Source organism: Parasteatoda tepidariorum, chromosome 3, assembly GCF_982258835.1.
Source record: "Parasteatoda tepidariorum strain Cologne lab strain chromosome 3, Ptep-v5.0, whole genome shotgun sequence".
Taxonomy (NCBI): domain Eukaryota; kingdom Metazoa; phylum Arthropoda; class Arachnida; order Araneae; family Theridiidae; genus Parasteatoda; species Parasteatoda tepidariorum.
This window is the reverse complement of record NC_141757.1, coordinates 71,330,603-71,463,069: the sequence shown is the minus strand read 5'-3', so window position 1 is coordinate 71,463,069 and position 132,467 is coordinate 71,330,603. Positions and strand designations below refer to the sequence as shown.

The following is a 132,467-nucleotide window of genomic DNA, read 5'->3' as shown; positions in this document are numbered from 1 at the left end:
GTATAGTTTAGTATTTTTTAATTTTTGATTTATGTATGTATTGTGCATTAAAACTTTAAAAAACTTTAAAATGTAAAAGAGTGAGAACTTAGTAGAATTTGTTAAAAATTTTGTTTTGCTTTCAAATTATCTTTTTTTTAAAATAATTATTATTGCTCTAATGTGCTTGTAAATTATGCATTACAAGAATAGACTGTGAATTATTTATAATATTGATTTTTAATAATTTACTTATTAATATAACAGCATGGATTTAATGAGTTATTTGTAATTAATTGTCAGTTTATGTTTAATTTATTGTCCAATTTTGTCTTTTGAGGCATGTTTTGCGTGACCTGTCATTACAATGAAAAAAATCTCACATTCAATGAAAATGATGTAACTGTCTAATATTTGAAGCAAATAAGCAAATACAAATTAGTGAAGTTATTTTCATATATCTCAAAAAGAAAATCTACATTATCAGACATCTTCTTTCACATAATTAATTTTTTTTATCCAGTTTAATTATAGTTCAAAGGATGAAATATAATGTAAAAATTATCTGTGCATGTATTTATTTACTATACGATTTCTCATTTCATAAATAAAACTGGTCTTTAATAAAGAATATCCAGGTTTTTCGCTTTCACTGTTTTACAGATGAACACTTTTTTTAAATTTGGTTGATGTAGATCGTAAAGAAATAGGCATATCTTCTCCACTCTATCTCTCACATATTTAAACGCCTGTCTGCATGCATACGTTCCTGACAACATTCGAAATTCGGTAACGTATAGAATATTTTGGCTTCTTATGGAATGTCAAAAACTGACTTGCAAGGTAAATACGATTGAATATAACACAAATTGCCTTAATTTCATAAAATGCCAAACTGTCAAAGTATGAACTATACCTAGCATTTAATAAAATGCATAGGTATTTTAATGAATACCTATACTTTATGCATTGTCATTAATATAAATAATATGCTTCCTTAACGGCAGCTTTTCGGTATTTTTTTCAAATCAATATTTTAAATTTATTTTTTAAATATTTTTTCAATTGAAGATCTAATATAATAGACCTGTCGTGACCTTTTTTTCATACTTTACCAATTGCCAAGCATTATATAGAATGCCAAGAAGATATCATGTGGTAAATTACATAATAATTCTCGAATTTCATAATTTAACTAAAAGAGCCAGGCATTTTGTAAATTTTCTTCGGAAATCGCTACTGTACGTTTAGATTGATCTGCAATATTTTTCTTTCCGAAGCATCAACTTGTTAGCACAATATTTGAATAACGTGTTTTTATTGCTTCAGCGTGTTCTAATTTCCAATCAGCCTTATTAAAAACATATTTAGCTCTATTATTATTAAAAAAAACTGGAAATATAGAAAAAAACAAAGTAAATAAATTTATTACTTTATATCCGGATCAAATTGTGGTATAAAATACCGACACTTTGGTTCTCTCCTCTTTTAAATCCATTTTATCGTAAAACATTATACCAAAAATAATATACCGTACCGCAAATCCATTACTTTTACAGTAGTATTTATTCAGTTAGAGTGGTTCAGATACTTTACTGTAACTATTACTGTAAAAATGAAGGTATATCAGATTTTTGGTTTCGAGACATGTTCTGGTAAAAATGAATTTTACGGCAAAATGTACCGGAACCCTTGAGTGCCGATACTTTTCACCGTAATTTGATTCGGATATTTTTAATGTCCGTACTGACTCATATCTATTAGAAAATATGAATTTAGAATCTGTTGTTTCCTAGATGAAACATAAAGAATATGAAAAATTTGACTCACAATGTTGTAAGAAGCTATTAAAGCTTAAAAAATGAAAAATAAATGCTTTTTAAGTTATTTTTTATAATTGAATAATTTTATTTAAAGACATTAATTCAGAATGTCATTAAAAAATGTCCATTAATTTTAACAATTACGAATAAAATACATTCCATTTCTTAATAACATCTTATGATTCTTTGTTGGGTAAGAATTTATACATCTACATGGCATACTTTTTCGAAAAAAGCCCATTATTTCAGTGGTAAAAAATGTAACTTTTCTGAGCTGGAACGCTTCACTCGGAGTTATTTTAAAGCTGATGTATTTGTTTGCTTATGAGTCATACCCGAAAGAGGGGTATGTTTCCAAAAATCAAGTCTCTTACATCTTCCTATGCCGGCATATGATGACACCTTTTGCGACACGGAACACAGACTTTCCCAACTGTACCGTTCGGTTAGCAATGGCAAAAAAAAATAGCAGCTAACTGATTACTCACCTTAACTAAAATATACGTCATGATTATCATCTTTAAATAGAACTAATGTTACCTGCAATTACATATAAAATACTACCAAATGGTTGTGTTTCTATCGTAATCAGCGTGTCAATGTTGCGTTTCAGATGCCTATGCTTTTTTTCCGTATCTATAGAATCCGTATCTAAGTAACTATAAAACCAAAATCATTGTTTACGTGTAATGAATTAGTAATTGCACTTATTAATTATTTAATTACTGCACTGAGAAAAATAAGTAGCATTAAGTACCAGAATATGGTAAAATTTACCTCGTTTCTGGCTTTTTGGAAAGTCCAAAAAGCTCGTTAATTTATACTGAATCGCTCTGGTAATGATTTTGGTAAAAATAACAATATTATTTTATAAGCTGTGATAAAATTTATAAAAATGACAAAATTTGGTAATTTATCATGATAACTTAGAGCCTGGTTTAAAAATTATTTATTCTGTTAAATTTACTTTTCAGTTATGTATTTTTTACTAGATATGTGGTTACAAGAACTATAACTTTGAAAACCAAAATGTACGGTAAACCGGTATCATATAGACAGAAAAATTAACAAATGAATAGTTTAAATATCGTATAATTTGATTTTATTAACCAAAATTATGTTGTTGTTGTTTTATAATAATTAGTATTGTTTTTGATTTTTTACAAAATCTTCTAAATACAATCTAGCCAGTCAAATGCAGTGTGATACTATTTGGTTTCAAGAAAATATTAAAGTTCAACTGTACTAAAAAAAACGTGACATATCCAAAAAAATGAATTTTAAGCTATTTTTTCAGTATAATCGATATGAGTATTAGTTGTATCTTTTATTTAGAAATATGAGATAATAAGGGAAAAGAGTTTAAAGCATAAAATTTTTAAAAAAAATTAAATTAAATACATTGAATCCCAATTGTTATGTGCATATGAAAGAAAAAAAAACGCATATATTATTCTAAGGAAAATAAAAGTTATCAGCCCGAATAATAATGCTTCAGGAGACAACGTGATTGTGCAAAAAAAGTTTGACATGTCTTTTTTTTTTTTCCCCTCTCTCTCTCTTATCTCTTAGAACTCATCCTCTCTTTCCTCCATCTCCATTTTTGTTTGGCAGTTATCTGTACTGGACGAAATAGTATATATTTCTTGGGGTCAAATAAAATCCAAAATAAATATAATTTATTAAAATATCAAATAATAACAGTATACAATTTCAGTATTAAATGATAACAAAAACAAGATGGCAATTACAGGCATTAACTCCCTTAAATAGTTGTGCTACAATATTAACCTTTGTTAACTCAACCAACTGAAGTATTTTACGAATTCTGCATCATGCTGTTAACAGTACATTTTATTTTAAATATTGGGATTAATTTCGTAGTCGTGGATAAAGAGTCATATTAGCAATAAAACAATAACTAAACATTAAAAAAGAAATTATGCATCGAACTACCCACTGCAATGATACCTATTAATGGGTATTTTAAAAATACTTTTCAAATTATGTTAAAAAAATATAAGCATTAGGGTCAAAATTAATATTTGTACAGAAAAAAAAAGTTATTATCATACGTATCAGTACTGAGGAAGGCGGGACTAAAAGCACACAAAACAATTTAATTATCGGAAAAAAAACAGAGAAAAGTTGAAAGACGATTTTTAAAAAGCCCTCCGTGTATCATCAGGCAATCAAACAGGTTTGAATGTTTTTCATATCAACTTCATTTGCTCGAAATTCAACAATTCATGCTTTTGCTTCATTATTGTTTCATTTTGCTTAAATATTAATATGTAATTCCATGCGTGTGTATTTTTTTTAATTTAATTTTTTAAAAATACGCATAATAAGGGCGGTCATTATGGAATACCATATATATATATATATATATATATATATATATATATATATATATATATATATATATATATATATATATATATATATATATATATATATATATATATATATATATATATATATATATATATATATATATATATATATATATATATATATATATATATATATATATATTCTTAATAATTAAGTCACTCAAAAAACGTGAAATATGCATCATAAAACATTTCTGCCTTGGACGTGTAAATTCTTTAGTCTCATGATTATAGTTGTATAAATTTTTATAATTATTGTTCTTTATTGCTGTAATTATATAACTCTTTTCCTTATTATATAAGCTTAACTGTTCGTTATATTGAAAATGCTTTTTTTCAGTGAAATATATGGGCTCATTACAAAAATATCTTATTTTGGAAGAACGATAAGATCAATGACCATATTCTGATTTTCAAATGGATTTTTCTGCTTATTGAGTGAATCAAACGTTCCATTATTCGAAACTCGTTCTTTGATCAAATGTTTTTCTTTATTAGCGAACTAGACTGGAAATTCTAGACGAATTTTTCAATTATCTTAACTATGATCTTCACTATCGTAAAAATCGAACAGCGCAGTTTGGTACGTACATCGAAGTTTCTTTTAGTTATGTGTACTGCTGTCATGATGTAAGAGCTAACATTGAATTCGCTTTATCAGTTGAAATGTTTAACGTGAAAGGCTCCTACGATATTCTTTATAATGATTATAATTGTAGTTTTTAGCGGGTATTGCTGCAGGTAATATACCACTTTTGTATTCTCTGTCTTGATTGTAGTATTTTAAAGTAGAGTCAGTAGGAATAGTGTGTTCATATTTATTATAGTATCTATTAGTCGTACTTGAAGGTATAATGCTTCCATCTGACTTTTTGTACCGATCGTGACTTTCACCAACGGAATGTGAAGGCATTCTACCAAACACACCATCAGGGCGAATATTGAAATCGTTAAATTTCTTTTTAATGTGATTGGTACTTTCACCAACGAAGGGAACATTTTGATCTAAATTGTGATGATCGTAATTTTTGCTGACATAGTTGAGTGGCTTAGAGCGATGATCACGATCATTATTATACACATTTAGATAATCGTGATGGCGTGGCTTAGGATGGCTGTCTTTATTATAATTATGAAAATGATTGTATCTATTACTACGTTCTTGATTTTCAAAATCGAGTTCTTCATTGCTGTCACCGCCTTCCTGGCTTCCATCAAATGGTTTGTTGTGCGCATTAGGATCATGGTGTTCTGCACTAAAATCATCATCATCTTTTTCATGTTCTTTACTAAGATCTTTCTCGTCCTCATCATGCTCATTACTATTAAAATCAAACTGTTCTTCATTCTGATCTTGTTCATCACTTGTTTCTTTTTTTAGGTCGCTCTCATGACTGGAAAAGTCAAATGGCTCGTCCTCATTGGAATTGAAATCAAAAGGTTTTTCTTGATCATCCTGATCATTGACAACTTTCTTTTTCAGAGACTTGGATGAATGTATAGGTGGCATTTTCACGTGGTACCCAAAAGGTGCAAATGACTCGTTTCCATTTTTCTTCGAAGGTCCCCTGAACACTTTTATGTTTACTCCACCAAATTCTTCTTCCTCTTTATCATCTTCATCACTGTTGTCACTCTTAGCGATTCGGAATAAAAGCAATAAAAATCCCAATGTTAAATGAACCTGAAAAGGAATATGTAATCAGTCTTAAAGAATGTTATAGGAATATTCTGTTAATTTTTCATAAATTTCAAATATTTAAAAAGTCTATCGAAGAGTACATGGAATGTTAAAATTAGTCTTATTTACAATCGCATTTTCCTTATTAGGTATGAATGACATTTTTATTATGTCGCATGATTTGAATTAGTTTAAATGTAATTATGTTACGACGATTCTTTTTCAATCATGTGTTCTTTTACCCTGAAAGATGGGATAACATCTTATTAACTTATTAATAAGATAACAATCTTATTAATAAGTTAAACATCAATGAATAAGAAGAAATTTATTTGTTACAGCTCATTAACAAACGGTGGCACAGCACATAATTAAAAAAAAATTGTAAATACAAAACTAAAACGTTTTTACAGAAAGCAATCAGAAAAAAAGATGGAAAAAAAATTGCCATTTTATAAAACCTCTTACTAATACTTTAAAATATCTAATGATAACAAAAAAAAACAAGAAAAAAAAACGATGCTGGTAAAAATACCTGAGCTTAAGAAAAGTATTGTCATAAATTGCAGTTCAAATTTTATTGCTTTAAAAAAGACAGTTTTTTCCAGAGATGCACCTGGTCTTAAGATTTTGCTGAGTACGGGTAATAAAAGTGCCTGTTTTTTAATTCAAGAAAATTATATCAAACAAGGTGTATGTAAAATGGATTCATTTTCAATCTTTGGTATAATCGCAACTATACATGTTTGATGAGTGTTATCTAGTTTAAAATAAACTATCTCTAAACACATTGCAAATATTCTGGTGCTGCCACCTTGTGTATAGATTGAGAAATAAACATGATTGTGCTACTTCTGAACACTCCAGCCCGGAAATATCATGGGCACTATAAATAGCTGGTGAAAAATCACCTCGTCATTTTGTCGGAAGTGAAAAAGAAGAGGGAACATTTTTAAACTCCCGATTTCGGATGTCCGGTAAAAAAAAATTCGTACCGGCCCGGTTCTGGGTACTCAGTCGGGAATTATAATATTTACGCAAAACAATATAAAAATCGCATAATTTTCTATTCAACAAATATTTTACAAGATATAGTTCTAAAGAATATGATTATTCACTTACATAAATAAAAGCACGTGTTCTTTAAGCTTTTTTTAAAACTTAATTTTGAAAAAAATTTCTAAGCGAAATTGTAGGTAACAGCTCTGATATTGAATGATCAAGGTAAAATTCTGTTATGAAGTAGAAACATCTGCTAAAAGAGGAGATTAAGATTAATTAATTTTTCATTTACTTTTCAATCGCCTTTATTAGTGAATAACGTGTTCTTTCATATTAACATAAGCTTAATTATAGCTGAAAACGAATTTAGACAACTCCACAAGTATGCTATAATGCTGCGCAAAAAATAACAAACAGTGATATTTTACACAGATATATCTTAATAAGGGATAAAACTCAAAACAGGGCGAACCTTATGCTTTATTTATGTTGTGATATAAATTTTCTTAAATTTATTTAAGGCTCACGATCTTTTGGAATTTAAAATTTAAAGAAATCTTTAATAATTAGTGAAATAGCGCGTTATTTTAAACACAAATCACAATGATAAAATTTCTTTGAATATCAAACATGTTCACTCATCGCCTCGTAAATGTAACATAAAGCGGAGGGAAATACTGGAGATTTTCTATATTTCTTCCTGCTTAAGGAAGCCTGTTATTGTTTAGATTTAGTCACTCATCCATATTAAATGAAAAATATTTTATTTATCGTGTTTTTTTTTTTTTTAAATTATCCGATAACTATTATACGTAATTTACGCACAATGAGATCTATCATAGTACAATCTTTATAACTTTTCAACACTCGGTGAGAAATTTTATCTGATAACCAATTTTGACAGAAGATTCGTATTCGGTTTTTCTGTCCTTCATGTTAGGATTCCATCACTGTACCCTAGTAATTTTTGAATCCCAAATAATCAAGCAACAAATAAAGGGCAACTTTGCATTAGTGAAGAACATAATCTGTGAAACCTATTCACATGATCTGTGAATCAGTGAAACCTAATATCTGTGAAATGTACTTGGGAAACACAAGAAAATAAGTAAATAAATAAATAAAGGGCATGAAAACCTCCCGTCATAAGCAGGATGATAAAGGAACTTCAACTGGAGAGGTCGAAAATTGAATTTATTGAGCTAACGAATAAGGAACACTTTTTATAGCAAAGGTTTAGCTCTATTGTTTCGAATCACCTTAAGATGATTCGTTTTGATTTGACCAACTCTCGTAGTCTGCGCTAAAGATTTTTTTTTTTTAAATCAGTTTAGCGAAAAAAGTGTGTTGCCTTTGTTTATCAGTACAGGAAATAGCAATAAAATAAAAATATAGGAAAAAAAATTTAATAGGGAAGTAAAACACCATGAAAAGAACGCTTGAAATGAATAAATTATGGTAAGAGTATCATAAATAAAAGTAAAGCTTTATAAACTTACCTTTAAAACACACTTAGTATTAAAATCATTGTTCCAAAACTCGAATTTTATCCAGCAAGAATGGCTAAAGTTACCTCGGTGACCAAAACATGATTACGGTATCGAAATAAGTTATAAGACATTTTCTGGGCAACAAAATTAATGTATAGCAATAATTTAAGATGCGTAAAACTTAAAATATCACTTTGGAATTTCAAAATATTGAACACAAATTTTTAAACTGATTTCTGCATTTACATTTCCTTATAGGAAATATATAAAAACTCTTATATACAGGTAATGCAAATGATGTGGAAGACTATTGATATTCTCTAACAAAACAAGACACATTAAGATAGTTTTGAGTTAGAAATCAGTGCACTGCAATATTTAGAGTTGTGCAAAATGTGAAAAAATAAGTAATTAGGATATAACTAATTTCAGAATAGAGTTTTAAAAACTAACATAAAATATAAAATCTAAGTCTTCTAAAATAAAATACTAGGAGACAACAGACCTTATCCCTTTATTTACCGATGTTATTTTAAAGTACTTACTACGTTCATAATTGGATACTTACAACTCGAGAAGAATTGAAGTAATTATGCTTAGTTATAAGATTTAAATCAGATTTAACGGGAATCCTGTAAGCAACTTCATGCGTGAACCTCATTGGCTTCTGAATCGACAAATCGCACGATTTACCTACGATGACGTCACTTGCAGGTATCTAATTCCAAAAGTTAAAAAGTGGCAGTGAAATTGTTTCATTTTTGATATTTCTTTAAATATAGCCAAGATTTTTATGAAATAAAAATTTTAATATTCGGGTCTATTTAAAAATTTGTTTCTTTAACTTTTTGAAACTCAATTTAGCAGAAAAAAAACGAAAGAAAAACAGCCTGTTCGAAAATAAATTAAACGTTTCTCTCATGAACGCCTTGCTCATATCAATACAAGAAATTAATTCACTAATTAACGGGTCGTAAATTTTAAGATTAAATGGAAATAGTTATAAGTGCACATAAGTGTAGTTATAAAGTGCACTGAAGTTTCTTAGTTGTAAATTGCACATAAATTTAGGATATATAATATTGATGTTGTGGCATTTTGGAAGCAAAAACTCATTAATTCATGAACAATAAAATTAATTTTCGTTATTTTCAAGTTATCATTGCGTAATTTATTATTACGATCGTAAAAAAATGCTATTTTGAACTAAGTTTCAAATACATAACTTAAATTTCGAGTTTTAACTCAAAAAATTAATCAGATTTCTTTTCATAAAGTTGAGGTAATTTAAAATTAAATGTATGAATTTTGAAATAAATGACTTTCTAGTTGAAATTTAACTTAAAAAATAAAGTTTAATCCACGGAACTTTTTGGTGAAATTTAATTATTATTGCAATTTTAAAGCAAAAATTAGATAATTAATAAGCATTAAAAATAATTTTATTGTTATTTTTTAGTTGCAGTTCTGCTTATAACAAAGTAATTTTTTCCTATAAGGCTATTCTGGATAAATTTTCAAGTAGTAAGTAATGTTATTTTGAACTAAGTTTCAAATACATAACTTAATTTTCGAGTTTTCACTCAATTAATTAGATTTTTTTTTTATAAAGTTGCAGCAATTTAAAAGTAAAATTCAACATTTACTTTAATTTTATTGTTTATGGTCACGATATCATTCAGCAATTAATTATTGCGATGCTGCTTAATGTAAATAAAAAATAATAACGTTTTGTTTGTGTAAATTTTGAAATACATGACTTTCTAGTTGAAATTTAAATTAAAAAATGAAATTTAATCCACGGAATTTTTTCGTGAAATTTTATTATTACGGCAATTTAAAAGCAAAAATTGGATGAGTAATAAACAATAAAAATAATTTTATTGTTATTTTTTTTAATTGCAGTTCTGCTTATAAAAAAGTAATGTTTTCTTATAAGGCTATTCCGGATAAATTTTTAAATAGTACACAATTTATTCGAAATTTAACTTAAAATCAAAATTTCACGCGAAGAATCTTTTTTCTCGAAATTAAATTGTTGAGGCAGTATGGAAGCAAAAACTCAACAATTAATAAAAAATGAAAATTATTTTATTGTCAATTATCATGATACAAATCAGTACTTTATTTATTAATGTGTTTATTTGAATATCCCACAAAAAATTTAAAATAATTAACTTTCGAAATTTAGCTTTAAAAATAAATAATGTGTGGAATATTTTCGTAAGATTAAAAAGAACAATATACAGTAGCAATTATTTTAAAACCAATGCTTTTAAGAGAATAAAACTATTTATCAATTTTAATATAACATACCTTAACAAAACATTTCATGACTTGAATAAGGATAAAGTAGTTTAGCTCAGTTAAAAACAACAGTCACGGTAGATGGGATTTTCATGTATGTTTGAGTACAACGACTTTTCGTTGATTAAAACAGAAAAGAACTTTTTTTTTTTCCTGAAATGTTCAGACGAAATAGCCACTAATAAAAAAGGATGTTCCGAAGAGATGTCGCAAGGTTTCGTTTATCCTTGTTTATTTAGCCTAATAAAGCAGGATAATTAAAATGGAATATGATCAGGGAAATTTTTTAAAATAAATCTATTCTCGAACTCAAATTAGTATTAATTTTAATTGTAAGAATTCGGGAAGCTCTAAAATATTAAGACTTTTCCTTCTAATTTTAGTATAAAATAATAAAAAATAAATAATACATTTTTGATAAATGTACCTAAAATTATATTAAAGTATTTCTTAAACTATATCTGCAGTTAATCTTCTGTTTTACTGACGAAATTAAGATTTTCAGAATTCTCACTCGTAAAAACGTTTTTTTTTTTTTTTCCATGTTAATCTTTGATGAACAAAAAATAAATACTAAAATTTTGAAAAATGTACCTAAATTTAAAGTATTATTTTATTATAATTTTTAAACTATATTTAAAGTTAATCCTCTGTTTTATAGACGAACTTCAGAATTCTCATTCTCAAAATCGTACACGTTGAGAATTGCTGTGATATTTTAACTACACTTTTCCTATGTTATTCTTTGAAGAATTATAGAAAAATCAATATCCCATTTATTGAAATATATCTTGTTTCGCTTTATTTATTAAAATGTTATGGAGCTTAGTTACCAAATTTTAATTTTTAAGTATTTTTTAAACTTTGCCGCTTTAATAATAGAGCTTTTGAAAGCATTTTTAAAAAAATACTTAAAATAATATAAATTAAAATTTCTCTACTACGTATCATAAAACACATTTGAACAAATAAAATGAAACAAAAAATATTCTGAAACATTACTTAGTGGCTCATAGGGGAGAATTATGCTTATAATTCACCATAGGTTAAAATGGGAGACATGAGTTTAATATTATTCCAAACGCTTTTAATTAAACAATCATAACTACTAAAACAAATTGACAAAACACATTCATCTGTAAATACTTTTAGAATGATATTTTAAAATCGAAATGTTCCTTAAACATGACATCTATATCAAGTACAGTTTTTAAAATTAGAAAAATTATAGTGCTTAAAAGCATTTTAAGGTGTTTGTTTGGGGGTTAATGGAGTTAACTGATTTATTGGAATGTGTTTTTGTATGTTTTCAATAGCATAATAATAATAATAACAACAACAACAACAACAAAAATACTTACTAAGCTTTGGATAAGCTTTTTTTTTAGGTATAATTTTTAAAAAAAAGAATATATTATAAAATATCATCTATATGGAACACGGAAGGCTTAAACTATATTCACAACTCAAATTCAGAGTTTACTAAAAAAGAAGCAGAAATTTATGTTAATTTTAATAAAACTGATGATTTTATCTCAAGATTTAAGTATATATATATATATATATATATATAGTCACTGTCGTCACACGATAGAACGGATTACGTAGCGATAAAGCAGCTAAAAATCAAGATATCTGAGTGGATTACTATTCTTTATTTGGGTGCAATTAATTGGCTATCCTCTTAACGATTTAGCTGATAACGTTTGCTTAAGTAACCTGAATTTTATATTTCTACTGTCTTTAAAATATATCATAAAACGACAAAAATATTTAAGGCAACGTTTTGTAAAATATGCTAAAAGGTGCTGAATTTTGTTTCAGTCAAATTCGCAAGCTTCCATTGATAATTTTAAAGTGTTCTTAAATTATCAAAAATACGTAAGTTACTTGGTTCGTATGGCTTTTTTTACAGTTTAGAAAGATAGGATTTTATTACGAAGTGTAGAAATATGCTAAGAGCTATATTTTCCACAACATTTATATAAAGCAATATTTTAAAACATATTGAGTAAGATTCCATATTTAATGAGAATTCATGATCATTTAGAGCAAAAATATTTATAGGCTTAATGTAACACGAATCTCATATATTTTCATAAATTTAACTTCATTCAAATCATACCGCTATTTTTATATCTTTCTTAAGATGGTCTACTGTGAAAATAGATTACTAAAAAAATGGTTTGAATGAACTTCTATATTTTAGCAGGCGAAAATCTTTTCAATGTTCTAGAAATTTTCATCGTGCACCTTGCAGTCTCACAACTCAATATATTACTATTGAGTAAAAAAATTTAAACGTTTGCACATTTTTAGAGAAAAGTTAAAGAACGTTTTGTTTTCAAAACGATATTAATAGGAACTTTAGTTTTTTAGTGATTTTAAATCTTGGTAAAATTTTTTTGCGCGCGCCGTTTTAATCAACTTTTAAATCAAAAATTATTATTTTTTGAAACGGTACAAGAATGTACAGTGCACCAAAAAAAAAAGAAGGGAAGAAAAAAAAACAACCAAAAAAAAAAACGAACCACCCTGAATAATTTTTGATCTAATGATGAGATCGTCACGTTCTAGGACTCAATCTTATTGGTTCAAGAGGGTAACTTCAAATATGCTAATTAATCACTACAGACGATATTTTAAGTTACGAAATAAGACACTAAAACGCACTTTCTCTGAATAAACATACCTTTTTTTCAACGGATTCAGATTTCTGACCCCCAAAATATAGGGGGTAGCCGCAATCTAGGAATTAAGATCCCCATAGTTTGACGAGGAGAGCGGTCCAAAGTTTGAACCCTTTAATGTTAATTTTATTTTTTGTGTATTTTGCCATTTCGTTGCTTTTTTAGCGACTACAAAAAATTTTGAAAACAACTATAAAATTCGTTCATCCAAAGATAATTCCATGCAAGAAATAAATTTTAGTCAATATTTATTATTTTATTTAGTAATAGTCGGAAAAATTCGGAATTGTAAGGTATTCAATTTTTTACATCGTTTTAAAGTGTGTAGTTTTACATGGCAAAATACAAAATTTGAGCAAAATCGATTGAATAGTTCCTGAGAAATCGAATTTAAAAGAAGTCGCATATTTAAAATTCAATTTCTCTCTTCACTTTCTATGCCATGTAAAATTACACACTTTAAAACGATGTAAAAAATTCAATACCTTACAATTCAAAAAATTTTCGACTAATATTAAATAAAATATAATAAATATTTACTAAAATTTATTTTTTACATGGGATTTTCTTTCGATAAGCAAGTTTTATAATTATATGCGAAAACTATTCAATTTAAGTTGTCGAGAAATGGCGAAATGCGCAAAAAATAAAATTAACATTATAAGGTTCAAACTTAGGATCGCTCGCTTGACCAAACTGTGGGACCATATTTCTCAGATTGCGACTACCCCTTAAAATTTGAGGGTCAGAAATCTGATTCCGTCGAAAATAAGCTGTTTATTCAGATAAAGTGCATTTTTGTGTCTGATTTCGAAACGTAAAATATCGTCTGCGCTAATCAATTAGCATATTTGAGATCATACCCTCGAACTATTGATTCATAGAACGTGAAGATTCGATCTTTAGATCAAGTTATTCAAAGCAATCCGTTTTTTTGGGGAGGGGGGCACTATACATCAAGAGGGGGGGGGGGGCTTTGAATAATTTTTGTTCCAATGTAGGGATTTTCACGACTGATAAGCCCATTCTTAATGATTCAAAAGTTTAAACTCAAATATGCTAATTAATTAGTGCTAACTATTAATTAGATTACGGAATCAGAATTGTCTGAATTAAACAATTAGTTTTAGAAGCATGACCAAAAACACAAAATGTGAAATTAATATTATGGGACCTAAACTTTTGACAACTCTACTGCCTACAATATTGGTTACTTTATATCTGAATTTAAAACTATCTTTCCCTAAAATATCAGTTGTTTGAAAAGGACAGAAATAAGAAGAAAATTCTGAATTTAAGAACTCTCAATTTTTAATTGTTTTTCCTAATTTATTTTTTAGATAAAAAAAAAAAGCATCTAGTGAGCTCATGAAATTTGAAAAAATAAACGCTGTTGCCATGAAATACATGGACATTACCTTTAAAGCATCTGCCGTAAGATAACCTTTTTTTAAAATTACAATTTTAAATAATAAGTATACGTATTAAAAAATAAATTGATTGTGCCTCACTGCTAAAATTCCATTTTTCTGCAAAGGTTTTTTTAACAAACCATTTTTTTTTTTAAATTTTATATATAACTACAATTATTATTCCAAAACAAAAAAAAAATTTAATTACAGCGGGGAACAAACTTTTTGTTGCATAGATACAAATACATAATTGATCTTGCCTAATTCGGGTGTGGGGATTTTAAATCTGAAATTAGTTTTGTTCTTAAAGCTGCTGTTTTTTTTTTTGACAATTTTACCTTGGCCCTAGTTAGGCTCAACATAGGCCTTAAAAGAACATGCACCGAGGGGAAAATATTGGAATGAAAAATCCTATATACGACCGATATTGGTTAAAAAGTGGCTGTAAAATATCGGGTGAAATGGACAATTCTATAAAGGACCAATATCGGCATTTTTACCCTTATTGATTTAAGATTAATAAATAATGGTCCAATGAAGGGACTTGGTTGGCTGCATGGGTTTAATAAACGTCATATATAACAGGGTGTCGCGTAAATGTTGCCACTAACTTGTAGGGAAGTTAGCAAGGTTCGTACGTAAAAATTTAACACTGGTATCAATTTTGTTGTAAAGAAGCTGAAAATATCTTAATATTAACTTCCACTTTCGAATTAAAATTTCATATCCACCATCTTCGGATGGACAAATATTTACTCAGAGAAAATAAAATATTCTGGTTGCTACAAACATAATAGCATTAAATATATATATTAAAATTACTATCACTTTTTAATTTCTACATGTGCGTATGAATCCTGATTAGGGCACATCATGATTACAATTTCCTAAAAACCCATGTCCAGAAATTTCATTATACGCGGTTAGGAGCGTTTCCTCTATTATGACCTGTTCAGAACCACACTAAGAAATAATTCATATTAAGGAAGCGCCCCTAGCGGCTTATGATGACATTTCAGGGCAGGGCTTCCTTTTATTTCAAATTTTAATCTTGATGATGCGCCCTAACTTCCTTAGAAATTTGTCGCAACATTGGTGTGACCCCCTGTTATATATAACTTTTTTTAAATTGTACATTTCGACAAAAAATGACTAAAAATATCATTATAAAAATTTAAAAAAACTAACTTGGAATTTTGAAATCAGTGACGTGAAAACATTCAAGTTCCGTTAAAAAAATTTCATACAACAGAAAAAAAAAATTCTCCCAAGTGTTATTGTTCAACAGACTTAAAAGAACTGAAGCTGAAAACTTAATAATTCAACTTAAGTTGCTATATAATTTAGCTAAATTAACTTTACATGAATTGATATGCATTCAACTCGTTTTAACAGCATGCTTTATGTGCGTTTAATTAGTACATACATGTGAATTCTTTGTTCTTATAAACAACATATTGCGGCTTATGAAAAGTGACAAATAGATTTTTATTTATACACATGTGTTATGTTTTAATTAATGGAAATTTTATTACAAGAGCAAAAATTATGACGTCAAATCATTTAGACAGTTTTAGTACGTCTAATCAAATTATGATTGAAATTACTTCATTTATAAGAAAAATACCAGCTTAATGAAATTAAATTATTTTATAAATGGAACTATTTATAGAACACATCGATATATTTTATTGATATAATTGGTATTCGGCCATTCTTGCCATATATTAGGCAAAGCTGAATTACTTTCTTTTTTTATTAATAAAATGTTCATTTATAAGGTATTTCAAGAATTGATATTAAAAGTTAAACTAGAATTTTATATAAGAGTTTTCTTAACTATACCATGCTCAATGAAGTCCTATCTCAGGTTAATATAGATCCAATCAATCTTGATACACTATAAATCTTTTTACTTTTTTTCAGTCGCTTTCATTTTCTCGTCAAGCTTAGTTTAATGTAAATTAAATTTATGTTGATCATTATTATTCCATAAAAATGAACTATGCTTTAGAAAATTTATAATTTTTGGACAAGGCTGTTTTACTTATTGATAATTTATTTGTTGGGAAAAATTAATTCATACATTTTTGAAGTCTGTAGTTAAGACTAAGGCAGTTAAGGTTGTGTCTTGTAATCTGGCTGTAGTTAATAAAAAAGATTGAGTTGCATTGTAACAAACTAATTGTTAAATAGTTATCAAACATTGGACTTTTATGTGAAATGTAGGTCTCGGTAATTTATTAAAATAATAAAATATCAAAAAAAAATAATAATTTTATTAAAAAATAAGCAATTAATAAATTTCAAATATCAAGCTATAACATGGACTTAAGAATGAAAATATAAAATATATCTGAAAAATTTTCCAGGTTTTTGATAAAAACCTGTCAGACTTTCTTTAAAAAAAAATCTGGTACGATGAATCCAACTACGATTCAAAATTAAATGAAACTCTGTGGAACCTGGGGGGGGGGGGGAAATAGCATGTTTGATTTTATATTTATTAAATCAAAAAAATAAAAGGGATGCAAAAATCAGGAAATATAAAATAAGTTCAAAAAGAAAATGAGTTGTAATGCTCTATTGTTGCTGACTTTAATAATCTTAATTAGTAAATAATGCCCACACTAAGGAATCATGCTAATGATTTCTGAATAACGACCTTGACTTTTCAACAACTTGAATAAAACGGAGAAGTTGAAGTTAGTATAACATCACAATTTTAAGGTAATTGTAATACTTTCTTAAACTGATTTTCAAATCATTAAAAAAAAGACCAAAACTCTAGAGCAGTGATTCTCAACCTTTTTTTTGTTGCGGCACACTTTTAACGATTTCGAAATTTGACGGCACACAATGAAAAAAAATTAGATTAAAAGTTGTTTAACTACCTATTTTTACTGTGTTAAATAGTTTGTGATAATAATTTTGAATGTGAAATAAAATAATATGTACTACAAAAGCAAATTTATTAAGGGAATAATTATTTCTTTCAACCAATTTTTTATTAGTTAGTGACAGTTATTTATTTCTTGCTAGTTATTAACTGTTAGCTTGCTTTCTATAGTAATTAACTGTTAGTTTTTTTTGCATTAACTGTTATTTTTTTGTGATTTCTTGTTAACTAGTTCTTTTGCTAATTATTAACTGTTAGCTTAATTTTTGTAAGTTATCCTTTGTTAATTTGCTTATTAATGACATAGCTTACTTTAGTGATTAGCTCTTATAACATTTTTTAAAATTGTGTGTCATATATAATTTAAACACTTCCATCTTATTTTATTATTGTCAGAGACAAGAGAATCGCCGACAAAGATGTTCACGTGGTTAAAGCGTGGAAAAATTACAAAAAGTATATGTGTATATATATATCAATTTTTCTTTAATTTAAACTTTACTCATAATAAGAAAAAGCATTATAATTTTTATTGAATCATTTCTAATATTCGGCGGCACACAAAAGTGCCGCGGCACAGTGGTTGAGAATCACTGCTCTAGAGCGCCGATTATCCGAACCATGTCCGAATTCGTTTTTTTTTAAAATTTTTTTAAAGTTTACAATACTTTTTTACTTATCGACAATTTTTCAAAATTTAGAAGAATAAAGAATATCTACTGCATCTGAAGACCATATTTAATTTACAACCTTTTTTAGCAGTTTTCTTATAGTAGCCAATACATACATGTATTGTTATACAGTTAAACCTACAAACCCCTTTAGCCCTCTTCAACTGAAAATTATCTTCCAAGAATGCGAGCTTCAATTTGACAGTCCACAATGGTTGAAATTAGGAAGGAGTTTATGAATAGATATGTGCTGAAGTTCTACTATTGGGGGATGGGTACTTGTCACTTATGGTTAGTGATTACAGTGCTTGGAATCTGAAATCTTGGAATAAAAGTCTTAACAAAAAAATAAACGAAACTGAAGTTTTAGAACTAGTAGATCTTCCGGATGAAAAGATGCCAGGTTATACAGCAGAAGAAATAGAACACTGGTGTCGATACACTGAAAATGACCCAGGATTTCAAATTTTAAATGATGATGAAATTGTTGCTGAAATTTCGAATGAAAATCTGAACTCTACAAACGAAGAGGAAGAAATAGGTGATCAAATTCAAGATAGTGGACCCTCTCATTTCGAAGCATGCAATTCATTAGATATTACAATGAATATGTTAAAACGTCAAAATGATGTTGATTCAGTTCAGTTGATTTATTTAAAAAGAATAAGGGAATGGCTGCTCAAAAAAGAGCATCTTCTTTGAAACAAAAGTCTTTGCTGGATTTCTTTTGCAATGAAACATTAAGAAAAATGTGGTAAAATCAGTAATTTATAAAAAAAATTATAGAAAGCTGAAATGTGATGAATATAATTCAAAATGAAAAAAAATGTTTAAAAAATAAATGAAAAAATATTTAAAAATTGAAAACAATTTTTTAAACATGCCAGAGCTATTTTAGATAGTACTACCAGTCCTAAGCCTAGAAAAAGTGACAAGGGAAGTTAGTGCATAAATAATAATCATTTAAACTAGATTTTAAACAACTTTCCAATTATCCGAACCACGTTCGGTCCCGAGCAGTTCGGATAATTGGCGCTCTACTGTATTATAAAAATAATTTTATTATTATTTTGTATTGAGAAACTAATTGAAAAAAACAAAAAAAATGAAAGCAATTTTCTAAGTTTTTGTATTTTTTAAAAGACCGCTCAAATTGATCAGGAGGTTTCCACAAATTTTACTATGTAGTATTGCAAATAATGCTACCTTTCAATAACTGGACAGCCAGAACAAAGTTAAATATGAGAAAAAATACTTATACTTTTAAGTTTTCTTTTAATATATGTGTGTGTGTATTAACATTAAATGATGATATAGTCCTTATCCTCTATTCTAAAGCTAATTCAGATTTATAAACTTATTGGTTGGTACAAATCAATGGAAAATATTTAAGTATGGTTTGCTGTTATTTTTTAGTAATTTTTACAGCCATGAAGGAAAGCAGTGATTTGACACAAATAATACTACTTTGTAAAGAATGTCACCTTTTATTTTATTTTTTTAACCTCCATTTACAGATGAACACTATACGTAACAATCTACATTTTTGAACAAATTAATATAATAAAAAAACCACAAAAGGAAATTGTTTTGTTTTATTGCTACATAAATGTTCATGAATACTAATACTTTTAAATAAAACGGCATATTTTTTCTTTTTTAATTTATTCAAAACAAATAGGTTTGGTAATCGATTGGTAAAAATAGCACTGTAATATACTTTTGTGACTAATGAAGAGATATGGTTTAGAGATTACTTTACTAAATTTCTGAACTATTAGATGACTGCTAAAAAAATGATCCCTCAACAGTGAAACTAACAGAGGACATAATTTTAACAATGGAATTCATTTTAATCAGCAATGTTTGTTAAATGACAAAGCAGAAGAGTGAATAAAATTAACACTTAAATAAACACTGAATATCAATGAGAGATCTTGGATGCTTGACCAACCAATCCATCGATAGCGCTTTTGTCCTTTACCCGCTGCTTGATGATGATTTAAGTCTCGGATGTCACTTGACTCAGCTGCTCTTAGAAATTTGGCAAAGGCAAGGTTGATAACTGTTATCTTCTGTATGTCTTAAATAAACAATCGAAAAAAGAAAAAAAACTTTGCCTGAGCAAAGAAAATGCTCTTTAGAAATAAAAGGAAGAAAGCTATTTATAAAGTATCTTTAAGATTGGGCTGCTGTGGAATTCGGTTGTATTGTGATGCTTGGAGAAGAGATGGGCGATGTAGGCATACCAGTAATGGTGCTGGAGCTTAAAGATGCATTGGCTGAAATTAATAAAAAAATTACACTTGAAATAACTAGAATTCACGTAAGAATATTATTATTATTTCAAAAATAATAATTATATATGTTCAATCCTAGCATAGGCCATGCAGTTTCAAGTCTTGTTGCAGTATTAAAACAAGAATAATAATGACTCCTATTTTAATTAAATTTGTATTTAATACCAAAGAGAAACTATGATTATACATTAATACACATTTAAATACAGTAGCACATTGATTATAAGGATCTACACTGATACAATAAATCTAGATAAGTTAACATCCTAAAAAATTGGCTATTGCAAATTTTGTTTTATAGCTTTTCCAGGCATAGGATAGGTAATAAAAACAATGCAATATTTTAGCATATTACAAATTACTCATTAAATTTTTTATTTGATCTATTTTTAATATTCTGCAATGAATTTATCCATATTTTCACTTGATGCCAACTATCACTTTTCCTGTATAAAAAGCAAATAGGTACCACTCAACTCTATTATTATCTTTAAATTTCATCCTTACTGCAGTTCTTTCCACGCTATATTTTTTGTCTAAAAACAAAGCTTAAAATAAAATAACTGTTTTTATTTATTTATTTAAAAAAAAAATCAAATGTTGTAGTTTTAATGTCAAATTCAAGATATATGTGCAGTAGGATGAATGATACAGGATTGATGGGATTAATTTGACAATTTAAATAATCAATCCCCAGATACGCAATTTGTTTGGACCCACCAGCTGCTTATCGCTATTTCATAACAGTCAATTAAATAGTATACACATCTGCATCAAGGAGGCACAACTTTTTTTTTTCATAGTTGACCACAGAGACTAAATTGCACGAAAGAATTGAACTCGGTGCCATAATTTTAAAGCAATCAAACTCAGGCTTGCACTAAGACAATAAGTAAATAAAAGAGCAGAATAACCGAAAGTCTGAATCCGAGAAATAAGAAAAAGTCTCATTTCTCGGATTTTTTCTATTAATACTAAAAAAGGGGGCCAAGTCAATCTGTGCCGTCAGTTCTGACCCATTGTTCATTTGTTCTGAATCCTTGCCTACACAGATGAAAGCAAGTTTATGTCAGTCAGCTATCAAATTATTATAGTGATTAAATTAATAAACATCAGTGCGACAATTTAATATCATGCAGGCAACAAATACTAGAAAAAAACATGGTCTAATGTTTTAATTTGTATATTTTAAATTCGCACGCAAGAAAATATTAGGAAAAAAAAAGAGGTCACAAGCGTATATACATTATATTTTTTATTAGCCTGACAAAAAGTCACTTCTTTTTTTTTTTTTGTCTTTTCATTAATTAGAAATTTATTACATGCATGAAAAAAAAGCTCCATGTAATAAAAAATAAAAAGATAATTTAGGAGGAAAAAAAATTTTTTTTCAAACATATTTTATTTGAAGGTCAAGATATGTTCTATAATTTGAACTTCTTCTCAATTTTTTTTTTTTTTTTTGGTTTTGTTCTAATAAGAATAAGACGAAATAGATGTAATGTTACTCCTAAAAAAATGACTTATTGCAGAATAATTTTAAAAAGAAGTAGGGTATTTAGCACTAACATTTTCTGAATCCTGCTAATTTTGAAAAATCTTATTTCTTTATGATCCCAATACAAAATAATTGGAAATTTTTTTTTATTTTATATATATTTTAATCATTTCAATGCAATGCAAAATCAGTTATCTTCAAATTTACTAAACTAGAATCAATGATTAAAACATAAATTATGCTACTGCTAGACAAAATTTCATCAGATAAGAAACAAGTTAGCATATCTGAGCACTTTTTGAAAAGTTTAAGAATTTTGTTTACAAGTAGGATATTGTCTTAAAATGCAGATCCTCTGATGAAATCATTTTTAATAGTTTAAGCTGTATAGTTAAATAAAAAAATACACCTTTTTTTATGAGTTGTAAGTTATTGGTCAATTTTTGAAGTGAAGGAAAATCAAGAATTTATAAAAAAATAATTATTGATTTATAACCATCAGATATCTATTTTATCAGGGTACATTAATTAAAATGCATAATGAGAAAAACATATATAGTATATCGGGTACAGTATATTATTTCTCATTTCATTTTTGGATTATTATCTATGTTTACAAGAGAAGAAATGATAAAAAAAAGTGAAAAATGTGTTCCTCACTGTAGGTGTAGAGCATCATAAAACCGTATTGGATATTATTTAATGAGGCACTGAAATAATTCTGACATAATTTTAATCAAGTTGAAATAGATTTTCCTAATGAAGATGATTAAAAAGGTAATATTATTCATAATGTTTAGATCAAAAAACACACATGAGTCAACACACCAAAGAAAGAGAATTTTGAATCAGATAATTTCTAAATTTGCCCTAAAAGATCACCACTTTAAAATAATTGAAGGCTTAAGAGCAAGAAGGGGACAATTTAATCGTTGTAAATTATTACTGCTTAAAAAAGGGCCTTTTGCAGCACTAGTCAACCAACAAAGCTGAATTTTTTATTGGTATATCCAAAAAGGTTTGAAGATGATAGATAAAAATAATAATAAAAAGGAATATTGAACATTGTCTACTTGCACTTATACCTTCAATTAATTTAATTACCAAATTTTCTATCAACATTCACTTTTTTAAAAAAGTAATTAAGAGTACTCATAAGGAAAACTCACAAAACAATTTGGTCTTACCCATGCAAACATGTTTTTTACAAAAACTGGAATTAATTTCAATAAATATTATATTAAGCAATTGGTTTTCTTTTAAAAAATAGTTAGATAAAAAAAACTTATAAGGTTAAATGGCATAAATAATTAATAAAATTGATACTGTAAATGATAAAAACAATAACTTTAATTCAGTATTTTAATAAATAAAATATAATTTTTTATTTATTTTACCCTCATTTCTGTAATTTTCTTTCTTTCTCCTTTTGCCCTTTTGACTGATATCTAATTTTTCCCTGAAAACTTAATGACGATAAGAATTATTTATAGGAAATAATAATTTTTATTTATTTATTTATTTTTAAACACAGATTTTTTAACTTCATAAATTTACCTAACGCAATTACCAATAAAAGACTGCAAGTACTTTTTTAAGATAGCTATTATTAAAACGCTTTGAAAAATGCAATAACTTTATTGGAAATAAAGATTGACAAACATCAGTATTAAAGCTTGAGGAGAATAGCAAATAAAAGATTCACAATTTTCAAATAATGAATTTTATTTCCGATCGCGCGATTCGTACAAATTATAAATATCTGCCAAATCAAATAAGTAACTGTTTTTTTATTATTTAAGTTATTAAGAAAGCTATTTACTTTATAATTAAAATTCACAAAAAAAATCTAAATAGAAACAAAATGATATTAAAATACATCATCTAATAATCCTAAAATCGATAATGATGGCAGAAATAAAGATAAAAATAAATAAAAAAAAAAACTACACTTGAAAACAATTAAAATTAACAGTAGTTAAAATACAAAATTTCTTTTTAAATTCATTTTAATTTTAAAGTATTAACATATCAATCTTTTGTAAAATAAATGCTAGAAATAAATAATTTTCAACAAAAAATAATAATTTTAATAATAAATAATCCTACTTGTACGATTTTTGGAATGTTTTCCATCTAAATATTGGAATTCTTTCAATGCAATGTGGTGATCTAAATGGGCTTTTGACACTTATGTATGCAATATTTATTTAAGTGTTGCAAATTGAAATATACAACTCAAATATTAAAATAAGTAAATTAGAACACAATTGTAAACTTTGTTTCAGTAACTCCTTTAACTACAAACATAACTAAATATGATTTAATAACTGAATGAAAAAAGAAGTACATAAATACATAGCATTTTCTATAAAGATTTTTTCTGCCAAACAGCAGTCATTAAATATACACATTTTTTTAAGGAAAAATTCAGACTGACATGAAAATTTCTTGAAGGAGAACATTATTAAAAAATTGCAGAAGCTTAACTTAAGGTCATAATAAGTAATATTTGTTGGGAATAATTTTGTGATAGTACATCAAGATATAATTTTAACACACCTAGAAGTGACTTATTTAATTCTAACTTAAAAAACGTAGCTTCTTTCAAACACACTACAACCATATTCTTACACTGTGGTCTGTCTTATTCTGGGACTCAAAAATAATTTCACACATAAGGCAACTTTACATTCATATTCTCAGTATATATATATATATTATTTTGATTAAATAGGACACATATTAGTTGTAATAAAATATAAAAATTCTTTCTAAATTACACAGGAAAGGGTTTAGTAAGAAAACACATTTTAAATAATTGAAAATTATCACGAATTTCAGAATGAAAGAAGTGCAAGTATGATGAATATTTTCAACCTTTCGATAAAAAATATTGCGCTCGATGTTTCTTTTAAAAATCATGCAAATATGAATCCCAATATTTGATTTTAAAATCAAGTGAATAAGAATCGAGATGTTTAATCTTAAATTCCATTTACATAGGTAGATAAAAAGGTAAATGATTTTTTTTTTGTTGATAAAGGGAAGCTTTCTTTGAAAAGACAAAATATTTTTTCTTTTTATTAAATCAAAAAGCAAAAAGAAAAAAGGGGGGGGGGACTTATTCTTGATTACACTTAAAAAACTCAAATACAATGGTAACAGAATACTTATAACAGGATATTTTAACTTAATCTCAAACAACAAGTGTTATAAAACAAAAATTGATTTTTCCCTAAATTAAAATAAATCCAAAAGGATTGGATAGAATGTAGGGTTTAGTGGCACAAAGTCCAAAAGAGGACATGCAGCTGAAATCCAAAAGGAAACAAGCATACGAATGTTTTTAAAAAATTCTTAATCATGTACCAATTTAATAATATGCATTCATTAAGAACTCATTAAAACAATGGTAAAAATGAAAATTAAGCTGATTCAGAAGCTTATAGGTCCAGCAGTTATTAAAACTACTAAGTTGTGGTCTGCTTGCTATAACAATATCAAACAAAATGCTTTCCAAAAATTTCATTTAATACAATCTAGCATTATCACTGTAGCAACAGCCTGTTCAAGTTTGAAGAAGTTATTGTATTTATCAAACAATATATAATTATTAATAATCAATTCTATAAAAATTTCCAACTATGCTTACCAACAGTAGAGGCTGGTGGGGGTGAATTGTGACCAGACATGCGTTGAGTTTCTGCAAATCTAGCTTGTTGATCTTTAACTATGGCATCTGGAAGTAAGATTTGGTAAATATATTAATACAGAAATAATTTAGACTCCAGCCAGTTATAAATACAATATCAAGTATGACTCTTATAAGCTATACAAAACTTTTGAGTACATAATGTATAAAGCATTAGGGACAGTCTTTGTCAGAAATGTTACAACTATTTTGAAGCAGGAAATTATTTTAAAGGCTTATTTAAAAAATTGATTTCAACATAAATATTATAAATACTTATATATTTTCAAAAACATTTTGGTGTAAAGTTTTCATTTAGAGAAATTCTTTTAGAAATACTGAATTATTTATGTTTACTTAAAAATTTCTAATTTTAAAATCTTTTAGAAAATTTCCAGGATTATCTTACTAACATTCCAACATTATCAGTGCACAACTTGGAAATTTGCTAGGGTATAGTTCAAACCAAACTGATATGCAAATAGTAAATTAGTAAAAGATAAAAACTCCAAAATAAAAATACAAATTAAAAAAAAAAAATAATAGCAATAAGAAATGAACCACCACTAAGGATTTAAAAAAATAAAATCAAGTATTTAAAAAAATTCAATATTAATGGCAAAACATTTAAAATTAAATATGTTTCATATTGGTTAAATAGGAATGATAACAGGATTCCATTATCACAAAATCAAAGAGCAGGACTATTTTCTTAAAACTCATCAGAAATGCATTGATGAAAAAATTTTTTTAATCCGACAAAAATTTATCACTTCTTGAAATATATCTAGATAAAGCACCTCAGAGTAAAAGCTCATATTTAATATATAAACATTTGACTTTTAAATTACTTAAATGGCTTTTTTTAAATATATTTATATATATATTTATACAGTAGAGAACCATTTATCCGGTATCCAGATAACCGGGAAACCAGAAAACCGGGAAAAATTTTGCTCGATTTTCCCGCCATTTTAAACTAGAACGAAAAAGCGGAAATAGGACTCATCCTTGAAGTTGAGTAGAGGAAAATGTAAGGAAGGGGAAATTTTTTTTCCCCGTTTACCCAGAGAAACGTCATTTCCTCCGTGACCTTGAAGGCAGGGAAGGGAGGAATCTTTTATTTTTTTCTTTAGGCCCTCAATCAAACTCAAGGGTGTGGCATGCTGATTTCGTTTTCTGCTTGATTTACGAGGGGGGTGGGGAAAATGCATTGCATGCATATCAGTGAACAGAAAAAGAAAAGAGAAAAATATATATTTATTTGACATTGACTAATAAAAATAAAATCTTTTTCTTTTGAATCAATTCTCATTCTTTGGAATTGCGGTATCAATTGCAAGTTTTTCTTGCTGTGGAATCACATCTGCTGTGATTAAAAATCTTGTTTTTATCAACAAAAAAAAAAAAAAAAGGAGAATTGTTTATTAATTTAAACATAAGATTATTTTATGAAGCAGATTACAGTTTTGTTTTTCTGATTCCACTACGTTTGATAAATTTCGCACTCAATAAATTAATTCTTTTAACTCATAAATTTTATCATTAGCTTTTTTTTTTTTTTTTGAATTCCGTTGATCTTGCCTTGTTCCGGGTTTTAATATTTATGCTAGTGCCTTTTTTAACTATCGTTTCGGTTCGATAATTTTCAAGTGTTTTTATTTAGATTAATAAGTTTTCCTTTTATTTTATCGTTTCTCCCCGTATACTCCCTGTATAATTAGGTATGAAATATATTGCGTTATTTAATCATTGGTTTTGTTTATATTATTTAATTTAGGAATTGTAATTATTTTTAGAAAATAAATATGAGAATTTTGTATTTTTTAAACTTGATTTTCCTGTCTAAACTTGAAATTTTTTTTATTCTTTTAAATGTTATATTTCTACCATTTTTTTTTCTTTTTAAAGTTAGGAGTACCTTTCTTTTTTCTCTTACTTTATGTATTACACTTTTCCTTGTACTTTGGGTTCGATAAAACATCGATTAATGACACTTTTTGGTCGATCCAGAAAACCGGGAAATTCAGATATCCGGGATAGCGATTGTCCCGAGCATCCCGGATAATTGGTTCTCTACTGTATATATTACTGAAGATAAGAATAAATATAAATTACGATTGTAGAAACAGATTGCAAAAAAAGCAATCAATCAATAAGTAATCTAACAATCAATCAATAAGTATTTTACAGAAATCTTTGCTCCTTCACTATGTTTTCTACCAAGCTAGAATCTTTCATGGAAGTGGATTTTGTGCTGCGCCATGTGCGTTTGAAATGGGTAGTGTATCAAATTTAACATATTCATGGTCCTCAAATAAAAGTATATTTATTCAAGAATTTTTTGCTTTGTTACTTAACTACAGTGCATTTCACTCTGTAAATGTCATTGCTGGTTGAAATGAAAACTCCAACCAGCAGTATCGGTTACAGGGAGGGATTATATTACGTTTTACTAAGTTATTAACAAAAGAATTAGAAGTAATCTGTTACAGAAGACTTCTAATACAGAACTGAACATTATTTAGAACAGAAGAATTAGAAGTTTTCTGTTAAGAACTTGTAAGTAATGTGAGGGAGGCTTCACAGTATTATCTACTTTAAAAAAAAAAAAGATTTCTCAAAGCTCTTTAAAATTAAGTAAACACATTTGTCTTAAATGCTTGTATATAGAAATTAATGTTTTAAAAATGCATACAGAAATAGGGATGTTCCATAGCTTCACGGGCAGTTAATCTTTCTTGATGGTCATAACGCAAAAGTTTGTCCAGAAAGTCCAGAGCTTCGGGTGTAACAAGGTGTTGATTATCGCTGTGAACAAATCTTTCCCACCTTTTACGAGAATGCCTGAAACAAAAAAATGACAATGAACTTAATTCTTGTTTTGTTTTTTTTTTAAAAAAAAAGGAGGAGCAAAATACAAAATAAAGGTAACAAAAAGTTTGAACCTATTGAAGAAAAAAAGTGGAAACTGCTAAGAAAAAAAAATAGTACCTTAGAAAGCCTAACCTCAGAAATTCAAAAAACATGCGACATTTTGTGACCATCACATAACATAATAAGCAAATTAATATTTTCAAGATAAATAATATTAATAAAAAAATTTATTAAAACACTCCGCTAATAAAATTTATCAAACTAATATTTTTACATGTAAAACTTAAAAAATCAAATTATTTTAGAGTATAAAAACAGACTGAGACCCTGATTTAGCATTTGGTAAGAACATTTTGCATTCACTTTTTTACTTTCAAAATTAAAAAAATTTTCTAATTTTTTTTAACAAAGAATAAAAATAGGTTTGTTGCTATGAGGAATGGTCAACACTATCATTAGCTGACTTACACACTCAAGATAATATTTTTCCTGCTACTGACTTAACTTCATTTTAAATAGTATCAAAAGAATGAAAATACTCTTACCAACAAAAATTTTAAAAGGTGTTGCAATAAAGGAATATACACTAATACACACGAGCTACAAAATTGCTGACCTGGACATAAGAATAATATAGAGGGTTGTATGCCAAGTGTGAAAGAGTCTGCCAATTCTTACAATTAGATGAAAACCCCTCCAAAAAAAAAAAAGAAAAAAAAAAGAGCTTTAAAAGCCTAGTCTGAAGTCTTGATATTATAAGCAAAAGAATCAAGTCACAGGTCTGAGAGTTGGCAGATCTACTGAAATATCACATAATAATGTCCATACATCTAATACACAAAGAGACAATGATTTTTTCTAAAAAAAGAGTCAATGCCAAATAATTTTTAAATTTACTTTATAGCAAAATTAATTTCAGTACGGATATTTAAAAGCGCTTAAATCATTTTCACTAATGTGCTAACTAAGGTATTCTTTGCTACTTTAATACTATCTTCTACATATATATATATATATATATATATATATATATATATATATATATATATATATATATATATATATATATATATATATATATATATATATATATATATATATAAATTATTTATGAAAATAAACAATTTCACAGTTGAAACCCTTTTTTTTTTAAACTTTTGCCAAAATCCCTCCTTCCAATATATTTTAATTTTTAAATGAATAGAATTAAGTGGCATCTGACACAGAAAATAAAAAAAATAAAAAATGGGTTAAATATTGTGTTAAATATTGTAGAATACCACATACCATAGTGTACTGCTTAACATTATTCTTTAAAATAAATAAAATAAAAATCAAATTTTCTATTATTGGTGCGATAAAAGTACTAATTTTTTTTAAATTTTATTTATTCACTAAATGAGTAGGCATTTTTAGTACTAGTGTAACACTCATTAATTATTTCAACCAATGTTTTTAACATGACCGATCATCTTATCTTTAGTAATATTAATCAGAAAATAATTTTAAAAAAATAATTGGGCCACACAAACACACCAGATGAGTTAACATTACCTTCCAAGAATGTCATTAAACCTTGAATCCAAAACAATCTGATACTTGTCAAGATATTCATACAACTCTTCTGTGCCCAAAACTTTAACAATTCTCACCAGCTAAAAAAAAAAAAGAAATATGTTTAAGACATATTATTAAACTAATTTTCTTAATAAATGTGAAAAGTAAGTAAATGTTTCTAAGATAATGATTTAAACAAATTTTTCGTCTAAAACTGAAAACTATATACTTCCACTTTGCAACAAAACAGTTAAGCTTGATGAACACTATTCATGAATGTTACTTTAATGATTAAAATTAAATTAAATTTTCTTATAATTACAAAATAATAAAACATGTTATACATGAAGCAAAGATATTATCACACAAAAATTATTCATAATATAAACATTTGGAAAAAACTACAACAAAAAATAGATGACATTCCTAGTAGAAACTAGTTTGAGCTAATTTCTATGAGTCAGCAATATGATTTTAAAACAAATAATCAACATAATAAAATAAATGTGTAAATTAGGAATAAAATTGTTTTCTCATAAAAAAAAACTCATAAAAAATAGTGATTGATTTACATCTCCTTAAAAAATAGAATATACTTTTTTAATAAAAAGTACAAAGCAAATACAGTTATTTAAAGATACAAAAAATATAATATTAAAATAACAAATTAGTAAAAAGAAATCGGCCCTCAAAATCTAATTTAAAATTTATCGATTCCCCCCCCCCCAATTCAAACCTTACCACTGTTCAAGGAAAAATTATGAACATAAAAGGCAGAGGGGAGGGGGAGAGAATTGTGTATTTCATAATTACAAATATACGGTAAAAGACTTACCTGGTCATAATTATCATGGCCATGGAAGAAAGGTTCTTTTCTGAATATCATACTAGCCAGCATGCAACCTAAACTCCACATGTCTAAAGAATAATCATACATCTGAAAATGAAATATATATATATATTTAAAAAAATTAAATTTCTTATACTCAGCATAAATAGTGTTACAGTCTGGCTACACTACTACTGTCCTTAAAAAAATGCCTTATGGCAAGAATCTGATAAAATCGTACATACATCAGTTATCTCTAATGAGCTGCCTTTTTTTTATGAAAAAGTTTTTTGAAAATGCTGTCTCTTTTTAAAAAAATACTTTGTCGAATATTTGGTTGAACATTCGGCAAAAGGGCCAAATAACTTATATTAGTCGAATATTTGTGACAATCTCCAATTGAAAACAAAAACTGGAGAACAAGATTTAACTTTGAGCTATACAAGATTTAAAAACAATGTATTATTAAATACATAAAAATAAATAGAATGAATTGGATGCACCACATGATTCAAATGAGTGATAACAATACAATAAAAAAGATATGCTCTTAGAACAAGAAAGTGAAGAACGCAATTGAGATGGACAGCAATTAAAGAAAAGAATTGGGAATCAAAGATAAATTGGAAGTCGTTATGGAGAAATTTTCAGATGAAGTAAATTAGGCTGTCTGGCCAACTATGATGATGATAGTAAAATAGATGATTTACTTTTTCAAAAAAAATACTCTACCGAATATTCAGAAAAAAGGCCGAATACTGAATAGTGGCCAAATATTTGTTTCATAGCTATACAAAATTATTATCATTTCTTCATATCAAATCATCATTTCACACATTATATGCCTTCAAATCTAACTGAAATATTACGAACATTTTATAGAATTTCTAAGAATTTATTTAACGTTTATCACTAAAAATCTCAAAAAAATTTTAATCTTTTATTTTTAGTTCAAAATATAATTTAAAATCACCATTACAGTAATATTGCACCACAAAAAAAAACATAAGAAATAATACAGGGAATAAACGATTATTATTCAATGTAAGTTTTTTTCTAATCTAAATAGCTGCATCAAAAGAATTGAAGAATTTGCATCAAAAAATTAACAATTATGCAAAAAGGGTTTCAGTAAAAAATTTTAAGCAAAATTTCTGTAATTACAATTTTTTCAGGATTTTGGCTATAGTTTAAATTTTTCTTGAGATTAAGTCAATTTTAGATCTTCCAAATATTCTACATCTTTCAGACTTTCCTTTAAGCAAATGAATTGGGGATTTTGTGTCAAGATTGTTTTCAAGGTAATTTTGTAAAAAGATTGTTTTCAGAGTAATTTTGTGAAAGGTTTAAGTTCAGAAGCAAAATTAAATATAATGTTTTACAATAAAACTTTTACAAACATTCTGTTTATAACATTAAAAATTAACATAAAAAAGTAAATTATTACCATTATTTATAAATAATTTTATAGCAAGATAAATTCAGAGTTCATTCTAAGCTGGGTTAGCGAGGCACCACGCTTGCTATTTAAATAAAAAATTATGCCCCGCATGCCCTAAGAATCTGAATATGCTCCCCGACATATTAAGGGGGAATGACCTATTAGCGTAAATTTTTTGGTAAATCCACATCACATGGTTCTCTGATCGTGTTTCGGACGTAATTTATCATCCCCCCTCCCAGTGTTTCCCCATGGTTTTTCAAATTCCGATATATTTAATACGTTATTACGAATTGCGCATTTTGAATTGAGCAGTCACTTTTTTTAAGCATTCAATTTGTGACAATTCCATCGTAATTTCAAGTTATTTGATATTAATTTTTTTGGAAGATTTTGTCTGCCCTTTTCACATGGTTCTTTGAATTTGATATTCTTAATACGATGTTATTACGTCTTACGAATTAACAATTAGGGTTATCTATATTTGATACGTTCAATTTGTGACGATTCTATCGTAATTAATAATATCGTAATTATAGCATTTGATTATGGTTTTTTCGGAAGTTATTAATTATTTTTTGGCCCTTTTACACGATTTTTAAAATTCCGATGTGTTTAATACGATGTTCGAATTTGAGCTATCGCGATTTTATATGTGTCAATTCCACGCCATTTTTGATCGATTTTACGACAGTTATTTATCATTTTATCGACCCCTTTCACGTTATTTTTTAAATTCCGATATTTTTAATACTACGTTAGATTCTTGACAATTTCTTTATAATTTCCCATCTTTGGATGATATTGGGCCGTTCAAAAAGTTAGTGTCAATTCTATAATACTAGATAACATATCAGCACGAGCTCCAGAAAACCTAATAGTTGTATTGGCAGTTATTTATAATTGTATCAGACTTTTGCATATGGTTTTTATCCTTTTTGTGATAGGTGTCCTTTTCAGTTTCTAGCACCCTGCCCTTTTCAAGGTCTAGAATGAGCACTGATAAATTTACAAAAAACAATCAAATTACACATAACAAGACCAAGAATATTAGTAGCATGTAAATTAAACTATAAAGTGTTAAGAAACTTAAAATTTTATGAAAGCTCCTTTAATGAATTATGATTTTTTTTTCTTTCTATATTGTTTCTAAGCAAGGCCGGTTAAAATAACATTAACCATACCTACCCATGGTTATGGCACTTACCTGATAGTCTACCAAGAGCTCAGGTCCTTTAAAGTAACGAGAGGCAACTCTGACATTATATTCTTGGCCGGGATGGTAAAACTCAGCAAGACCCCAATCAATCAAACGTAACTAAAAAGAAAACATTTTGAGTTTGACTTTAATTGCAAACCAGAAGTAATATATTTTAAGCAGCAACAATATTTTTAAAAGATATTTACAGTAACCAAATTATTAATCATCTGTTTTCTTCTAGACAAATTTAATTTTTCAGAAAATGAGCCAAGCATTCTCCTGCAAGGTATTCAAGTTTTACATTTAAAAATCCTTGGGAAAGAAGGGGGAACAACGAGGACAAAAGGAAAGAAACATTTTATTTCCACATTCCATTACTTTTCAACCTTTTTAGTAAAATATAGAATTTATAGAGGAAAATAAGATTGACAACTTGCCAAATTTATTTTAACTCCTGCTTCATATAGCCAACTTTTAATTGCTTACTTTTGATAAATAATGGAAGGTATTTTGAAATTAGTGTTCAATTCACATGCTTATGGGAAGGAGATGGTGCACATAAAACTTGTCCACCAAAAAGTTTACTCAATAATACAGTACAGAACCCGTTATCCGGAAATCAGAAAACCAAAAAATCGGAACGAAATTCAATAAATTTTAGCGCCATTTAAAAATTTATTTTTTTTTTTCCTTATAAGATTTTATGATTTTCTTTTTTGAAAGATTTTTACTTTACCATTATTTTGGAAATAATCATTAGTGTATTCCTTCATCGTTTTTTTCTTCTTTTTAAGATTTCCAAAAAAACATTTTTTTTGTTGGATTTAACAATAAACAAACGGCTTTTTGTAGCGATTCAGAAAACCGGAAAAATCAGTTATCCGGAATAGCGATGGTCCCGATCGTTCCGGATAATCGGTTCCCTACTGTAACATCAATTTTTCTTTAACAAACCTTCAAGATTAAGTTGGCTAAGTTTAAACACTAGTGGTAAGGACACAGAATCTTGAGTTCCCACTCTCTCGTAAGACAACCACCAGAAAGAATAAAGGCAGAATTCATATGTGAATGAAAAACTATTATGTCATTTTCTTTAACTGTGTTAAAAAAAGCAAAATGATAAAAGCTCCAAATTTATAAGAGTAACAGTAAAAATAATAGAAACTTTAAAGTAAGTTCAAATTTCTTACCTTCTTGATTACAATAAAATTATACATTAAATTTAAAAATTTGCATGCACATATTAATCATACATTAAATTTAAAAATTTGCTACATGAAAAAATAACTAGAGACATTAGGTAAGGTTAGAGAACAGATATATTACTTTTCTATTTTCATGGTCAATCATAACATTGTGGGGTTTAACATCTCGATGCATGATGCCCATGCTATGACTGTAATCTAAAGCCTGAAATATACATAAAATCATGTCAAAATCAAATACAAAATCTAAAAACAAAATGTAGTAAATAAAAAAAAAATTGCAGATACTTACCTTTAACAATTCATAAAGGTAAAATCTAATGTCATAATCTGTAAGAGTTTGATACAATTGCTGGAAAAAAGTAATAATTTTAATCAATCATTTTAGTCCAAATTCGAAAATAGATTATAAGAAGTTGTAATAGCTAACAGACATTATTTTTTTATTTATTTTAAGACTTACTTTGAAATCTGTATTATTCACATGTTCAAATATTAGTGCTGGAGTTCTTGACTAAAATAAGTAAAACATAAATAAAGTTAATGACATTTATATTAATAGCATATAAAGCATATAAACTAGAAATAACAATTTCTAATTAAATTCTTCAGATAAAGGAATTATGAAACTTTTATTCATTGAATTTAGATAAGCAGTACATTATACCACTTATAAAAAATTAAAATAATATGCTTTTAAAATTTAAAAAAAAAAACATTAAAGAGAATTTAAATGTGAGAATTTATTCAGTTTACTAGATAGAATAAGAAAATTATTCTTAAAAAATTCAATAAATCTCATTAAATGAAAAAAAAAATTTCAAAGCGAAAATAAAAAAATTTAAAACATTACAACTTAAGTTTTATCCCAAAATATAGAATTACTTTATAATTAAAAACAAGTTTTATGAGTGTAGCATTAATTGAGTTTTTTTTTTTCCTCAATGTTTTCTATTATCATGAAGATAAAAATATAATATTTGAATAAATCTGTTGGTTAGATAATTAAGCCTCAGTACTAACTACTTTTGTGCAAAATATTATTAGGTGACCAAATCAGAATATTTACATAAAACTGATTCATCTGGTAAACAAATGGAAAATAGAAACTGTGAGGCCAGTCACATACCAAACTATATGACTATAACAGCTAGCTAAAAACTATATACATATATATAAATTTTTATTTCTTTAAAAAAAATCCACATTTGCACAACAAATAGAAATTTAAATTAAAACTGGTATAAGTTAAATTTTTTTTCACAAGAAAACAGTTTCTATTTTATTTATTTATTTTTTTAGCCATTCAAACCCTAAAACTTACATACTTATGCAATAAATCTATTTTCATAATGTGATCAATAAATGGTTAATTTATTTTTTGTTAACATCACGAACAACAAAACCTCATAAATATGTACTAAATATTTGACACAAAGTAAATATACTTAAGTAAGGATCAAAAAGTTATATAAACGAAAGGTTGAACGGGAAAATGAAAAATAAAGGAAATTTTAAAGAGTTCAATAATGGTTGGATTTTTTTCTGTGTTGTTTATTGATATATTTTAAGAAAATTGTTTCTTTCATTCCTTTGTGATAGATACATACATTGTGGGGCATACTGGGGAATTTTTGCTTTTAGTATAACGTACATACCGTGTTAAAGACAACTTTTTAAAAACTCCAAAATTTTGCACAACTTAGATGGTATACTTTTACACTGGTAATAAAGTAGGACATTTGTTGATCGTGAAATATAGATACATTAATAAACAATGAGATAAATATAAATACTATCAATTTACGCCTTTCATAAACTATTTATAATATGTTATATACAATTCATTTTGTGTATTTTTTTTAAATATATATTTTTTACATTTAAAGGTTATTTTTAAAAAAAATTTTTGAATTATATTTAGAAAAAATATTCCATAAAACTACAAGTCTAAAGTTTCCAGAAATTGATCCATGTCAGATTCAAAGACATTAGCAGCATTGTCATACACCTTACAGCATTTGTTAATACATCTTTATTTGAGAGCAAATGTATCACATCCAGCGCGAACATTAATAAATATTTTTAACTTGAGAAAATTTTGTAGATTTAATAACTTATTTTTTTGTTTTAAAAATTTCCATATTTTTTTCAGCCTAAACAGTTAACTTAACCCCCAACATGCCAGAAATTTGCAACCTCGAAATTAAAAATAGAGGGTCAACTTATATATGGGGATATATGGTAACTGTTTTCAAATACCTGTTTCTGAAAGTGTTACAAGAAAGAACTGCTACTTAAATCAAAGAATAGTTTGAGTTTTATGTTGGTTCTAATTGCAGTTCAGCTGCAGTAAGAACATCTCACCTATTCAGGTTTTTCTTTTTTTATCATTGGCATAAGTACTACGGATTGCAAACTGTTATTTCAAAAGATACAAGACAAAACAGGCAAAGACAAATTTAAAATATTCTCTTAGCAATGAAAGAAATAATAATACATAATTTAAGGGTACTTACTACAAAATCTTTAACTACTGCTTGAAGTGCAATTATATTAGGTCCTCCTCTCAAATTTTCCAAAATTTTGATTTCTCTTTTTATCTTCTTTTTTTTAACAGGCTGAAAAATTCAAAACAGATTGGGATAATCAACAAATAATAGTGAAATTCATTAAGCTAAAAAAAAAAGTAAACTTGCAATTTAACTGCTTGTGCTCGAAAAACGTGATTTCCGCATAAAATCGCAAGACATGATGTACATGTTAGAAGGCAATTTTCAAAAATGACAAAGAAGCTTGTAGTACAGAAATAGAAAAGATTGTTCAGATTTCCATAAAGCATTGAAAACACAAAACCTTGCAGAGCATTGCAATTGACTGTTTTGGTATGAGCATCTGAATTTCTTACAAGTGCTTAATACTTTTAGCACTATAAAATTAAACCTACTCATTTCCTTTTTTTTTTTTTTTTTTTTTTAACATGGCAAAATATTTTTACTATAAAATTCATTAGCAATTTAAGTGTTTTTAAAAAATTGTTTAGTGAACTAAATGTTAAGCAAAATACCATCTAATATTGTTTAAATTATACAAATAGTGATTTTCTCAAAATTTGAACTTTTGCTTAAGCCAATTAGCCAAATTTCAAAGCATTATAAACTTGATTCTGATAATTTTTAGAATAAGATTACACATTTAAATAAATAAATCAATGACCAGCAATAAAAAAAAACTAAAAAAGTAGAGCCAGTCTTAAATTAATCGCAATTGCACAAAAAAATTTAATTACTGCCCCATCATTTAAAGGCTTTAAAAACTCATGAAGAAAATTCTTTTAAGAATCAATAATTAATAAATAATTAATTGGAAATTTAATTGATATAAAAAAAGGACTATATCTAGAATTTTAAGAAATAACAAGAGTTTCTATGAGAACTTTTACTATTTCATTGTAAAAACATCTTTATATCACTCATATTTTTATATTACTTTAAGACCAAATTTTGTAACCAATGCTTTATCCTTTTTAATTTCAAAATATTTTTTTCTTAACTACATCCCATTTAATCTATAATAATAATTAACGAACATAATAGATATTTTTTATTTGATATTTTAAAATATGTTTTGTATAGTTCATCCAAATAGTTTATTAAAAATTGGCTCTAGTGACATCCTTTAAATGACACATAATTTCATTTTTTGCTATCTTGTGCATGCAACCAATATATATATATATATATATATATATATATATATATATATATATATATATATATATATATATATATATATATATATATATATATATATATATATATTATTCTAAAATTAAAAAATGAAGAGTATTTGAAACTGAAGTTGTAAATTTCTATAATGAGTAAAGATTATTTTTTTATGAAACCAAATTCTTATTTATACTCAAAATTTTTCAAATAAAAATTTTGAAGAAAAAATTTATATTTAGACATTGATATTATTGAAATGAAAACTTAACTTTCTGTACTCTGAGTAAGTAAGCACTAATTTATTTAAAATATATGATTCAATATTGTTATATAATAAATAATAATCATAAATTAATGTGGTGAAGAAATATTACGATACACAAAAATATTAAATTGCAAAGTGGTGCATTTTGAATGTTGATGAATAGGTGTGAAAAAGGCTAAAAAAAGAATAATTTTGCAAGTATTCTGAGCTATGCAATTGCTAATAAGAGTAAAAAGATAACATAGAAAAACCAAACAATATTTTAATTCATAATTTAGAAAATAAATAAATAAAAATGTCTGGAAAATTTTTTTTTGCTATTAAGTTTTATTTTACAAAGTTGATATTTTGATCTTCTAAAACAAACTATAGTTGGAGAGGAAAAAACAGAAAGTGTTTATAATTATTTAAATACTTGTAAGTAGATTATTATAACTTTATCTCAATATTAAGAAATAGCAGTCATAAATTTGCTTTTAAGTTTCGTAATTTTGCATTCCTATGTTTACAATGTTAATATTACTGTCCCTTTTAAGTAGATTTTTTGGTAGAGACAGTAATAACAAAAACATTATTTTTACCAAATATATGAACAGGGTTATCACTTTAATCTGGAAAAAAAATTCACTGCGTTTTCCCAGTAATTACACAATATATTAAGAGGAAAACACAACCATTGTGTTCTTGTGTGTGCCATATTGGGCTAACTATTCTAGTTTTAATTGCTGGAAGAACTTAGAGAAAAAAGGAACAGCAAAACATACTTAAAACAAATAGTGCTATAATATAGCTGAAATATCATTTTTAAATATCCCATAAATTGCTATTTGAGTGGTCATCATTTTTTAAAAGACAAAAATAACAAATTCCTCGTATTTGTCCAGCTTGTAAAGAAAAACTTAAAATTTCCTTCATTTCCCCAGCTATTTTAGGTAAATTCCCTGTATTTCAAGGTTTTCCCTTTTCTTCTCGCGAAATGGCAACCCTGATGAAAAACCATTTCATTTCTCGAATAAAATTATCCATATTCCATAAAAGTAAGTTGCATTTTGTGCAAAAAAAAAATTTTTTTTACTAGCTAGAAATTTCTTAGAAGAACATTAGGGGAACAGTAATTAGATTCAATAAAGTCGAACAAAGATTTAAGTTGAAACTAAGCGTAATGAAGCTTTAAAAAATGGTATTGCAATTAAACATTACCTGTAAAAAAAAAAGAGTTATCTTAATACCCTAGAAATTATTCTTTATTCAACTAGAGCCATCTATAGTGTTTTATCGACACATTTAATACTTGAGACGGTAATTAAACAAAAGATAGAAGCACATACAAAATTATGTGTAGAACAAAATATACTAATTATTCTTAGAATATTGATGATACATATTCAAGTACATAGTTTTTTTATAACAGATAATGTAAGTCTTTTATAAAACAGTAAATTACTTAGAAAATTCATAAATGTGTGTTGGGGACATGGAAAAGTAACAACAATTAATCAACATTTTATTTATTTAATTATTTTAAAAACAAAATGCGTTTGAAGAGAAATATAGCTTAAGGACTTAAAACTTAACGAATTGAGAAAATAACCCATATACTTATTAATAATATACCTGAAAATTCAATTAAAGGAAGAATTTGAATACTCTTAAATGAAACAAAATAGATTGTTTTCCAAATTATACAATGTTAAAAACATTTTTCTACATTTAAACAAAACATATAAGGGCATAAAAAAAAGCAAAATTCTATAAATAAAATGTACCTTCAATATTTTAACAACACATTTTTCATTATTTGATACATTGATGGCTTCAAATACTTCACTGTATTTTCCTCTGCCTAGTTTTCTTACAAGTTGATAGTTATCTTGATTTCTGCAAACACCATTAAAAAAAATTCATTGATTAAATGGCAAACCATAACAAAAATTAAATTATTAAACATTTGATTTAATTTAATAAGATATTGATTATTTTAATTTTAGACTTATTCAAATTCTATGGAAGTTGATAATAATTAGCAAACCAAAAAAAAAAAAAAAATGGATAAATTGTTTGTCCAAAAAAACTGTAAAATCGAACAACGTCCTAGAACAACCAAAAGTACATTTTTTTATTACTTAGGCTGTTAAAAAAAAATTTTTAACGAAACTTAATTTAGAATATCTAAAAATATTTTTCAAAATATGTTACTCTAACAAAAAAGTATTTAAAAAATTAAAACAAGATTATAAGTTATATATGCAAAATATTGCTTACCCCCATTCTACAACATGAGATTCATAATCCCAATATTCTCTTGGGCGGTGAGAATTGACATCAGCATAAACTCTGGCTCGACTAGGCAATGGCATGTTGCGAAAAGGTAAAGAAACAAAGAATTTCAATAATTTTGAAGCCACCAAAGTGAGACAGCATCAAACGGCCTATAAAATAAACAAAGTAATTACGCAGGAGTAAATAAACATTTTTCTTTTACAATTAAATAATGAAAAACTTCCAATATGACCTATAGAATAATCAGGGTTTGCAAAAACCTAGGTTTTTGAGAAAAAACCCAGTCCATTGAGAAAAAACCCATGTGGGTTTTCATGAAGAAAAAAAACAATTTTGCATGATTATAAATGAGTTTTTTCAAGTATATATCCTAAAAGCAAACTTAAATATAATAAATTTAAGCATAAGATACATTTAATGATGAAAACATATAGCTTAATTATTCATATTGCTTGATTACCAAAAGGATTAAAAGAATGGTATTAAGAATAACTATTTCAGTCATTTTTTGCCTTCTAAATGAATAATAAATTGCATAATGATGAAGTTACTGAAATGATTATTTGTAAAATATAAAGCATACGAAGTTATGTGATTAGTTTAAAATAATAAATAAACACGTAGTTTGCTTTAAGTTAGTGAAAGGAATTTTTAAAATTCCTTGTAAAAATTCATGAAATGAAATGCGGTGGTCTTTTAGTCGAATATGGGATGTATTTTACATTATATGGATTCTTTATGCTTTACAATTTACAAATAATTATCAACTTTTATCTTTATTATACATTTTGCTTTTGAAATGAATGAAAAAAAAAAACTAATAAAGTTTAAACACTTGTTTTCTAACCATTCCAAGTATAAAATGTAAGATTTTAAAATAAACATACAGAAATACTCAATTATTTTAATTAAGAATTAGGTATGAATGAGCACATTATGAACAACCAATATATACGATATGCATTCACATTTCATTACATGTTCAATTATATGTTCACTATAGTTTAATCTTTCTTTTGTATATCAATATATTTCATTAAATAAAATATTAGCAAACAAAACTAAGATACATAAATATTTAATTAAATAAATTTTTTGTACTTGTTAAAATGTAAAATATAAATTTAAAATATCAGAAATTTCCTATTATTGAAATATTTAAACATAACAGAAATTGTTTAGTCCCTAAATGATTTCACAGTTTGAACTGTACTAATCTATAATCCGAAAATCCAGCTGTCATAAGAGAAGCAGTGAATATTTGAGTAATTAGATGAGATTTTTTGGCTTTCAACTGATGATCTAAATTATGGTTTTTTGCCAAATTCGGGGTTCAATATTCTAAATTTTGTCTTTAAATATAAATTTTTTTACAAAAGGTACAGTTGATGGAAACAGGTATAGTCTATAATTGAGATCTTATTATAAAATGTGGCTATTTTCGTCTATTCTTTTACACATAAACAATAGGTACAGTTTTTTTTTTCAACTGAAAAATTTATTTTCAGACATACTTTGTCTAAAAAAATCATATTCATTTTGAAGGGTTGGATGCATGTAATATATATCCGAAAATGTCTTTTAACCAGCCCTAAAGGGTTCATTCATCAAAAAAAAAAAAAAAAAAGCTTTTAAGTTGTTTATCCATCAATAATTTTTAGTTTACTTTCTTGGAAAAAATTTGTGCATAGTGATTGTTTTTTAGAATGTATTTAATTTTTTTTATAAACTACAAATTTTTCTCTTATTTTGATAATGAGTGAATATTAGTTTTCGAAATACACACATAAAATAGTATAAGAGTGTAATTTAAAAATTGTTGAGGATGAAAATCAGTTATCACATAATATTTAATAAATTTTTTACGGTATTAAGTGAGTGCCCTTTTACAACTCAAAATCTTTTTATTCTGACGAAACAACCCCCAGCGAAAGTCCAAAAACCAATGGTCCTGAGAAACGCGGAATTCAGCGAGATTCCCAGAAAAATCCTGCTCCTAATTTTTGGACCTAGAAGGATAATACGAAGAACTCGGAATACTGGGATACCCCCGTAGTACAATCACCCCTGAACAAGAAACAGAATGTAAACAAGTTCTTGTTTTATTAAAAAAGTTTATTATTTTTCATTATTTATCCTTATGAAATAACATAATTTATCAATATTAAAAGCACATTTATTCATATTTAAAGGATTAGGTATTCACTTTTGTTGCTTAATGAATTGCAGAGCTTCTTAAATCTTTTCCTATTATATTATTTATTAAATGTCTACAACACAAATTTTAATTTGAAAAAAAAAATTGACAATTACGAAAGTCAATAAAAATTGGAGTAAGTGTTAATGAGAACAGTCATTTTAACAAAAATTATTAGAACTGATTGAATATTTATATATATATGATTTTAAGATATGTAAATATGACATTCATAAATGGTGCAATAGACTTTAAAACAGTAGATACACATAATTCAACCTTTTAGTATGAACCCAGTACGACATTCAATAATGTATCAAATGAAAAGAAATAGGGAGATTACATAGCAATAATAATATATAATCAGGGGTCTGTCTAGGTTTTTCTGAGAGGTACCTATTTTGTGAAAATTTAGACATAATTTGCGAAAAATTAAAAATTGTATTTAAAAATCAACACAAAAATATGGTAACAATATGGATTTATCGTTTCTTAAGGGATACAAAAATAAAATTTTAAGAAAAAGTATACCGTTTTTCCAAAAATTGAATTTGTGAAACTACCGTTTTTTCTAAAGTTGAATTTGTGAAGGTGCCGATAAACGGTAGTAAATTCGGCCTGAACGGACCCCTGATAATGAAGCAAGCATACTTAATCAGTTACAATAAATAGTTTAATTAACGGTAACAAAGTGACGAACATTTGTTGGTAATCAATATAAAAGCTTAACAAATGAAATTTAGTTCTAAAGACAATTTTATTTTGAATCATTAAAAGACAATATTTTCTATAATATATTCCGCTATATAGCTTGATAAACAAGCACAATTTCCACTCTAATTTTTACTCAAACATATTAGCAAATGACTCAACAATAAAAAAAGTTTCTTGCAAACATTTTAATAACCATGTAAAACAGAAAAATATTTTGTTTCCTTCTACAGAAATTTCCTAAAGATTATATAGAAAACTTTATTGATTTATTTCATATAACTCAATAATTTGAGATTAATAAAGGCCATTTGTACCTGATGTACCATTTTATTTTGACAAACGAAGTCTTAAGCATGCAACTGCGATTTCAAGCTACAACAATTTATCAAACTAAATAATAAATGCCGGGTTAAAAATGCAAACATATACTTAGGTAACAAACCTCTAAAAATGTATTTACATCAGAGGATACAACTAATTTATTTTAAAAAAAATCATGTTACAATGTGTAGAAAAATATTATTAAAAGACTTCAATTTAAATTATTATACCAAGAAGATAGATGAAAAAAAAAAAATCTAGTTTGCAGATTGCCCATATTAGAGAGATTGCCCATCAGTGAGATAAAAAATTTTGTTCTAAGTTTAAAATACACACTGCTATAATTATATCATTGTTAAAATCATTTCTTTACTAGGAAATTATTTAATATGAACAGCAATATGTTTTACAACAGTGCTTGGATTGATTAACTAGATCTCATATTTACATTGCTTTTAACAGCATCAAGACCATCACAAAGTTAAAAACATCAAAAATTACAAGCAATAAGTAAAAATACATTAAAAAATTTAATTTAGTAACTAAATTATAGGGCTGTTATCATTGAATCATAAAGTCATAGTAACCCTAAGCTTTAACAAACTTCTTACTGATAATTTAAAATACAACACAATGTTGAACTAGGGAAATCATTACAGTAATATTTTTCAAACAAAATCATTATATAAAACACGCAAAATTAAAGTTGGAAGACATCTGATAGCTATGAGAATGCTTTAAAAAAATGTTTTACTAGTTATAAATCAAATGAAAGTGAAGGGGAAAAAAATGAACTAACTTAAGTGCTATGTCTGTCAAAGTAAATATGGTATTTATACAGTTAAAAGACATCAGATTCAAAAATTTACTTTCAAAAGGTGCAAAAGATTCCAAACGAAGTATACACGTATGTTTATTTTATTCAGCAATAATGCTTCAAAATATACTAATCAAATTCAAAGCATTAATATGCCCCACACCCTACATACATTCAATACTAAATTAAAAAATAATTTCAATGATCTTTGAATCTGACTTCATATTTACTAGAGATTTCAGACGAAAAGTAATGAACTTCTGTCGTAATTATCAGATAAACACCGGTTTCATATTTAGTTGACATTTCACATAATTGTACAATAACTAAATAGCGTAATCTGAAATCAAAATCAATTCTTAAAGTTGTATTACTATAATCATGCATACTTACGTTAAAACTTTAATGATCTATTAGTAAATTTAAATTCTTTATGGATTATTCTAAGAAAAGGAAGAAACGGACTTTAGAAATGGGAACACCATCGGCAAAATGGCCGAATACCATGATCATCCATTGGTCGCGTTCCAATATTCGCACTGAAGTGCAATAATCACGTGACCTCAGATACTGCTAGTTCTCACTGTAATTTAGGAATGATTGGTGTGGTTTGGTCAAGTTTTGGGTGTCATTAGCAACCGAGAGCAGACGCTCACCTCGTTTTATTTAATCAAGCATTTATATTCTGGATATTCTTCTTTCTTTTCTGAATATTTTGCTTATTTTTGGGCATTCTATTTTTGCTGTTGTTGTTCATTTATGCTGCACTAGAGCTGTACAATGGGCTATTGGCGACTGTCTGGGTTGATTGATTGATTGTTAATTTACGTCGCACTAGAGCTGCACAATGGGCTATTGGCGACGGTCTGGGAAGCATCCCTGAGGATGATCCGAAGACATGCCATCACAATTTCGATCCTCTGCAGAGGGGATGGCACTCCCGCTTTGGTAGCCTGACGACCTGCACGCGAAGTCGAGCACTTTACGGTAGAACAGTTTAACGAAGACCAATACCACACACCCTCGGTGCCTATGCAGACTGATCCAAGTGGTCACCCCGCACACTGACCGCAACCAGTGACTGTTGACTTCGGTGATCTGCTGGTAACCGTGTCTTAACGATCAGTTCAACGGGGGACTCTATTTTCGCATTACTCGTTAAAGAATAGATACTTCCATACTAAAGAATAGAAACTGTGGTATAGAATAAAGCAAACAATTATGCGCCTGCTTTATGATTAGTTTAGTTTTTCTCAGTGTTCGTTTTAAAATGTATCCATAATCTCAGCAAGTTTCATATTTAAAATAACCATAGGGAAAAATTAAAATTTACTTAGTACAATTTTCATTGTTTTACTTCCAAATATTCCGGTATCACAACTTTATTTATTTTTTTGTAAAATATGTGGGAAAAGAGCATTCATCAAAGTCCACCTTCATCAATCAATTGTGCATAGAATAGAGCAAATTGTCACAGATCTCGTTTTAAGATTAGAAGGTTTACACGCAAGTCGCATAACAAATCTTTTTAGATTTACATTAAAAGATTTTTGCTAACTGAAAATAAACCTTATTTTGCTATCTGGGAATGCCTTAAATTTGATTTTTACGAATCGCCTCAAGTTCTCTCATTTAGTTGCTAGCTGAACTCCCGATAACCCGGCTTTTTACAGTACTCCGTTACGAAAAAAGTGCATTTTCCTCATTAATTTTTCGTTTTAGCTCATAGCACATTCTTATGTAAATTAATCAAAATTAATTACAAGTACAAAATTAAGCATCATTGATATCTATAACAGTTTGCTAATTTTTCACTCTCTCTTAAACGAACTGAGTAACATTTCTTCATTATTTTGCCTTTAAGTATATAGCTTATTATTGCATTTTAATTTGTAATTTGCCAAAATTAATTATCCTCATAGTCAAAAATAATATTGGGTTTTTTAATGCTTATTCCTCTGCGAATTAGCTTCATTTTTCTAATAAATTTGTCTTTCAATTGAAAACTTTTGTATTCATTTCAATTACCGTCGATTTTAAATTATTGAGTTTTATAAAAAGATGTTTAAAAGCATAACGAAAATAATTACGATGGTTTTAAATAAACGTTGTTGTTGTTGTTAATTTACGTCGCACTAGATCTGCACAATGGGCTATTGGCGACGGTCTGGGAAACATCCCGGAGGATGATCCGAAGACATGCCATCACAATTTTGATCCTCTGCGGAGGGGATGGCACCCCCGCTTCGGTAGCCCGACGACCTGCGCGTGAAGTCGAGCACTTTACGGTAGCACAGTTTAACGAGGACCAATACCGCCCACCCTCGGTCCCTACGCAGGCTGATCCAAGTGGTCACCCACCCGCACACTGACCGTAGCCAGTGATGCTTGATTTCGGTGATCTGCTGGGAACCGTGTCTTAACGATCAGTCCACTGCGGGACTTAAATAAACGTAGAAGCATTAATTAGGCAATGTAGTTTGCTTATGCTACCACGATTATGTTAATCATTTAGATAACCTTCAATAACAAAAAGAATATAGCTATAGTAAAGTATAATACAGAGCGCAAATAGCATCTTTTTTTTATTACAGGTAACTGATGATAGCAAACATAACTGATGATATCTTTAAAATACTTGAAAAATTTAATTGTCTGTAGCATATTTTAAAACACTGGTTACCACTAAGCAAATGAGAAAATACCATTTTTTAAATGTCTCTAAATTTAAAATATAATTAAAAAATCAGGCTTTTTAATTCATTTACAATTTTACTCATTCAGATTCATTATGGTAATAATAAATAGAAATTAGTAATCTCACATTCTTAGAATTTACTTCATACCCTCAATCCGGTTTACACACAGTCAGATGGACAAGCAGAGAAATTCTTTATTTTATTATGTATACAGATTCTTTGTAGCCATTCTCAGTGGATTTACGCAATTAGATAAATCAAAAAGCATTTTTTTGCAAAATAAAGGCTAACTGCATTATTCACTGGCATAATGCTGTTTATCAAGGCAACTTTAGATATTGAAAATTTACCACAGTCACTGCTTCCTCCTGTACTTATATCTTCGAGAGTCGTAAGAAATCTATAGCAAAAATGTACAGTATTGGTGTCAATAAAATTATGGGAACTTTTTACGGAATCCCGTATTGAAAAAGTACATTTTCTCCATCAATTTAGCTTTTGAGTACATAGCTTATTTTTTTTTTATTTCAATGAGTACCTATTACAAAATATAATTAAGTATTATTAACATCAAGAATAGTTTTTCGATTCTTAATGTTCTCTTTAGAGAAGTAGTATCATTTTTCGATTAATTGTTCCTTTTAGTATATGGTTAAATTTGTTTCAAATTGTAACTATTACTAAAAAAATTAACATTGACATCAATAATAGTTTAGATATTTTATTACTTTCTCTTCAACAAATTAACTTTTTTGATTAAAGTAATAAGCTAACAAACACCTTGTTATCTTCAAAATATTTGACAAAACTGAATCGTCAATGGCTTATTTTGAAACAATGGTTTCCGCAAAGCAAATGATAAAACTCCATTTCTTAAATGTGAATTTAAAAAATCTAATCTTTCTTAATTTAAAAAATCTAATTAAAAATTGAAAATCGGTCGTCGGAAAAAGTTTGCAATTATACTCATTCAGCTTCACGTTCGTATTCTTAGAATCTATTTGTTTACCCGCAATCTGATATACAGACATACGTACACCTACATGCGAAAAACACAAATATTTTATTTTATTAAACGTGAAGATTAGTTTATAAATTTGCAATAGTTATGACGAAAATTACATTAAATCCACACTTAAATAAACTATTAATAGGAAGTAACCACTGATGAAGGGGCTGTCTTAAATATCTTCTAAACATGCAAAAAATCGGGCCTGAATATTTCAAATATTTTTGATTAATTTGTTGAAAATAATAAACATTCCAAACAATTTAGTTGCATAAAAATATTTTAAAATTTTTCACAACTTATTTAATTTAAAAACATTTTATTTCATATGTAAGAAGCATTAAAAAGAATAGCTATTTTAACTACTTATTATGCAGATTCCAACAGCAATTGGATTTTAATATTTTTTTTCCATGTATAGAGTATTATATTTTTTCCATGGATGAATTTTGATTTAAACAATCAAAATTCACTTTACACAAGAAAAAAAAGGGAATTATGTATAATTGTATAATATTTAGCTTACTTTATTTTTTTATGCAAATATAGTGCAATTTTTATAAATTAATTTATTTTAAACAAATAATAATGTTACTTTTATTATGAATTTTTTCACAATGGAAAATTTATCTTAATTTAATAAAGTCTTTGAAAATATAAACTTGATATCATTTGTAGTACATGAGATGGAACCTCTGAAAAGCCTCCCATTGTTAGCCAAACAGCAATGAAAATCTAACACATGGTCTATTTATTTCTGGATATAGCTAAGTAAAACCGTAAATGTCAATGACAAATAGTCGAAATAAATTTTAATATTTGATTACGTAAATTTGGAAACATTAATGTAGCTGTAATTTTGATACAGATGATATATGGTGCAATATTTATTAGCAAATAAACTTTAAATATGTAATAATTGTATTTCATTTGCAAAATTACATGTGAAAAAATTTTAAAGTGAAACTTCAACAGTTATTCTGACAGAAATTGAAATTAATAATGGAACTAAATCATAACAATTAAAATTATTTTGATGCGAATCTGTCAAGTGAAGCTTTTTACGCCCACACAAACCGAAATTTTGATAAAGATCTTATGTTGGGAAAAAAGAAAAAAAAAAGAAAAAAAGCACACACACACGCAAATTTTAACATCAGAAGTAAAATATTGATGTTTTTTTTTTAATGTTTAATGTCAACACGAGAACACATTCATCTAGATAATAAACTTCTAATATTTAAATTAGATTTATATTTAATACAAGAAAGCTTAATTTCGATATTAAAAATGGTTTTATTGTAAATTTTTAATAAAATCTTTTAAAAAATACTGTAAAACACCAGTGATCTCGACAGAAGTCAAGTGCAGCTTGTAAACAAAAAAGGTAATGACGTTTTGCAAACTGACCAAACCGTCTAGAAACATGGTGCATAACTGGTGTCACCAGTTTGAATAAATCTTAGCATTCAGAAGCATAAACGAACAACTGGTGCGGTGCACTGGTGTAACCAGCTTTCATTTTGGAATAATCGGTGCTGAAATTCGTGTCATCAGTGTGTATATCGGACCGTGCCCAGTAACTGTGCCAGATCCTTCATAGTGATATGAGAATAAAGAAATTTTAAAATAATGCATAACAAAATCGATAATATTCATTAATTATCTTAAAAAATGCTTGAACAAATAAATCGAAACCGCGAATGAGTAGAATTAAATCGAAAGTTTTATTTTTAAGCATTATATTTTTTATTTTTGGCAATGGTCTAAAATCTTATGTTGTGTGTTGGTTTGTCTTGTTGTCTCTGTTGATATTTGAATAAATATATTTTTGAATGCTTTTGCGTAACTATATTTTAAAATGATTAAACATTATTAACCCATTATAATGAAAAGAGTTGGATTATCACGATTTAGTCCTTTAGAAGTCAGTCGTAAAGTACAGCAATGTTTACGCTTAGAGGGCGTCAATGCAAATGGCGTCAACTCTTCTGAAAGTACCTTTGATAATGCAACCCGTAATAAAATCGATTCTGAAAACCAATCATCCAGTGACAAAAATTGCTCTGATAACAATAAAAGCAATATACTGACTTCTATTAAAAAGAAATGGAAGAAAACAAACCGTAACAAGCGTTGCGATGCGAGACCTAGATCAGATTCAATGTCGAATGTGTGTCAGTGTCACAGCGAGAATTGTGAAACACAAACCACTTGTGCGAATCACTTTAGAAGCCGTAAAATAAAACAAGGGGACAAAAATAACATATGGCCAGTACCCTCATCAATTTTAAGGTGTCAAAATCATCAATTGTCTGACAAAGCCGATGATGTGGCAGAATTGCTCCCTTGTTCCTCCGATGATCCGGAAATATGCTCCTGTTTTGGGAGAATTCAAAAGTCAAATTCAGATTATGAAACAAAGAAATCTGCACCTTCTTGCTCAAAACTCAATTCATGTACATCTTGTAGTATGTCCAATTTAACCTGTGATGTAAACCAAATTGCCTCTAGTCTTGCCGAACCTGAGAGAAACCTTTCCACATCTTTTAATACTTTAAACAGCAATCAGCTCACAGAAGCAAACACAACATATGAAACCACTTTGTCTAGTGCGCCTAATAAAATTCTTACAGAATCTTCCGAATTGACCCTCAGTTCAGTCGTTCCTAGGGTTGGAAATTTGACTCAGGAATTGTATAAATTATCAAAATATGGCTGGTATTGGGGACCCATCAATAGAAGTGAAGCTGAATCAAAATTAATAGACCAACCCGATGGAGCTTTCTTAGTGCGAGATAGCTCTGACGATCGATATATATTGAGCTTGAGTTTCCGTTCTCATGGTAAAACACTTCATACTCGAATTGAACATAGTAATGGTTTATTTAGCTTTTATGCTCAACCAGAGCCTGAAGGTCATGCCTCCATTGTTGAACTGATACAACAGTCCATGTGTTTTTCCCAATCTGGTGTTTTTTGTTATTCTCGAAGTAGGTCTCCAGGTTCTCCGTCATTTCCAGTGCGCCTTACTAAGCCAATATCTAGGTTTACTCAGGTTCGCTCATTGCAATATTTATGTCGCTTTGTTATCAGACAATTCACTAGGTATGATCATATACAAAAATTACCTTTGCCATCTAGGATAAAAGGGTACCTAGAAGAAGGACATTATTGAAGTGTTCCAATGCTTTATTTAGGGAATGTTGTTGCCTTTTAGAAATATGTAGGATAAAATAAGCTGAATGCAGAAACATTTATGCAATATATTTATTATAATGTGTTCTGGAGTTTTAAAGAAAGGGTGAGGGAAAATTGATATTAAATATTTATTGGACAAATAATATTTTGCAAAGTCAAGAAAAGCTATAATAAACAATGTTTATAAATTATATGCAATGAAATGTGATATTACAAACTGTATGCAATTACTCTGTCCTTTTGCTCTTCATTAAATAGAAATGTTGATATATTTTCAGTTCTAAAAAAGTATAATGTGAAATCAAGCCATTTTTTAATCAATTAACTTGATTAAAGTTTGTTGTATTTTCATCATAAAACAATATAAGCAACTGTTATATTGAATTGAAAGTTACTATTGATGATTGAAATATTTATAATATGTGATGTATTAAAATATTATAAAATTGGTTTTGATCTTGGTAATTTATTTATAATTTTTTCTAATGTGCTTTACAATTTTTTAACTTCATCAACTTCAGATATCATAATTATTGTAAAATTCTTAGAATAATTCTTTGCGATATTAAAATTTATTCATAAACATTTAAAATCACAAGTGGTAAAATTTTATTAAATCCTATGTTCATTTTCGTGCAATCATACCATTATTAGGCTAAAAGGGAGGTAAAAACTGAGATTATCAGATAGAAATTACTTCATACTAAAGAGATCAATATATAGTTCAAGTTAATGTCAGAAGATTAAAAAATCAATGATTTCTAAATATTTGACAAAAATGGTGCTGCAGCAAGATCATTCACTAAAGTTTTTGATTATGAAGTTAAAAGGCAGGAATGTTAACTAGATCAACACTATTACATTTATGAATAATATGAGGTGAAGAAAAATCGAACCAGCAATGATTGGTAGAGTTCTTGTCTTTATTTTAGCTGATTTTATCTATTAACCTTAGATTTATATCTTAAGTATGATGCAAGCTATGTCAGATTAAATAATGTCTTATTTTTAACATTACTGCCTTTTAACTTGCTGATGAAAGTGTACAATTGCGAAATTGAATATGTCTAGGTTTTAATAAAAGTTAACTATTTTTGATTTTAAAAATTTTTTTCCACGAATTTTCATAATTATTGATTCTGAGTTGCTTAAACATATGCTAGAATATAGTTATAATTAATACTTTTGATAATTATACTACTTTTGATAATTAACAAAATCAATTTCTATTAACAGTTTGGTTTTTCTGTTAATAGTGTATTTTCTAAAGTCTTTCAATAAAGCTTATTAACTTAATGCAAAATTTCAAATATATATACAGGGGTCTGTCCAAGCCGAATTTACTACCATTTAGCGGTACCTTCACAAATTCAACTTTAGGAAAAACGGTAGTTTCACAAATTCAATTTTAGGAAAAACGGTAGTTTCACAAAATACTTTTTCTTAAAATTTTATTTTTGCATCCCTTAAGAAGCCATAAATCCATGTTTTTACCACAATTTTGTGTTGATTTTTAAATATAATTTTTAATTTTTCACAAAATAGGTACCTCTCAGAAAAACCTAGACAGACCCCTGATATAATAAAGAAAGTTTTGTTTTGACATAAAATATTAAAAAATTAGGGTTGAATCGTTATGCATTTGCACTTTTTTTAAAGATTTTTTTCTCTCTCCAACATCAGCAGTAATAACTGCCAAAATGAGATTTCGATAGTTCTTGTGGATGCAAATAAGTGCAATGCAATGATGGGAGAGTAGGGGAAGTAAAGGGCAAAGGTTTCGTCTTTAAAGTTATGTAAATGGGTTCTATATTAAGCTTGGTTAACAGTTAACTTAGCTATATCATAAAATGAAAATTTGGCTAGTCCATCGCCCAGTTGTTTTGATTAGTAGTGGATTCTCCTATTAAATTTGAAGAGCTGTGTAAAATCGTTATCCATGTCCATTATAAGTTTCAGGTCGATTGCTTGTAAGTTCAGTACACTTGTTGCTATAAGAATTGCCCAGATGTTTTGTTTCAAACATTACAGTACCTGAATAAATTAAGATAGCTCAAATTAATTTTGATATGATGCACATACATCTGAAAGCAAGACTATAATTTTAATTCGAGGTGTTGTGTTATGAATAGAGCATGGCAATGTTGAGTGTGCATTGTGTATTGAAAAGTAAATTTGATGTATGTGAAAAGATTTATAATGACTGCATTTGCTAAAACAGTGATTAACGATTGGTATAATTTTAAGGTGTTGCGAAGAAAAGAAATGGGATACACATTTTACAAGTGAGAAACTTCAAGGTATATATCAAGGTATCTTTTTAAGTGCCACTGCCAGGTATACATGTCCCTGGCATACCTTATGCTAATGATTACATACTTAATACTAGTGAGCTTGGTGACAATATTTGATACTGTTTTCGGCATGGAGTACAGACTCTGAACAAAAGTTATCTGGGAGATAAAATTTGATATAGATCTGCAGTTACTCATGAAATACATGTTTTGTGTTAAAAAATTACCTAATGTAAGTGAACTTTGAATTTAATATGATTGTAATATTTGATTCTGCATACAATATGTGATTAAAGTGGTTGGCAAAATAAAAAAATTGCCAGTCATCTGGTGCAGATGTACAAGAAATCAGTTTTATTAAAGTATTAAAAACATCCCTTAAAACCTATTTTATATTTATAAAAACTATAAAGAAATATCCCACTCCTCCAAAAAATATTGCAGCTTGCTACTCTTTTTTTTTTTTTTAATAATGTAGGCCTATTTCTGTACATTGGTAAAAAATATTTATATTTTCTACAACAAGACTTTTTTTTTTGAAGGAGAAAATTTTTTCACATAAGACTTAAAGCCAAATGTGTCTTTAAAAATTGTCATTTTCAATAAGCATGGTAACTTTTAAAAATGATAAAATTCTCAATTTTGAAATTGCTTATTCAGTAGTTTAGGGCAGTGCCCCCTAACCTCAAAGTGATACCGGTCCATGGATTAAATTATGCCGGACCGTCCAAGGAACATTAAATCATCTCCATTTCATTTACTGTGGTGTATTTCTTTTGGATTTGCCCAACTTCACATAGACGAGAAGTTGGGGGGAAAAAAACTGGAATATGAAGGACAGAAGAAATTTAAGGATCACCACATCAATAACGAAGAATGAATTCAAAAGCATCATATTTTGTGGCCAACCAGAAGAAGTTTGCATTTGCGAGTGAATCTATGCACTGTCTTATTCACAGAGAAATTCTGGAAAGCTGAAAAATGTTATCGGAACTTAATACATAGCATATTGATTGATGTCGTTAAAGCTATTAACCACATCAAAGCCCACTTTTTTTGTTGGCTTCCGCAAATAAAAAATTTGTATTCCAACAAATGTTGCATGGAATTTCATAAATCTAAAATTTTAATTTCAAAATTTTCACATATTTTGAAATGAAAAATTTATTCACCCGAATCAACAAGCAAGCCCCTTTTGTGCCAGAGTTCTCGTAAATACACTTTAGCAATATTTTTACTTGGATTTGTTTGAGCAAAATGCAACTTCGGCTAAATATCAAAAACACAAAATTTTGAAGAAAAACGAGGCAAAAACAGACTTATAAAAACTGATACTATAAAAGGTAATTCCTAAAAAGTTTAAAAAATTGTTCGCACCAAATGTGGTCTTTTTCTGATTTAAAAAAAAAAAAAACTTTTATTCAAATAGTGTCGTGATAAGGCTAATTTTAAATCTTCCCACAACATGACACCTTCAATGAGTGTGGATTTTGTTGCATATTCCAATTTGTATCAAAAGAATTATAAAGTTGATAATGGAAATTTCGAATTTCTCATTTGACAAATCACTTTTATCAATGCTCTCGATTTGCATTAATTTCCTTATAAATGCGTGTGGTATTTTGCAGTTATTGCTACTAATTTCTACACGGTTTTTTAACACCTGATATTTTTTCATACAATATTATGACTTGCGAAATTCAAATTAAAGTTTTGAGTAATTGCTTTTTGCTACCATGATTCCATAGCGCATTTTCGATCGTTCTCTTGGCAGTTATGGAAATTGATTTGCACAAGGTTTTGAAATCCTGATTTTTTTACATACAATATTTATTATGACATAATACGGAAATCGAATAATTCCTATTTGATGCGATGATTTCAGATTTTTTTGATAGACTGATTACTGATTTCAATGTGGTTTTAAAATTCCTGGTATTCTTAATAAGATTTTAAAAATTATTACAACATGCATGCAAATTTCGAATCTTACTTTTGGATAATCAGTTTTGAATGTGTCTGATTAGCGTGGTTTCGTCGTAATTTCACATGGTTTTGACATTGACTTCTTTTTTGGCAGTTATTGCCTCAGATTTTGTGTCTTTTTAAATCTGATTTCACAAAACAGGTAAAAGCCAGAAACATGCTATTTTTTTTCTTTCAAAATGCGAAAGTGCCACCCATAATATTAGAATATAATTCTTTAACATAAAATATTTAACATTAAAAAAAAATTTACACATTGAAAAAAAATTGCGTCATTTGGAAGCAAAATTTTCTAACCATGATGCTATTAAAATTTTTCATATAATTTTTCTAACAGTCACGTGCCCGGTATATTTACAAAATCTTTTTAGACGTATATCAAATCTATATCTGCTATGGTTAATTAAAGAGATTCTCAATGTGTTGCAAATTTTTTAAATAACAAGAATATTTTTATAAGAGTATGCAATTTTAAAGTTTTAAAGGTTTTTAAGTAAAGTATAAAAAATTTAACGTTTTATGTAAACACTTTTACCCATAAAAGATATTATATCAAAGCTGAAATTTTTGTTCGGAGCTTTTTTTTTGCATTAAATTTACATCTTTTTTAAGGTGTTCATATAAATAAAACAAAAAAATATTTTTTCTGAAGATAGTAAATGATTAATACAGTCAATTCGCTATAACTCGAATATTACTATAACTCGATTTTTTTGTGAGGTCCCGACCCTTTTATCTTCAATTTCATGTTAATTATTTTCGATTACTCGAATTTTACTCCCTTTAACTCAATTTTTTTGGATCTTTTAGAGCAAGAAAAAAAACCTTGGAGCTGATATCTTGCCCCTTTCTTTGCAAAACACACACAATGTCTTTCGCACTCTTCATGGAGAAGCTAAAGCTGTCCCTCTTGAAGTATGTGAACAGAGGTTAAATGAAACGTTACCAAATTTACTTCAAGGATACAGTGAAAATGATGTTTTCAATATTGATGAAATGGGTTTATATTTTAAATGTCTTCCAAATAAGACTATGATGTTTAAGGATGAAAACTGCTCAGGGGGGCAAAATGTGCAAGGAACGTTTGACTGTCCTAGTTGAACGAAATGCGTCTAGGACAGAGAAATTGCCCTTACTTGTCATCGGTAAATACCGAAATCCCCGATGTTTCAAGAATGTAAAAACGTATCCTTTGGATTGCAAATCTAACAAAAAGTTTTGGATGACATCAGTTTTATTTGAAGACTGTAAGAAAATTGGATCGGAAATTCTTCGCCAAAAAAAAGAAAAGTGATTCTCTTAATGGATAAATGCACAGCGCATAGTGATCTACCTAATTTGAAAGCCGTACACTTGCAGTTTCTCCCACCAAACACAACAGCAAAGTTGCAGCCGATGGACCAGGGTATCATAAAGTGCTTCAAACAGTCTTATCGTAAATGGCTTGTCAGAAAAATGATCTTAAATATTGTAAGCATTTAGAACATTTGTAATTAAAAAGCATTAATTAAATAAACCGACAATATTTTGAAAGTCCAAAACCGAAACTAACGGTAAGTCGAACTTCCGATATGTCGAAGTTTTTCGTCAGTCCTATCAGATTCGAGTTATCGCGAATTCACTATATTTACGCACTTAACCGCTTCCCCGGTTATCCCGAGTCGTATATATTGCAAATATTTATTATCCCGAGTAAACTCGGGCGTAGCAGATATCGTCAATACGTTTTGTTTTATCATGTTTTTATTTGGCCGGAAGCAAAACAGAAAATAATAATAATCTGCTGTGATTGGAAGTTTGTCAATTTTTGTTTGGGAGTTTTGCTATTTGTGGGACTGGCAGGCGTGTTTTGTACAATTGTATATACGATGGTTGATGAATTTACATAGAAAAAAAAAGGCGTTTGTGAGCAAAAATGTAGATGATTTTTCAGATTATGAAGATGTGAACATACAAGTAAACTGATGGTAAATCAAATATTTTTTACACATAAAAAAATTAAAATTTCAACTTGGAACTTGTGTATTATGTTTTGTTTTAGTTCCTTGTATTTATTAATGAAATAATAAAATGTGTTTATTTTTTGCATTTTTTTTCTTCAAAAAAATTGGCAAGGGATTAAGGTCACTGAGCTAACTTAAAATATTTTGACAGGCAAATGTTAGATGTATTGCAATTATGTTTGATTCATAATGTAAAAACTTTACTTGACTCGAAAAATTTAAAAGGTGTAAAAAGTAGACAAATATCGAGTGCTCAAAAATAGGTGCTTATCCTCAAGACTCACCAAATTAAAAAAAAAAAAGCAAAGTTGCCACCAAAAAATAAAATAATGGTAAAAATTAAAACTATAAAAACTGCAATTGCTGGTGAGGCAAATCAAGACAGGATGCATTTCCAAGTGCTATGGAGGTATTTGTGCCATTAACTTCAGTATTCATATGAATGAGACACAATTCCAGAGCATCAAGATGAGCTAATGTGAAAGGTTTGGAAGGAATTTCGACGATATTGAAATTAAATTTAAGCTTATATCAAGCTTCCAATAATGAGTGACATTACATGATTTGTTAAAATCTTTATAACTCAAGTAGTTCCATAAATTATGCATCACATGTAATATATATCAGCTTTAAAAAAAAAAACATTTTTTTTCCACCTTAAATCTTTTAGAAGATTATCAATCCTATTAATTTATGCTTTTAACCAAAGTGTTTGGACTTCAAAAGCAATGAATTTATAACTGCTTTGAAGTAGTTCTACATGTTTTTTTTAAATAAATAAAACGATTAAAAGTATAATTATAAACCTAACTTATAATAGCATCTCTAGAAGTTGTGTGTTTAGATTCTAGTTTATTAATCCATCACAGCATTTTTAATGCTTTTATTTCATGATAAAAGCTCAAATGGTTAGACGAGGTGGAGTCAAGCAAATCTGTTTTCATTTGTCAAGAAACTAAAAGTTCGTAAAGTTTTCCTTGAGAATATCATCCATAATGCTTTTACTCACACTGAGCACACAAAAAGGAAAGAAACATGAACATAGTGAATGCTCTCAAACGACATGAAAGTAGAGGTGAGGCTTTTAAGGTTAAGATGTTCATCCACTTAATATGTTTTCAATGTCTTTTTTGACTGTTGATTTGGAATAAAAATACTGATATGCACACCAGTTTGCAAAATCCAAAAAATCTGTTTTTTCTTTTTGAAGGAAAAGATTTAAATAGATTTATGGGTATTGCCAAACAACACATAATACAAATATTATAAAAACGGAACTTTTTTTCACTGTAGAGTTTGGTTTTTCTATATTGTTTTATTTAAATGCCTAAGCTTTTAAGTTTTTTTTTTCACAATATGACATGTTAAAATATGTATAATTAATATTTTCCTTCTAAACTTACATACTGTCCCTGCCCAGAAAAATATATTTCTGTTCTTTTGTTATGAAAATAAAAAACTACTTAGTTTTTCAATGTATCTTTTATTACATTTTGTTTATTTTAATACAAGAGAGCATGTAGTATATTCAAATAAAACTTGTTTTCATATTAACAATACCCTTTAATTCTAAATTTTAGGAACACAAATGAATATTTTTAAATACTAGCTATTAGAATGTATCTCTTAATTAGGGAATAAAGAGAGATTTTTTTTTTCTATTACTCAAAATAAAAATATACAATAAATTTAAAATAATATTGATCCTCTAAAAATTTTTTTAAAATTGTGATAGATTAATTAGATAGGTTAAAATTGTGTGTTTGCATTTTCAAATCATATATTTTAAAAGTAAAACTTTTAAAGAAATATAAGTTCTATACACATTTAAAAAAATGACATAAGCATGATTTATTTTTTGGTCACATATAATATACTAATTGCTGTGACGTAATTATGAACTTTTTGCTGAAGTTAACACAATTTAATGTTTGAAAAAAAAAACATGAATATTATTTAGTTCTTTGTTGAATCAGCATAGATAAACATTAAAAATTTTAAACTTGAATTTTTTCAATTTTTATAGAGGATGGTCAAAATATATTAGCATTTTTGATAATGTTAACAATTTCTAAAATTTATTAGGAAACAATGATTCACAAGAAAAAATTAATAAAAGCAACAGCAAATGCTGCTGCCATTTTACATACATAATTTATCGATACAAAATCACAAATTTAAAGATAATTACAATTGCAAGGTTTCTTGCTTCTTACTTTTATGAAATGTACTATAATTACAAATTTGATTTATGTGCAAATTAAAGGGCTTAGCGAAATAGTCACATGCAGCTTATATAAAGGACACCAGTAGTTAATTGTTTTTTTTCTCCAACAAATTAATATCTAAACTTAAAATTTGTTTCGCGTTCAAGCTTTTAATATGACAGTGTTCCTACAGTAGGTGATTTCTTTCCTAAAAACAAGGAAATTATTTCTGAAAAATGTAAAGAAATTCCTAAATTTAAAAAACATTTTTTAAAAAAAAGTAAAATATGATAAACCTACATATAAACAATAACAATGTTGATGTAATATTGTTTAGATATATTGTTACTATACATATAGAGAATTATTTTAACATATTCAGAATATGAAAAATATTACACATATTCTAAATATACGAAATAATGCACTTCTATAGAACTAAGACATGAAGTCCACTTTCAAAACATGAAATTCATCTGTTAATTAAAAATAAAACTTATGATACTTTATTTCTTCATCAGGAAAATGGCTTTTTTCTTTGACATATTTCAGAAAATTAGCCTTCCTGGCTGAAAACATTAAATAAATATATATATTAGAAGTAAAGATTTATGAAACATGCATATTTCTATATGACACCAATATATCTTACCAAAACTTTTATTAAGAAGTTTAAAAATAACAAATTTTAAACAAAATTAAAATGCTAATAAAATGAAATGTTTTCTAAATAGGGTTTTAATTGTAAAATATAGAATACAATGTTTATGTAATTGGAAATGAAAACTAATTTTTACAATTACACAATAATATTAAAATTAGAAATCACCATTTGTTTGAATCACTGATAAACATTATAGATTGATACAGTAAGTGTTAAAAGTCTGACAGGATAGTACATTGAGGACACTTTTCCTTTATTATACAAAAACAATTTAAATATCAATTACAAATTCGCCATAAATAAAGAACATTATATAATAATATAAAAATATATAACTTCAATAATGAATTAAAATGTGATTAATTAGCAAAAATTTTTAATACATTTTTACTTTTCTTATATTGAAAAATAAGAGGCAGTCAAGAGTATCTGAATTCTAACAATAAAATGAAAATATTTTAAAGCGCCTCATTACTCTTCATAAAAGTTATCAAAAGATTAATATCAATTTCAATGAACCAAATTTTTATATGAAAGAAAAATACAAAAACTAACTTACTTTATAAAATAAGAATGGGTACTGGATAGATAGGAAGAATAATAATAACAAGGCTCATTTTGAGTATCTGCTATCGAAACCATCTATTCAGACCAAAAATGTTTTGCACCTACCAAAATGGAACAAAAATTAATAAGTAGAAAAATTTCATGCATTTTCAACAAATGAACATAAATATAAGAACATAGCAATTTAACATGATAATCTGAATTTATTAGCTGAAAATTGAATAACGATTCGACAATGAATCCATAACCACATGTAGATGATTTTTGATTTTGATAATTACAAACTAATTTTGTAAAAACAATTAAATAATTTTTTTACAAATGCACCAGTTGCTAAATAGACTGATTAACTGTTAAAATGTGGGTGGCCAACTTATACAAGTTTCACAACATTACTATCATTTTGACAAGACTTTAATTTAGACTTTTGCAAACTGATAGGTCTAAATTAATTTAATAATTAATTTAATGATATAAGAGCTGACATTGACCATACTGTGCCAACATTATGTTTTCTAAGTAAGTTAATCAAAGAGCAAAATTAATTTGATTAACACTAACTACAAGCACTTTATTAAAGCACACATGCTATCAACATGTCTTAAGCAAACTCTCCCTTAGGGAAAAGATGAATAATTAAGATGTTTTGTCCTTCTGATGAACATCATGCCTTTTATCATTATGAACACTAGAAAAGCATATGATGAAGCAAAATTAATTTGATTAATACAAGCTTCTGGAACTTAAGAATTTCAAATGTAATCAACTTGTTTTGAGAACAAAATTTTTTCAACACATTTTATCCTAGTGGTTAATATCTTGTTTACTCCCTCAAAACAAGTTGACTGCATATTTATTTATCAAATATTCTCATTAAAATTTATACTGCAATGCACAATTTAAAAATACATTAAATCACCAGTTTTAGTTAAGATTAAATTTAAATAATTAAAAATCTTGAAGAACTAAAAAAGGCAACAATTTATCTGCAATTCAGTAGTTAGAAACAATAAATAAAATGAGTTAAAAAAATTAAAGAAGAAATCATTTGAAATGAAATTTTATAAGTCATATAATTATTTTATATGTCAAAAAGCTCTTAATTTGAAACATTTTCCCTTCATTAATATACTGTGTTGCACTGAATGAGATGGATACTAAAATTTGATTAGCATACTCACAGTGATTAATGCTCCAAGACCATATTTTGGAAGATGCTGACCTGAAGAAACAATCTGCAAAATAATGTAAATAGACTTTAAAAAAAAAAAATTATGTAAAATGAATAAATGTTTTTCAGAGTCTAAGATAATAGTAAAAACGAATAAATATGTAAATACTAAATAAATAGGCAAATATCTAACAAACCTGTTCCAAAATTTCCTCAGAATAAACAATTGTTTCAACACGGTTTTTTAAAAACTCCATAGAATTTGAAAATTCTGGTGATTTATCTTGAATCAAACTGAACTCACATAATCTATACGCCAAAGCGAGAGATAATCGCTTGGTATACCACGTTGTCTGAAAATGTATCAAATAATTCATCATCATTATAAAGATTAATTAGTTCTATAACATACAAATAAGAGAATAGGAAGACATATTATCACTTAAAATAAAATTAGATAATAGGAGGACAAAAATAAACGTAAGTATAAATAGACAATTTAAATATGATAAAGGAAACCATGTAGTAAGTGAAAATATGTGATGGTTAGTGACATGTATAAAAACCTAATTTAGCATTTTGATCGGCTAAGAAAATTCTACTGCTTTTGTTATTTTACTTTTAACGTAACACATTATATGGAGTTTTAATGTACTGAAAGTTTACTATATTATAAACGAAATTTAGATAAAATACGCTAGTCACAAACAGTTAATCTAATCAATTACTTAAATGAATTGTCAATTAAAAGTAACTAACTATACAATAAATCATAAAACATGTAGATACATGTAGACTTTTAAAATTAATAATCATTAAGAGATCTAAGTATCACAGTACTATATGTTTGGTACCTTTTCCAGAGACTTTATAGCATAAAATTTTTCAGAGTGCCTTTTTAGAAATTCAATTCACCAATAGAAAAAGTCAACTATATTCACTATTAAATACTCACTATTAGTCAAATTGGACTGACACACCCATACATCATACTGAAGTTGTGAATTTTCCTTTATGTACTACTTTTTAAAATTTTACAAGTTTCTTTTCTTTTTTGTTTCTTATTTAGAAAAAGTTATTAAACATTTTGAAGTTTTGAAATGAAGAGATCAAAATCATTACTTACGTTTAAACTTTTGGAGGAAGAATAGCTCCAAATTATATCAACAAGTTCTAGTAGATTTTTTATATCAGTTGGAGCCTGAGTAGGGGAAACCATAAGGCTTAAAGCCTAAAAGAAAAAGAAAAAAATGTAGTTATCTAAAAAGAAATATTGGAAATTTTTTTTTCAATCAATCAAATTTGTATGACCAAAAAACTTAAAGGAGACATAATTTTCTCTTAGTTCACTACAGCTAATCATTCTCTGTGGCAAAACAATCATTAAAGAATAGTTAAATTGCATTTAAAATAATATTATTTAAAATTAATGATGTAGTAAGTGCTTGTATTTCGGAATGGTATTGGTGTAAACATAGATTAATGTTTAAATTAGTTTAGAATAGATAGATTTGTATTCATTAATACTTCTAAAATTTGATAGAGATAACATTGCTTGAATAGCCATGGACAAAGAATAGATTGTCACATCAGAATTTTTTGAAAATACATTATGAAAAGAATCTATTTGGACAAAAGACAAGCCTAGTTTTTATGATCAACTTCTAATCAAATGAAAGGATAGAGGTTGAGAATAATGTAAAGTGCAAAATGATTTTGGAAAAAACAAATTTTAAATCAAGAGAAACTACAACTCTGTATTTATCTAGTGCTTGAGCGGGCTTGGATTTAAAGTCTTTGGTCTCAGACATAAAAAATGAGCTAAGTTCTTCATTACTTCACAGACAACCATGCTACAGTATTGCTAATTAACTCACAATATGCTACTGACTATATTAGAATTTTTGTCTGTTTAAAATGAAATCTAATTAGACTTTTAAATAATTTTATCTCAATGGAATTAACACAAAGTTAAATAATTGTCATAATTGATTTAAGTAACTATATTTTACTTTGCATAAGCATAACTTTTAAGGAATTAGAAGAGTTAGACAAGATTTAAAAAAAATTAATTCAAATATATAATAATTATACTAAATTATAGTGAAATAATCCTGTGATGTTGTCTAGCAATGGTATTTTTAAATATATTAATAGAAAACAGTTGATAGTTTTGCTAAGTTAGTATGTTTCCCTATCATATGATCTTTGAAAAGTTGCATTAGCTAAGTATTCTTGAGGTACTTATGTGGGCTTATAAATTTTTTATATTTATTGATGCAAGCTTTTAGACATCATAAAAATATCAGTTACCAGCATATTAAAATCAAATAATGAAAGCAGAGTGGAGTATAACAAAGTTAATGAAAAAATTTGTATGAATTATATTTAAAAGCTCCTTTTACCTCATTCCATTGTGAAACATATGGGTAAACCATACTCAATCTCTCTTTTAAAGCACTTTCAATATATTCTTGAATATTTTCCCTAATCAAAAGATAAGCATAAGATATTGCACCAAAATTATTTTAAGTACACCATAATTCAAAAAAATTTAAGTTTTGGAAAAATTACACAGCTCTGTTACTTAACTATTTTCAGCTAACTATTTAAGTCACATTTAAAAAATAATAATTTCTATAGATTAAATGCTTAAGAAACAAACTTATTCATAACAAAATATATGGTGCATTTACACATCTGCACAACTCAATGTCCAAGAAACACCGAACTATAAGAAATTAAATGCATTAAAACAATTTTATGATGAAATATATTAAATTTTATAATAATTTATTAATGAATATTTTAAAAAAAAAAATCGATATATATATATATATATATATATATATATATATATATATATATATATATATATATATATATTGCTTCAATAAAAGATTTCAGAATCTTAATTATTTGAGAAAACTTTCATTGTTAAAATTTTAAAGATATTCTTTATTTCCAAAATAGAAACAAAGAAATAGTTTAATGAAAAATGGAGACAGTCTAAAAAATCACAAGTAAAATTAATATTTGACTCATGAAATCAAAAAATACTTATCTCTGATTCGGAAGCTAACCTTCAACAAAGCTTAACTAACAATGTCTCAAATATTTCTTTTTGAAAATGTCACATATGAATTTTAAAAATCCATTAAATTAAACTAAAATATGTAGAAAATTTCTACCTTTTAGCACTTCATATGAATTTTAACTTGTCCTTTGTAAAGCAGATAAACATAAATGATAAAATGAAGAAATACTTTTCCAGTTTTATCACTTGTAAATTTTGTGTGACTATTAAAATATATGAATTTTGGCTATAGTTATTATAAAAGAATAGGAATATTTAAAAAAAAGTTTAATTAATTAAAAAATTCTTCTTTTCATCTTCTCATAAACTACCCATTTTGATCACCTGTTATAAATTAATGTTTTGCTATAAAGTTCAAAATGATTATTTTAATAAAAATAATTTATTTATATAAAAATAACTTATTTTATATTGATTGATTTTTTGTTAGAAAAGTCTATTAACCATTAATTAGTTACAAGGTAATTTAGTTCTGGTTTATGGTAAGTAAATGAACCAAAATAAACATCTGGTTATAAGATCATTTTTATAGCACTAAATTTTTCAAATATTGTAGATTTATACAACTAATAGTTATTTCTATCAAAATTTGTAAAAGTTAGATGGTATTTGTCAACTAAGTTACCTAAATTAAAAAAATTAAATTAATTAGTATTTTAAGTATTAGCACAAAAAATTATAAAAGTATCATTTTGTTGCATTCATAGTTATACAACTAACAGCTCTATTTCTTTGTTAAATATTAAATTTCTGTGTTTTAAATTGTAACACTGTTTAGTTTGTATAATCTATATTTTTATAATGCTTTTTTATGAGAAAAAAGTTAAAAAATAAGTAAGGACAACTACAATTTACACTAAGAATTTAGTCATTTTAGTTTTCAGATGAAGAAATTATATTCCAAGTTTCTTCATCAACGTATCAAATTTAAAGGTAGGTAAAATAATGTATAATTTTTACAAAACATTTAAAAACAAAATATTTCACAATATATAAATTTTTACTTTTTATTGAGTTCTAAAACATGATTTTTCAGATGTGTGTTTAAATTTTCATTGCAAAGAAAGTTAAAATAATGAACAAGATCAGCTCCCCCATAACTTATCAACGTGTGTGAAGAAGGTGACAGACCTACAGACTGAGCTCCTAAAATAGAATAATATAGTTAAATTTAATATAATTAACGCATTTCATTACTTTAATTCGGATACAAAGATACAATATTACTTCAGAAAATAAAGCAGTAGGTAATACTAATACAGTATAAACGTGAAAATTCAGACAGTTCAGGAGTTTTACAGCTCCACTTTTATGAAATTTCTGGATTTTGGATATACAGTGCACTCCCGATTATCCGGGTTAATCACCAGGACAGGTCACACGGACAATCGAAAAACACGGATAATCCGAAAACTTCTTTTTATTAAAGAAAAAATCCATATCAGTACAAAAAATATAAAAATTACTTTCGTTTGCATCCCGTATAACATCAAACTAGGAATTTTTCTTTTAAAAAAATGTGTAATACGCCGCATATTGACACATATTTTACGAACAATAGTTAAGTTACTGTAATCAAATACTCCTATATAATCTAATAAAGTTTCAACAGATTGTAGAGCAGCAGAAATTGTATTTCCCTCACTTATTACATCTTCTGCATCTGTTACTATCATCACTATTTGATTTAACAACATAACGATGTCTTCATCTGTCAAATACTGGAAGCCAGGCTCACATGCATCACTTTGAAACCTATATTTTAATTTTTCTTCATCAAGAATTTCAAAACCTTAGATTTCTTTTGCTTGTTCGAGAATACTATTATTATATTCTTCCTGAATATCTGAAGAAGGTTATTCATCAAGCGGTATGATCTTTTCCCAGGATCGTGATAACATAGACGATTTTACCTTTGACTGTGCTGCTGATATTCCATATACTGCAATCTAATAACGAATATTGCTTTCCAAAGATTTGGCAGTGTTATAACTTCACGAATAAAAATTTTTCTCTTTAAATTTTTTGTACGACTCCAGAATGAGCATGGATAATCCGCAAACCGGATAATCCCCACACGGATAATCGAGAGTGTATTGTATTACCTGAATTAGTAATAGAGATGTCAAAGTTACTCGCTTAAAATTTTCCGTATGAAAAAAAGTTTTTATTTCTGCCATAAATCCAAGTGTCTTTTTTCTCTCTTTTAGGCAATTATTCTATTAATTTGAACGTGTGTTTAAAATCTTGATATTTTGATACAATGTTACTACACATGGATTTTGTATTAAACCTGTAATCTGTATCTCTCTTTTTTTTTGTATTAGTCATCAGATAGCAAGTCGTATCTAAAATCTTGAGATTTTAAGTGTTATTCAAAAATTGTGTTCTGCAATAACCCCCTATTAAAAATATAGGAATTTTAAAGACAGTGTGGAAATCTGGCGTAATAACTGTCATAAAAAAAAATCATAAGACTATGAATTAATGACGGAATCTTTGAAAATTAAATGCTTCAAAAAGAGATTAGAATAACAAAATGCTAAACATCTATTAATCAATTGTTTGCCATTTATATAATTATATAAAGTAAGAAATTGGAAATAAATTAACAGAATAGTCAAAATTATTATAAATCAACTATATAGTAATAAATCAGATATATAGTAAAAAAAATAATTCTGTTCTGTAAGCTTGCTCTGTAACAGAGAAGAACAACAAGAAATATTGAATTTATCTTCAATTTATGAAATTCTAAAAAAGGTTTCTTTACTTTGTATGATAACAAATCAAGATGCTATTTATTTTTGATTCTATATATGTAATTAAATTATATAAGCTTGTAGGTTTAACTAAATTATGAATTGAATTCAAATTCAAGATTAGTTTTAAACTACAATATAATTTCTTACATAAACTATAATCTGTTTATATTGATTATTAAAAAAATGTCCAAAAAATAGACATTTCTGGAAAATAAGATGTAATCTTGTCTTGAATATCTATAAATATGCAAGGGGGGGGGGAAGAGATAATTAAACCAGGCATTTAATTAACATTATATAAAAAAGTTCCAAGTTGTTCTGCTAATACAAAAAACTTTTCTTTAATTAAGAAATTAAAATGTAATAAAATAGGAAAAATATAATACCAAGTGCAACTGATTTTTTTGTCCATCCATGATCCTTAACAAAATTCAATCCTGCATGCAGAATTTGCAACTTTAAACTTATTAGCTTTTCATTCTCCTGACTGTTAGTATCAGAATCGGATTCTGACGTATCTTCATGCTCATTTTCTTGTGTTTGTGGATTGGCCTTTAGGACAAAACTTTTATGAAGCAGAGCAATTTGATTTCTTGAATCTAAATTTAAAAATAATAATTATACACAATATCAAAGGAAATAAATTGTTATACAAATAAGTTAACAAAAATATATAGCACTGAATTTATTATCTAGAAATTTTATTAAGGTGAACTCAAACAATATAGTTATCTGAATAATAACAAAAAGTGTTAGCATTTCTATACACATATTTTATATGTTAAAATATAATATTGGGATAGCTCTGTATTGTGATCTGTTAAGCTAACTACAATCGCAAGTACCAAATGGATTATAAACTAGCAAATTTTAAGTGTTTAAAAATAACAGATGATAAAGAATTTGCAACTGGAAAAGTAATAAATCAAACTACACCAAACGTTCAAAATACATATTAATTGATTTTACGCCTGAGAAAATAAATTTTTAGAATTAAAACGGAGACACTATAGAGGTAGTAATTTTTAACTGTTACTAAAAGTAACATATTATAAAGTTAAAAACTTTTATGACAAATGCATATATTTATAATGAGTGCCTTCACTTTTTAAGGTTACTTTTGAAAAATATAATTTAAAAACGTTTAGCACTGTACGTAATTTACAAAAAAGGCTAATATTTATTACTATATTGTTTAACTACAAGAAATTTAGTTCCATTCCAACTAAATTTAGTTCTTAAAAACATCATTATATAACTTGACATATTTGCTTCTGATTTGGTTAAATGTTGTATGTTTACTTGATTACTAAGTAGTTCCAGCTGTCTATTTCTGTTTATCTTAACTTGCGTTTTATACGACAAACCAAAAAGAAACTATTTTCGTTTTAAATGATGAAAATTATTGTCTAAACTAAAATTGCTTATTGAATTTTTTATTTAAAAATATTCATATTTATCTATTTTAACAAAAGGCTTATACCTCTTGAAAATACCTTATAAATTCTAATATTTAATCAGTTTTGTGAAAATAATGTCTATAACCGCGAGCAGAGCAGACATGTAATGGATTCTGTTGAGGGGCACTCCCTCCTCTATGTTGTGGTTTTGATATTGAATTAGTAAAATTTTCTTCATTTTGTTGTTTATCAGTTTTATAAATAACTTCCTAATAATGCACTTTACACTCTAGTCTAATTTCACCTAGCATTTGTACGTTTTACTAAAAATGTCTGCTAAAGGAGTGATTTCTCGTGAACTTCACGGTAATCTATTTAAAAAATAAGACACTTAAATATATTATTTTACAAAACTTCAAACAAAATCCATTTTTAATCCACCCCAAATACATAGAAATGCATTCAATAGATTAAATCATGATTGTTTTTCAGTTTCATTTTTTATAAGCTTTGATTGCGCATTATTATTGACATAAATAATGTTGAACTGAATCTTTCATGTTATAAATTGAATACAATATTATTTTCTTGTAAAATTGAGTTGCATATATTGCTTCTTTTTTGAAGTTTCAATAAAAAATTACTTTTTAAGTTAAGTTAACAATCAAGTGATCTTATGTATGTTGATTATTGTACTATATTGAAAAAATTTCATTGGGAAAGTTGTGGGATTTAAGTTGATTCATTTATTAAATTTATTATCTTCTTAATTACAAATAATAATAGTAGTTATTTTGTAATGGGTTTTACTTATTAGTTATATTTATCCTTAATTGATCTATTGAAATTTTATATAATTTTTACTTCTTTTAAAAAATTTTATTAGTTTTTCTTTGAATGATGATTATTTGGTGAAATAATTTTTTTTCTCTTCATATGTAGAAAGTATTCGTCACATATTAGGAAGAAATGTGAAAATATCTTTAAAGTGCCCAGTTCGCTTGGAAACAAAACCAGAGAAAACAGAGAATCGAGTTCTGGTAACTGAACATTGTTTATTTATGTGTATATTTAGTTTTGTTACTTTAAATATTGTCTGTATTCATTGACTTCAAGTCTAACAAAAGTCTGATCCATTATAACTGATGAACAACTATTGATCATTGAAATTTTGATGATATTTGGTATATTTGATATTACCCGTGATCTTTTAGATTATTTTTTCATTTAAAAATCATTAGTTTGCTCGAATAAACTATTTACCCTTCAAGCATTACAACTTTTGATATAAAATTATATGTAATTTTCGAAACCATCCAATACTTTTTTTTGTCATAAAGGAAAAAAAAAAGCAAATTAGATCTTAGTTTCAAGAAAACTCTAGTTTAAAGTTTAGAAATAATTTCATTTTAAGAAATATTTTAATTAGAAATAGTTAGAAATATTTTCAATACTCATCTTTTTAAATTCATAGAACTCTAATATCTTAAAATTTAATAAAATAAAAAAATACTCATAGCTACATATCTTCCTATTTTATTAGAATTAAATATTATCACGCATGTCTGAGCGGTTTTAATTTATTTTTTACGAGCTAACTAATAAATATTGCCACTGCAAATAAATTTGGAAAGAAATCGCGATTTACAACTGCAGTGAGTAGTTATAAATGAAATGAATTGAATTAAAACAAAAGGTGTTAGGTAGCATTTTGCTATTTTTAATTATACGAAAAAAGTTAGTTTTAATAGTACTGCTGAAAGAACTAAAGCAAAACAATTAGTTATGTTAATTATTAGCAATTAATGTTTCACAGCAAGCAAATGTTTATCCTGCTCAGTTGGCTGGGCTTGTAAAATCAATTCATTTAAAAAAGATAAAAATTTAAGAAAAAAAATAATCTCCACTTAAATAAATCTAGTTTCATACTTAATTAAACTGTTAATTTTATGGAAGCATAATTTAAATAACTTATATAATTCACTTTTTTAGAAGAATGTACTGAAGAAAAAAATAAATTACCCCTTTAATTGTTTTTGATGGAGTGATAAGATTTAACGCAGTGCAGCTTACTTTAAAGAATATATTATTAATAAAATTGTTTCGCTGAAAAATAAAAAAATTCCATATGTTAATTTTGAAATATTGCCATATGTTAATTAAACATAAATGTTTTATCTTTTCATTGTCGTAGTCAATTCAAATGTTTAATTATTTTTTTTATCTTCATATTGTTCACATAACTAATATGTTTTATTTTTCAGGCATTTTCTGCTTGTAGGTTATTTATACTTACAGCTAAAGTTCCAACAAAAGTAAGTAGAAATTGGAATTTTTATTTTACTTTCCTCGTATTTTTGTTACCATAAAAACTTTGATAAAATGTTAATGTTTTTATAATATTAAATAGTTTTGTAGCAAATAGTAATAATTTTACTATGATGAAATTATGTGTATACAACAGGGTGGCCACCCACCTGGAAAACCTTGAAAACCTGGAATTATCAGGGAATTTTTTTATACTGGAAAAAACCTGGAAATATCAGGGAAATTTGGATAAAAACCTGGAAAAATCAGGGATTTTTAAAGAAAAGCTGGAAATTTTTCTTTGATGATTTTTCAAATTTCACTAATTTAAATTATTTGCTAATTTTCTTAATTTAAATTATTTCATCCATTATACCCACTTTTTTTTAACGGAAATGTATCGCCAAACAGTTGAAATATCATCAACTTAGCGATACTTTGCTTGCATCAAAATTTGCTCCATTATAGTTCTGTTAAACTAGAATGCCATATAAAATTCTTCCACGGTTGCTAAACAAATGTGCAAACTTTTGACCGCTATGGGAATTTAGGAAAATTTAGGTAAGATTCTGGTGGGAAAAGGGATTAGGATATTAGCTTCTGTTTTTAAATTCTGTCCTTGGGCTAAATCCATTTATGGCTCAAGTTTGTTCCGATGCTTTGGTGGTTATTTTTTTTCTCTATTTTGACAAAATGTTTTTGTATTTTTAACTTTATAAAATTCTCCGAAAATTAGTTGGTTATAATTTTATGATAATAGATTTTATATCGCACTCTTTTTCTGAAAGCTTTTCTACTCCTATTCAAAGAAATCTGTGAATTATTTTTTCTGAGCAAACCAACCAATCACACATTCTTTTACAATCACTAACAGCAATGTTTGTCAACAAATTTTTACAATTGTTGCATTAATGCTAATTTTTTCTATTTCATTTTAACCTCTTATAACATATTTTAATTTTAAACAAAAAAGGCTCCTTTGTTGGTCAATATATGATTTTTGATTCAAAATTTTGTGCCAAAACATTAAAAAATAAATAAAAAATCTTGAAAATTATCAAAATAAATTATGTTTTTCAAGATGATATGTTAAAAAAATTACATTTTGAATAAAATATTTTATAATATAGACACTTTTCTTGTACACATCTTACACTTTATAAGAAAAAAGAAACAAAAACCTGGAAATTTTAAGATTTTTATCTGTAAAACCTGGAAAAATCAGGGAAATTTGAAATCTGATTTGAGTGGCCACCCTGATACAAATACTGACGCTAATATAAAAACAAAATTAATGAATAAAATAGATTTCATAATAATGGAAGACATAATGTTGCAACACATATGCAATATATGTATATATATATGTATGTACATACATACATAAATATTTATGTATATGTATAAAATAAAAATATATGTATATACAGGGCTTGTGCTGAGAATTCGACATGTCACCAAATGTGAAAAAATCGTAAATTTGGCAAATAAAATTATATTTAGGCGAAAGTATTGGCCAATGATTTTTTCCACTGGAAAGAAAAATATAGATTTAACTCTATCCTCAAAATTATGTCAAAATGAATTTTTCTAAAGAAATCAGTATTTTTTATTTGATTACAGTTTATAGTAATTTTCGGTAGATTATTAGAAAAAGTGATGATAAACTGACGATAAAGAAAAGAATTTGGCAGAAACGCTCTTGAAAAATATTGTGTCTTAATAAAAAGAGACAATGAAAGTTAGGTCAAAATAAACAAATAGTTAAAAAAGAAACATAAAATGCAATTGTTCTTAATTCTGAAAACAAAACTGTAATGCTGAAAATCTCCGTTTTCCACAAGAAAAAAGTACTAAGTAAAGAAGGAAAAAAATCTGCTCTACAATAGAAATGTTGATAAAGAAACAAAAGTTTATTTACGTAATAAAACTGAAAAATTCAAAGTGGGATAGAAAGCAAATAACAGAAAAATCTATATTTAATCTAAAACTTCAAAATAGTCATTATTTATGTTGTCATATTCTTTGTTTAAAGTCACTGATCATATGACAATGGGTTTAATTCAAAGGAACTTTAAATTGGGACAAATCCTAAAACACTCACTTAATTTTTTAAAAATGTTATTGTCAATTCAATATTGTATTTTACTTCATTTTCTCCTATTCAGCACTTCTTCCTCTTCACCTTCTCTCGAAACCTAACCGTGACAATGCTGTCACATGAACTTTGCATTTTTGGTTTATCGATACTCCAGCAACAATTTTACTTTGCTCTCAGTTGGGCTCAATATGGGCTTTATAAGAATATGCACCGAGGGTCCAATATTGCGATGTATAGATTGGGCCCAAGTTATTTTGCTGCTAGGGTAAAAAAAGAAGATAGTTACTCTTTTTCTGTATTCGAATGTTATAATGTTTATATGATTTTTTTTTATAACATTCCAAATATTCTTGATACTTGAGGCTTGCATTTAGTTGGATTCAGGATAGTCACACATTTTTTAATAATTTTTTTTTTTTTTAAATCTAATGCTGTACGTTATTGACAAATGCTTGAAATATATTTCTGACAATATCTTTTCTTTTCCAGATTGAACACACATTCCATTATTTAGACCTCCAGGCAATAGAAAGTAAAAAAAATAATCAAGTAAGGAAATTTATTAATTTATTTAACAAAAAATTCTATACAATATATTTTTTTTATGTAAATGATAGCATCTTTTCCTTTACTAAATTAAAATTATAATTCGTTCACTTTCCTAAATGTTATTGCTGAATGTCTAATACATTATGATTTGGGTATACATTTTATCGTTTTAGTAATAATTATTTTTATGCATTTCACAAGTTTTATGTGGTTTAGTGGTAGTGGAACTATAAATGGAAGAGGGTAGGACGCAGTGGTCCTATGTACTTCATATATTTACTCGAGAATTGTAGAAAAGTAATGAGTATTTTTGATTTTTCAAAATCACTTATGAAGAACTAAGCCATTTTGCAAAGTTTTCATGTGTGCAAAGTAAATTTATGCACTGATTAAAACTGTATAATTAAACTGTAGACCTCTTTTCACTGCTCTTAGTCTATTTTTTAGATGTAATAACTAAACGAATGTTATGAAACTTTTGGATAATTGTTATGAATTTTTTTTAAAAAACTTAGCATAAAAAAATTGCTGTATATGTTGAATTAGTATCCTACTATTTACTCATTTTATATTAAAATGTTTTTATCCTTCATATTTTTAATTAATAATTTACTGTTCCTTTTGTAATTTTAACAAAATTTTTTTTCTTATGTCTTTCAAAAATAAAAGTCTATTTCTACAATGAAAAATGAGATTGTAATATGTGAACAGAAATCTAGTCGAATTGTAATTTATGGACACTATTGAAAGAAAAAAAAAAGTAAAATTTAGACACTAATTCCTATATTTAGGATTTGCATGTCAGTTTTTAAACTAAATCTTGACAGTAGTTACTTTTATAGTTTTTAAATATATGAATTGATTTTAAGAGAATTTGTCAGCTTTATCTATTTTATTTTAATTCGAGAAGAAACTCCTCAAATTTTTTTAATTTTAGATCTGTTAGCTTAAATGCAATATAAATTTCAATTTAAAAACTTTTCCTAAATTACTTAATAACATTTAAAAGTTTAATAAAATCAGAAGGTAGTTAAAAATGAAAGTTGCTGTTGAACTGCTATGATTGACTACATTTAATAAACTTTGTCTCATTTTAATCTTTTTCAAGATTATGTGACTCTGTTTTGTTCAGTTTAAATTTTTTTTTTTAAAAAATGATTTTATTTTTATTTGAGTAAGTTTTGTTATATTTTATTTTTTTTAGAAACTTTTTTATCTTTGATAATTAGTTTTTATTTACTGTTTTTATAATATTTCTGAATCCTTTCAACAAATCTAATAAAATATTGTTTCATATTGTTGTCGACATCTTTTTAAAAAACAAAGAAAAACATCAAACTTCAATTAACTAATAAAATTATGTTAATCTTTTTGTTAATATTTTTATTAAATTAAAAATAATAGCTATTTTTTATATTGGTTTGAGTGCTATTAATTTTTAATAAATCTTTTTTTTATGTAGCTTTGTCTGACCGTTGATAACAAAATATTTACATTCTTTTCGTTTGACCCTGAGTCAGAAGATGTTAATCATATGATTAGCCAATTGGGAACTGCTGTCAAAAGCATCTTTCCTCAAGTGCCTTTAGAGTAAGTTTCTCCCTTTTTTTTAAATTTTCTTTTTTACAGATATAAAAAAATAAAAATAAAATTATTGCTGACTTATCTGTAATTGAATTTATAAAATTTTAATTTGCTCTCTTTATCCTGATATTAAAAGAATAATTATTTTGTGGGTTGCAGGGTAGTTATAGATAAGTTTAATATTTTTTTCCTTCTGGTCATGGTAGAAGGATGGAATGCTTCCTTCTGATATAAGTCCTTGCAATTGTTTGTCCATTTCATATTCTGCTCCTGGCTTTCATCATATTTATTTGCAGCAAATGACAAATCACAGGTTGTTGCTCTTGAGCTAATTGTAGTTTTTTTTTCTTTTCTCATTTAACCCTTAGAGATCTAGCCATTTATTCTTTGATGCATTCTTTAAATTTGATAACTAAGTTTGATGTAATTAAAGCAACAAAATATCACTCTGTTTTTCTGGAAATTAAAAGATTTTATTTGTTTTTCAAGAGAAATTCTGGAATATAACTTTCACACTATTTGTTTTTAGCTGCGAGATAAACCCAATAACATTTACTGTGTGGTGACTAATGCAAGGTCTGTAATATATCTACAAGTAGAATGAGTAAACTTTCAGTACAAAAATCTATTGGTATCTTTTTAATGGTATAACTGATTTCTAACAATATTCCATGGCCACAGTTGATCTGCACTGGCTTCTCATGTAATGAATTTTTGAAAGACATCACAATGACCAGTCTCATTGCTAAAATGAAAATGCTGTAAGAGTGAATGATATTTTATGTTCAAGAACATATCAAATTTGGAGAAACATCCTGTTATGAACGCTTCTTCGACGCCTATCTATACGGACATATTTTTAATTCTTCGTGAATCTTCTACGAATAACCCATTATGTACATTCTCCACAAAGTGGACACTACCGTAACCGGAAATGGACAGTTATTTTTGCCCTGAGAAGTTGTTTTCTGTCTCTTCTAACTGGACACTTTTTTTTCTACATTTGAAAAAAAAAGAAACTTCTTTTGCGTTAAATTGCAAGAAAAAAGGTATGCAACTTTTCACCATTTTTAAAGCATGTACATTTTTTGCCTTATCCATAACTGAAAATATTGTTAAGCTTACTACTAAAGAATCAATCTTTTTCCTGTTACCTTGCTTTATCTTTGCAAAGAAAGAAGAGAAAATAATACTACTCATTCGGAGAGCGGCATCTTTTTATCTGGACGATACAGGTTATCAGACCCCATAAGCTGAAATGACGTCTTAAATGCTCTCAATGCTTCGACCCCACGTAAAATTTCTTTAATTTTCATATGAATTTGAAGACTGTATTTGCTGGGGTAAAAAAAAACGGGAACTGAAATATAATCATTGAGGTGCTCATTTAAATGAAGCATTTATTCTAACACTTGATAGATGATTAATTTCTCTTTTTTTTCTGTGAATTGTGGGAAGTTTACTTTCAAGGAGGTATTAACCACATTTCCTATCAAGTTATGGGGTGTAAGCTTAATAATTGAAACCGACTGAGGACTAAAAGTTTCTATTCTATATCATGTGACTAACTTGAATATCTGTGTTAATAAGAAAATTATATTGATTTATTTGTAGCTACATCTAGAATTATGTATTTATATAAAACTTCTTCATATATTTCTTTTGTATACAAAAAAGTGTTTTAAAGTTTAAATAAATATCCTTGCAATATTCTAAAAACAATTTACAGTGTTAAACTTTGTTATTACGGTACCCTTTCCGTAACCAGACAACTCTCATAAACGGACAATTTTTTCAGTCTCAAGAGTGTCTGTTTAACCGAGGTTTCACTGTATATCGATACTTAATCCTCATCTTAATGAAACTGTAGGTGAGTTAGGTATTGGAAGTAGTTAAATTAAGGCAAATTAGTGAGCCGCATGTTGTTGCCATCTGATGGCACCTGGTGAAGTATCACTAGATATAGACAAACAAAGTGAAACCAATATGAAATGAAGCATAATTTAGAAGTAACATTAAGGATTGGGGCAATTTAATGTTAGTAATTACAAGTTTTTTGTACTTTTTATTTGCTTTCTAACTTACAGCAAGTTGATAAACGTGAAACCATAATATGAGTTCTGTTTGTTAAAGAAGATATTTGAGACAATCTTTATCAGCCTAATCTTATAGCATAAAGTCTTTCAAGCTATCGACATCTGATTGAACTCTAACTTGAAGGAGTTAAACGATAGTCAATAAATCTGTGTCAATAATAAAATATTACTTATTTTAAAATATAAGCTTAAAAAGGAGGAAGGTTTATTGTGCTCGTAGTTTGACTTTATTTCATTCGTATTTTAAAAAAATTATCAAATAATGAACTTAACATTTCGATGCTTAGAATGATAATTCATATTTTCATGATTTCTTTCTCTTCATCTATTATGCTAATATTGTTAACTTTTATCATGTTTAAATGGAAAGTATTGTTTAAATGCATACACCCTTTTATAATGCATACATATACAAATCTTTTTACATTTCAAAATTAATTCTCTTTTCTAATATATATTATAAATAATATCTCAAATCATATGTTTATTTTGCACAAGAATCTAATTTTCGTTCTCGATAATTCTTTAAATCAAGCACATTAAATATCACTTTCTTTTTCTAATTATTTGTTTAATTTTGAATTACTTTATAAATAATTTTAGTATAAATAATTCACTTAAACTACATAAATAATCATGAACATAATTTTTTTTTTGAAGTTTATTCTAGAGTCATTTTTTTTCTTTAAATATATATTTGTAATAAAATAGCTCTTAGAATCTGTACTCCTTTTTTCTTTTTAAAAGAGATGTTTTTTTTAATTTTTTAGGCATGTAATCAGGAAACTGGATGTTCATCCACCAACCCGATTACAGGCAATGTTGGAGTACAATCATGCGATTGAAACTAAAGATACTGGTCCTTGTGGAGGATACTCTACTCAGTATGCTTGTATGTGTGATTACCATGGCCTACCATATAGAGAGGAAGTTGCTTGGGTGAGTTGCTATAGTGTCAGAAAAAAAAGACTCCTTTGAGAAATCCTAAGTAGATTTTTTTCCAAGTTTGTACCTTGAAATTGTATTAGAATGCTACTAACTCAAGCAATAATATTTTAAAATGGAAAGTGAAAGTTCATTAATTCTACCATTTTGTACTGTTATCTTAAACTTTTTAAATAGATTTTATTTTTATATATGGTGATATTAGTTAATGTCTGTTTAATTTTAAATTTGATGAGACTTATTAGTTTTTAGTAGCACTAGCTCAGCTTCTTGATGATAATTCCCTTGTTAATATTGTTGCTAACTGCCAATTATCAATGCAATTTTAATTAATAAATAATAGACATAATTATCTAAATTTTAAATTTGACTTTTTAAGCAATATTTTTAATGACTTTAAAATACCGATTAAGCATCGCCACAAATTTTGATAAAATACATGCTTTTTTGTGAGAGGTGGTTATATGGTGCCGATCATTAAATATCAATTACAACTGGTAAAATTACATGTTGGATTTGATGACTGCCAAAAATATTAATAATTGTATTTATAGGAAATATGAACACAATATTAAACCTTAAACTTAATAATTTAATTAAATAGATTTTGAAAACATAATTACAAGAATAGATTTCTAAAATATATTTTTCTTTTAATAACTACATTTCTTATATATTTTTTTTATGAAAAATTTTGCCGTGATCATTACATGTGCAATCAATGAAAAATAATCAAATCAAGATAAACAAAAGATTTACATGAAATTCAGCCTATTTATTACAAATTTGGAAGAAAATTTAAGGGAAAAAATCAAAATCAATTTGGAAAATAATGTGTAAAACCATCAAAATGGTCAGCTTCCTGCTTTGCGCTGTTTGCGTCACATACCAGGAATGAAACAAGCCATCTTCACTTTCTTGAAACTGAAAACAAAACTATGCAACTTTACGTTAAACCAGTTTTTTCTCATCACCTTGAATAAATTTTTTTAAAAAAAGATTTATTCATTCTACTCTTTCATTCCCTCCAATTCTCTTTCCCTTTCTCTTAAGCCATTTATCGAGAATGAACAAAGTCATCTTTACTGTATTAAAAAGTCGAGTAAACTACGCACCTTCCTTTTGGACCAGTTTTTCCTCATCTCCCTTGAATAATTCTTAGAAAGTAAAGCTTTTTCTCACCTTACTATTGTTCCTTTCCCTTTCTCTTTTTTCCTCTCACCTCATTGATCAGAAATGGAACGAGCCATCATTGCTTCCATGAAAAAAATGCAAAAGACACACTCTTCTGTTAAATCAGCTTTTTTCTCATAATCTTTGAATAATTCTCAGAAGGCAAAGCTCTTTCTGTACTTTCTACTATTCATTCTCATACCCTCTCTTCCAGTAAATCTCTCCTTTTCAGTTCTGTCTTTAATATCTGTAGGATATTATTTCAGTTTCAATTTGACTCAGTTGTGATGGGGAAAAAACCAAGAAAAAAAAAATGGGTAGTGGAAGGAAGTGATTATTCAGTGTTGATCGCTTGTTCATATTTGTTAGAAATTGTAGGGGGCATATATTTTTTTTTTTTGCTATTAATTTCACTTAAATTTATATTTAATTTATTTCTAGGCAAATTAAAACCTTCAAAATGCTTAGGCCTCTCTTATTAATTTGCATTCGTGATAAACTAACTTAATTTCATATTGTTATGCTTTTTTTAAAATAAGGCTTTCAGAAAAGATGGAAGGGGAGTTGTGAATTACCCTATGCATAGGCCGTTGGCATGTTTAAAGTTGGCATGTTTTAATGCACAACTTCCCTAATATCAGTATGTAAATTTATTTTTGTGCCCAGTTGCTGTGCACAGTAACCATAACCATAGTATAATTTAAATTTTTTTTTTGATGAACATATATTTAATATGCTAATTTATGCTCCTTATTTTTATATGCTAGGAAAATTTTCTTATATGCTTTTTCAATGCTAATTTTTAATTTTTGTTTCAGGATGTAGATACAATCTATTTATCACATGATAGCAAAGAATTGTCACTTTTAGATTTTGATCATCTAGATGGGAGGTAATGTGATTTTTTGTCAGTATGCAGTTATTATAAATATGATATTTGATATATATATTCAATTTGATACATTATGATATGGATGTATTTGGTTTGATATAATTGTAATTAATATCTAATAATTATTATTAATTACAATTAAATTTATTATTTTTATGTATTATTATTTAGTTATTAATAATTGTATAATAATAATAATTATTGTTCAACCATGAATGATAATTTTATTTTTGCTAGTAAATGAAATACATTGAAGATTATTACATTGAAGATTTTTTTAAATTCAATCATGAGATTGAAAAAAAACTATCTAACTATAATTAACTCCTTCAGAGCCCATTATGAACTGTTTTTCTGAAGGCAAGAAGTTTACTGATTATGACGTGACTTAGTTTTGATATTATTTCATTAAACCTGTTATTGCTTACTATATGCATACATGTTTTCATGCGCAAAATTTTACATTGAGTGTCAATCGTTCCTAATTGTGTCTTCAATCAAGTTAAAATCCCTAAGGGTCTATTGAGTCTTTGAGGGTCTTTGTGTTCTATACATCTTTATAAAAATATGTGTAGAACACAAAAAACTGTACAGAGGACGACAGAGTGAAGCAGCTAACCAAACTTGGTCTTCTACTCTCGCTGGCACAGGGTGACAAATAATCCCCTTCCCCCCAAAACTTGTAATTGTTTCCCGAGAACCATAGATGTTTTAATACCCCATCAGGTCAAAAGTTGTTCAGAGTTTTGCACTTTTTTTCCCTCTGTTCTATGTATGCTGTGTTTAGTTAAAGTTAAAATAATAATAAAATGATTCTTAAAAAAATTCTTATAATATTCCAATATTTACTATTTCTCTGAAATTGTAAAGCATAATTTATTATATTAGAAAGAGAAAAATGACTTAGTCTTAACTATTATTGAGAATCTAATGTTTTTTTTTTTAGCTTAAATTGTATTCTTTTACTAATTTTTTTAAACTCTTTACAGGGATTTAATGCCAATTATTTCAGCTCTGATGTTCAACACATGGTTTACAAAGTTCCGAGCCACTGGCGTTAAATTGGTAAGATTTTAATATTTTAAAACTGGAAAAATTTTTGAGTAGTAAAGTTACTAATTTTAGATTTTTTAAAAAAACTTTTGTAACTATTTGATATGATATTAAACAGTTTAAGTGTAAGTTATATATCAATTATACAGAGTATTATGAAAAGTATCTGAATATATTTTTCTACCAAAACTAAAATACTCTATTGAGATTAGATGCTTAATTTTTACTCGTTATTTACTTTTATTTTTTAATATTTGTTAATGAGTTCTCTCCATTGTTGCAAAATTGATGAAAATTCAATTGCAGAAGAGAAAATATTTGCATGAACCTTTTGCTATTTTATTCTTTCAATGACAGATTGATTTTTCCAGTTTGGGAAATTTGCCACTGATTTATAATTGTAATTTTTTAACATGAGTACGCTATGATTAGAACTCTCCAATCAAGTAGATTCTTGTTTGGAAAATTTTCATGATAGTTGCCATAAAACTAAACTATCATAATTTGTTTTTTAAAATTATTTTTTTAAAATTTTTTAGCAGATTGTTCGCCTGTTAGTAGTTGAGAAATATTCAATTGCAGTGGTATGCAAATAAATTCGGGCAATTAATGCAAAATAAATTTTCATGTCAACTAATCATAATTTTTATCTGTCAATTATAATTTGTCATATTTTGCTGTTGTGGGTTCAGCACTGACACTTCCTGCCAGTACCAACAAACTCATTGCTTGTCATTGATATCTAATTATTTGTTAAAAATGGTGGGCCAGTAGTTTGGAGATAAAAAGAGATTTTAGTGACCCTAGTTTTGTAATTTTTAAAACAATGGATAAAAAAGAATATTGTGATTTGATTAAGCATTATTTTTTAATTTGGAAAAATACTGTTGAAGCAAAACAGTGGTTTGAAAAGTGTTATGGAGATTTTCCACCGGAGAAATCAACTATTATTGACTGGTATTCTGAGTTTAAATGTTATCGTAAAGACCCTGATGTTGCTCAACTCTCTGGTTGTCCCTAATCAGCAGTTTTTCCATAAAACATCAAAACAGTTTAGTAAAGTAGTAAAATGAGGGTAAAGTATTGTTGCATGAGATAGCTGAAACCCTAACTATATCATAAGGTAGTTTGTTCATAATTTTACATGAAAACTTGAGCATGTGCAAGCTTACGTAATGGGTACTGTCTTTTCTCACCAAAAAAAAAAACAAGCAAAAAAACATGTTAATGATTTAGAGCATTGTTTGGAACTGTTAAAGCGAAATAAAAAGGATTTCTTTTGTCAGCATGTGACAATGGATAAGACATGGATCCACTGCTACACTCCTGAATCAAAAAGATCTTTTGCTGAATGGACAGCAGTGGGGGGGGGGACTGTTCAAAGCTACCAAGAACACAAAAGTCAATTAGAAAGGTTATGCTTTCGTATTTTGAGACGCACTTGGTATTTTGTTAATTGATTATCTTAAAAAACATAAAACTGTTGGCATTATTGGATTGACTGAGCTTGGAAATCAAGAAAAAACTTTCTCACATGAGAAGAAAAAAAGTTCTGTTTCACTTAGACAATGCCCCTTGTCACAAGCTGAGGAAAATGATGATTAAAATGAATAAATTACCCTTAGAACTACTTCCCCTTTCACCATACTATGCAGATCTGTACCCAAGAAATTATTGGCTTTTTGCATGCTCAAAAAAGAAGCTCTAGGGAAGGAAGTTATTTTTGAAACTGAGGCTTATTTTGAGAGTGAAAACTAATTGTTCTACATCAAAGGCATCAAAAAGTTAGAGGAGTGTTAGAATGAATTTATCACTTTTGAAGGAGGATTATTGACAAATAAAGTCGATTTTCTGAAAACAATTTTTTAAATTCCTTAACTGGAAATTTATTAAGAAATGTGTTGCCTCTAGCTAATGACTATTTAGTTGGTGTTGTAGTTTATGAAAATTAAAATTAATTAATAAAAACATGTTGCAGAAACAAATTCAATCAGATATAGGTTCTTATAATATTACGAAGCAAATTTAAACAACAAAATTATTGGCAACAGAATATTAATAATATTAGCTTATCCCAGGAGTTAACTTTTACTAGTATTCAGCAAACTTAAATTGTTACTAATGCTCTAATTAATGTGATTGGAATTGGTTACATTCTGATACTTTGAAGAAGATATGTTCAGTAAATTGCTATTACAAAACACAACTAAAAATGTTTTTTCTGTTACTCTTTCTTTCATATTTTTATGAATATTTAAGACTGTTCAAGAACCCCTGTCAAAATGCTTCTTAGGTTATTTTTGGTATGTGGTTCATAGATTGTGCATATCTGATCTTTGTTAATGATTTATTTTAATTATTCCTTTCATGACCATTATTAAATTTTGTAATGCAATATAAGAGATAAATGTTTCTGTTTCAGCTGATACAATAAAAATTGTATGAAAAATTGTCTCAAAAAGTTTTCATGCCTTTTATTTTTCTTTTCTTTATATAAATGATTAATGTTAACTAAAAAAAGTCTTCCCCGTACTTATAGCTTAATTCTGCAATTTGTCTTATAGATTTCAGAGGCACTAGATGTGGTTTTACTTGTCTTGCGCAGATCTGTTGCTCTTGAGGAAATTTATTTAGATAATACAGGCCTGAAATGGTAAGTTTTGTTTTAAACTTTTTTTTTTCTGAAGTGGTCTGTGGATTTGGATATTTCTTATTTATGTTTCATTTAAGATATTGGTGCAGTTTAAAATTTCCTCTACTCTAATTTTTTTTGATATTTTTTTTACATTTCACATTACAATTAATATGAGATATAACAGGATAAATGATAGAAAAAATTTATTTCCTATTTTTGATCCCTTAACTGTGAACCAACTCACAATTTTTTTGTTTCTTTGGCTCAGTTGCAATCTGCAAGTTATTGTTTAATCTGCATTTAATAAACATTTGGAAATATTGTAAAAATTATTTTACGATGTTTCAGAATTTTAAAGCAACTTGACTTAGTCATGAAAAACTTCTTAGGAAATACTGCTTTAACCGTCTATTTCTAGTATAAATATACTCTTAGCATAATTTGCCAATTAGTACATTGTAATAATAGAGACAAGTACTAATAATTTTGCTGTCATTTTTACTGTTGTATGATATTAAATAAGCGATATTAAGACTTCTGATAAACATTTTCTTAATACATTACAACTGAAACAGGTTGTTGGTTAGATTTTTGATTTCTTAACACTTCAATATTATTAATTAATTTGATGGATATATTACCTATTCATTTTAAATAATTTTTTTCAGGGATTTTGCATATAAGTTATCGTTAGCTCTTATTGCTAATCCTCACACACCTCTCCATACCATAGATTTATCAAACAATTTAATTGAAGATAAAGGTAGGTATTATATGATTTTAAGATTTTGATATAAAATAACAATTTTTTTAATATAAAATTAATAATATGTTACTCTCTGAAAATATTCATTTTATTTATTTTGGAATTTCAAAGATTTATGATTCAAAGTTTAGAAGTTGTAGTGTACTAAATAAGTTAAGTAAAAATAAGTTGATTTTCAATTTATTAAATTAATGTATTGTTTTTTTAGATTAAAACTGAAAAAAAAAAGAACTTTTTCTTAGTACTATAGAATGCTGTATATGTGTGGTTGCTCAGATTCATAAACTCTACTATTTTTATTTACAGGAATAAACAGTCTTTGCGGAATTATTGCCAAAATTACGCAAGGTTAGTGATGTTCTGTTTCTGTATTTTATTAATTATGGCTTATGTCCAATAAATGTCTTTATATTTCTCAGATTAGATTTTTCATTATTTATTATTTAGAGACATACATTAAGTGTGCTGGTAATGTTTATGACAAATGAGCATTAGCAGTTCAAAACTATGAGCTTGATATTATTATTTTTTTAAGTCTTCATAAAAAAAACACTAAATGATTACAGGTCATTATTTAACAATATTATGTGATCCTTGGCCTTAAAAATAAGCCACTGCTGTCTTTTAATTGACACAAAAGTTTTATTTTACAAAGTTTTGATTTTCTATTTGATTTTTTTTCTAATCTTTGTTTACCAATGTAAAAATTAGCAATTGTGATTTATTATGTGCTAATATTACTTACTAATTTATATAACTTACAAAACAATTATTCTAGCATAATCAATAAATTTTTATCTAATTTTTATCTAGCTGTTGTATTAATTCATATGATTACGTTATCTGCTTTTCTAAAGCTTTATAATTATTGTTTCCGTAAAGCATTTTATAATTTTATTCTCAAGCTTAAAGTGTTTCATGTATTCTAATATAAATATTAGAAAGTTAGTTATTTTATATTAAATTCATTAATTTCACTATTTTAATTAATACTTTAATTTTAAAAATGTGAAGATTCATCTTTTTGTAGTTTCAAAATTTAAAGTTTTTGGTTTAATCAAATACTCAAAATATTCAGAGTCTTAAAAGTTTTTAATTTGTATTAACAGTAAAAGGCTGCCCCAATAAAAAATAATGTGGCAAAAATTCTTTGTCTGGATATTTCCAATCATAGCCTAAATGAAAATACATTTTATAGAAATTATTTTTCCTGAAAAAATAAATTTGTAATGATGTATCAGTTAAATAGTTTTTATAAAACAATTTATAAGGATTAAAAATTTTCATTATTAAAAATTGCAACTATAATTTTTTGATATATTTCTCTTTGAAATATTTTATATATATTATTATTTCATGTCAAATAATCACGGCAGTTAAATTATAGGATTTGGTATTTTTTGAATTGTTATTTTAATTGGTACGCATTTTAGATATATAATGTAGCAGGATATTTTAGTTTACATAAATCATGTCATGTAAAGCAAAAATTTCCCTTGTATTTTTTAATAAAAACAAAGTAATAATGATAAATAAGAATCAAAATTATTATTTGTCATTTTACATTTAGTGCAATATTAATTTGTAGAAGTTTTTTCTGTTAGTCTTCATTTCATTTATCGTTAGTTATAGCTTATTCATTTGCTTTTAAATTTAAAAAAAAAAATCTTTATTGCAGCTTAATTCTTTTTTTTTTTCTCTATTATAAAAATAAGTTTAAAAATTTTAACATACCTGATGCATTTCGGAATTCATAAAAATATCAAAATTTTTATGTTAAGGTATGTAAAATTTTTAATTTTTTTCATTGTATGGTATTGGCATTTTAAACTTATTTCCCATATTTTGGGTATGTACTAGAGATGAGTTTGAGCTCATGTTTGGAGATCCAAGTTTAAAGACTTTTTATGCAATATTCATAATATTCTTTCATGTCCAAGCGGTTTGTAATTGAGACTACCTGTATTTTTTATCATCATATTTAATACTGTTAAATTCTGTGTATTTAATGGTTAACTATTATAAGTTTTATAAATCTGTTAAGTTTGAAGGTAAGAAGAAAAAATATGCAGATTGAAAAATATTATGAACGTGAAAGCTTTGCATAACAAGCACATGTAGGTTTAGGGCTCTACAGCTTAAACTGAGCCTTTTTTAATTTTTAGTATATATATAAAACAATATAATCCCAGTGCCAAAACATATCCAAGCATGGGAAAATTTAACTGGCTGACATAAAATTAATTTTTAAATTTTTTTTTTTAACCTTTCAACTGATATTAAAAAGAATTCTATGAGAGTTTCATGAAATTCTGTTAAGTGCAGGACTTCGTTTCTCAAAAAAAAATCTATTAGAAACATTTAAAAAAATTAACAATATCAAATACAGTTGCATAGATATAAAACAAAATGAAGTCCATTAACTGACTAATGAATTTAGACATTAAAACAGATCGTGTGCAAAATCCACTCTCAAATACAGATCTATCACAAATGATTTTTCTCAAGTATATACTCAAAAGGACACTTTGAAATTCATAAAATGATATAGATGTTTCTTTAAAAAATATTTTTATTCACAAAATTTCTAAACTTTCATTTATAAAATATTTTAAAATACTTTATTTTCTTAATTATTTAAAGGTGCTGGTCAACTGGGAGGCACTGTAGGTCGTCTGCAGAAGGGCTTGATCCATCTGAATTTAAGCAGGACAGGTCTTACATCAAAAGGCATTAACACCCTTGCTCATGCTCTTTCATTAAATCGTGCCATGCCTTCAACTCTTACATTCCTTAATCTCAGTGATAATCTCTTCAAAGATGATGTTAATGTAAGATAACTTTTTAGTGACTATCCTTTGCTTGATAATTTTGTTTAGTTAATATTCTATATAATGTTCAGTTTCATACGCTTTTTAACTGCCTTTTTTAAGAGTATTATGCATAGAAATTATTTAACTACCCTAACCTATTACAAATATATTAATTAATATAGCACTTTTATAATGTGAGACATATTTAACTGATGAGAAATATCGAGACATCATTAATTTTGAAGTTATAACTCTTTGTACATAATATTTTCTATCTTACTTGTTAATCCAAGCCTCTTAAATAGCTACTACCTAAACCAGTTTTGTGAAGAAGAAAAAATTCATTTTTAATCCCCATTTTATTGATTCCCAATTCCAGGTGATTCTCTTTACAAGTAGACATTTTTTTTAAAATTATATTAAAGATTTTAAAAAAAAATAATAAGTATTGTTTTGGAAAAAATTTGTTTTCTTCATATAATCATATCTTTAAAAAGAAATAAGATTAAAAAAAATAGATTCAGTTCAAACTTAAAGATGACAGTAAAAAGTGAAATTCTTAGATAAATATTTAAGCTTTAGGAGAAGTTCTCAAATTTTAAATATTTTTTGGAAAAAATTAATAAATAAAATCATAGTGAGTTTGCATTCATTTTATATCCATGCTCTATGTTTTTAATTTGGTTTTATATTTGTTTGATTATTTATTGCTTTTACAGAATTTGTATAATTTTCTGGCTCAACCAAATGCTTTGACGCATTTGGATTTATCTGGAACTGAATGTGCATTAGATACAGTGAGTATTTTTATCTATATTAAAAAAAGTGTATTTTCTAAGTGTAGAATCTAATTGAACAAAAATAGGAAGAAGAAAAAACTTAGTATTTTAAAAGCCATGAGTTGATAAATGAATTTTTGTATTATTTTTTTATATTCTTGTGTTAATAAATTGTTTTTGCCCAATAGTATAATAAATGACGAGTTATCCAAGTGTTTCTCAGCTGAGGACCATGGGGAAAAACCGTTTATGTCAATTTTTCATGAAAATAACAATTTTGTTGGCTTACTAATAAAAATTATGACAAATCTATAATGTGAAAAACGGGTACCCTGTGCGTTATTACACAGTTAAGATGGGCTGTGCTTTTTGGGTGGGGGGGAACCTACCTTTCTGTGCTCAAAAGAATTTTTTCTACGAATCTGCTTTTATAGACATAAACCATAGCCATCCCCATGGTCTTCAAATATCATAACACAGTAGTGGATCAAAGAATTTTTTCGAAGTAAGAAAAGATAATTATCTTTATTCTAGATGTAATATCGCGAATAATTTATGTACACCATGTATGAATAAAAATAGTTAATAAAGAAAAGCTGTTTCCTTTCCCTTTAAAATGTTTAAATATTAGGAAGTAAGAAGCTGAGAGATATATAAATGAAAACAAAATTCTTATCCTAGTATGAAATACTAAGGTATCCTAGTATGACTTATTAAGTCATAGTTGACTCTGGCTGGTCAAATGTCAACTATGACTATGTTGTTTACTAAAATGTAAAAATGAAATTTCATGTCTATTGTAAAAAATATGTTTTCTTTTGGGCAACATAAAAGACCAAGTGATTAATATTTATTTACTTAATTCTTATTTAAGTTTAATTAAATAATAATGAGAGTGAAATTTTGAAATTTCTTTTATTAAATTCTACCCTTTATAAATTTTTTTCATCTCTCAAGCTAGTTCTACCTAATGCTGGCCAAATTTTTATTGGGAAAGACTATTCCATGTTCATTGGTCATGTAAAAGTCTCTCAATGTTGATTGAAAGGTCTTTCTCTTGTTTAGAATACCCTGTTAAGCAGCACATATTTAGTATAAGTATATTTAGTAGCTCTGGTTACTAGCTATAACATGCCAACTCAACAGTAATTGTTATATGGATGCAGGAAATTTTTTCCCCCTCAGTTATTAATACATTATTAATAGTGGAGGTAAACGTTTGAGCATCAAAGTGCATTGCCAAAGTTGTTTTTGGAATTGTCTTTTGATGATATAATAAGCAAGTATTTTTCTTTTATTTTACTGAAAAAAATTTGATTTTTTTAATAAAATTTTTTATTTTTTTTAGTATTAATTTTTTTAAAGTATTTCTTTTAACATGCAGTTGTATACTATTCATTTTTCTGTATTTCTTGTTTTATTGTCCTTAACTAGGTGTTTCTTTTTAGTGATATTTATTTTATAAATGTGTAAATATTACTTTTTAAATTTTTTGATGATAATTAGTTTGATATTACTTTTTAAGGTATTTGGTGCTTTACTCCGTGGTTGTACACAAAAATTAGCAGTTTTAATATTGTCCAGGAATCAGTTCTCTGCTAAGAAGTCAAAAGAAGTTAATGTTCCTCCTTCATTTAAAGCTTTTTTCTCAAGCACAGTAGCTCTTAAACAATTAAATATGTCTGGAAATAAATTGCCTGTAGAAGCATTAAAGTAAGTTAATTGATTAGTTCCTTCATTAATTAATATCAAAAGAAATTTTTTTGTTGTACTGTTATTTTATAAGTTTTTATCATGTAAAGATTTATACTTTAGTTGCATAATTTTTTTTTACTCAAATGAGAATTTGGTTTAAGTTTTCTTTAAAGTTTTCAATGTGTTATATTTATACATAAATTCCATAATGCAAAATTTTTCCTTTCATATTCATTGATCAAATCCCTTAATTTGACATTATTGAATTTCTACACATAATTGCTTTTATAAAACCGCGCTATGTAAATGTGTTAGGAAGTAATAAAGTCAAAATTAAAAGTATTAGTCAAAGAAAATCCTGAAAGTACTAAGAATTTATTTTTTTATTATGTATTTATTTATTTTTTAAAAAACTCATGTAAAATTATATTTTTATAGATATAACTTGTACTTATTAAGACTGTAATATCAGAATTTATCATTTTGTCTTTTATTTGTGTTAATTCAGAAATGACGCTGCCATCGCATTGCTTTTAGGAATTACCTCTCTCTTAAAAGGAGTCATTCTTATTCTAACTGGCGATAAGTAAGGTTGTCCAGCTTAAGACCATTTGTTTGTTTATATTACATTTTCCTAATTTTTAATAAGTGTTATTAAGTTTAATTTTGGAGTCTATTCAATAAGTCTATATTCAATGAGCGCAGAATAACTGCAGAATTATTTAATTAGGGTTGCTAGGATAAAAAAAGCATATAATTTATGGAAGTTTCATTGCTTTTGAAAGGAATTAAAATACCCTTTAATTTAAAAAAAGGGGGGAAATTGTTTTAATTATTATTTTTTTTAAACTAAAAAGCATGAATATTTCTATTGTTTTTAAATTTTGTAGAAATCAGAAAAAAATTATTTTACAGGGCTATGCTGTTAGGACTAGCCTGCAATGAAATAGCCACAGATATTTCTCTTGATCTTAGTAATAATGAGTTAAAATCTCATGGAGCACTTGTTCTTGAGTCATGTTTACCTGGAATAAGATGCTTGTGCAGTTTAGACATAAGTGATAATGGTAAGTACAGATTTTTTTAAAATTATGATTTACAGATTCTTCTTTTATTTTGAGCATCAGGAGGAAATACTTTAAAAGTACTCATCTTTAACCCATATAAATTTGATTAATATATACTGAAGAATAAAGAAAAAATATTTGAATCTGGTAATTTTTTTAAATGTCATTTTAGTGTTTGGATTATTTTTCTGAATGGATACTTAAATGCTCGAAAACACAAAGTGCTTTAAACTGCTGTATATCTCCCAAAACAATCAAAGTCCTTGTAAAATAATTTATTTTTAAAGCAAAACTATTTATACCCACTTCCTTGCAGACACAATAGATAATTTGATATTTAACTAATTAAAGTTAGCAAATTTATTTTGCAAAATAAAACTATTTGTCATTTGAAAAAATTGTTATAATTTATCTTGTTAAATATTGACAATATCTGCAGAACATTTGTAATTATCTGAAGTTTGTGTTCTTGAACATTCAATATAATTCTGCTCCTGAGCTGAAATTGTTATTTATACAATATTACTCACCTAATAAAATTATTTCTGACTTCAAAATATATGTTTAAATATTTTTTTTATTATAATTATAAAATTTACTTAAAAATGTAAATACAGAGTTGTAGACTATGTGAAAGAACAGTTTTTGTACATAAAAGCTGATTCAGAGAAAAAACGGTTTTGTGTGTAAAAAGGAAAGGATTTTTCCACAGAATGACCCATCTTTATAGTGTAATAACTCTTGGGGAGAATCGATTTTTCACGTTATTGATTTGTCAAAACTTAGTAATTTTTCAAAATGCAATAGATGATGATCAGTAATTTTTCAAAATGCAATAGATGATGATCCAATCATCAGTTTTTGAAAAATATACATGAACCCTTCTTTCCCCTTAATCTTCAAATAATAATTTATCTAATATTTTAAAATCTTTATAACACATAATTTTTTTTTTTACTATTTTGTTTGTTTGTTCCTTATTGTCTTTTCTTTTATTGTGTAAAGCAATTTACTACTTATCAAAAAAGTAGTTCTACCATTTCTACCAAACTGTAAAATGTAAACATAAGCTGCGGTTTTAATTACTTTTGAAATTAAACTGTTATATCATATTTCTTAGTTTGATATTCATACGTTCATACGTTTATTAATAGAATCCCGAGCAAGGGCATGTATATTCTTTCCTTCTCTGTACTATCTGTCCTCACTGTGGGAGCGACGTTGGCCCACCTAATATGGTGCCCCTGAAAGAGAGGCGAACAAAATCGCCCTGTATATGCCTGAATTGACGGATGTTAACATAGGCGGGCATTAGGGAAAAAAAAAACTTTTATTAATAGTTCCCAGTGGTAGAGATATAAAATTTTTTCATAATTTTGACAAACAAATGTTCATTTTATGCTGTTATAATGCAGATAAAAAGTGGGTAGAATAGTGGCCACCGTGCATTCATTGTGCCTGATGAGCTAGGCACACTTATTACATCCCATCCTCATCCCCTTTTCTGTGCCCAAAGCTATAGGAAGTATGGTACACTCTTGTTTAATTGTCACAGCTTTTATTTAAGAAATAACATTTTATCTGTAATAGTTAAACATAATTATCAAATAATTAATTTTGCTTTTGAATATATACATAGTTTTTTTTTTTTTTTTTTTTAAACTTGGTTTTATCAAAGAAAAAAAAATTTTTTTTTACTGTCAATATCAATTTTTTCCTCCATCTTTTCAAACAGGTTTTGATGTAGATTTAGCCAATATTGTTAATGCTGTTGCCAAAAATAAGTCCATCAAACATCTATCCCTTGGTAGAAATTTTATGAACATTAAACCTAAGTAAGCATGTTTTGTTATTATATTGACTTATTGTTAACTCATAAACATTAAATAAAAGTATTTTTAATTCCTAATTTTGAACATGCAGTAAATTGTTATTCATATTGGAAATATTTTTAGGTATATGACACGTGTTATGGATTCATTGGTACAATTAATTCAAGAAGAGGATACAGTTCTTGAATCATTATCGCTTGCTGATTCAAAGCTGAGGGGTGACGCTTGTGTTGTGATCAATGCTCTTGGTAGCAATCAGTGTCTAACAGCTATTGATATAACGTATGATTTTTAATTGTCTTTTTTTAAAATTTTTTTATTAAATATTAATTTATTTATTGCTTTGAAAATGAGGCTCTGTTTTCTTTTTGCCTAATTAAATAATTGATTTGATTGAAGATCATTTCCTCTTTTCTAATTATGTTATTAGTTTTTTCTATAACATATTAAGTTAACACACTCCTATCAGATATGTATAATATACACGAATATTCGAGCGCTGTTCACAAAAAATATGTTACTATCGCAGAAAATTTTTTAGTAGCACTCATTATAAACGAAAAACAACCCCTATTTTACCCTGCAGTCAATATATTTCAGCATTACTGAAAAATTTTAAGTATTACTTATTAAAAAAAAATTTAAACATAAATTCTCTGATCAATCAGGCCACCAATTTTGCGAAGATTGATTTGAAAATTTCTTTCTCTGCTCCTCCAGCCCCACTTTTTTCTTCAATAACACCATTGCATTTGACTTTCAGGCATCTATTAACCAATATAGAGTTTTAGAAAAATTAAAATATTTTTAAAAAAATTGGGGATTTTCAAATTTTGCTGAAATAGATGGTGACAATAGGGTTCAAACTAATTTGAAAAGATAATTAATATTTTGGTATTTAAGAGTTAATTATAATTGCTTACAGAAAGTTTTTTAATAGATTTTCTGTTTTGAGAAAGTTTTTCATTTTATCAAAATCTGCCCTTAATTAGAATATGTATATAAAATGAATTTTAGCACAAAATTTTTATTACCTTCAATTGGTAAAAAGGTTTATAGTGTAACCCATCATTTAGTACAAAATAGTTATATAGTGTTATTAGTTATATTAGTGCTGGTATTCAGTGTTATGAAATCTGTATGGGAAAGAATTTGATTACTTATTAAGGGTGGTAATAAAATAATTCAGATTTATAATAAACTTTTTTTTAGTTTGCAGGTAAGGACGAATTAACATAAAGTCTGCTTTGGTTTAAAGCTTTTTATGTTTCTTGTGGGAAAAATATAATGAATTATCACAAAGCTTTTATGTAAAATAAATAAAATACAAATGTTTTCTGATTGATTTTGTTGTTTATCTACATTTTTGTATTTCATGTAAAATAAAAAAAAATAGAAATATTCTGTAACACAATAAAGTCTTAACTAGATGGAACTCAACTAATCAGAATTTTCAAAGTTAGTTATTTAAAATAAAAGAAAAATTTCTTGCAATAAAATCAGTGTTCTTTTGTCTTTGTATTCCTTTTCTGTAGCTATTGGAAGAAAACAGATGTGAATTATCAAATATTTTCTTATAATTTTTTGGACTCATGGAATTAAAGATAAATTACTTGTTTTATAGTGGAAATTATATGGGTGGCGCTGGTGCTAAAACACTTGCAAAAGCTTTGCAAATAAACTCTAAACTAAGATCTATTCTTTGGGATAAAAATGCAACTCCACCTCAAGGATTCCATGATGTAGCCTACGCTCTGGAAAAGTGAGTTTAATTTATTACCTGCTTCAATAAATAAGTGAAAGATCATTTTGGATTACAAACAGGATAATATTTTTGAGACACAAATTTATGTGATTATAAACTTCGATTAATAATTGATGAACAAGTAAGTCGATCAACTACTAGTTATCTAATATAGATCCTTTTTATAATTTGAGCGATTAATGATTTGAGTGTAATTAAGCGGAACAGAATAACATTTTGATTAAGTTCTGATCAAGACATATGGATAATTTTTGCTTTAATATCTTCTGCCCTCATGACAAATCTCAACTTTTTCTTATTCTTGGGTAATTAGTACATGTTGATAAAAGAGGAGAATAAATCTATCAAGACTTCAGTCTTTTTTCTCTCTAACATTAGTGTTTAAGAACATTAGTATTAAGTTCATTTAGCCAAATATTTTAATCTTTACGATTCACCTTTTTAGGATAAAACCAATTCATAAATGCCTTTAAGGTGTAAAATACATGTAGTTTTCAAGCAGTACCAGTGTATTGTAACTTAAGCCTGGGTATTTCTCATCAAAAAGTTGTAACAGTAGTTTATAAATTTATTTTAAGCATTATCTTAACACTTTTAAAACTTTTTAGATATTGTAGTTTTTAATTAGTTTTCTAAGCACAAATTTTTTCTAAACAAAATATACATAAATAATAATTTTTGAGAAAATTGGACTTCTGGTGATTTTGTTTGATTTTTAAATCAAATTTTTTTGAAACCTGTCCTATTTTAAAGAATTCAACAAACAATTTTATCCAAGTTTAATATTTGTAAATATTTTGTTGGTCACATCATGAATTTACACAAAAAATTACATTGTTTATACAATTATATATATATTTTTAGGAATTTTACTCTGAGATACATGCCCTGCCCAATATTTGATGCAACAGCAGCTATGAAAATTGCTCCAGAAAAAACTGAGTCAGCTTTAAAAAGGGTATTTATGTTCTATTAGCTTAATCTTCCAATAATTTATTTTAAACTATGTCAATTTTATATATTTTCTTTTTGAAACCTTTTTAGATTGAAGATTGCTTACATCGTAATGTTTCTCCCAAGAAATATATAAATGGTCGACAATTCCGCCTTCAACAAGGATTCTTACTAAGCTCAGCACAACAGGTATATTTTATTACTTGACATTTTTCCATTAAGCAATTGTAAGCCTATTAAATTCAGAGGTTTTATTTGCAGGCCACATTTAGTTTATGAATGCAGATATTTCGGATCTGAGATTCTCTTTTGGACTTAGTTGTTACTGATAGATCTAACAGATCATAATAAAGCTGTTATCTGTGAAAATAGATGCAAGTTATGCAGAAATTTTCAAAAACGAATTTCTCTTCTCACTAGCTTGATTAGTAAAGAAGAGTGAACAACACACTAACAGACTCAAATTTTTTTTTGTTTTATTTAATTTCTAATTTTTTTAAATATAATTTGGCTGCATATTCATTAATATTTTTCTTAATCCTCTAAACTTTAAATATCTATGTAAGCAAATTAATATAACATTTTCCTCTCCAAATGCTTTGTTAGAAATATTTGTCGGGCTTGAAAATGTTCTGAGATTTATACAAATGGCTAGATGACAAGAAAATTTCATGAACATACATTATGATTTGAAAACATTTTTCTTGGTAAGGATTTATCATTCCTTAGAATCAACCTTTAACTGTAAATATTAAAATTTATAACTGGAGATATGCATCTTTTTGAACTTTTCTAAAATCTTATTGCAAATAAAATTCTTTCTTAATGATTCTTAAATTAATATGTTCTTTTCATATTATTTGTAGAATGTTGATCGATTAATGGTACATTTGCAAGATTCTGTTAACAATTTAAAGAGAGTTACACCTGAAGGGGCTACTAATGATGAAATAGAAAGAGTTGAAGGTTTCTTGAGTGATGCCAATAATGCAAAGCAGGTGAGCTAGGTTCATATTCTGTGTATTACGATTGTACTTTTTTTTAAGAGGGGGAGTGGCTGAATGAGTACTGTGATTTGTCATTCATAAATTCTTGTTCAGTGCTCACACATAACTGGAACTTTTTTTAAAAAAAATAAGCTTAAAATTCTTTATTTTTATACATTGTACTTTAATATGGCAGTGATATGAAATTCCATTGAGTTTTAAATATTTGAACAGTTTATTGATTTTAGAAGAGAAATCTCATCAAAATTTTTTTGTCTCTGTAGCTTTTAACTAGGTTGCATGAGGTGGTATTATTGCAAGAAGAATCTGGAAATGCAATTGAGAAAAGGCTACAAGATTTTGTGAAAGAACTTTTGGATACAATCGAAAACCACCTGATAGTAAGTTTAGTTGATTTTATTCATTTTCCCTTTCTTTTTGCTAATTTATCATTCTTGTAATATGCTTTTTTTTTAAAGTCTATTAAATTTTATATGTTGAAAAATTTCTTCACTTTTTTTTGTAGATCATCCAAACTAAAATTATTTTTTATTTGTGAATTTTAAAAATACCTTACTAATATCCAAATTATATGTCTTTTCTTTATTTAGAGTACAGCATCTTGCATGCTTAAGTGTGTGGAAGATCAGTGCCCTAACATCATAGGTGACGATGTAAGTTTTCTGTGCTTAAATACTTAATTTATATTAATTACGAATATTAAAAATGCTTTTTTTTTAGTTTTTTGTGTGTAAAAAACTAGGGTGATAATTTAGATTAAATTTTGATTTTAAAAATGAAACATTTAATTTAAAATCTAAATCAGAACCAAAACATTATAGAACAATGTACTTATTAAAAAATCAATACCTGACATTAAACTAAACTATATGTACTGAGATTTATATCATTCAAGATACATTGCAAAAGAAAAAAGAATCTTTAGGATCAGATACCAGCTTATATCAAAAAAAAAAAAAAAAAAAAAAAAAACTGTCTGAACAAGAGATCCAATACGCTCACTCTTAACAAATATGCATAGCAGTTTCCAATTTCAAAGAACATAAATAATTCTGGATCTGTAAACCTACTTACATATTTAAAAAACTAAAATAAAATAAATAAATGAAGCAAAAGAAAAAAATCCAGTTTGTAAATTATATATTTGCTCTGCACCCTTCCTAGTTAATAGCTTAATTGCGGGATTAAAAAATTAAGTTGAATGATTTCATTTTGTAAATGACTTAATTTCAGATTTATAACCAATTTGTTTATATTTTGTTTTGCTACCTCTACTTTTAAAGTTTAATGCTTATACCGATCAAATAATTTGCTTTTTCCTTTCAGTATTTTTCTTTTATCTCAAAATTTATGCATAAAAAAATCTTACTCTCATTTATTATGATCACTACTTATTGTGAATCAGTAATTATGATTATTAATTAGTGTATTTGAAAGGACTCTTTCAGATACATTGGTATTACTTATTGTTATTTTATTAATGGTAATAGACCTTAAAAGTAATAATTTAAAATATTGAATTTTTTTATAATAATTTTTACTATTTTTATACTTATATTTTAGGTTCGTCGAGATTTAGAAAAATTGTGTCAAGATAGGGGAGTTATTCCCATCGACTTTGTGAGACATTCTTTGCTTGAACAAACTGGTACAAGTATTATAAACAAAGTCAGGTAAGAGCTACTTACTTAAAAAACGGATTTAGTGTGATACCTAATTTTATATATTTATATCAGGGTTGGAGTTTTTGCCGGCAAAAAGGGGTTTTTGCCAGGACAGTGGCAAAAACTGGTAAAAACCGGCAAAAACCAAATTATCTAAATTGCTGATTAAATATTATTACAAAATACTTGAAACAAATTTAAATCAATCATAAGGAATAATAATTTTGATACATTACATGAAAAAATTATTTTTAACATATTAATAATTAATATAATGGTAATAATTTTTAAAAGATTGAAAGTTTGTGATCTCTTTTCATTTTAGAATCCTAAAATAAATGTTTTTTTACAAATAAATAAATATTATTTGCATAATATTATTATTTATTATAAAAAATTATTATTTGTACAATAATTAACTACACATATTGATAGATATTTTATGTTTTAAATTATAGTTATATTAATTTAAAATAAGTTCATTTCACTGGAAAAAAAAGAATAATCACAAATTTTCCAATCAATAATGTTTTAAACTACTAAAATGATATATTATTACATTATCATTTAATTATGGAATAATAATTTTGTTAATTTTTTTGTAATTATTTATATTTATAGTATATATTTCAATTTTAGGAATAATTTTGTATCAAAAATGTGTTTTTGTCCTCTCATCTTGGAAAATATAGGTTTTTGCCACTTTTTGCCAATTTGCTTGGCAAAAACCTGTTTTTGCCAGGACGGTTTTTACCGGTATTTACCATGGTTTTTTCCACCTGTGGCAAAATCTTGCCAACCCTGATTTATATCTATTTAAAATGAACATTATTAAGTGGAAAGTGATATTAATCTTATTTCAATTGATGATTTAGCTTAATCATTTTCTAACGTTATAAAAAATTTTATACAACAAAGCTTACAGCAGAGCAAATGAGTAACTTTCTCATTAAAATCTATTTAAATTTTTCAAGTTTCAAATCTTATTAAATTGAAATTTAATTGTTTAATGTATTTTTCACTAAAATATTTTTATTACTATTTTGATTTAAACTTTAATTAAAAAATGAGAAAAAAAACTTTTATTTACTTGCGTTATCAATAAACTAATATTTCTTTTAAAATTATCATGGAAAGTTGAAAGTAATTAAACTTATATTTGTTTCAACAAAAATTATAGAGCAATTTTTTATTTATTTATTTAATTTATTGACTTTTTTTGTGCATACCCCCATATTTCTACTTCAATATAATATTTGATTGATATGCTCTTAATTCTTATAAGTGAAGAACATTATATAATATTGATGTACTCTGAAGATTTAAAATTGATGTGCTCCTAATTTTTATTAGTGAAGTAAACCTATCTGTTGCTGCTCATGTGTCGGACAGAATACTAGATGAAATCATAGAAACTTTATCTCGAAGTCATCGAGAATTGGTAGGTAGCTTTTTTTTGTAAAATCTGCTGTAGAAAACTTTTTAGCAAAAATGTGATTTGAATAATTAAATAAATTAACATCACTGTTTTACAGCATGATCAAGTTAATCAACAACGGTGCACAACTCCTGATGTTTTGCGTGGTGGTATATGTGTTGAAAGTGGTCTTAGGATAAGTCACAGTGGTGATTCTCAATTGGATAGAGATAGCTATAGTGAAAATTCAGATTCACCTCTAGTAAGTATATTTGAAGTATTTCTCTGCCAAATTGAAATTAATTTAAGATTTTACACTTAATCTTTTAGCTGAATTAAATTTAATTATAAATATTTCTATCATGCTCTCAGCAGTTGGCATGGCTTAATTTGGTAAGTTATAAATTTTCTTAAAGTAAAAGTACTTTAAATAATCTTCTTTATTGGTTTTATTGTATTATATTTGTCCTTTTATTTCTTTGCATGGATCATTTTATTTTTTAATGTGACTTTGTGTTATATGACTTTTGTAGTTTTTTTTAAATAATTTTAGATAGCCAAAAACAGTCAAATTATTGTTAGACACTTTTAGAAAGTCCATTTTATTATGCTTGATCAGTTCAAGTAATGTTAGAAAAAGTTTTTTATGTTATTCCAGATACTTTATTTTTAAATTAGTTATGTAAGTTACTTTTGTCATATAAAGCTGATTGATAGCCAACTTTTTTTTAAATATCTTTAAGCACTATTACGATATATTTCCAAAGAATAGGTACTATTGAAATTATTATGTCCTTAGTGCAAGCAAAGAATACAGGATTAATAAATGATAGTTTTTTTTCAGTAAGTAAAGTTATAGAATAATTTAAATATAATATAAAATTTTGATACAAAAACCTTTTCAGAACAAATATAATTGTACAGATGTGCATTTACAAAAATGCTAGTTAATAATATTGCTAATTAATAATAAAAACTGAATATTTTCTAAAGGAAATATCGCTTTTTTATTTGAACTGATATTAATGCATACATTTTATCTAATAGATTTGCATAAATAGAGTTGATATGCATAAATGTATTTATTGATTTGTTATAAAAAAATTGAGATTAATAAAAATTGTTTAATTTACCTATTCTTTTCTTATCCTCATGGTATGAAAGTAATTTCATTTTCTAACTTTTTTAATAGTTGTTTGCTAATTAAGTTTTGAAAAATAATTAACACTGAGAAAGAGTAAGTTACCATCATATTAACGATATGTTGCATATAGCTGTGAATTACAATTCTAATAAATTTTAAAAGTCTTGTTATCACATATGTGTCCACATAGCCGAAATTTGTTTGTGTATTACAATAAATAATTGAGTTTTAAAATAATGCTGGTTTTGAGTCAAAGGCGATGCAAATAGTTGAAGTTGAATATGCGTTAATCAAACTCTTTTATATGCTTTGAATCTAATGCATGTAAAATTCCATCTCCTGATCTGCATGTGTTTTTGTAACAAAATGCGGTTTCTTTTGCACCCTTAAAGAAATGAGAATTGAATAAAACCTTCTGAAATTTGCCCTGTGACAAATACTTAAAGATTAAACTGTAATCAAATTTTTTAAAGAATTCATTTTATTTAAAATTCCAACACTGAATACATGAGTCACATAAAGTAACTTAAGAAATTTAAAAGTGTAGCCTAAGTTGTGCAAATCAATTAATTACTTGTAACTGGAAAAAAACAAAAATTTTATCGAAGGTTTTATATTGCATTTTACTCTATTTTAATTTTTGAAAAAAATTTCTTAAAGATTTTGCTACATAGCTATCCATAATTTTTTATATATTTGGTTTGTTACTAGGCGAATCAGAATTACTTTTTCAAAGATAAATACATTTTCATGCAGACAAATTTTCATACATAAAATAAAATATGCTGCATCTTTAAAATAAGCAATTTTTTTCTTTTTTGTTCAGAAATAAACTTGATAATTATTGGCTATGTATCCCATGTATGTTTTACTGAAATTCTTGAAAATCACTGTCAAATAACTTTTGTGATAACAGCATGAATAGCTGCTGAAAAAAATTATTTTATAAAGACATACCAAATAAGTGCAAAAAGAATCTGTTTAAAGAAGTAAAAAAATATTTCTGGAATGTTGCTTATAACTTATTTTAAAACACATTATTCCTGAGAAAGATTAAGCGATTTTTAAAAGTAAATCAGATTTATCTATTTAAAATGTTTTTAATTATTAAAAATTAACACTGACGATTAAAATAAGAATGTTAATTAATCTCAATGAAATTTCCTTAAAATTTAAATTAGTAAATTTAAATCATATAATTAGGAAATATTTAAATTTCATATGGTGCTTAATCTAAATCTGCTAAACTGTGTTGATATTAAGCATGATAATTTCAATATTTATGTTTATTTTTCAATATCTGAGCTTTGTAACTCATATGTTTCTATTAAGTAATTGTTTTTAGTGTTCTGCATATAAAAGTTTAATTTGTACATTCAGGCAACACCCAAGCTTACTAACAAACGAAAAAGTGTGCATGCCAGAAAGCTTAGACCTCAATCAGTTGTTGGTAAGTCCTTATAAAGGTATTACCTATGTTATTAATAAATATTTTAAAATTGTGTTTTTTCCTTGATTAAACAAATTCTATATTAACCTCTTTTTAAAAATATTTTATAATCGCCTAAATCTTATTTAATGTATTCATTATAATATGCATGATATGTGTTCAACTTTTATTTAAAATTAATTTCTAACCAGTAAATTTTATGGTTATTTTTTTAGTATTTTTTTGCATTAAGTTTTAATCTAATCCTTAAACTACATTTGTTTCAAGCATGTTATTTTAAAAGAAAATTTCTTTGAAAAATTAAAGTGGCAAAATATATTTTTTTGATTACTTGAATTTCAATGTTGTAATTTTCCCTTCACCTTTTTTCCCAAAAATTTATTGAAATTGATTTGAAAAGATTGATAAAATTTCTTATGCTAGTTATACAGTTTATTCTTTCTTTCTTGTTTTTAAAGACAGATGGCCACATGTTGACTATTTAAGGTCTGCCGCATGTGCACTACTAAACTTAGAACAGTTTTCATTAACATATTGTGTGATTTTGCATGTTAGAAATTAATTTCAGTTTTCTTTTTTGACTGAAAAACAAAAACTGCTGTTTTTAAAAATTAAGCCTGAATATTTGATATTGCTAATAATTTAAATTTTCCTTATCACTTTTTTTTTCTTTTTTTCTGAAAAATTAGCTTTGCTGTTACTTATGTTGAAATGTGATTCACTTTTTAGAATAAACTTAGTCATCCTCAATAAACTTTAGAACGAATATTATTTAAGAAAATTCTTTTATAAGATGTCTTATTTCTTACTGTAACTTGTATAGTATTTTACTCATTTTTAAATTTTTTACTTGTTGATAAACTAAATTGCAGTTGTGCAATTCTCTTATTTTTGTTTTACCAAGTCATATATATTGATATTTTAATTGAAATTTTACTGCAGTTTTGTTGAGGCTTGTCATATTAAAAATATTTCTTAATATTAGAGGAAAAAATATTATTTCATATTCTTCAATGCTGTTTGCTTTTAATATTCAGCCAATTTATTTTAATGACATTATAATATTAAAATAATTTAAGAATGTGTTATTAATTTATTAATATGTGTTATTAAGAATGTGTAGGAACTTTTTACAACAATATATTATACTAAACTATTTCACATATAAGAGAATAAATGATTTAAAAACTATGTTTTAGTAGCACTTTTTTTTTATCTGCATCAGAAGATAATTATTTTAATTATAATGATTTTTCTGTGTTTTGAACTCGTAAAAATTTTTTTCTTCTTTTTCTGGAATATTGGTTTCATTTAGTTGGTATCTTAAAAGTGTGTAGAATTTTGAAAGTGAAACAACATAAATTAATATTTATTATTTAAAAAATAGAGCATGAAGTATATTTTGCACTACATTTAAAACTCTATTAAATTTTTTTTTAAATATTTTATACTAGTGTTTATTAAAAGAAGTCTTACATAGCCTGAGCACGCTATAAGGATTTCAAATTATTAGCCTGTAAAAAAAACAAATATTAAAAGTATTCGCCAATTTTCAAAAGTCTTTGCCAAATGCAAATCTTAATTAATCGCCAAATTTACAATTTTATCACATTTGGCAAGGTGGTGAATACTTAGTGTGGGCTCTCCATGGCTAAAGCACATAAATTATCAAGTGGAATTTTGATTTGCTGAATTTGTTTATAAAATTATTTAAAAATTATAAATTTTTTTATTTCAACGTGTTTCATCCATAGTAAAGTTGAATCTTTAGATTTTTGTATTTTACATGCAATAATAATGTAATGTATCATATTGTTCTGAATTTATTTTAAGCTAATAAAAAAATTACAGAGAGCAATTTAGAGTTCTAAATGTTGTATCATTATTTTGTAATGGATTTAAATTAACAAATATTAACAAAATGCTGCACTTACAAGATTAAAATTTATATTTAATATTTTTATTTTCTTATTTTATAGATAGTGTAGAAGGTATAGCTGCTGATGATATCCCTGATCTTTTACCTAAAGATGAAGGTAATATTTTGAATTCTGATTCAGTATTTCTTCATCTTTTTTTAATTCCTCATTAATTATATGTTAAGTTTAAGTTTTCTGAAATTAATTTAGTAATTCAGTAACAATGAGGTACAATTTATTGAATTTTAAGAAAATATCATCTTTTGTATAAAATTTGTGTTTTTTTATTTTTGTTTATTCGTCAGAATATTGTCTTAATTTTTCTTTAGTGTTAAACTATCTTAGTTTAATTGAAAATGTTTATTAAAATTCCATTAACATTAAAGGAAAAAAATAAGTTAAACTATCATGGTTATCAATTAATGTATATTTTACTTCCCCAACTTTTGAATTCTATTTATTTACTTTGACATTATTCTCTGCATTGATGTCACAGTTTGTGTTTTGTTGTGTTATATGATATCACTTAAGCTTGCATAAGTGGTTGAATTTGTTTCTACCTCCCTCTCCCTTCCCCAACCTAAACTCTTAAGAAATATGGCAAATTACTCTTATCTTCAATTTTTGGCTACTTAACATTCCTTTATAAGTGGATGACAATTCTGATGAAGAGATCATATTTATATTCATTAAAATGTGTAAACTGTCACTTTTAGTGCTAAGCTTTCCAAACAGTTATGATTATCATGTAAAATTGATAAAAATTTCTTAGTCTTCCTGCTTTTAAGATTCCTCCATCATTAAGGTACTTCTAAATTTGCTAACTTTTTAACAATTTAAATGCTTTGATAAATTTATGAAAAAGGTAATTTTTCAAATTGCGTAATTAATTTTTAGATATTGATTTGTAATTTTAATAATTTTTCTTAATAATAATTCTTTATAAAGAACTCAATCTGAGTGGTATGACCTATTAATTTAAATACTGTTGAATGTGATCTATTTGTCTTAAAGCATGCTTTTTGTTGTTTCCTTACTGATTCTTGTCAAATATTTAAAAACTTAGATTGATAAAAATAAGTAATAAATTTTTTTTTTCTTGTTTTGTATGCATGTTAGTTTTAATTTGTAAAAAATGTTTTTTTAAAATTTTTCTCTTTTATGCATTATTTTTTTATAGATTAATCTTGTTTTTATTTTGTCTCATAGTTATATAATTCATTACATTTTGCGGAATGACTAGGGAGGCTTTCATACTGATTTAAGTTATTGAGATTTAAACCTTTTACAAAATCTGCTTGGGATTCAAACTTTCTAAAATTTATGTTACCTATTTTTAAGTAATATTGTTTATATTGAGGTACGATGGCACTATAGTTTAGACTCTAAGCTGTCTTTGTGGAAGAGTTATATCATCAGTGATGGCTTAAAGCTCATCCATTTTCAGATTGATGTGTACCAGCTTGCCTGGGAATTAAAGTCAGGTGATACACAATGCTGACTACTTGTAACCTCCATGACCCCATAGCTGCAAATGGTCTGTTATAAGCCACAGGGCCATGGAAGTTAAAGTTTTATTTTTATTGTTTATAATATTAATCAATAGTTAATGAGATATCAGCACTGTACAATCTCTGCTTAACATGTGGAAAAATACTCAAACATGATTATATTTTTAGCCTCGCCACTGTCTTTTTCGTACTCTTTTGGAAATTAGTAGAAGCCTTCTTTTATTTACCTTCCATTTTCTGGCAATATTGCTCCAAGTTTTATTTTCATCTGTTTGTCACGTGTGGTCATTTACGTTAAACCCTGATGGAAGCAGGCTTGTGCCCCCAAATGATAAAATGCATTATTACTCTAAAAAAATTGTTAGTTTGTTCTAAAAACCAAGTGTAGAAAAGCTTTGTATCAGTATTAATTTTATTCAATGTCTGCTGCCATTTTCAGTTCTTTTTTTTAAATCTCCATTTTAATAAAAAAAATTTTTGTTGCTTTCTCTCATGTTTTTTGTTAAAGGTTTTTCTTTTCTAGCAATGTAATTTTTCAAATCAAATAATAATTGTGTGCAATAATTTAATAAAAAAATTTTTTTCCTAGAGAGTTTACCGAGTCTCTCCCCTATGTCAGAAAAATTGGAACATCTGGGCAAAGCTCGTCCAAAACGTCCTAAGACAAGAGCACCCACACGACCTGCAATTCAGGGTAAAGAAGTAAAAGATGAACCTCAAGATCTTGGAGAAGGTCTTGAAAATTTTTTCCGTCAACAAAGAAATTCTTTGTCAACTCCTACTCTCTCTCCGGATTCAGAAGATATTCGGTAAACTTGCATTTTAATATTTGCTTTACCTAACTGAATTCAAAATTTGTATTCTACTTTAGTTATTAGCCTAATAACTGAATTTATTTTTATTCTCTTTGTGCTTTTTCTAAACAAAAATGAAACTTATAGGAATTAATGTTAAAAAGATTAAAAAAATAATTAGATTTTCAAACCTTTGGAAAATAAGAAATAATGTTCAAAATTTTTTTCGCTATGTTCTGCAGGTTCCACAAACAAATAATCAGCATAATGAATTTTAATGTTATACATTACATAAATTTGAAATAAAATTTTCTGAACCTGCGATTTTTTTCTTCTTTGATTAGCTGTCATTTTTAATTTAATAAAATAATAGTTCCTTGCTACTTTGCTAGCACAAGGAACAATACAAATAAAAAACAAATGGAAAATGTTATTTTGAATATCAAAGAGAAGAACCATAGATTAGATCACTCCAAAATTTGAAGGAATTAATTTAAAGTTTTACATTACTTTAATTTTTTAAATGATATTTTCTAAATCTGAAATGCACTCCTTTTTTTGATTGCCTTTCATTTTTGAGTTAATAAAATAGTGCCTTCTTATGTGACTATAACAAGGAATAATCGGAACAAAACAGACATGGAAAATGATAAAAGGAAAATAACTCCTCCTTCTACACATGAAAATAAGAATCAGGCCAATATTTTAGTTTATAACTTTTATTGCCGATTGATATTTTGAGTTTATTTTGTGTTGAGTAATAATAGGAGGAAAGGAATCTGGTTAATAAAATAAAAAAAAGATGTATACATTTATTTATTTTCTTCTTTTTGCTGTAATAAAAAGGGGTGTCTGCTGTAATATATATATATATATATATATATATATATATATATATATATATATATATATATATATATATATATATATATATAGGGTGGCACTTATGGTTGAGTGTTGTTGGGCCATGTAGATAGCAGTAGGAAGGCAAAAATATTTTATTAGCTTCACATAGTATATTCAAAACAATTTCTATCAATGGCAAATGAACTTCCCTCTATTTTGTTAAATTTTAGGGAAAATGGGAAATCTTAGTTTTTAGTAAAGGGAATATTTTGTTTGCTCTATCATGTTTATTAGTTTCTTGGTATACACTATGTTTCAGGTGTCCAATTTTTTTGAAAGGGGCAAAATTTAAACATTTTCAATAATTCTCAATTTTTTCCTATGATTAAAAAAAAAATTAATTTCTTCCACCCTGGCTAAATTTCTGTCTAGCTCCTTTTTAAAAGCTAAATTTAAATCTCCTCATATATTAATTTGATAACTCTTGAAATAGTATAAATTTTTTTTTCTAGCAAGTTATTGGGGTGGAAACTTTTTAAGATTTCAAAAATTATTTAAGTGGATGCATACCCAACATGTCCTCCCCCTCCCAAATGACCCCTTTGCTACTCACTATTCATCTGTATGTTCCTAGAGAAGGCATTATTAAATGTAATCAAGCAGTGATTTCCATATTTGTTTATTTTTAAATTATATTCTTGCATTGTATTTTTAGAGAAAGGGCTGGTAGTAGTAGCACATCTGTCAGTATGCTGAGTGGTGATATAGCATCATCTGATTATGTTGTTAAAGTAGATAAATCACCTGACAATGAAAAGAAAGAAAGAGGGTGAGTCTCTGACTATTACTCCACTACTTTTCAGGGGAATATTTTATGCCTCCTGATATAGAGGTACTTATATCTATAGCAAGCTTCACTGCCAGAGCTCTTCTAAGTGAAAAGCTAAGAGTAATGAATTTTACTTTTATTTTTATGAATCTCTTTTTAAATAGTTTAAAAATGTATGATACAAAAGGAAGAAGAATGATTGTAGAGAATGATTTGGAAATGTTTATATAGAAATTGTGCAATATTGGAACATTTTAAATAGTTGTTAGTTTCCTTCTGCAGAGTCCGTGTTTTTAATTTAAATCAAATAACATCAATGTTGAGATTTAAATTCGTTTTCTGATATTTCAGTGTTTTGAAATGTTAATTGAAACTTCCTTTTGTTCTGCCCGTATGTACATTGGATGCTTTTACTGTATAACAGCCATGGGAATTTACTTAAAATTTATATAACAAAAATGTGCAATACAATTGTTAATCCTTCTTTTTGGAAAAATACTTAATATGTTTTGTAAAATGATTTGTCAGTCAAATGTGTGCATTGAGCTTTGTCAGTGCAAAGAAACTTGTGCCAATAATGTTATGAAAAACTTGCTCTCTATACTGCCTCTTTTTTTAAAAAATAAAACAAATGTGTCAAATTTTTAACTTGTGTCCCTTTTGTTTCTGTTGTTGAGAAGCAGTTTTTTTCCTTCTCTTATTTGTATAATTAATATTATATTTAATTTTAGAAACTTCTCATGTTATATCTTGTGCCTTTTTTTTTAAATGAGAGAATAATTATTGGATAACTTTATTATAATACATAGTTACTTTGATATAATATAGCTTATTTTTACTTTAATAATCGGGAGATTTTGCAAGAGATTACTGTTCTTCTGAAATGTAACGTTAATGCTATTTGAGCTTCACTGAGCATGCTCAAAGTGGTGGAAATTAAAGTTATCGTTACCATTAACATAGGACAAACCTAAAGCAAAATCTTTCTATTATTTTGCATTTATTTACGGTATTTTATTTGTTCACTAAATCATGTGCATAAAATTGAAGTAAAATTGACTTTTTCAGTATAAGATATTTTTTTTAAACACTGATTAAGAAGTTATTCTAAAGGTATGTAGTTAGTAAAGGAAAAAAAAAACTGTTATAAACAGTGTGCTCATCAAATTTTGCTCTTCCATTTTTTTTTTAACTCTTTGAACAATTTTTTTTAACAATTTTATAGTAATCATTTTTATTCTTTTTGAATGCCTAATGTGAAGAATTTATTATTTGATGTGAAACATTATTTATATTTTCCTATTGGTTAGCTATGAGGGATGACTATACTGCAGCTCATGAAATTAAATTCATTTTTAACTTTTATGAATTCAGTGCTGTTACTCTGGTTCACCTGTTGTACCATACATTAGCAAAATCTAAAGGGAAAAACTTAAATAAAAATGTTTGTTGTGGGATATCAGTTACCATTGGTGTAATATTTTGTGTTTTAATATATTCAAATTGAAACCTACAAATTAAATTCCTTAAATCTTATTGACATAGATGGAAATTAGTTTTTTTTTATATGCTTAAAAAGCTGTCTTATTGCTTTTCCTTTTATCGTTCGTATCGCTATTATTTTTTAAATATTGCCAGTAGACCTTTTTGAGAAGAAATAATATTCTATTCATTTTAAACTTGCTTTTTTTTCTAAATTTTTAAATTTGATTTTTGGTTTTTCTTTCTTTAGCCCTAGATAAATAAGACTTAAAATCATTGTTACATAGTAAAACTAATTATTCAACTTGTGGAATATGATTTAAAAGTATGCCTATAGTATTTACTTTATGTCAAAATTGATAGTATGGCTCAAGAGAAATTCTCTCAAATTTTTACAAAGTATATATTAATAATGAAATACAAAAATAATGAAATACATCATTTGTAATCTTTGAAAATAAAAGTCAGTTGCATAAGTCTATACTCACCCAAAATGAGTATAAGTCAGTTTTATATTAATCAAATGTTTAATTTTCTAGGTTTCAAATAATTGTAATAAAATTTAAAAATAATTAGCCATAATTATAAAAATTATTTTTAAGGAATATTTAAAGTTTATTTTTACTTTTGATGATTGTAAAGCAAATTAACATGTACACAATTTTCTTACTGAATGTGAAATAACTATATAAAAAATATAACTATTACTTTATAATGAAGGATTCTTTTATGATAACTTAACCTAAAAAGAAAATTTTTCACCTAAAAGAATTATTTTAACCTAAAAAGAAAGTATTTGCTCATGCAATGAGTATTGTTTCTTTTTTTCTTCTAATAATTATTTTTCCTTGAATTTTTTCAGTTACTTTTGATTTTTCTATAACTTTTGAATTATATCATTAAAAAGTACATGAAAGTGATTTTCTGCAGGCTGACCCTTTTTGGTCATTTTTATTTGTAACATATCTACACATGTTACATCTGAAGGGTGCTTTTTTTAAAGTTTTATAATCATTATTTTCCTTGGTTTTAGTTCTTTATACCTTTTCAAAAATATATATATTTATTTTTTAATATTAATGCTTAACATATATATTATTTTAGTTGTAAACTGTTATTTTATATTGCTTCAATGCACAAAACATGTTATAGCTCCTTTTAAATAGATTATCTGTTTGCGTATGCAATTTTTTATATTTTACTATTTTAGTGTTTTTAAATAGCACAGTTTTTGTTAAAGTTGTTCACAGTCTCTTTATTTTTTATGTAAATATTTGCTTATGTAACCTATTCCAAGAAATTTTGAAATTAGATTTCTGTATGAAATCTTAAATTGTATTTATGATATTATTTCTTTGTTTTGATGTATAACTAAACTAGTTCTGTTAAATTTTAACTAATTACTTGTCTACTGTTTTTATTGATATTTTGTTTAAGGTAAATATTATCTTTCTAGTCTATAAAAATAGTCATTTTAATACATTCAGTTGATTGAACTGTCGTTATAAATAATTTTCAGATGTAATAAACATGTTTTTAAAATATTTCTTTGTCTGACTTTCTTATTCATTGCTCTTTCAACAAACAGAAAAGGGAAAAGGCTCTTGCATGGCATTTTTTATTGGGTTAACTTTAAAAAAAAAATCTGTTCAGATCGTTAAGACTTTCTGTAAAGGGTTCTTTATCGTGGGTAATTTTTATTGATAAAATATATTTTGTGGTAACCAAAATTGTGTTATTTCTAAAACTAAAAAGTATATTTCAAATAATTTTTTTTGAAATTGTATTAAACCTATTAGTAAACAACTAACATTAAAGACAAGCATACAATATAGACTACAATATACATTATTATACATGTGCAAGTATCCTTAAAGTTTTTTTAAACATAGAAGTAACTAAAAATCTATTTATTTTAGGGCACCTATTATTTAACTTTGATTTTTTTTTGATCAAAAGCAAGCTAAAAATTAAAATTCGAAAAACATTTAACTATTAGGAGAGAAGCTTTTTAATGCATAAAAATCACATTTCGAAATTTCCATAATTTTGGCTACCACAGAAATCTTCTTAAATATTTCTTTTTAACTTTTATTATCTTATTCTGAGTATCAAGAACTGGATTACTGTGTGCATGATTTTTAATAATCCTTTTACTTTTGAATAAATTTTTCTCTTTCTCTTAAGTTTTTTTTCTTGCATTAACATTCCTGCATGATCTAAATAGGAAAAGATGTTTTTCGTAATAAATTGTTGTATATCAAAAATTTCATTCTTTGATGCTGTTTGTTTGTTTAAAGTGAATATATGTTACTTTTTATGAACATTAGAAATTGTCTCCCTGCATTTATTATTTTGGTTTGAATATTTAGTTATTTTACTGTGCATCTTTTGTGTCCCTGAAAAAAAAACTGCTTCTCTAACTTATAAGTATTTCTTTCTTTATTCCATATTCCCTGTGATAATTTAAACTTGTTTGGCATTTAAAAGAGAGCGAGTTCTCATGTTATCTTGTTTCTATCTGAAACTTTTATTTTATGAAGCTTATTTAAGTTTGTATGAGCTAATCATTTCTTTAAACGAAGTTTAATGTAATGAAGCAGCAAAAAAATAGTGTTGAAAGTTTAATTTTTCTTTTGCTGCTTTTACATTTCTTACATTTTAAATTTTTTTTGCATTAGTCAGCTAATTATTAAAAACGTTACCATTTTCTTACATAATTACATAATTTTTTCCTGACCATTCAGCACATTCAACTTGTGTAGTAATAGCCTCATATTAAAACTGACATTCATTAACAAGTTCTGAAAAAAAAATCCAGTTATGTTTTTATTTTTATGGTAAGAAACTTAATATTTTTTAATTCCATTCTTCAGTTGAGATTGTGTAATGATTTTTAATGTAATTGAATGTTTTTTTTTAATTTATTCTAAGCAAAATTGTTGTTAAACTAAATATTTTACATTCAGTGTAATTTTGATAACCATTAGTTTGATAAGATACTGTCGCTAGAATTTTTGCTATCGTAAAAAGTGACAGATCATTTAATCCCTGAATATATCCATATCAAAACAAATTTATGCAAAACTGCTATTTATCCATTCCATTTAAGTTTCTGACCTTATTTTTTTAAAAAAAATTTTAATAACAGTTAAGGAAATTAGATATACTAAGGGTCTGCCACTCCTTTCACTATTACTGACCATACCCAATGTGCTATTGCAGTTTATTTCAGTACTCTGCCCTTTTACCAAGTACTAAAATATAGTAGATCAGCAATATGCTGGTTCATCAACAAAAACTTTCTTCCGATAGTATCTAGACTGCTAACTAAACACTATAATATATTTAAAACATCAATCCACACACTAATTAATTTGAGTATCGATATTTCAATTTTGAGTAAAAATATATTGAGCTTACCAAGTAGAAAGAATGTAAACCTCTATTTTTTTTCAAAAAATGAATTTAGCTCAAAAAAAGGTTATCTCAATTTAAAATAATATGCTAATGTTTGCTACTTTCAACTGACACATGGTTGGTATCAGAAATTACAATTTAGCATTGTGTTACTTGAATTCCTTTATGTTAGTGAAATTAACATTGAAAACAATTGACTCTAAAAATTATGGCCCACTACTTATGCTCAGTCACTATTTTTTGTAAACATTAAGTTGTAAACATGCGTTTATAGGTACTTTCACATTACCAATCGCTGTGGACAATTATTATCTGATATAAGCAATAATCATAATTTTTTACTTTTATTTTTTAAATCTAATATCGTAAATAATAAACTTCACAGTCATACAAATGATAAAATTGTATCACGTTTATTTCTTTTCTTAATTAAGCATATTTCAATCCTATTTTGATTGGTTGTTTGAATGAGAGTAAAGGATTACATTTCTACATACATTTACTATGATCCTCATAACTTATTTTTTAATTTCATTCTTTACACCATTGTGTTGATTTATGAATTATTGCACTGATAATTTTTGAGTTATTTAAACTTTTGTTTTTATTGCAATAGAAACGTTGTAACCAACTGCAATAAAAAATGCAGCCTTTTTTCTGCAGTATGTTAGAGATTCTGATTTTATCTAAAAATATTAAATCTTTAACTAGCTAGGAAACTTTTTTTAATTCTGTCATTGGAAAAAAAAGTAAATTTTGTACTTATTTTTGTAGTTTATCAAATGCACATATGCTTAACCATAACGGCCTTGCAGCCGAATCGCATACTGCTATTGATTATTAACTAGTAAAGGTATTTAGCAAATGTAATATATTGCCTTTTTTGAGAAAAATTCTTATTCACATTTTCTCTTAACAGTTTTACAATCAATTTCAACACGTAATGAATATAAAAATCTTTCATTTGAAACAACCTACTTATAAGATATTTAAACATAATATTTTTTTAACCAATAACATATTATAAATATATTTTTTAACGAATAACATTTATTTTTTAACCTACAATATAATTTAAAAATAAAATTTTTTAGCCAATGTATTTCAACTCTTGAAAACTATTTTTATCATCGAGTTGGTTTTAAAATACAAATTAAATAAACAGCTAGTCAAATAAAATTCCAATATTTTATTTTAACTTTATAGTTTATCTGTGGCAACTTATACTGTAAAATACACATTTCTGAATTCTACTGTGGCATATCACACTGGGAAACAAAACTAAGCAATTTTATGGAAATATCCTTTTCCTGCCCATGTAGCCTTCCTTGCTAACTTTCCTTGCCAAACCTATTGTATTTAGGTATTTCAAATTCATTTCACTCTCCCCAAAACCATATGTTTATAACAGTTATGTTTCGTGTCTTCTACTCGCTTTTTTCCCTGACTCAGGTAAGTGCTTATCTTATATTCTTCTGGGGCATTCCGAGAACATGGCTGTGCCATCACCATTTAGGTTCTTCTTTCTGTGGTATTTATTTTAGCTTTTTCCTAAGGATTTATAGTTCATATTTTGTAAGACCAGAGCGCTTTAAAAATATCTTTTATTTTAAAAATTTAGATTTTTTTTTCCTTCATTTTTTTTTTTTTTTTTTTTTTTTTTAAATTTTGGCACCTTTCTGAAGTATTTTGACAAATATGAAATTTTATTCGAATTTCATTATTGATGAAAAATTTTACTAAACTTTTCTTATCGTCGAAAAAACAATTTTGTCTTAGAAAGAAATTAAATTTAGGGACTTTAAGGATTTTATTTTTGTAGCATTCAAATTTTGCAATCTTTATAGTATTTTCCTTTTAATTTTCAAAATTGAACTTTTATACCATTCAAATACACAATGTAAGATTCAAATATAGTTTGATAGACAAATGTAATATTGATTACTATTATTGTAAAACTAAGGTACAGTTAAACTAGGTTTGTTGATTAGAGTTAAATAAATTGAAATCTTTAGTATGAAGTTAGTAAGTAACTTTAATCTGTAGCATATTTATATTTTCTTAAATTTCGCTAGATAGATACAAAATAAAATTTTCTTTTAATTTTTATTTAAGTTAAGTATTTGTAAGACAGACAGTAGTACCTAGCAGTACTATGACTTGATTTAAGTAGAATAGGTTTTGAGGATTTTTGCCTATCAAATTTTTTTGATACAAGTGTATTATAGGTTATTATTATTACTTTATTTTTATTATTTCATACTATTTATATTTATCAGGTTACTGTTAAGTTCAACTAACCTGGTTTAATTGAGGAGAAAATGCAAGTGTTATTTTTAATGGTACTTAATCAGTTTATTTATTTTAAAAATGTTTACATAAACTGATTAAACTAATGTTTAATCCATCATGCCTAACTAATCATCAGAACGCATAAAAAATAATAATAATTGAAGCGCATAGCAGATATTACCTTGTTTTAGATATGTTTGTTTGTTCAAGCAAAATTCTGTAATATTTTGCATATTTTATTGTAAAAATAATGTAAATTCAGAAATATTACTTTCATAAAATTAAAAGTAAAAATAAACCGTTGCTACAATTTAACTAATTTCAACTAATTTTTACCTAAATTTTTTTTTTTTAGTAAATATTACAACTGATCTAGTGTCATTTACTTTATTGGCAACCTGTCCTTTTAAATCTATAACTCGGGTGTATTTTCTTGTGAAAATGTTATATAGATATTAGATATTTTTATAAAAATTAAAATAAAAATTGGTAATATTGGCATTGAACCTCCCTGCAGTTCACACATCTTAGCAGTTTTTAAATATACATCAGCTATTAATTATTTTTTTTCACAATTTATCAAATCAAGTTTATTAAACATAATAAAGAGGAAAGTATAAATCTGACCAATTTTTCAAGCTTGTTAGTGTGAATGGTTAAATTAAAAATATTTCTTCAGTTGATGGTTTACTTTTACTTAATAATAAAGAAATACTAATTTTTAAAATGAAAATCTCAAAATATTTCTTAGCTGCAGTACATGTCACAGTGATTTTAGCATGTAACTTTATTGTGTTGCAATCGCCTGGATGTTAAATTTTAGTTTTTGAGACACATTTATAAAAATTCAAAAACCTTGAAATTTTTTAAAAATTATTTAAAATTCAAATTCAAAGACAGTTTTATTACAAAATTATTCTGAATTTGAGAATCCTAAAATATACTTTTTAAACTTTATTATGTGCAAGCTGTTTTCTTAAACTAAAATTTCACAATTTGTTTCCTTTTATATAATCTAATATCAGTACAGAAAAGCAAGCTTACTTTTTATATTCCAGTGTAAGTGAAACTGAACTATTAGTGGTGAAAAAATAAGTGTAAAATTACATATTCTGTAGCTTTTGCTATAAATTTATCTATATTTTTCTATAGCTTTTGGATTGTTAAGCACACTAATCGACATCAAAATGAGATGTTAGGTATAGTGACAAAAAAAGGATGACTCTACATTGTTAAAAATTCATTCACTACTTAAGTAAATCTTGACTAAAATATTAATTTGCAACCCTTCATGTGTAACTTATTGAGGCTTCAGTTTTGATAAGGATTCATAAAATATGTAATAAGGACAGTATGGAACATCTCATCTACTGATTACTCAAATAAAATTTTTTAAAAAGGGCTAAAAGCAAATAAATTTATATTAATCCATGTATTTATTGGGAGATTGATATATCCTAGTTTACAATGAAAATAATCATAAAAAACTAATAATCAATAAAAAGAAATATATTAACACAAATTGTAACAATGAGTATTTATTTTTCACTATATATCTTTTGAATTTTTCTGCATACTTATTAATTATTCCTGCCTTTAACTCTTTCTTGAGTGTTAACCCCATAACTCTTATCTCTTTTATTGCTTTTTTGACTTTCTTGAATGTTATTTTTAGATACACCTTTAACTGTTTAGTCTGCTACAGTTGAAGGAATGTCAATTAGTTTTACGATTCCCTATTTGCTTAAATATCATTCGTAGTGATAGAAACAGTAAATGCTTCTTGACAATTCACTACTAATAATGAGTTTCTGTAAATTTTTGATGATTTCAAGACTTTACTTAAGCAGTTTTCTGATTTCATTTGTAAAAGGCTATGATTAGTTCATGCAGGACTTTTATGTATAGTACTCGTTTATATTTTAAAAAATTTCCCAAGTAGTGAATTATTGATAAATTGCAAAGACATCATCCTTGCACTTTTGGGTCATTTTTATATTTACGAGGTTAAGTTTATTTATATTAGTAATTTATGAGTTGACTAACACACACATAAATAAACTACATTTGCCTGCTGCACATTGTAAAACAAAAATAAATTGTGCCTACTTGTAAAATGTTATGAGAGAGAGGTTTGGGATTTACATTGACTTTAGTTGTTTTAATTTTTTAGCATTTTTTCTTTACGATTGACTTATTATTAATCCAAGAAAATTAATTAATGCATGTCAAATAGCAAAAAGGGTTGGAAAGGTATATTTCTTTCAGTTATGAAACTAGTTTTATGCAGTCAAATGTATCATTTGATTTTGCTAGAATATTTAGAACATTTTTGCAGGCATTCTTAAGACATTTTTGCAAGTTTGTGAATCCTATGTTTAAATGTGGCAGACAATCTTAAGTTTCATGATATTTATAAAAATTTTGTATAAATTTTAACTTTAAATAACTACATTCCATCCTTTCTCATGAAAATTATCTGATATTCTCATACTAATTATTTAAATTATGGTTTTATTATTTAACACTTTCACTGAATTTAAATATATTAAAAGTGGAATAAGAGTCACTGAATTTAAACTTTGGTAGGAGAGGAGTTATTGTGACTCGAGCTTCCTTGTAGTAGAGTTATAAAACTAAACATATTAAAATTCATAAATAAAAATTAGTTGCATCACATTGTTTTTGTTGTTTTATATATTAACACACTATTTTAATATTCTGTAGTTGTTTACAAATCTCATTATATTAATCGTTTTTCATAAATTTGCACCTTAATAAAAAAAAATTCATTTTTTAAAGTACAAAACTTATTTTGCCAGCATTTAAAGCTATTTATCAAAGATAATTGATCTCTTTTTATAATGAATAAGTTAAAATTCTAGAATTTAATATTTTATCGATGCTTTTAAAAACTAGCGCTCTTACTTATTTTTATGTGTTTTCTTATATCTCCATGTTTTCTGTTCTGCAGTTTTATGAAAGGTATCAGCAGTCTTTTTAGTCGTATATCTCCTGATGTGAGCCATATTCATAAATCTCGGTCATATGACTTGACTGATAAAGGTATATCTTCCAGTCCATCGCCTAGCCATAGTAGTGGGAAAGAACCAAATAAGAGTACTATTAGTATTGGTGATATCACTTTGCATTCTTCATCACCTCACCTAGGGGGTCGGAGCCTGCGAGATAAAGGTAATAAATTATGAGTGGTATTTCCATACATTTTTGAACAAACATTTTCTATAAGCGAATCTAAATTTGTACAACTCTGATTATTTTTCTGCATAAAAAATACTGCTATGTGAATCGGTTAAAGAGATGGTGAGATTTAATTCATAGTTGTCCAAGTGTTCAACACTTGGGGCATTGATTTTTATTTCTACAATTGGGATATTTCATTAACATATTAACCAAGTCAATGAATTTATAAAATGATTACTAAATGTACTTCAACTCTTCTATCGTTTTTTGCTTTTAAACCCAGCAGTGTTAACGAGATCACATTTTATGACATTAGTTGGTACTAATAAACTTTGGGTAAGAAAAATTAATTGTGAATCATATATATAGGAGAGACAAGAGAGAAAGAGTATGTGTAAATATGAATGCTAGAAAATCGAGGAAGGGCTTTGCTTTCTTGGAATTACTCTGGGGAATGAGGAAAACTTAGTTTAGTAAGAAGATGAGTAAATGAACAGGGAAATGAAGTGAAGGAGATAAGAAAAAAACTTGTTTAGCTTTCATATTTATGAAGGAAAAGATAACTTGTTTCATTCCTGGTTTGTGACGAAAACGTGGCAGACCAGAAAACTGACAATCTTAATGATGAGGGTTAGGCATTTTCTTTATAATAATTCCAATTTTTTTTTTATGGTCTCTTGTAAATTTATAATAAACATGTTAAATTTTATATTAATCTTTGATTTTTTGTAATTTTATTTGTTTATTGTTGGGATTGTGACCATAAAAACAAACATATCAAGCGTGGTTATAAAATGTTGAAATATTTTTCACAAATCTAATTTTGTAATTATATTCCTAAAATCCATTTAATTAAATAATTTGGTTTCATAAATTGTTTATATTTTACTTAATTTAATTTATTAATGTTTTACTAATATTTTAGATGTGCGTCATATTAAAACATATTAATTTTGTTAATTTATGATTATAGTAGGTACTATTGGTACCATTTAACCGCCCCCTCACAAAATCTCATGTTTTTTGTCATAATTTTAGTTCATCTTAATTTGTAATTTACAGTATATGCTTTATAAAAATACTATATTTATAAAGATATAAATGTTTAAAATTCCAGAAAGCAAAGAAGATTCAAATGAGTCATTAATAAAGCCTAAAGGAGTTGATCGTTTTGGTCCTGGATCCTTACATTGTTCTAATCCATTTTTGTTAGCGGAAATGAAATCTCGCCAAGAGAAAAGAACACCTTCTCATCATAGTTCTATGGTAATTATTTTTTAACTTATTTTATGATGATTACTTTCATTACATTCTACATAAAAAAAATATGTCTTTTTGCAGACAGTTGAGGAAAAAGGCTTATCTAGTACATCAGAAGGTGCATCTATTCTAGCAAATGTTAAACTTAAACCGACTGGATTGAGCCAAACATTAATATCTCCTACAGATACACAGCAAAGTAACACTGAGGATTCAGCATCACAGTCATCAAATTCTGCTACTGTCACTTCCACACCAGGTGAATGAAAGTTTTGATCAACAAAAGTATGCATGTTCTTTATTAGCAGTATGACTAGTATGTGGTCTTTATTGCCTGTACAATTAGTAGACTATCTTTATTGTTTGTAATTAGTAGGTTTCATGGTGTGTAGCGTTTTTAAAAAGTGCTTAAAGGTGCTCATTTTCAATTTTTGTTATTTAAAAGCCCTTAAAGGTGCTTTTTTCATGGATTGTTTTTAAAAAGCGCTTAATTTTCCCTTTTGGAGATTTTTTCTTTACTATGTTGATTTTGCGTATTATGCAAAAGCATGCTTTTCACATTGTTCTATTCAATGTTTTCACAATTCATTTCGGCATACCTTTGGTCCATAGCATATGAAAGGGCCAATAGTTGTACATGTTTGATGAATTACTTGCGAGTACGTATGTGCGTCTACTGAGCTGGGTTTGGTGAGAATATTGCCTTCTTATAAGCAACTCTATTGCATCTTGCAAGATATTCTCCATTTCAAACTTCATTTTCCACCCTCTGACAGCGAACTGAAAAATATCTTGATCATTTTATAAAGGCTATTATAATCAAGAAAAGAGTTCTTTGTCAGAAACTAATTATTTTCTCATGATCATCTAAAGTCTTTGAAAATTAGTTTGCATTTTGTTAATGTATATAGTGCTTAAAAAGTACTTCAAAGGTGCTTATTTTTTGTTGAAAGGTTTGGCTACGCACCCTGCGTTTATAAATTTTTTTTGATAATGTATTGTTATATTTCTGCAAATGGCTGTCACTTTTTTTATTAATCCTTTTTATGTGAGCCTAAATCAACAATAATGAGGTTCTTCAATTTCTATTATGATAGAAAAGGCAGGCCTCTCATCTTCAAAATGATGCTTCTTACGCTTTTTGTTTTAAGAAGACAAAAATATAATTATTATCCCCATTTCGAAAAGAAATCATAGCTTTTAAAATTATTTTATATAATATTTTCAGATTTTTTTTAATATTTTGTTTGTGTTGGAAAGATGTCAAAATTCAGAAGGGTGATTAAATTTAGATAAATTTTGCTACCAACATTTTGTTTTAATTTTTCAAAATTGTTCTCTTATAAATGTCCAATGTGCTTTTTTTGGACATCATTACACACAATGATTTTAACTGGTTTGTTTTTTTGTTGTTCAGGCTCTCCTCTATTGGATCCGGGTGGACGGTTAACTCCAAATCTCAAATTTAAACCACCTCCTCCCATCGCTCCAAAGCCAAGGCCAAAATCTGTTGGTGGTACTGCAGAAATGAGATTATCAGGTATGATAACAGACACTAAGCTTTCACAGTGCAGTTTATTTTCTAACTTTTTAATTTTGATTCTTCAAGAGTAAGAAAATTCTGAAAACTAATAACTTTTTGCAAACTTTTTTTATTGCTTGATATTTTCTAAATATAGAAAATAAAAATAAAAGTATACATTCTTTATTATAACCAGACAATTATCAGAAAAAATCTTCCTTACTATAATCAGGCTTGTATCTGAATTATTTTCCATTCCCTTTAAACAAAATCAGTTTTTTTTAATATTTTTTTAAAATATTTTAATTTTTTGATATATTGAGGAAATGTTTTCTAGTTTGTTCATCATTAGTTAAAAATAATTTTTTTTGTAAGTAATGACTTATTGAATGATATTTGATGTTGATATAATTTTATCACTATTCTGATATTCACTTTTTGCATTATTAGTATAATGATTATTAGTCAATATAGTTTCTTCTTTTGCTACATGCTATATTTTGCTTGCATTATATTATGAAGCAAATTTCAATTCCAAAGAGTATTAAAACTAATTTATTTTTTAGCAATAGATTCATTTTTTTAAATTTTTTACATATTGGTACAAAATATTTTCTTTTTGATTAATCGAATAAATCTGTGACAGTTTTAATGAAACTAGTTTGTTTCTAAATTGATCTTTTGTAGTAATAACTGTTGCAAAACTTTTGATTTAAACTGTATACAAAGAAGTAGTGGCAGGGGTCTGTCTAGGCTTTTCTGAGAGGTACCTATTTTGCGAATATTTAAACATAATTTGTGAAAAATTAAAAAATATATTAAAAAATCAACACAAAAATATGGTAAAAATAGGGATTTATTGTTTCTTAAGAGATAAAAAAATAAAATTTTAAGAAGAAGTATTTTGTGAAACTACCGTTTTTCCTAAAGTTGAATTTGTGAAGGTACCGCTAAATGGTAGTAAATTCAACCTGGACCGACCCCTGAGTGGTTAATTATTAAATGTAAATATATGTTGGTTAGAATGCATTATAATATTAAAAAAATTCTGTATATGTCTAAAGCAATGTTCCTTTTATCACCGCGGACCTGTCAACGTTTGATAATTTCACCGCAGCCCGCTGGGGGGGGGGGCTGATTGTTTTTATTTTTGACTTATTAATTTTAATTTAATTGTATTTAAGCATTCCTTCAAAATATAATACAGTTACACCACAAAATAAATATAAAGTGATTTAACATATTAGAACGTTAAAAAAATTAGAGCTATGAGCTTGTTTCTTTGCAATAAAATGGTTCCATCTGGGGTATTCATTGACAATGACACCTGAAGTGTGTTGCTTATGTCCAGTTTATTCCGTTGCTTTGTTCTGGTTGCTACCCTTTTTTTTAAATAAATAAAATTTTAATGTAACACAGATATTTTTAATTTGGGGAATAAACCTAGGAATATAAATTCAGTTTCAATGAAATGGGTGGCCCGGTACCATTTGATCCACGGACCGAGGGTTGGGGAACACTGGTCTAAAGTACTTATTAATTTATATTAATTTGCAGGTGATTTTTCGAATGTTAATGATGGAGAATCCCCAAAAGCTGTTAGTCCAATTGCAGAATCAACTCAAAGCAATGTATCTGAAACAGATAATGACAAAGGTATTTTGTGTGCAAATATTATCAGTTTTTGTTATTTTATTAAAATTTATTTTATTTTATTTATTGATTTTTTGCTGGGAGAAAACATAACTTTTTAATGTTAGTGTCTTCCAACAAAACAAAAATCACTACTGACTGCTAACATGCATTATAATGATAATTATTAAAGAATTTGTTTGTACTTAAGTAATTGCTCATATGTGAACTTTAAAATACATATTCTCCTTATACTTAAATAGTTACTATCATAATTTGATAAAATGCAATGAAAAATAATATATTAGAAGTACAAAACATAACAGTTAAAGATTGGGTTAAAGGGACTGGAATAAAAATATCCTAATAGTACTGCCAAATGATTTAGGCACTAAGAAATATATACTTTTTTGCTTGCTGCTTTAAGTTTTTATTTCAAAAGAAGATGGGAGGTGAAAAATAACATACTAAATTTAGCAGTCACAGGAAATAAAATGAATTATAAGATGAATGGGCATATTCTGAAATCCAGTTACTGATAAAATGTCTATTGGGGGAGGAAAAATACATGTAATGCCTTCTAATTATTCTCAAAAGACAAATTAAAGTGGAAAAGAGTTGTCTGTTTTTCTAGGAATCTGAACTTATAGAATGCAATCCGCTCATTCTATTGGTTTAATTAAGTGTAAGCAATTAACAAGCTTCCTAAAATCAAAAGTAAAGAAAATAATTTTCCAGTATATCAAGGTAAAATGCAAACAAGTTGAACATTCTAGAAAGTTTTATTAATTTTCCCTCCATATTACTATTCATTAGATTTTTCTGAATTTTATACAATTAATTGAGTCACAAAACATGAATTGAGCAAAGAATATTAGAAGCAATTAATTAATAAAATGAACCAGTTGTCATTTTTGAGAGTAATGGAAGATTTCGATTTTTTATTTTGTTATAACACAATATTTATTTTTTAAGGCTACATTTTTTCCCATTTTTTTTTTTTTACACCAAATCATTTTTTAAAGAAGTTGGAAGAACAATAAACTATAAAAGAATACCCCTACATGAAATAACTACAACTCTTAAAAACTGGTACAATAAGCTTTATATAAAAATAAAAAATGTTTAAAATATTGATCTAAACCTCTCTATTTCTTTTCCACTATACCACCTGAGTTTTGCTTTGTACAGTTAACATCAACTGTTAGAACTAAAATTTAGTTTAATAACCGAGTTGAATAGTTCAACACGAGTGGATGTTGTTTCTAATACTCAAAAATAAATAGGGGGCTAGTGTAATCAAACTCCCAAATGTAAGGTAGCAGTAGTTTTACATTTAATGTTGCCTTTCCAATTTTATTGTATAAATAGCACTTTCCACTATGTATCGTATCAAATTCTTCCTTTCTTATCTCAATTGGAATAACTCTTTTGTCTTTATCTATTTATTCTATCTAGCATTATTTTATAATTTTTCAAACATTATTTTAAAGCTTCCGGAACCTGACAGAGATTTTTTAAGTAAGTAGATTGTACTAAGTAACAATGTAGCTAAATATATTTTTTTATTTAATACTAATTTTTATTTCTAAAATTATAACAAATACATTATTGTTTTCTGTAGCATTACACATATATGTTGCATATATTTTTCTTATTCTTTTTTTTTTAAAAAAATTTACATTTGTAAGTTTATAAAAAGAGGAGCTGCTTGATCTAAGATTTATAAAAATTGCTACATTAATGGTAGAATTTAACGGAATTAAAAAATAATCTTAACATCTTTTGGAAGATTCATTAAAGTTTGTACAGTTATGTGATGCACCACTTTTTGCGTATTAAAATGAGTAACAGAAGTAATAGTTTGAATTTAATAGATTTTAAGAATAAATAATTAAAATCGCTTGAAAGGTTCATAAAAGTTAAGTGATAGTTATTTTTTTGTATATTAAAATGACTTATAGAAGGGATATTCTTCAATCTTATTGTTTCTCTTTTATATCATTTATTAAAAGTAGTATTCAACACTTTCTTTACTTTATCTGTTAATTTCATACATCTGGATTCTCTTTTACCTTTTCTCAAGTTAATTTCGCTTCATTTTTTCTTAATTTATCCTTCCATTTTCGCACCTGTGTTTTTGTTTTTAAGATAATAAAATTTCTTATTTCTATACAATATTAAATTTTAACATATACAAATATAAACTGTGGAACAACTGGAAGAAAAGTATAACTAGACAAAAACTAAATAAATAACTTTAATTTGAAAAACAGATGACCCTGAAAAGTTTGATTTTAAATATCAAATATGCCAAATTTTATTAATGAATATTTCGTAATTCTCTTGAATAATTGTAATGATACCTTTTTTGCTTTTTCAATTTTGAAAAAGTAACTGATTTTATTAAGTTTCGTTAAAAAATTTTATAATAATTAAGTATCGATATTAAATGTCTTCAAATCATTTTATACTTTTGCCTGAAAACTTTTTATTTGAAAAAGTAAAAATAAATAACAAACAAATTTATGAAATGGGATACAGAATGTCAAAATATATAAAAATCTAAAATTATATGAGATTATTCTCATCCTCCCACAAAAATTTATTTTTGTTTTTACAGCATGTCAGGAGAGGCAATAACTGTCACTACTTTTTCAAAATTATCTAAAAATTTTAAAATTTAAAAATACACTAACATGTCAAAAAGAAAATATCGTACTATAAAAAATACCTATAAGTCTCAAAAATGCTTTTATTAAACTCAAAAAGTACACCAAAAAGGGGGAAAAATTAATTCATAAAAGCAAAAAATGCAAATGAGGACCTTGGGGAAATTATGGTTTATGTACATTAAAGCAAAGCTGTGATTCAGATTTATTTGTCATTTTTGTGAAAAATGGACGCTTCCGCTTTGATCTTCAAATATCATAAAAATTTGGACCATAGCAATCACTGTTTTTTTAATTATTACCTTTAATATTTTGTTAATTCATCGATTTTTACTTACTTTTATTTTTCTCAAATAGAACCTCCTCGTGCAAAATCTATGTGCTTACTATCAGAACAATCAGATATAGAATTTTCTAATGCTCTTTTAAATGGAAATCTGGATCAATTAAATTCCATGAATGGTTCAAAAGTGAATTCCTGTCATCTATCATCTACAAGTGCCAATATTTCAACTCCAGTTTCCAATGAACAAAATGATGAAAATAGGGATTTTGTTCTAGATGATGTCATACATGTATGACTTTTTATCTGTGATGCTTCTTATTGAAATCTTTTTCCTTTTAATTTAATATCAAATAAATTATTGTGATCTTTTTTATTCAGAATTTGTAAATATTTCTTTTAAAAATGCTTTTTTTTTTAAAAAATTTGTGTTTATTGTTCATAATTTTTTAGTTGATTGTACCTATATATATGTCATTTACGAATGATACAACAGCTGGGCTGAAAATACATTCTTTCAAATTGTTATTTAAAGTAACATGGAATATGAGAAATGCATAATCTTGAAATATTATTTATGTTAAAATTAAATATTTTTTTATAAGTATATGTGGATGTAATTTAATAATATTTATAGCATTTATCTTCCATGGTGCTTTTTTTATAAAAAGAAAAGAAAATTTGTTTTAATCAAAGAGCTCAAAAATACTTCCTATTTAGTTGTTGACTGTAAATATATTTAACATTCTAATGCATAGTCCAGTCATTATAGGGGCTTAATAGACAGCTAAAATCAAAGCAGTAGAAATTTTATGTATTATTAAATTGTATATATGAAACTTTTTGCTACTCTTTCTGAAAGTATTCTGTAGATTTCATGAATGTATTAATAACATTCTATTGTATATACTAGTAGAAAGAAAGTAGGGTAGTAATTTTGACGTTTTTTAATGTACAGGTTTATCACTGCTGTGTCTATATTGTAGATTTTTCAAAATTCATTATGTTTGAATGATATTTTACTGAGAGATTTAATACAATAACAAAGTTAGACTTCGAAATTCAGCTAAATTGAATTTTCATTGTGTCATATCAGATTGCCTTTATGAATTTTATTGTTGTTAAGGAATTTCTGATTGTACATCAAGGCTTTAAAATGTTTTCTTTTAGAACTTATTTTCCTTTTTTTATTTTACTTAATAACATGTTTTTTTCTTTCAAATTCATTCAAGAATATATATGTAAAAAATAAAAGTTTATTTAATGTGTTAGTTTTCTTTCTTTGAAACTTATGCAATAATTTCTTTTATTATGATTTGTATATATAATTTTTCATATTGGCCTTCTAAATGAAAAGCAATCAGCATAAATTTGAAATAATTTCTAAGTATTTACTAATGTTTTATAAAAAGAAGCTTGTTAAACGTGCTTTCTTTCTTACTATGAAATCAATGCAATAATAGATTTTATTATTTGAACGTAATTTTCTATATTGGCTTGCTAAGTGAAATGGAATCAGCCTTAATACTGAATGATTTTTATACATTCATTAATTTTTTATTGTTGTTGAAATAAAGATACTTGTTGTAAACAAAAACCTCAGAGAGCTGCAAGGCATGCATAGCTTTTCAAAACAAAATTCATTTAGTATATGGAAAACTGTTGCCATTGAAATATTAAAAAAAAAATTATTATTTCGCTATTTATCAGAAATCAAGTGTAATGAAACACATTAGCAAAATTATTTGGTTAGAAATAAAATTTTTTACATGCCTTTTATATTGGAAGATTTCATTTCTTTTATGAAGAAACTCTAGGTTTATGACCTAAAACCTCAGTTTATAGTAGCCTTCAAAACTTTCTGAATTAATAATTATATCTGTTATTAAAAATTAATTAAATGTATATTTGACTGAATATCTAATCAAACATTATAGTTGTAATGTATTTGGCTCAACAAGATCTTAATATTATAAAAACTTTTTTAAAATTATGCTTTCTATAGGAAGAGTAAAGCATTTTTTGTTGTTGCTCTTTTTAATTGTGAGAATTAAATTTAATAATTTCTTTTAACTGTAAGGCCCATTTATTTCATGTTGTATTAATCCTTTCCATAGTATCTTATTTTGATAAATGTTTTTTTTTTATAATTACTTGTATCAGATAACTGTTATAACAGTTCATTTTTTTCCTAAAGATAGAAATTTAAGTAAATTCGTAATAGTATAATAAATTTAAGTAAATTCCTAATTGTACAATTCACTTATAAATAATCGTATAATTGCATAATAAACTACATAAATGTATAAATTTTTTCACACTTTAATTTCAAACTATTGTTTTTCAGTATTTCCATTCAATATACTATATTTAACCACCAAGAGTTATATTATCTAGTTTATCAATCATTTATTTTTATTGTAATTTAGGTACGTTTGAATTACTTGCATAAATAATGAAACTTAACTATATTTTTCAATTTAACTTAGTGGCAGCTTAGCAATTTCATATTAATGGTTTTAGAAAAGGTGACACACATACTGGCATTTGTTCTTTATTTTCATGCTTCTGTCAACCTTATTTTTCTTTATAATGTGTTGCAAAATATGTTTTTTTTTTCTCAAATCAACAAAATATTTTTAACAAATGTAGTTACTAGTCGAAATAATTTTGCTTAATTCAGTTGGATTTTATGTTCATATAACTCTTATAAAAAACTTTTTTTATTACTACACTATAATGATAAGTATATATATTATATAGACATTGTTCTGGTAAAGTCTTCTGAAAGTAATGACTTTCTTTTAGTTCTTGTAATAAATCCGTTTTTTGTTCCCCTATAAAACTTCCTGTCGTCCTTATGCAGTTTTTCTGAGTATTTAGTTATGTATTACTCAGTTTGTTCCTAATCCATTTCTATGAAAAGAACATGCCATACAAATGCCCAATTATTCAGATTCATATTTTTGAAGTTTGAGATTGAGTAACATTTAATTTAAACTTTCATTATTTAAATTTAATAATTTATTATGTTAGATAGCATCAATTTGTAATCGTTATTTTTTCTTACTGGCTTTACTATTTTTAATTCATTATGATAAAAATTTGTTTTTATTTGTAAATTATACAAAAACAATTATCAATGATGTATTTTTAATTAGTTTTGTATTTTATACTCATTTTATTATTTTTGTTTTCATATTTTACAAAACTTCTTGTTCATTCTTTTTAAAGGTTACCCAATAAATTATACAAATTCAAACTTATATCAGTGTGTTTAAAACAGCATGTTACTTTATTTTAAAGCAACTTTAAATAATATCCCAATCCTTCACATGAGGTTGTACAACTGAATTTTCTTAAATAATGTTAATACCTTTTATGTGATTTTTTAATAATGTTAATAACCTTTTAAAATAATTATCAAAAAGGATAGTAGTCGAAAAAATAATAGTTCTATTTGTTTAAAAATACAAACAAATAAAGAGTCGGTTTTGGAATTTTTTGAATTATTAAAATTTCAGTATAACACTGTAAAGCAAAATATTCTGTAATATTAAAACCAGGCTCTTCATTAGTGTATGATATTCAAATAGTTTATGTTTTTAAAAGAATCAAAGTTTTCAGCTTTTTAGGATTTTAATCAGACAGTCTATACATTTGCATGGTTTTTATATGACTGTTTTAGAATATCCCAATGAAAATTTGTATAACTATTATTGGTCATCCTTTTATGGAATTTTAGCTGTTTCAATTAATAAGAACATTATACCTTATTAGAACAAGTTTTATTTTTACGTTTGTTTACATTTTCTTTCTATATTTTTGTTACATATGTGTTATTGTTGTCCATTTTTATGGTGCAATTTAATTCCTTTGCTGACAGTCTATTCAAGGTGAAATTTCAGCTTTTTCTTATATATATTTGAACCTACAAAACAAATTTTGTTAAACTAAAACGTACATTCTCTAAATAAAGATATTTCTTTTTCAATGGACTTTAGTTCTTGACAATCAAATCAAGGATAGCTGAAATTTTGATATGGTCAATATAGTTTAGACAGAAGAGCAGTAGAAATTTTCCCGTCCTTATGTCAGTATATCTTTTTTTTCTTTTTGTTGTGTCATAAATTTGGAACTACCTTAGAGAATCTAAAAAATTTTTGGATATAATTATAAAACTTGTATATTTAAAGATGATATGGTAAAGTCAATGTAAAAATACATTTTTGAATTTATTTATTATTTTTTACCATTGTTAGGATCTGAAAAGTTTTTGAATTGTAATGGATGCAAATATTAATGTAATTATAATTAGTGTAATTTTTAGCTGCTAAAATCTAGAATTTAAAGGGACTGGGTTTAAATTGTCCTTGTGGAACGAAATTTAAGAAATTTGATTTTTTTGAAATTTCCTTTCTTAATGTGCTCATTTTTTTGTACTTACCTAGTTGAAAATAAAATAAAGCTTTGTATACCTTATAATTCAAAAATTTTCTAACCATAAAAATTATATTTTGAATAAAAGTTTTTTTAGATTCTCTTAAGTAGTTTCAGAGATATGAGAAATGTGCAAAAATTGTAATTAATTAGTTGGGACTGAACTTTTGACCACTCAACTTTTGTCTAAACTATTGGGACCATGCTTTCTAAATTGCCGCTATTCTCAATAATTTTAGCATCAAAAATCCAAATCAGTCCAAAAAAATTGAATTTTAGTGAGAAAATTATTTTGTATCCGATTTTTTATTTATTTAAGGATAGGCCCTCAAAATA

The 132,467-nt window shown here is 26.5% G+C and overlaps 5 protein-coding genes across 10 annotated transcripts; 2 read left to right on the top strand and 3 right to left on the bottom strand.

The window, feature by feature from the left end:
- Positions 1 to 4,345: 4,345 nt before the first annotated feature.
- Positions 4,346 to 10,932, bottom strand: LOC107441847 (uncharacterized). Its single transcript, XM_016055238.4, has 2 exons — positions 10,688 to 10,932; positions 4,346 to 5,882 (listed from the first exon to the last, which is right to left on the bottom strand). Exons 1-2 carry the CDS (start codon positions 10,703 to 10,705, stop codon positions 4,869 to 4,871), a joined length of 1,032 nt encoding a protein of 343 aa, XP_015910724.3. The 5' UTR covers positions 10,706 to 10,932; the 3' UTR covers positions 4,346 to 4,868.
- Positions 10,933 to 19,817: 8,885 nt separating this feature from the next.
- On the bottom strand, positions 19,818 to 45,778 carry CkIIalpha (casein kinase II subunit alpha). 4 transcript variants are annotated; one of them, XM_087159516.1, is made up of 14 exons: positions 45,668 to 45,778; positions 41,208 to 41,374; positions 40,712 to 40,823; positions 37,472 to 37,573; positions 35,416 to 35,466; positions 35,245 to 35,304; positions 35,074 to 35,157; positions 33,754 to 33,864; positions 31,112 to 31,213; positions 30,274 to 30,374; positions 28,541 to 28,689; positions 25,804 to 25,890; positions 23,546 to 23,614; positions 19,818 to 20,632 (listed from the first exon to the last, which is right to left on the bottom strand). In XM_087159516.1, the coding sequence occupies exons 2-14, from the start codon at positions 41,300 to 41,302 to the stop codon at positions 20,529 to 20,531; spliced, it is 1,227 nt and encodes a 408-aa protein (XP_087015642.1). In that variant the 5' UTR covers positions 41,303 to 41,374; positions 45,668 to 45,778; the 3' UTR covers positions 19,818 to 20,528. The 4 variants fall into 4 exon arrangements, with proteins under 4 accessions (XP_087015642.1, XP_087015643.1, XP_087015644.1 ...); XM_087159517.1 differs by lacking the exon at positions 45,668 to 45,778 and adding an exon at positions 45,505 to 45,655; XM_087159518.1 differs by lacking the exon at positions 23,546 to 23,614.
- A 4,952-nt stretch (positions 45,779 to 50,730) lies between these two features.
- On the top strand, positions 50,731 to 52,633 carry LOC107441851 (uncharacterized). The gene has a single exon (XM_016055242.5). It carries the CDS (start codon positions 50,871 to 50,873, stop codon positions 52,158 to 52,160), a length of 1,290 nt encoding a protein of 429 aa, XP_015910728.1. The 5' UTR covers positions 50,731 to 50,870; the 3' UTR covers positions 52,161 to 52,633.
- Positions 52,634 to 59,929: 7,296 nt separating this feature from the next.
- Positions 59,930 to 70,255, bottom strand: Coq9 (ubiquinone biosynthesis protein COQ9, mitochondrial). The gene is made up of 9 exons (XM_016055245.4): positions 70,125 to 70,255; positions 69,324 to 69,536; positions 67,177 to 67,318; positions 65,481 to 65,562; positions 64,202 to 64,306; positions 63,273 to 63,428; positions 63,086 to 63,139; positions 61,897 to 62,005; positions 59,930 to 61,242 (listed from the first exon to the last, which is right to left on the bottom strand). The coding sequence occupies exons 1-8, from the start codon at positions 70,201 to 70,203 to the stop codon at positions 61,967 to 61,969; spliced, it is 870 nt and encodes a 289-aa protein (XP_015910731.3). The 5' UTR covers positions 70,204 to 70,255; the 3' UTR covers positions 59,930 to 61,242; positions 61,897 to 61,966.
- Positions 70,256 to 70,476: 221 nt separating this feature from the next.
- Positions 70,477 to 128,959, top strand: LRR (capping protein regulator and myosin 1 linker 1 leucine rich repeat protein). Of its 3 annotated transcripts, XM_087159515.1 has the most exons (38): positions 70,478 to 70,703; positions 71,280 to 71,377; positions 72,602 to 72,652; positions 75,235 to 75,294; positions 76,757 to 76,884; positions 79,745 to 79,913; positions 81,911 to 81,984; positions 82,974 to 83,049; positions 85,602 to 85,690; positions 86,341 to 86,435; positions 86,745 to 86,786; positions 89,082 to 89,269; positions 89,971 to 90,048; positions 91,556 to 91,743; positions 92,641 to 92,792; positions 94,528 to 94,627; positions 94,748 to 94,906; positions 96,249 to 96,386; positions 97,254 to 97,347; positions 97,434 to 97,532; positions 98,210 to 98,341; positions 98,614 to 98,730; positions 98,941 to 99,003; positions 99,914 to 100,023; positions 101,368 to 101,455; positions 101,550 to 101,693; positions 101,804 to 101,824; positions 103,956 to 104,025; positions 106,005 to 106,061; positions 108,045 to 108,264; positions 109,811 to 109,924; positions 120,093 to 120,313; positions 121,440 to 121,588; positions 121,664 to 121,841; positions 123,000 to 123,122; positions 124,662 to 124,760; positions 126,230 to 126,257; positions 127,766 to 127,845. In XM_087159515.1, exons 1-37 carry the CDS (start codon positions 70,667 to 70,669, stop codon positions 126,241 to 126,243), a joined length of 4,035 nt encoding a protein of 1,344 aa, XP_087015641.1. In that variant the 5' UTR covers positions 70,478 to 70,666; the 3' UTR covers positions 126,244 to 126,257; positions 127,766 to 127,845. The 3 variants fall into 3 exon arrangements, with proteins under 3 accessions (XP_087015640.1, XP_087015641.1, XP_087015639.1); XM_087159513.1 differs by lacking the exon at positions 126,230 to 126,257 and having other exon boundaries at positions 127,766 to 128,959; XM_087159514.1 differs by lacking the exons at positions 101,804 to 101,824; positions 126,230 to 126,257 and having other exon boundaries at positions 70,477 to 70,703; positions 127,766 to 128,959.
- The last annotated feature ends 3,508 nt before the right edge of the window (positions 128,960 to 132,467 follow it).

Excerpts from the sequence above, each read along its gene's own strand:
- Coq9 (XM_016055245.4), bottom strand. The coding sequence starts at position 70,203 with ATGTCAAGTTATATAATGATGTTTTTAAGAACTAAATTTAGTTGGAAT. Across the intron at positions 64,307-65,480 it reads ATGTTTCACAATGGAATGAG|GCTTTAAGCCTTATGGTTTC; the intron begins GTAAAAGGAGCT and ends TTTTTCTTTTAG. Across the intron at positions 62,006-63,085 it reads GTCTTGGAGCATTAATCACT|GTGCAAAACATTTTTGGTCT; the intron begins GTGAGTATGCTA and ends CCATTTTGGTAG.
- LOC107441851 (XM_016055242.5), top strand. The coding sequence starts at position 50,871 with ATGAAAAGAGTTGGATTATCACGATTTAGTCCTTTAGAAGTCAGTCGT.
- LRR (XM_087159513.1), top strand. The coding sequence starts at position 70,667 with ATGTCTGCTAAAGGAGTGATTTCTCGTGAACTTCACG. Across the intron at positions 75,295-76,756 it reads AAAGTAAAAAAAATAATCAA|CTTTGTCTGACCGTTGATAA; the intron begins GTAAGGAAATTT and ends TTTTTTATGTAG. Across the intron at positions 90,049-91,555 it reads CTGAATGTGCATTAGATACA|GTATTTGGTGCTTTACTCCG; the intron begins GTGAGTATTTTT and ends TTACTTTTTAAG.
- CkIIalpha (XM_087159516.1), bottom strand. The coding sequence starts at position 41,302 with ATGCCATTGCCTAGTCGAGCCAGAGTTTATGCTGATGTCAATTCTCAC. Across the intron at positions 37,574-40,711 it reads GTGTTGTTAAAATATTGAAG|CCTGTTAAAAAAAAGAAGAT; the intron begins GTACATTTTATT and ends TGAATTTTTCAG. Across the intron at positions 25,891-28,540 it reads TATGGAACATCCCTATTTCT|ATGCCATAGTTAAAGATCAA; the intron begins GTATGCATTTTT and ends TCTTACTTCCAG.